The following is a 142,446-nucleotide window of genomic DNA, read 5'->3' on the forward strand; positions in this document are numbered from 1 at the left end:
ATTTTAACCATGGAACTCAAGCCACCAATGGGGGAATTTCTTGCTCAAAGGCCATGGCTGTTTCCTTAGCTCTTTGCTTCTTTTTCTGTCTTCTTCCATCTCCAGCTTGGGCCTGCCTGGAGAATGCGCCTCGCATGTTTCCCAGATGGGGGCAGGGACTTTGGAGACTTTGCCATGAGATAATGCAGTAAGTGGGTTAATTTGCACCACAGTATAGTTTTCATTCTTACCAGTATGTGCAGGTATGTGTGTGGGTGTGATGTGTGAGCCTCAGTTTCCTCATCCACATAACGGGAATAAATACTCCTTTCCTGCCTTCCTCACTGGATGTTAAGAGACTCGAAAGAAAACCTGCTCTACAATCACTTAGTATTGTCAGTGCCTGGGCCCTGGAGCCAGACACACATTTACTTGGAGAAAAGAGACAACTCCGGCCACTCTGGGGAAAGGGCAGTGCAAAGGTATAGGTAGGAAAGGCAAGTCACCAGGAATCTGAAGAACCATTGCTAACAGATATCCATTTCTTCTCATTATGAAAGATAACTCTAGAAGTCTGTCCCCTGAGGACATCTGCTTCAGGACAGATGTGTTTGAGCAAATGTGTACATAGGTCCACACTATAGGAGACAGTGTACACTCATGGCAGGCCCCAGGGAGGTGTCATAGAATATTTAGGGGATGAGCGCCTGCCAGGATACAAAACTTTCTGCATTGAGATGATTTAAGCACCAAATTCTGGAGTTCGACTACCCAGGCAGGGAACTCAGCTCCACCACTTCTTGCCAGTGTAACTCTGGGAGCAAAGTTAACCTCTCGGTCTCAGCTTCCCCGTCTATAAAATAGAATGATAATGATGTCTAATTCATAAGGTTGTTGTGAGAATTAAATGAGACATGAAAGGTTTATCACAACACCTGGCATATAACAAGTTTCCAATAAACACTATTGTTGACAGTGATGATGTTATTGACATCATCATTCCTCCCCACTTCTGGGAGGAGGCCATGTGGTGCTAGTGAGCCAGAGGGACCTGGTTAGAATCGAAGTTCCACCACTAACTAGTTATATATACTTGACCAACTTTAATCTAAATGAGCCTCAGCTTCCTCATCTATATAATAGGGTCAGTAATATCTACTTCAAACAGACACCCCATGAGTGGTTAAGACTTTGCCTTCCAATGCAGGGGGTGTGGGTTCGATCCCTGAGCAGGGAGCTAGGATCCCACATGCCTCACAGCCAAAACGAAAAACAGAAGCAAGATTGTAACAGATTTAATAGACTTTAACAAAGTGACCCCAAAGCCACAGCTGGCCTTTAGCTAGGTTTTCTCAGTCTATACTGTAAGTACATAATCATGCAGTTAGTGCCAAAGGGTATAGAGAGGAAAATAAGTCTTCCTTCCACCCCTGCCTTCTTCCTTGAGGCAACCACTATTTCCAGTTTCTTGTATATCTTTCCAGAGCTAATCTGTGCAGGTACAAATGTGTGTGTATATGTGTATGTGGCTTCCCTGGGGGCTCTGATGGTAAATAATCTGCCTGCAGTGCAGAAGACCCAGGTTCGATCCATGAGTTGAGAAGATCCCCTGGAGAAGGGAATGGCTACCCACTCCAGTATTCTTGCCTGGAGAATTCAATGGACAGAGGAGCCTGGCAGGCTATAGTCCATGGGATTGAAAAGAGTTGGACATGACTGATCAACTAACACTTTCATATATATATATATATATATATGCCTCTTCTTCTTTCAATAAATGGTCGCAGCCCTTCCCTGGTGGTCCATTGGTTAAGACTCCATGATTCCAATGCAGGGGGCAAGGTTTGATCCCTGGTTGAGGAATTAAGATCCCACATGCTGTGTGGCAAAAAAAAAAAAAAAAACACTTATAAATAAATGGTACCTAACAACATAAAAACTAAATAAATGGTCCCTTACACATTGTTCTATGCCTTACTCTTTTCACTTTGGAGATCTTTCCTCACCTATGTACAAAGATTCACTTGATTCTTTATGGCTGCCAAGTATTCCATTGAATAAATATTTCATGTCATTTAAGCAGACTCCTAGTAGTGGACATTAAGATTACTTCTAATCTTCAAGCAAAGCTACAGTGACTATCCTTACACATCCATCATTTGGTCATCTGCCTGGTCACATTTTTTAAAAAATTTAAATAGTTTCTAAATGAATTTCAAAGAAAAACTAAGATTCCTCATTACTCTTAAAAAATTAGACAACTAGCCATCATTGGCCCCCACTTCAGCATGACAATCCCATCCTTTAGAGAGAATTTTGCCCCCCTCCCTGTTGTCTTCCCAGCCATTTCTTCCCCCACAGGCATCTGTGTTTATGAACCCCCAGTAAGACTTATGAAATTGCATGTGCAAACAGTGGCTGGTAGCCAAAAAATGCTATTGTTACTCTCTCATGTGGAATTACTCATCTACAGTTTTTCAAATGGGCCTGTCTTAGGGGCACAGGTTCTTATGTTCACACATGTGGGGCTGCTGCGTCTTCTTGTTGCATGTGGGAAACTGGTGGTCCAAACAGGAAGAGGAGTCATGCTCAGAGGCCCCTTGCTCACAAACCTTCCACAGCTCTGGAAGAGGAAGGAAATTCCTTCATATATACACTGCTCCATTGAAAGAAATTAAGACTAACCTGCCTGTGAGACTTATGCTGGCAAATATAGTAGCCATTTTCCACATTTAAATTAAATAATTAAATTCAATGAAAGTTAATTTAAATAAATAAATAGAATTTAAAATCTGTTCCTCAGTCACACTTCAAGTGTTCAACTGCCACATATGATTAGTGGCCACTGTCTTGAAGTGCAGATATAGAGTATTTGCAGTATCACAGAAAGTTCCATTGGACAGCATTGTTCTAGACTGTAAGCTCCATGGAGGCAGGGGCTATGTATCTCTTGTATCACCATGACCCCATGCCAAGCACAGAGCTGACACAGAGAAGGCACTCTGTAATGGTTGTTGAACTAATGGCTGAGGAACGAATAAATCAACCAACCAACCAAGGACCCACAGGATATACAGCCAGAGGTTCCTACACAGCACCCCACTGAGGCAGGTTTTTGAGGGAAAATAGGATGGGCTCGGTCAAGGAGGACCTCAATATAATACTGGAGCCTCAATATCCCCATAGAGGCCCGCAGGGTCACCCCTCAGGACTGAGGCCTAGAAAGGAAGTAATCACCCACAGATGGTTTTTTGAGTCAGAAACCTGTGTTCTCAACATTCCTGCTGTTACTTTTCGTGAGGTCTCCCTCCATAGAATCTGAATAAAAGCCCCTTCTGAAATGCCCCCAGTGTCTGTGGGTCTGAACTGGGGAGGCCTCATTAACCCCTGGGAGTCAGTGCAGAGCATCCTCAGTAACTGGTTGAGGGAGCTAAGTTCTTGCTGGTTACTTCCCCACCCAAGCCAGAAGGTGTTTCCAGAGGCTACAGTGGCTGATCTGTTCCTGCCTAAACCACAGGTGTATGATGTGCTAAGAGACAGAAGGTAGAGGACAGGTCCTGAGAATCTGGGCAAGAGGACAAGAGTGTATAGTGAGCACACTTACATTTTTAGAAGGTGTGACTTTCTGCCCTTATGTTTGTACATATTGGGGGCCAGGTGTGTGGTAGGGAGCTATGTATGTATTGGGGGCTGTGTGTGGTATGAGAGGGGCTTTATGTGTAGTGAGATCAGTTACATGATTACAGTTAGGAGGTGTGTGTGGAGTGTGTATTGACAGCTGTGGGTTGGAAGCTGTGTGTGTTGGGTGACAGGGGTTGTGTGTGTATGAGGGTGTATATGTGTGGTGGGTCTGTGGTGAGGGGATGAGTGTAATGGGGGCTATGTGCGTGCATGCATGTAGTGTGTGTACGTGTGGTGGGTTGTGTGTGTGCTTGTAGTGTGTGATGGGCGTGTCTTTCCTGTGGCCTTGCTTCACTTCCTCATGCTCCCTGATGTGGGCCAGAGTTGACCCCTGGAATCAACCTGGGGGGTCCCACTGTGGAACACCTCCTCCATCCACGAGGGGAGGCATGAGCTGTGGTCACAAACGGCCCTTCCTGCTGCTTGGTTCTGTCAGGGCAATGGGGATGCTGGGTGGAATGAAAGCAAAGACCCAGAGAGATAGACTGAAATGGAGACAGAGAGAGAGATAGGAAGAGAAAAAAGACCTGACCAGGTCCTTGAGACTAGGTGGGAGACACGCTTGGTTCTGTCAGGGCAATGGGGATGCTGGGTGGAATGAAAGCAAAGACCCAGAGAGATAGACCGAAATGGAGACAGAGAGAGAGATAGGAAGAGAAAAAAGACCTGACCAGGTACTTGAGACCAGGTGGGAGACACGGGGTGGACTTGGGGGCGAGGGGTGGGGGGTGGTGCAAGGAAGAGAGTGTAAGTAAGTGTTCTAGGAGGGGAGGGGAAGCAGAGAGACAACGGATCGGATCGAAGGCCAGAGGGCGAGATGAGAGGGAGAAGAGAGCGAGAGAGGGATGAGAGAAAGAGAGATTGATGGAAAGTGGGGAGAAAAGAGCGGTGGGGAAAGCAGAGACAGTGGATCAAAGGCCAGAGACGAGACCCGAGAAGGGGGAGGGGGAAGAAGGGGCGAAGGGAGGGGGCTCGGCGGGGGAATTGCCGGGCTGGCGCTCGGGCGCTCCGAGCCGCGCGGCTCCCCGGGGAGACGGCAGACACTTTGCGGAGATGTTACTCCGGAGTTGGAGACGATGATAAATATGATAATTTGTATAAAATCTGAATGGGTCTTGTTTTCAGGGAGAATGCCTCGGATGATGAATGGGCCCGGCTCTCAGATAGATGGCTGATAAAAAGTGTATTGGATTGTTGAGAGCGATTTTAATTCTCATTCTCTACCTGCAGATGCCGCGGCCGCCGCGCCGGGCCTCGTTCTCCCTCTCGGCCAAGCGCGGGTCGGCCAGCGGCCGGGCAGGCCTCGGCGGCTCAGGAGGCTTCTGAAATGACTCTAATTACAGAGTTATTAATTTTAAGAGGAGGGTGAGCGGGGGGTTTATGATTATTAATCGAGTGCGGGCTGTCGGCGGGCGGGGCGGAGCCGGCCGCGGGCGAGCGCGCTCGGAGCGCGGAAGATGCGCTGGGCTCCGGGCAGCTCCAAGCCTGGAGGGCTCCATGGCGGCGGCCGCAAGTACCGTTTTGCAGACTGGCTGAGGATGCAGAGGCTTCCGCGCGCAGTCCGCTTCCTTCATCTCCATCCAGCATCCGACCTGTGGTCCAACCTCTAGCCCTGGTTCGCGCGCCTGCGCAGCCAAACGTCCAGTTTTGCGCCAGGGGAACGAGTCCGGTCCGCAGCCCCAGGTCCAGGAGGCGCGGTTTTGCGGCAGGAAGCGCACCCTCAGTGCTTCCAGCTCCCACCCGTGAACCCCAAGCCTGTGACTGGTGCAGTGCGGCGCTCCTTTAGAGACAAACGGAAAGAACAATAGCATTTATGCGAGCACCTACGTGTGCCAGGAGCTGTGCTGGGGGCTTTAATTCTCTAATTTCCCCGGGGAGAATGGATGAGCCTCCCCACTCCTCAGAGGAGGAAACTAAGAGAATAATTTGTTCTTGGGAAGGGATATATTTACTTTAAGGATGCTGCAGGCAGCCCTTCTCCCCCCCACCCCCAACCCCGCCCCCAGACAGCTTCCCTTGACCAAGTGCTGGAGGGGGTGGGGTGGGGTGCGGAGGAGGGAACAACAGAGAAAACTCCTCTCTCTAATTCACATCCATGCAATCACCTTCATTCCTCGTATCTGTTCTGGGTGACCCAGCGTATTGCCTAACACATTGTCCATCTTGGAGGAAGATTTTCAAAAGACTGGGCTGCAAACTGGGAAGGCAGACACCCAAAAGTTCATAGACAGTTTTGCTCCACAGCACTGACCCTTTGGGTATAATATCTACCTGGCCACAGTGAGTATTTTAAAGAACTCACAGATCATTGAGAAAAGGCCATTCGGTGTAATAGGTGGGGAACTGGTTAAATTCCAGTAAAAAACTGAGACCCCTCCAAACCCAAAGGCCCAAACCCCTCCTCCTTCCACACACATTTATTTCTGCCTCACTCTTACTGGAAGGGTTAAAGATAGTTTCCACAGTCCTGGATTATTCCAGAACTTCTTCAATTTCTGTCTTTGGCAAAGATAACTCCTGCTCTAAGAGGAAAAAAATAGACTTCTGCGGGCTTAGGGAAAAGAGTGACTATGGGGATGATTCTAGCATACACGGGAAAGGTACCTGTCACAGTGCCTGTTCTGTGGACCCAGAAGAGCCAGTAATGAGGATGGGCTCATGAGTAGGGTCCTCCATGCTCCTCTGCAGTTCCCAGGGCAACTTGGCCCAGCTCATAGGGATTCAAATGGGACAACCCAGGTCAGGCTGGTAAGGGGGGAGGGCATCAGGTTCAATCCAGGGAATTCTTGCCATGGCTGGTGTTCAGGATCAGGATCCAGAGGCCTGATCAGAGGCTGACCCCAGCTGGAGGGAGGCATGTCAGGAGCCCCCTACCCCATATTGAGGCTGCAGGCCTGGGAGCTGCAAAAGCCTGAGGTCTCATGGGAAGGGACAAGGCCAGGCTGGAAAACCCTTAGTGTGGGGCTCCCAGCTTCCTGCAAGGCTGGTGAGAGCTGCTGGCCCTGCAGCCTCACAGAATTGGCTGGCCAGGTCACAGGAGCTAACTCTGGGTTTCCAGATTCAAAGGCTCTGAGGAGAGACAGAGAAGAGAGGAGAGAGAAGAGCATAGAGATGGTGAAAGGCATGAGGATTTTGAAGAAGAGGGGAGAAGGGTTCCTGGGTTTCACTAACTGGATGTCCTGAAGGAATCCTCTCAGACCCACCCAACCTCTGAACCACAGCCTGTGTCTCTTTTCTCTCTGACTCTTCAGTGGGCCCTAGGAATATTTAGCATAGCATGTGCTTAGGAGCATAGGTTACGGAGGCAGTATCTGGGTACAGATCCTACCTTTGCCACCAATTTGCTATGTGATTGTGGACAAGTTTTTGAAACTCTCTGTTCCTCGGTTTCTTCATCTTAAAAATAGGAATAAATAGTAGGTAGAACAAATGGAATTAATGTATGCAAAGCATGTTTGACATGCAGTAAGCTCTCAGACATGTTAGTTGTTTTATTATTAACTTTGCTCCAATGGGGCACCTGGTCTTCCCTCTGGATCAACAGCTTCCCCAAATATCTTTATATTACTGCTTTTTATACCCCCTGACACCTTGTGCAGGAGACAGTGCTCAATCAGTGTTTGCCGAGAGGTCTGGGCCTGGGGTGGGCTTCTATATGTCAGTGGTTACTATACCCCATATTTAATACCACCCTATAATTCCCCAAGGCAAATATCCTTGTCCTCACTTTATAGATGTGAACACTTAGGCACAAGGAGTTCAAGGGATGTACCCAAGACCAGAAAACTGGTATGCTTTGGAACTAAAAGAGGGGAGGGGTTCCATCTTTCACTCTTAGGTGCTGCTTTCTCTGTCTTAGAGTTAATGAGAATTTCCTCTTCTGTGGTGCACATGAGACTGCCTGGTAAGGGTGCATGAGAAGAGGAGAAAAGACTTGCCTCCAGATATGATACATGGGGTTTCCACTTATATAGCCACTGAAAGGGAAGGGTTTGCAAGGGGATGGGTGGAGGGGGAGGGGATGAGAGGGGAGGGGGAGGGGAGGGATCAGAGTTGAGACTTAAGTTACCCAGAGACCCAGACAGACCTTAATTTATCATCTCACCCCACAATATACACACACATCCAATCTGTGCCTGAGTCCTGACCATCCTGCCTTCATCTCTCACATCTACCCTCTCTTCTTTATCTCCCTCAGACGTTTTTGTTCCAAGACCTCTTATCTTCTCTTGCTGAGACTGTTTTCCCAGTCTCTGCTGCTCTCTCTACCTCCAGCCCACCATCGACATTTGCAGTGTCTTTCCTCTCCAAATCCGATCTTTTCTCTTCCCTGTATAAAATCCTCCAATGACATTCCACGGCCTAAATGAGAAATCAAAACTCCTTTGCAAAAGTGCTCCTTGATCTAGGCCCTGCCTACCTCCCAACCTTGTTCCCCTTGACTCAACTCTCACATCCATATTGGCCTCACAGAATCCTTTGCAGTTTCCCAGCTAGGTGGGTTGCTGCCCCTTCCCCATGCTTTTGCTCCTGATCTCCTTCTGCTTGGGAATATTTCAGCCAGGTATCCCCCACATTTTGGTGTACATTTCATCATCTTGCAAGACTTCATCTGTTTACAAAGCATTCTCTGACACCCCCTGTGTCTCAGTCACCCTCCAGTCCATATCGTGACACTTTCTGGAGTTTCTTGGCAAAACTTTCTTTTTGCCACCAGGTGATATCCTCCTTAAAAGCAGGGCCAGTGTCTGATTTATCTACTTAAATATAATAGTCATATATGGATGTGAGAGTTGAACTATAAAGAAAGCTGAGCACCAAAGAATTGATGCTTTTGAACTGTGGTGTTGGAGAAGACTCTTGAGAGTCCCTTGGACAGCAAGGAGATCCAACCAGTCAATCCAAAAGGAAATCAGTGCTGAATATTCATTGGAAGGACTGATGCTGAAGCTGTAGCTCCAATACTTTGGCCACCTGACGCAAAACACTGACTCATTGGAAAAGACCCTGATGCTGGGAAAGATTGAAGGCAGGAGGAGAAGGGGACGGCAGAGGATGAGATGGTTGGATGCCATCACCAACTTGACGGACATGAGTTTGAGCAAGCTCCCAAAGTTGGTGATGGACAGGGAAGCCTGGCATGCTGCAGGCCATGGGGTAGCAAAGAGTCAGACTGAGGGACTGAACTGAACTGAATAACAGGGAAGGAAAAAATCTGACTCCACATTAGATGTTTCTTTTACTTCAATCTTTGTATTCTATTGCTTTTGCTTTGAGTTAAAAATGTTGCCTGTAGCCTGAAATATACTGGATAGCCCATTCTCAAGGCTCTGGTCTTTAAAGGTACAACACTTTCTCATTCATACAGAAATACAAAGTTGCAGAACAAAGAAGAGCGTTTGCCTTGTTGAAGATTTATAGGGACCTGACCTACATGGACAGCTGCAAGGACAAAGGATTCCACCACCAGGAAGTTTGCAACAACCAACCACGCCCCTTCTTCACCTTGCCTTTAAAAATGCTTTGCTGAAACCTTTCAGAGTTCAGGGTTTTGATGGGGGCATGAGACACCCTTTCTCCTTGCATGGCCCTGCAGTAAACCTTTTTCTGCTCCGAACTCCCAACGTTTTGGTGTTGTTCGGCCTCACTGTGCCTCAGGCATACGAACTTGGGGTACAGTACCATAAACCCACTGTCCATCACAGAGCAGCCCCATGGCGACTGACTGACTGACCAGTTCTTTCCCACTTAAGTCAGCTTGGTCACTGCCTCCTCCCCAGCCCAAAGTGTTCTGGTCTAGATATCAGTTTCTCCTGTCCCTGTGCAAAAAGTCGGAATTGACTGAGTTTCCGGTTTTCTTTTAAGTATTTAACCCCCGCCCCCCCCCCCCCCCAAACTCCTCTAGTCAGCTCAGTGGCTGAGCGGGCTAGAGGAACAAGACAGGAGGGAGGGGTAGAAGTCCGGAGGAGGGGCGAAGTGGGCTGGACCACACTGACCCGGAAGTCCCAAAGGTTGGAAATTTTGGGAATGCTTGTCATCCTAGGGTCCGCCCGGCTGGCAGGGAAGCCTCTGTCTCTCACTCTCTGTTCACACGCGCACAGAGGCCTTTCCGGGTCTCAGTCTCCTGCCTGGCGTCCTGAGGAGGGGCCAGAGGACAGGGGCTCGAAATGACTGAGACCTGGGAGGGAGCACTGTCTCACGAGGGTCAGACCGAAGGGGAGACGCTTCTTAACACCCTTGCTCTGCCTTTCCTTCCAGCCCGCATTTCCACTTTTCATTTCCCTGTTCTTCTCCTCTGCACGTTCCCTACCCCCTCCCCCGCTTCTTTCTCTTCTTCCCTTTCCTTCTCCCCAACTTCTGGCCTGGGCAGCCCAATGCCACGCCAGGCCCCTAGAGCCAGCTGAACCTGCGCCGCGCCTCTCTCGCCGTGGAAAGGCGGATCAGGAAATGCGCCCTCCGCTGGTGCCGGGTCGCCGTTCTCTAAGCGTTACTTTTTTCTCGTAGCCGCTGCAAGCCCTCCTGGGAGCTAGGAATCTGTAAGGGGGTGGGGGTGGGGGGGAGTGTAGTGGAGCAGGTGGACCCTGCTAAAGAGTATGTGTGGTAGTGGGAGGGGGGTTCTAGCTACGGGAAAGCTGGGCTCTGAGCTAAGCAGCGGAAACCTCTCCTCTCCCTTCGCGAAACCTTGCCTCCCTTCGCGCTGGGGCAGAAAGTTCCTGGTGCCCAGCGCTCGCCCAAGAAAGAGCCGTGCGCCTTTTATTTATTCATCCCCTCCCGGTCATCTACCCAGGATGACATCCCACACGCAAACTTCATTGCTTCCAAGGGCAGATACTCCTGTGCGCCCCGTGCCCTGACACTTCAAACGGGAGTCGGGTTCTACGCCGACCCGGCCTAGAACGCCGAAGGCGCAAACTGTGCTCCCGGGTCTTTGGTCCTTGGGCAGGGAGCGCTGGCCGCCGCGGGGCGCGCTTCCACCGCTGAGCCTCGCAGGGGAGTTTTGTGGGGTTTTTTCTTTTCTTTTTCTTTTTTTTTAAATATAACAACAAAAGCCTTTGATCTTTTGGATTTCTTTTACTTCCTTTATTCTTTTGTTTCCTCCTTCTTAGTCTCCCTCCTCGCTCTTCTTCCCTCTTCCCTAACCTCCCCCTTTCCCTTTCTTTTCGTTCGCTTTTTCTTTCTCACTCTCTGTCTCTGCCTCTCTTTTCTCTGTCCTTTTCTGTACCTCCCTCTTCTGTTTTGGTCCCGACTCTGCCTCTGAGTCCCTGTCTTTCTTTGGATCTCCCCTCCCGGGCCCTTCGCTGTCCCTCCGCGAGGGCTGCACCATCTCCCTAAATCGTTTTTCCTGACTTGGCCGCCTTTCTCACTTTTTCGTTTTCCCGGCGGCCCCAGTCTGGCGGGCTCGGGTCGGGCTCTCCCGCCGCCGCCGCCGCCGCCGCGTGATTTATTCGCCTCACCCGGCGGAATCAGGTGCTGAACTGAGCCCCGGAACGAGGGAACAGATTTCTCCCAGGAAGGGTTTTGTGAACTAAACGGTGCTAATTACGGGGTGGGGGACGCGCCACCCCGAGGAGGGGAGGCGCGCCGGGCGAGGGGAGAGGGCGCGCCGGGCGAGGGGAGAGGCCGGAGCCGGGCTGCAGCCCTCCCAGGCCGCCTCCCCTGCGCCACTCGCCCCAGCATTCGCCTTTCCCTGGGAACTTTCCCGTCAGAGTTAACTATTAACCGCTGGCGAGAGGCAATTTTCTTCGGAATTTCAGCGATTTCCTTTTCTTGGTGGAGGCAGATTAACATGCAAATGGTGAGATGCTCGGCTTGAGTCTGCGCGCGGGTGAGGATGCCTCGGCCCCTCCAAATACTGTCCCTCGCGAGGGCGGAAAACTACAGCCCGAGCCACCCCCCTTCCCCGCCCGTGCCGGGTCACCAAGCCGTGACCGAGCCAGTGCCCGGCCGGTGCCCGGGGTGAGGGTGGAAAAAGCCGAACAGCTCGTGCTTGGGGGCGGGGTTGAGAAGGGAGTTTAACTGGGCAAGGCCACCCGAGGAGCCCGCCACCGACACAGCCTGGTCTCTACTTGGGAGTCCAGCACGCAGGGATGCTCTTGGAGGGGTTGGCCAACTTGGGAGGAAAACCCTTTCCCGCCTGCAGAATCGCCAGATGGTCGCTCGCTTCCTCCCCCTTTGCCACTGCCGAGCACCCCAACACACACGCACACACACCCTGCTCTGGTTTGCGATGGCGACAAACTTTGTCAGACTTGAGCCGCTGGGCACAGGCTGCTCGCCTTTCCCTACTTTCCTCCTTGCCGGCCCGCTCTTCCTGGAGCAGGACAGGAGGGCGTTCTGGGCTTCCGAGAGGACCGTTTGGGAAAGTCTGGGTCTCGCCTGGCTGGGACCTTATCCTCTGACCACCCGCCAGGCCGCCAGACACCCAAAGCACTGCACAGCTGAAGGCTGCTGGTGCCCACGGCCTGGCTTGGCAGGGCCCCTAGCTCATGGCCCTGCTGCTGCTGGGACCGGACATTCTGGGGGTCGCTGAGCCCCTTACTATTGCCTCCAGCCGTGCTGGGCGTGGGGCTCAGTTCCGGACTGCCAGCCGTCGGCCGAGCTCTCTGTAAGCCTTTCCAGCTTACTTCTCTCCTGCCCTCCCCCAGGGTTAGCTCTCTCCCCCGCTGCCCAGCCTCCATTTCTGGTGAGGCTGCCTGTCTCTCAGTCTCTCCCTGTCTCTCTGTCTCTGTCTCTCTTGTTTGTTTCAACGCGCGGACACTGATTGCGCCTTATGAAGTTCTAACTGGTTTTGTGTCAGGAAGATCTTTCTCGCTGCTACCCAGCCTGGCGTGACGGATTAAACATCAACTAGTTAAATAAAAATTAATATCAACTGCCTCCTAACTTCTAATGTCATGTTGTTTATAACTAATGAACTGATTAGGGGATAAACACATCACGGAGGCATTCGGCTCTCCTGCCTGGGCTCCGCAGCCGCCCTGTGCCCATACCCCAGTACAGCCTCTGGCTGCCAGGCCAGGAAGAAGGCGGGGCTGGAGGGGCTGCCAGCTCCCTGGGGTGTCTCCTCTGCCTACCTTTCTTTCTTTCCCTTCCACCATACATTTCCTTTTCTCAGTCCCTCTTTTTCCCCTTCTTTCTTCTTCCTTTCTTCCTCCCTTGCATTCTTCTTTATCCTCTGCTTCTCTGCAAAAAATAGTCCATCAGACTGACTCTGGGTTGTGTGTGTCTGTCTGTCTCTCTCAGATAATCTGGGCCCCCAACCCCCCTTCTCTGTGGGAGTCCCTACCTCTCTCTTCCCTCTTCTCTACCCTCATTTAGATTCATTCCTCCCCCAGCAAAAGTGTAATGATTAAAAGCATCCTTGTGACTGGGCTTCTGCCCCATGACAAAACAGAAGTCTGCAACCTCGCCCTCAGCACTTTGTGAAATACTGACACCCCCTCTCCAGTTATTTATGGGAAAGGGCAGGGAGCTAGAATAAGTGAGGCTGTGTTTTCTGTTTCTCCCGTATTCAATATGGAAGGAGATAAAATAAAAGTGATTTCTAAAACTTTCACCTTTACTCTTGTCCCAGAAGCAATTAATACAGGTTCAAGTGCTAAGTTTAATTTTCAAAGAAAGAAAAACTACTCCTGTGTCCTTCCTCCAGGGGCTTCAGAGCCCTCTCCACACACATCCACCCCCTCACACCCCCAGCCAGCCCTAGTCTGACAAGAGTGGCCTCCTGCAGGGTTCTTTTCCTAAAGATACTTAAAGCAAATCACAATTGTCATCATGACGACAATAAGGCAGGAAAGCAAGTAATCACAGACCTGGCCCTGGTGATTTTTTTTCTCTAAGAAGCCACAACGTTTTAACTTGGTTTGCCCTGGACCGCAGGGTCTGACAAGACAATAACAACAGAAAAAGCTTTTAAAACCAATTTAGCACACGTGAAAATGTAATTCTAATGAAGAATCAATAGGCTGGCGGATCATTTTTCCTGGGACTCCTTGGAGAACCTGAGAGAGACTTTCAATCAATGGGGCGGGCAATGAGCAGAAGGGCCCTGAGAGACTGTGTGGGACAGGGGTGAGGCCTGGGAGACAAAGAGAAAGCTGCAGGGAGGCTAAGGTACAGGGCCTGCCCTTTGACTGGCATCACTCTGCAGGTCTCCAGAGTTTCCAAGGCTCCAAAAGTATCAGAGCCAAGAGCTAAGAAAACTCCTTCCTCCTCTTGGTCCCCCTGGTATGTGACAGGCTGCTTAGCACAATGGCTTCAGCTCCCTTCCCCTGGGCCTACGCCCCAGTCCTGGCACTGCCCCAGCCCTGGGCCCTGTGTTCAGGTAACTGTGACAAGCTGGCTCAGGAGCAGGCAGGGACACTAAGCTGTGTGTGCGAGTTCAAAACACCTGATTCCCCACTGGGTGCCCCCCTGCTTGTGTGTGTGTGTGTGTGTGTGTGTGTGTGTGTGTGTGTAATGCTGGGTCCCTGTTCCTGCTTCTGAAAACACAGGAATAAGAGCAATGAATATGTCTGTGGTCACACTTCACATTCTATCAATCACTTTCACCCAAGTTTCTCAAGAGAAATCTGGGAGAAGGGCAAGGATTATAATCACTATTTTAGAAGTGGTAACAAAGGCACAAAGAGCCTTGCAGTAGAGGTGTGACTCAGCAGGTCATGGCCCATGTAAGTGGGTGACAGAGGGGCTATGTGTGTGAACATCTCACGTGTGTAATGGAATAACAGCATGAGAATGTACTGTGTGTGGGGTGGGGGAGAGACACTAGGGTTTCATTTATACACATTGCTCTCCCATCCTTGTCCTTGGGAATAGTGTTCTGTGTATAACACAAAGCAAAAACTTTTTTTTTTACTACTAAGTTTCCATATGCTTATATTGGAAAATCATTGTTTGATTAAAAAAAAAAGAAGAAGAAGTTAAGAAGAAAAGAAACCCCAGCAAAGTCTGATGTTTTAAATCACATATTGGTGGTAAGATGGTACCTGGGCCATGATTTGCCTGAAAGAGTAGAGATTCATGGTCCTGGAGAATGATTTTTTAAAATTTAAGTTGGGGAGGGGAATTTCCTGGTGGTGCAGTGGTTAGGACTCCAAGCTTTCACTGTCAAGGTCCCTGGTTCAACCCCTGGTCAGGGAACTAAGATCCCACAACCTGTGCATGGCCGGAAAAAAAAAATTTAAGTTGGGGAGCCATTATATGGGTTTTGCCTCTGGGTGCCTGTGCCTCTTCAGTCCTGAGTTGCACAATCTTTTTGAAGGAACTTCAGCTGAAGTATCTGGGACTCTTGCTAAACAGCATCCATTGCTAAGTGGTCTCAGTAGGCCTTTTGGACCTGGGCCTTGGTCCTTGCTTTGGTGCCTTCTGCCTGGAGCCTGGAGGTGTTTGTGCAGGAGATGGGACCAGCAACAGACCTCTGCCTGCACACTGGGGCTCACCCAGCACTTACCTTGCCCGCTTCTCAGTGTTACTCAGCGTGTGTGAGCAAAGGCTGCAGGAGAGTGGGAGGCCCAGAGCAAGTGAGTGGGAGTGTGAAATGGGGCAGATGAGAAAAGGGTACCTGGGGGGTAGAAGTGGGAGTAGTGGTGCTCGAGAAGTGTGTGACTGTGTAAGAAGGAGGAGTATAAGAGGGGGTGTGTGGGCAAAGTGGTGTGGAAGTTTGAGGGAGAACTTGTGACCAAGGTGTGAGAGGTGTAAATTCCAGGTTGGGAGAACCCAAGGTGGGACAAAGCTCAAGTGAACCTTTGATCAGGGATGGAAAGCATGAGTGTGCTTGGAGAGGTGTGAATCTGAGGGTCCAAGAAACTTGGAGTGAGAAGACCAGAATAATACAGAAGGGGGTGGTTCAGACGGGTGGGCCTCTGAGCACAGCCGAGCCGTGGAGGGTTCCGGGCTTTCTCCTTTTCCTCTGAGCCTGGCTCATCTCCTGAAGGCAGGGAAGCCAGAACTTTTTCCTTTTAATTCTGATTTTTTTTTTAAAGGAAAGAAATTTTGGAGCAGGAGAGGCTTGTAAGGGATTTATCGAGCAGTTCCACAATGTATTGGCGACAGGGAGTGATTATGTCGCCCAAGAAAGTTGGGGTGCATCTGTAAGAATCTTGGAAACATGTACTGAGACTAAAGGCGTGCGTGGCAGGCGGCGGAGCAAGTGCTGGTGGAGAAAGTGGCAGGGGGCGAGCGCTGAGCGTCGTGGAGAAGGGGAACGCACAAAGTTGGGGAGCGCATGAGAGTGAAGACGCCCCTGCGTGTAAGGCTGGAGACTGACGGGAGCGAGTGACAGCGAAGAAGAGGGGGGTGGGGTGAGAGGGTGTGCCGGCGTCTAGGCTCGGGATTCGGTCTCTGGGTGCCTGCGGCAGCGCGGCGGCGGCTTGCCTGCGGCGGGCTCGGGGCCGGGGTGCGTGTGCGCGCGTGTGCGCGGGGCGGAGAGCCTGGGGCTCCTGGGCGCGTGGCTGTGCCTCGGCTCGGCCGGCTGGGTGAGCGCGGACGCGAGCGGAACGCACAGCCGAGGCGGCGGGCAGCCCAGGTTATCTGAGCCGCTCGGTCTTGGGTGACTGCGCCCAGATCTCAGGGCGGCGGCGGCAAAGGCGAGACGCGCTGTCGGGCCGCAGAGAAGCCGAGAAGCGAGACCCAGGCCCAGACGGCTGCGGCGGGGAGCAGAGCATGGAACAGCGCGCGGGCCGGGCAGGTAAGAGCGAGGAGGACCCTGAGGCGCCACAGGCAAGGGGGTGACTGAAACGCATGGGGGCGACCAACTGAGGGACTCCACTTCTCTTTTATTTCTGGCGCTTGCCGGGCGGCGTGGCTGGGGACGGGGCCCCCGGGGCCTCTTCCCCACCGCTGAGGCCTCCCGCCTTCTGTCCCAGTGTCCTCGAAATCAACGAAAAACTTTCCACCCAGAAAACGTGAGTTTTACAACTTCTCTTGGTCTCTTTGCAGAATCTGGCCTTTGCTCTCTTGCTGTGCGTTTACGACTTGGTCTTTCCGCTTTGCTTTCCTTCGGTGTAGAAATATTTTACCCGACTTCCCCCAAGTTGGGAGCACTGGGAAGGCCTTAGTTTCTAGTGGAGATGGAGTGTGGGTGCATGTGCATGTGTGCTAGTGGTGGGGACAGGCTGTGTGCACAAGTCTCTGTACACGTGTGAGGGTCTTGTGTATTTGAGTATGAACCAGAGTGTAAGCACTGGAGTAGATAATGTGTATGGAGAGAAGGTTGCTCCCAAAATAAACTCCAGGGAGCCCTGGGACAAGAAGAGGGATGGCAGGCCCCAGGGGACCCGAGTAGGGAAGAGAATGAAGCTGCTTACCCAATGGGCTAAGGCAGTGGAAGGCTGTTCTCTCTCTCTTTTCCCTCCCCCAGGTGGACCAACTCCGCTCTGTCTGCCCACTAGGTGTCCTGATGTAGCACAGGGGTGGGAAGCCAGGGACCCAAGTTTAGTTTCAGATTGCCGGGGAGGGAGAGGGTTGGATCAGGTTTCCAAGAGTTTTTCAAATAATACCACAGAGGTCAAGGACTAACTCCAGACCTTTTTGCCTCACTCCTCTTCTTCTCCAAATCACCTTCTTCCTCTCCCTCCTCCCCACATCTACCAGCTCAAGCTCTAGTTCTTTCAATTGATTATCCACCCTCAGCACTGCCCTTCCTGTAGCTTCCTGGCCTAGTCCCTCGCCCACCTCCATTCCATCTTGGGGGCCTTGTCCTCATTGGGGGAATTTGGGCCCCCAGGAGTGTCAACTGTGGCCTCTTGGGCTTTTAGGGATCTGGGCCACCCCTCCGCACCAGAGGTTTAAGTAGGGAGATCAATAGCAAACAGTTGTAATGATCTAATTAATTATGGCAAAATTAAAAGCGAGTACAAAATCAATCTCTGATGGTGTTGAAGATGGAATTCAATTGAGAGCCCATCTGTGCACCCCCTCGACCGTATAAATATGCAGCCCAAGGACAGACCTAATGGCTGGGCCTTCCTGGGAACCTCTCTCCCCCTTTCTTCCCCTCCTGCACAGAGCTTCTCTCTCCCTCTGTCTGAATCTATTTATTTTGCCTCCTACTGCCTCCTGCCCCCACCCCTCCTTCCTTCCCAGTCCTGTCTACTCAGGCTCACAACACTCCCACTTTGCCATTTTCCCTCTTGGAAGGCGGCTCTCACTGCCTCGCAGGCCTGGGGTGTGTGGACCTGGATCCCAGTCCTTGCAAGTCTCCCGGAAGACACAGCCCGACCCACTCCCCAGCGCCTCGGGAAGGAGAAGGCAGAGCGGTGGGGGCATCCTTGGTCACCTCTCTGGGCCCTCATCTCAAGTTTCCTGGCGCTGGGGATACTCCACAAGAGGCGAGGGCGCTTACCCAGGGCCGCCTGCGCCTACCTGCATCTGCCCGACGATCCGTTCTCCCGGCGCGGTCGGCCCGGCGGCCGGGGAAGACCAGCTGTGCACAGCACTCCAATTTTCCCTTCCCTCCTTTCCCCGCTTTGGCCGACGCGGGGATCACTTTCCCACCAGCCCAGCCGGGCCTTGGGGAAGGGTAGGAAGGAACTGCGGAGCAGGGCAGGAGGCAGGGCTGGGTCTGAGCAAGGAAATGTTTCCCTTCCAAGGCGCCTTCACTCTTTTTTCACTGCCCCCCTCCGGTCCCTCGGCCCTCCCCTCTTTTTTGAACACTTCTGGCCGGGGCACAGCACAAACCAGGACTCTGCGTGCCCTAGAGGGCCCCCGGTCCCCTCTCAGACCCATACGGCTGGTTCAAAATGACGCGCAGGAGCGAGCGTGCCTGGCGGACGCTCTGGCTCAACCGCCGCAGACGGGTTTGCGAAGGATGCGGGTTTTATTTACTATCGCTGAGCCTGTCCGGAAACAGCGAAGACCACCAGAAAATAAGCGAGAGAAGGGGTAACTGGAAAGGATCGGCTACCAGGTCAATTGTGGTCTTTGGCCATCGATGCCTCTACTCTCAGAACCATAAAAATAAGTCCTTTATTTAATGACCTTCCTTTTACTCCACTGGCCTGACCCAGCAGGTTCTCTGCCTCCCTGTCGCTGGTCCCCTGCCTCTCCCTCCCGCGGCTCTGGGCCCATGCTGAGTTCTCAGGGGTCTTTATGCCCTCCGAGACCCCTCCTACTCCCGCCGCCGGGACTTCAGGGCCTGGGGGAGACACAGCCTGACGCCTCCCGCCCTCTTTTGCCAGGCCTCCTCACCCCGTTATTAATTGCTGTGTTGACCTGCAGGATTGATTGGCGGCCCCGCTGGAAGAGGCTGAGGAGGCCCTGGCCTCGGTGCAGCCTCGGCTGAGGGCAGAGAGGGGAGGAGGAGGTGCTGGGTATGGGTCATGAGCGCCTATCTCAGCCCCGCCTGGGACACAGCTGTTTGCCTAGGCGCTCACTCCACTCGCCTCACACATCTTTCACACCCTCACAACACACACTCACAGGATCCCTTCACCAAGAGGCGTTCAGCCCTCAAGGAGACACATCAGAAATTCTCCATAGATTTAGAAATTGAAAGGGGCTTCCTCCCTGCATCAGTTTCTTCTCTATCTTCGTTATCCGCAGGTGTTAGACTTCCCGACCAGCCCGTTCAGAGATAGCCGGAGTCAACTACTGGGACCTGAGCTTTTTTTCTGTGCGAGATTTATTTGCATCTCCCCCCCCTCCGCCCCTCCTCCCAGGAACAGTTGCAGAAAGTTAAGAAACAATCCTGGATGCGGGTAACTCTTAAAGTCTCAGACCAAAGTACTTTCTCTAGGAAGAGTCCGTGCCCCGACTCCAGAGGGATTCGGTTGAGCCTTTTTGCTTCAAGTTCGGTGGACGGACCGCTCTGGACCGCGCAGGATAGAGGGCGGAGGCTTGTGGCAGCCAGGGGTAGGGGTCTGACCCAAAGGCGAAGGCCCTCCCCTCTCCACTCCTCCCCCCTTCCCTAAGCCTTGTCGCGCGCGCGCACAGGCGCGTGCACACACACAAACACACGACCCCACAGACACAGTAACACCCCGCTGCCCGATTCCAGGCCACAGGCCCTCCGGCTTGAAACCCAAGCGATAGTGAACCCCCGGGACGTCCCACCTCCAGGGTGGGGTGGGCAGAGGCGACAGGGGCAGACGACCCTCGGCCAGTCCCCAGAGAGACCCCTTTTCCTTGGTACTCTCCCTGTCTCATCAGCCCTCTCTCCCCACCGTGGTACCCTCTCCCCTCCGCTCGGGTCCTTTGTCTCCGGCCACTTAGCGGCGCCGAGCAGCCGGGCCCCTGCCTGGGCGGCCCTGCCCCTGGCTTCCCTGTTTGGCTGGCGGGGCTCCCCCTGCCTTCCTTACCCGCTCTCGGCTCTGGCGCGTTCTCCGCCTGCTCCTCACGTCCGCACAGCTGCTGGAAGAGGAGGCAGGGAGGGCGGGCGCGCCGCGGACGGATCCGAGAGAGTAGATTTGGTGCTTGCTGCAACTCGGAGAAAACTCACCCGCCCCTCTTCAACTATTCCTCAGCGCCTCGGAGCCGCGCGCCCTCGCCCGCGTTTGGCCCCTGCCTTTCCTTGAACGTTGGCGGTGGCTATTTCACTGCCCTGGTCTGCCCAGCATCTGAAGTTGCGTTCCCTCTGCCTGCACTCCGTTGCCTTTTGGCTTTCCGCATGCTGCCTTCTGTCCCCTTCCTCCGCAGCCCCCTTCTTGGCGGTGGCGGTGGAGGGTGTCGCTGGGGACGTCCGAGGTCCGCCGGCACAATCGCCCTTCACCAGCCAGGTCAGGCTCAGGGCTCAGGGCCTGACTGAGAAGAGGGTTAATCATTACTCGCCACAGACCCTCAGCCTCACTGGGACTCTCTCACCCTGTGGGAGGAAGTGAAGAGGGCAGATGGCCAGGTGGGCACCTCGGCTTGGCACCAACCAGCCTCCTCGGCCCTTCCAGAGACACGTGCCTGCTCTGGTCCCTCAGCACCTTTCACATCCCTTTCTTTTCCTCCTCTCTCCCTTCTTCCACTCCTCCCCTTGGCCAGGCCTTTCCCCACCAGCTTATCTCCGCTCTGGCTTTTGGCAGGTTGACTGCAGGTCCTGGGAGGAACAACTTTCTTTGTTTGGAACCGAACTGGATGGAATTTCCTTACCCAAGTCTCCACCAGCGGGCCACTTCCTCCCAACCATTTTGGCCCAAAGGGGACCACGCCTGAGGCCACACTTAACCTGGGCTGTTGGAGGGGGGGTGGTATTTAACTGATCCTCTGGCAGTTGCAGTGGGGAGAGGGGTGCAGAAGAAGTGGGAATGGAAGAAAGGCAGAGGGGAAAAAGTAGAGTGATGAACATGGCCAAGGGTGCATTGTAACAACGGAAAGAAAAAAGTCTGAAAGGGAGGAACACAGAAAGGAAAGCAGTGAGGAATCCTCTTTACCTTTATAGGGTAGAAGTTGGATGAGAAACATCACGCCCTGCCCTACCTGAGTGCCTAAATCCCCCTCTTCCCTCTTTGTTCAGAAAGTTAGGCACTTATTCCTCAATCTACTGTAGACATGTTTGGTTTTTAAAATGCTTTCCTATTGGTTAGCTTCATGGAGAAGCAAGACAGGTGGAATTATCCCTATTTTACAGGCAAGAAAACTGAGGCTCAGAGAGGCAGAGGGACTGTGCCCCTGGAAGCTATTGCTCCTTCCCTGGGTGAGTGGCCCTTCAGCTGTGCAGAGGTCTAGAAGCAGGGGGGAGGGCAGGCTGTGTCCTGGAGTACTAGAACCTCACTGGGCTTCCTGTGCCCCCCCTCACTGCCTTCTAGCTTGTTCTCTGTTGGACAGAGAATTCATTACCTTACCTTCTACCCTATAGCCTTGCTGGCCCAGTTTCTCCTGGCTTGAGTTTTTCTGGGTTTTTTTCCCCAGCTTCCTAGTCTGGTGGCCCACTGGCGGCAGCCACCTGGCAGGCCCGTGCAGCTAAGAGGCCGCTTTAGTGGCCAAGTGGCTTGCTTTGTCGTTTCTCGTCAAAGGGACTGTGAAGGGCCGGCAGGTCGCTAGGACCTCTTGTGAGGAGAAGCCGGGTTAAAGGAGGAGGGGCCGGGGAGGATAAAGGCGCAGCACGTGCGCCCGGCCTCCACAGGACCAACAGACAGAGCGGGCGGGGCCAGCCGGGAGTCAGGCCCCCCGGGCTTCGCGCGAGGAGCCCAAATATTGGGAACAAAAGCGGGGAAAGATGAGTGAGAGCAGCAGGGAGGGAGGGAGGGAGGGAGCAAGGGAGGGAGGGAGCAAGGGAGGGAGCGAGGAAGCAGAAATTAGGGGGTCTTAGATGAAAAAAAAAGAAAGTAGCTTTAGGGGGAATGTGCCGTGGAGTGTGAAATTGCAGCCCATGGTGCTCCATATTGTACCAGAAGCTCTTCCAAAAAAAAAAAAAAAAAAAAAAAACCCATCCTCCAACGTGACCAGAGGGCTAGGAAGGGGGAGGGGCGGGGAGAGAAGAGGGTGGAGGAGGAGAAAGGGTCGGGCCAGAGCCGGTCAGGGCGAGCTGGAGTGGGGCCCGAGTGCTTGAGCCGCGGCTTGGGACCTGGTCCCAGAGAGGATGAGCCCCAGGGGCACTCCGGGACCCTGGGGGCCAGTGGGCCTTGGCTGTCCAAGACTTAGATTGTCAGTCGAACTTTTTTTTTCTTTTCTTGTAATTTTTTTTTCTGGTGGTGGTGACTTCCAAAACTAGGAATAATTCTGAAAAGGAGCTTGGCTGTGGAGCTGATGCTCTGCTCCACCCTTCTCTCTCTCTTCCCTCCTCTGTTTTCGCTTTTCTTCCCTTTGGACTCGTTTTTTTTCCCCCTTGGTTCTAAACAGCTTTCCCCGCCTTGAACTTTAATGCATTAATTTGGTCCGCACTGTGGGGAGCATTTCCTAGGGAGATACATTTAATTTCGGAATTTCTAATCCCCTCACTCAGAGCCCCAGCCCTGCCTCCCCTTGCTGCTCCCCGGGAGGTGGAAGGAATGGAAGGAGGAAGGCTGGCCGAGGTGTCCAGGAGGGCCTTGACTGAGACGCTGCCTGGGCCCCCACCAACCCCTCCCCTCAGAGGCCCAGCCACCTTCCCCAACTGCTCCAGGTCAGGCATCCGGGCCCTGGGTCAGGGCCCTGCCTGCAGAGGGTAGGCAGCCAACCCTCAGCCTTTCTTCGCCAGGGCAGAAAGCACTGGGCCAGACTAGGGAATTCAGTCCAAGAAATTACATGCGAAACGTGAAAAGGAGCCGAAGGATCGTGTAGGGAGAGGGTGCAATTAGGGGTAGTGGACAGGGTTTTGAGCGCTTCAGTTCAAGCACAGTCTGCCCAGAAATGCATCTGGGAGCTCTGGGTGCTAGTTGCCCTTGGCTTGGGGCGCCTTTGCATGTGTATACTATGGGGGAGGAGAGAGAAGCTCAATGGACACCATAGCCTCGCGGACACCTACACCCGGCAGAGCAGGCAGGAGACAGCCGGAGAGCCAGGCGGCCAGTGCTCGTCAGCGAGGAAGGAGGCAAGGGCGGGGGTGCCAGGCGCCAGGCGAGCCCGGCAGGGAAGGGAGCAGAGAAGGTGAAGGAGTGGAGATCCACAAGGAAGATTTATTGGGCAGATCAGATGCACAGAGGCGGCTAATGAAGCAAATCCCGAGATGGGTATCAGAGCAACTCCCCAAAAGTTTATTTGCCTTTAAATTTCCGCAGGGAGGCGGGCGCCTTGTTTGAAGTGTAAATGCCCCTAGGTTGGGGGTGGAAGGGCCGCTTTGAAAACACCAGAGAGAAAAGGTTCATTTAGAGGCAGACGGGAAAAGCAACCAACCCTGACAGGTCGGAGCCCGGGTTGTGTTTGGGGTTGGGTTCTTTCTTTTTCTTTCTTTTCCTCTTCTTTCTTCTTTCCTTTTTTTCCTTTCTGACTCCCCCCCCCCCCCACTAAGACTGTAGAAGAAGAAAGGGGAGAACAGGAAAGAGAACATCAGAGGGAGAGACCAGCGCCTCTGGAGAGAAATCTGTGCCAGCCCCTCAGCCTGGAGCCCTGGGAGAAGTCCAGGGCTTGACTAAAAGGGTTTCTAATCATCATGGAATATTGCTCTTTGGTTTTCTAGGCTCTTGAATGGGCTGGAGCCAAAAAGGAAGCTGCCAGGGGCTGGCTTGGTAGGAGGGTGGATGTCCAGCTGGTGTAGTGCAGGGAAAACTGTCTCAGGAGCAGGGCGAGTGGGGTTCTGGAGTCTCAGGGACTACCTGGGAACTGGACTGTCATGGAAGGGTCTTCACTTCTCAGGGGGTACATGTCAAATATAGGTGTGTGAGCGCAACTTCCAGCACACTTTGTGCACTGTCTCCGTCTTTATAAGAGAAGAAAATCCCTCTTCCTTGGTATGTAAAAAAAGCCTGTTGTCTGCACCCAAACTTCTTCATAGTCTGTGTAACCTAAGGATATGTCTGGCTGATTCTAGAAAAATCTGAGTCTCTGTGCGACAGGGGTGCTGTCCACTGTCCAGTTTTTCCAAGAGTTCAGACTCCCTTACGACAACTTCCTAGACCAACATAAGGAGCAAAGGGGCAAAGGGCTCCTTTAGTATTAAGCTCCTTCTCAGTAAAGAAGACCCTTCCTCCATGCGGGGGGGCCCCCTCATCTCAATTGTGACTTAATCACCTCCCTGAAAGAAGCCTGAGGCTGTACCAGCTAATATCACTCGAGAGCCCCTTGCTCCCAGGCCCGAGAGCCATTCCCTTTAGGCTGCCTGGAACGGTTTTCCTTTCTCGCTCCCCACACCAAGTTAGTGCGTGTTCGTGGGGCTGTGAGGCCAAAGGAAACCCAGGAGCGCCATCTGCAGGTCTCGAGAGGAAGAGACTGACCTTCGGGGCTGGACCCTGCGTCTTTCATCTCCCGCCCGAGGGAACCAGCTGGGCCGCCCAAGGGAAGTGGGGCTGAGGGCTGGGAAGGAGGGTGCAGGCGGGGAGGGGACTTTTCCTTCCAGAAGTTACTCCGCAAGTGGATTAAACGAACTGGGCTCCGGAGGATCCAGGAAGGAGAGGAAATGCCAGGATCCCAGCAGATCGACCTCCTAAAGAGTGGGGAGCTTGAAAGCCTGTCGGTCTGGACCTGGCCCGAACCGGCCCGAGGATGAAGGGAGCTCTGAAAATCCTCGGTGCAAGAGGCCCTATAGGAGTTTTCTCCTACCTGAGTCGGAGCGGGGGGGTGGGGGGGGCGCACCGCCGCCTTCGGCCCCCGACCTAGCTGCAGCCTAGGTTTCCAGACAGAGGAACAGCGGCGCGAGTCCGCGGCTCTTCTGCAGGCGCCAGGGTCAGCAGGCAGGGCCAGAGTTGCCTCGAGTACCGGCTGCAAGAGCGCATCGCGGGCTTTCCTGAGCCGCCCTTTCGCAGACCCAGGAAGGTGGGGGGTTCTGAGGGAGCGAAGGAGGGAGAGAGTTAAAACATCAGCTGAAGTGCCAAGATGATTTATGAGAGGAGGGAAAATATTTCATAAAGATCTCCCGGATATTCTGTACTTAACCAGTTAGGAGACAAAGGGCTTCTCCTGCCTGGTGCGTGCGAGAGCTAACCTGAGCGAGCGAGCGAGGGAGCGAGTGCGGACGAGGGCTGCGGCGGCTGGGCCGGCGGCGCCGGCAGGAGCGGGGCCGGGTCGAGCGCGCAGCGCCTCCTGCGCTGGCTCTGGATCCGCCGAGCTGGCAGCGGGCGGCGCTCAGCCTCGTTCGCAGCCACTTCTCCCCAGCCGGGGAGAGCGAAGCGAGCCTCGGTCTCCCGCCTCCGCTGCCGCCAGCAACCGGTCGTTCTGCACTGTCTCCCCAAGTCCCCTCCCCGGTCACCCGAGGGTCCAGGAGCCAAGTCCCCGGGTTCTCGCACCGTCCGTTGGGTCCCACTGAGGCAGGTGGGTCCCCCCCGGAGGTCTCCAGCTCGATTCTACACCGAGCGTTTTGGACTGTCCAGACCCCTTTAGGCAAGGGGACGAGGGAAGCCTTGCACGCAGCCGCGCGTGGACGGGAGAGGACAAATTGCCGGACACTTTGCCCCGGAATGAGAATTGGGGGTGTGTGGGTGGGGAGGTACCTCAGGAGGGACAGGCGAAAGGGAAGGACCAGAGAGAGGAAGGAAGAACCAGGAGGAACGGAAGGGAACTCAACTGAGAGTAGCGGGGGGTGGGGGGGGGGGAACAGGACTAGGGATGCGGACCGAGCTGGGGTCTCCGTGGCTCATGCGGGCACTGGCCGGTGGATGGCAGGGCTGGGTGAGTTGGGACTTCGAGCCGGATTCGGAGCGTGGCACGCTCTGCGGTCCTCTGTCGTTGCCTGAATATTCATTAGACTGGCCGCCCTTTATCCTTATCTAACGTTTATCTTATCGGCGAGTTTCGTTTCTCAGTGTAGTTTTAATCCCAGGCTCCCCTTCCCCCTCCCCCTGGCCCACTCCCCTCCCTCCCTCTTCCTTCGCCCGCTGCTCCCTCCCTCCCTCCTGTTTCCCCCTCCCCTGCCCTCCCCTCGCCGGCACCGGAGTGACAGGCGCGGGGCCCTCCTCGCCGAAGCTCCGGGCTCCGGCGCTGGCGAATCACAGAGTGGTGGAATCTATTGCCTTTGTCTGACAAGTCATCCATCTCCCAGCGCGGGGAGGGGGAGGGGGTCTGGAGGGGGCTTTGCAGCTTTTAGAGAGAGACACACCGGGAGCCCAGGCTCCAGTCTGCGGCCGAGTCTTCACGCAAACACAACCCACCTGGGGCCAGTCCAGTGCTGCCCGCGTCGTTCGGCTCCCTCCCTCCCTCCCGGCCCTTCGGCCGCGGCGGCGCGCGCCAGCCTTTTCCGGGGGCGGGGGCCCGGCTCGCGCTCTCCCCTCCCGAAGGCGCCGGCTCGGACATCCCGAGGATTGCTACTTCTTTGCCAACTTCTTCAACTCACCGGCACTTGGAGCGGCCCAGCTCCCCGCCCAGCGCCCTCGGGCCGCCCCTGCTCCTCGCCCACTCCCGACTGCCGCCTCTGGATGACCGGGTTCCAGGGGAGCTGAGCGAGCCGTCTCCCCGCCCAGTCTCAGCCCTGGCCGCGGCTGCCGCGCGCGCCATGCGCCCCCAGGTCCCCCCGGCCCGGCCTGCCGCCCCGGGGCCGTTCTGCTGACCGCTCAGCCCCGCGCCCCGACGGTGGGAAGTTGCGGCCGCTGCGGGTGCGAGCTCCGATCGGCCCGGGAGGAGTCCCCGCGGGGAGCGCAGCGCAGAGCCCCCCGCTCTCGAGCGCCGGGTCGCAGCCGGGCGCCCACTCACCCTCCCTCCCCCACCGTCCCTCCCTTTTCTCCTCAAGTCCTGAAGTTGAGTTTGAGAGGCGACACGGCGGCGGCGGCCGCGCTGCTCCCGCTCCTCTGCCTCCCCATGGATATGCACTGCAAAGCAGACCCCTTCTCCGCGATGCACCGTGAGTACCGGCGCCCGGCTCCTGTCCCAGCTCGGGGCTCCCCGTCCCACACTACTCAGTCCAGTCCTGTCCTGAGGCGGCTCTGGCCCCTTATGCTCAGATCCCATCTTGGAGGGCACCCTGGCTTCTCCTGGTCCCCCCTTTTCGTTCTTCCTCTTTCTCCCATTTCTCGGTTTATCTAAAGACCCTTCTCTTCCTTCTGCCTTATGTCACTCATATTTCTCCTACTACCTGCCTTCCTACCTCCCTGGTGCCCATCCTTTCTTCTTTCCTTCCACCTGCTTCTTCTTAAATAGTGGATCCACAGCCTATGACCCTGGCTCCAGCCACCGTTCCCCTGGCCACCCTCTTGCCTGGGGCTGGGAGACTAATGGGCAGGCAGTTTTTAGGGTTTTGTGTTATGTTTACTTATTTTCTGTTTGCCCCCCACCCCCATCCTTCCTCCTCTCATCTGTATCTTTCTCGAACTTAAGAGTGTGGTTGTCTAGGAGAAGACTCCCCACACAGGCAGCCTCAGTGTCAGGACAATCAGGCAGAAGAGCCTGGGGGCGGGGTGCCCCCTTCTGACCCTCAGCTCCCAGCTTCTCCTGGCCCTACCAGCCCAGGCAAGGCTTCATGTGGGCTGGTTTGAAATCCTTCCTTCCTCTTCTTTTCTTTCTTGCCTTCCATCCTACTTCCCCTCTGGTGTCCTGGAGTTGGGAGTCTGAGATTGGCCGGATGTGGTGGTCATCTTTCTCTGCCTTTCCTGGGGAGATGCTCTAAAAACAAAGAGGGGTTCCAAGGAGAAATCGAAGTCAGCGATATCACACAGAAAAGCCTTCCAGGTGGTCCCAAAGCTTTGCTCTGCTTCTAGTTCTAGAGGCTCTTTGCCAGTCTCCCAATCGCTAGTAAGGATAATCCAGCCAGTAACCTGGCCAGGGGATCAGAAAAGAGGGAGAAAAGGAGGTGGGAAGAACAAAAGGAAGGCAAATGCCAAAGCTGGGGAGAAAGGAGAGAGAAACCCAAACCAGGGCTAAGAAAGAAGAGCAAGAAAACAGAAAAAGAAATGTTACAGGAAAAAAAGAAGGGGAGAAAATAAATTTAAAATAGGAAAGGAGGACTATTTAAATTAAATTTGAATTTATCTAATTCTTGTCCTATGTCTATTTAGCTTGGAAAACAATTCAGATATTTTTTTTTTGCAGGCTTTTTTCCCTCCAAAGGTAAATAGATTCTAAATAGAAAACTTTTCTGTAGATTAATAATCAATCAAGAATGATTTGTAACTTTTCACGGAAACTTTTTAGAGCTGGCTTGGATCTGTGCTTTGGACAAGAGAGCCCAGGAGGGAGGGAGAGCTGCATTTTTCTCTAAACATTTATTTAGCATATATATGTATATGTATGCTTTAAAAAGTACTCCTGGGATAAAATATACTTCCCTAAATAATTTCCAAGCATACACAGGAAATCCGAGCCAGAGACCTCCGGCTGCCGCCGGTTTGTGCGAGCCGAGCCTGAAACCCTGTCTCCTTTTCGGAGGGGGTGGAACCGGGTACCACACCGTCTTCGCCCAGCCAGCCGGCCTCCTGGCCCCGCAGCCTCTGCTCTTTCTCTCCTCTCTCGCCGATTCCGCGGGGGATTTGCCGAGTCCTGGCCGCCCACTGGGTACCACTTTGAAGCCCAAAGGGGAGCAAGGCGAGTCGAAGGTGGTCGAAGGAAGGGCGAGACCGAGGCGCGGGCTAGCCGGCCGGCAGCGGCAGCCAGAGTCGGCGGCGGCGGCGGCGGTGGCGCAGTCTAGGCCCGACTCAGCACCGGCCCTCGGCCCCAGCCCTGGACTTCCGCCGTACCCCCTTTCTTTCCCGACCCCTTAGATTGGGGTCGAGGGGCTGGGCCCGGAGCCCGGGGAGGCTGAATTATTCATCTTTAATCTGCCCGCAGCTGCCGCCTTTTCATACCGGTAACGCGAGTTCTCCCGGGGCCTAAATTATTGATGGTCGGGTTTGGAGGGAGGGGAGGGTGAGGAGTGGGGCTGAAGGTAGGGAGCCTAGCATGGGTGAGGGGTAGGATAGGAGGCTTCGGCTTCCCCCAGCCTGGAGATCCGAGGCCTGTCCCCAGAGGTTTAGCCGGCCCCTATTCTCGGCCCCCCAAGAAGGGGACGGGAGAGCAGCGAGCCGGGTGCAGGTGTCCCCGCTTTCTCCGAAAGTCGCCAGAGGCTAGCAGGACAGGGCTGCAGGATGTTGGTCCGGTCAGGTCGGACTCTGCCGCTACCACTCTCTGCTTGGATTGTTCAGTAACTGCGACTGCGTGTTGATGGCTCTGGGTGCAGGATTTCTAGACTGCTGTGAGTCAGGGAGAATGGGGCGCCAGGCAGCGCCTTCAGGCCTGGCATCCGGCGACCACTATGGCTCCGAGGTTGGGCGCCTGCAGCAGCAGTTGGAGACCCAGCAGCCTCCTCTTGCCCAGGAGAGCAAACGCCCTTGCTGTCCCCTTTCCTGAGTGGCCGCGGAGGTCTAAAAGGTCAGAGGGATGTGAGCTGGCTGAGGCTGGTTGCACAGGGTGCCCTGTGAACCTTGAGCCCACCTAGGCGACCTGTACAATGCGTCCTGGGTGAGGCGGTGGGTCCCCAGCCTGGCGCAGCGCGGCACGCGGATGAACCCAAGCAGTTTGCATTCTGTGGTTGCTAGCGGGCACCTCGCCGCTCTCCACTGCCTCCCTGTCTCGGAGCGCAGCAGACTCTGAGCCCTGGCCTCTTCAGCCTAGCCCCTTCCCTCCTTCAGTTGGCTTTCTTTGAACTTTAAACCCTAGGCGGGGGGGGGGGGGGGTTATGGCTCCCCAAATACCTAAAGATAGAAAACATAAAGGAAAGAAAAACTCCCCGTCCAAAAAAAAAAAAAATCACAACAAAAACACGGGGAAAGATGTAGGAAGACTCCAATTCCAAATAAATACAAGGAAAGAGGTAGGGAGCAAAGGGAAGAATGTAAGGGACTTAGCTCCTCTCCTATCCAACACCCCAAAATCATCCACTTTCAAGCACGCTCCGACAACTCCCTCTCGCCTGTGGCTCAGGCGGGATTCCGCACCGTCCTCCGCCCGGCCCTCTCTTGCCTACGTTCTTTCCTGCCGGCGTTAATTCCCACTTGGCTGTTTTTCTCCCCTTCTTCCCCTTTTCCCCGCTCTTGCCCCGCTGCCCATCCCATCGTCACTTTCTCCCTGGCGTCGTACCGGTTTTCCAGTCGCGCGTCCTTTCCCAGCCCTCCGCCCAGCCTCTGCACTTCCGCGTCTCTCCAGCCCCGCGGCTCCCGGTCCCTAATCCTCTGCGTTGTGGTCGGCGGCTGCAGTTCGCCCGCGAGCCCAGGAACATGCCCTTCCGCCCTGCCTGCTCCCTTCGCACATCCTGGGCCGCGCGCGGGCCCTGACTAATGGCCGGTCCCTGCTGTGTGTGGGGTGTTGTGTCTTTTTCTTGTCTCTCCCCAGCAGGGCACGGGGGTGTGAACCAGCTCGGGGGGGTGTTTGTGAACGGCAGGCCCCTGCCCGACGTGGTGAGGCAGCGCATCGTGGAGCTGGCCCACCAGGGCGTGCGGCCCTGCGACATCTCCCGGCAGCTGCGGGTCAGCCACGGCTGTGTCAGCAAAATCCTGGGCAGGTGAGGGTCGCGGAGCCGCCCCTGGGAGATGCCCCCGTCTGCTTCACGGGCTGGACAGCCCTGGGTCTCCAGCCAAGGGCTTGGCTAAAAGTGCAAGTCGCTAGCGGGCGTGGGAGATCCCTGACTGGGGCTATCTGGAGAGCGGCTCCTTTTGGCAAGGGCACGCAGGTGGTGACTGCGGCCCCAGAAGCGCAGTCCAGCGCGCTTGCCAGGCTCCAGCGTCCTCCCTGGGAGAGAGCCGGATTCCTGTCTTCAGAAACGGAAGGACAGCTCTTCTCTTTGGAAGGGAGGGTTGGAGGAATAGGGTGAAGGTAAAGATGGGTGCCCGGAGAAGAGAAGAATCAGCTTGAGAGGTGCAAGGTTAGTCCTGGTTCCCACAGGGGCCCTGTGCTCAGTGGGAATGGGCGGGAGGCCTCCAAGTGCCGTTCCTCCCGCTCTTCTCAAATGAAAGGCCAGGCTTCCACACCCCGGTCGCCTATTGCAGCTGCTGGGCGCACAGCCTTTGGTACGACCACCTTCCGGGAGAGAGCGTCCCTGTTGTCCCTGCCCTCACCCTCTGATGTATCCCTGCCTTAGCCGAGTGGCTCTGGATGCCCGCTCAGACAGGCTGGGTCTTTTCCCTCTGCACCACCGCCTCTGGCGGGAGAGTGGCTCAGCGGCGGCTTCGGAGCCTGCAGTCCCCACTCTCTGCCACCGCCTGCTTCTCACTGACCCTGCTGGCTTTCCCCGCGCAGGTACTACGAGACCGGCAGCATCAAACCTGGAGTGATCGGCGGCTCCAAGCCAAAAGTGGCAACACCCAAAGTTGTGGACAAGATTGCTGAATACAAGCGACAGAACCCAACTATGTTTGCCTGGGAGATCCGGGACCGGCTTCTGGCGGAGGGCATCTGTGACAACGACACAGTGCCCAGCGTCTCTTCCATCAACAGGTGAGTAAGCCACGCTGGGCTGCAGGGTGGGGCTCCAGCTCCCAGCTCCCGAGCACCAGAGTTTCTCCCAGCTCCAGCTCCGTTCTTCCTCCAGCCTCTGCGTGCCCTTGCTCCTAGGCCCCCAGGTCCTTTGGGCAGGGAGAGGGGACCTGGGAGGCAGAGAGACAGACAGACAGACAGGGCTGTCTCCAGCTCAGGACTGGGTATTCCCTGCCAGGCTTCTCCCGCTGGCATCCTGGAAATGAATCCAAGTGTTTGTGGTAATTAAGACTCCAAGACTACGCGCCTCAGTCAGTATCTAGAGACAATCACAGCCCACAGCCGAAGCCTTTAAAATGACCAGTGTCCTATTCACCGCCTCTAAACAGACTTCCCTTTCTAAAGGCATGCTCTCTTCCCCCGGGGCAGCCACCTGTTCTGGCTCCCCACCTCCCCACCCCCCACCCCATCATCTCTGCTGACTCCTATAAAGGTGGCCTTCCTGGGAGCCCAGGCCTTGCTAGCCAGCTCCACACAAATTTCTGGCCTACTAGCACCAGTATCCAGGCCTGTAGAGCAAACACCAACGACCAGCCACCCACTGGCAGGGAGCAGAGAAGCTAGACAAGGAATGGGATGCCAAGTCAGGATGGAGAACTCTGGACCCTGAGGCTGAACCTCAGGAGGTGCCTCCAACCACCTAGAGTCCCTGTGTCCAGGCCTGAGGCTACACTGATGACAGGTTCAGGCACAGGGTGACAACTCAGGCTGGAGTCAGCTCAACACACAGTAACACAAGGTAGTCTCCCAATCTTCGAGCCACTACAGTGTGCTCTCCAGGACACGTGCACACCACATATGTACCACCCCACCCAGGCCAGTGTATACATGTGGCAGGTATAGCACATAACAGGGGCACTTGGAGATGGGGACCCAGGATGGCTTTCCCATCACAGAACTGCGCAACCTGACATCAGCAGAGACCCTGTGCAAATTCCAGACAGCCTTGGCCAGCTTTTCAACCCCTGCCCCTTGCATTTTAAGGCAAATCCCCAAATGAGAAGAAGGCTGAGAGTTTCATACCTGTGTTTTTCTTTACACTCTTCATAGGCTCATTATCAGAGCAACTAATAATTCAGCTGGTGCCTTTTTCTGAAACTGGCATCACGTATCAAGGTTCTTTTTTTTTTTTTTTAATATTTTGCAAATGATATGGAATTATCCCAAATCATCCTGAAAACAGCAGGTAAAATTAGCTGGTAGAATGTACCTTGGCTAAAGAAGATTCCCTCTGCCACACTCGTGCTGTAACGTACTGCGAGGCGACCCCAGAAATTATCCCACTGTGTGCCATCTGTATTAAAATGGTTATTCAGTTATGAACAGGGTAACATAATACTGATCAGCTAATTATACACCCTCCGAAAACCCTCCAGCTCCCTGGGCCTGGCTCAGCTAGGTATTGAGAGCATAGCAGTTTGACATTCAGACACCTTCCAAAGGAGCTGGAGAAAGACTGGGCCCTCCCCCCTCCACCACCATCTGCATTGGGAGAGGAATGAATCTTTCGCATTTAAAAGTCAGTGGAGGAGGCTGGGGAAGCTCTGGGGCTCAGGCAGGAGTGGGAAGGGGACAAAGCAATGTCTCCTCTCAACCTCTAGGCTGGTTGCTGGTCTGGGGAGTGGGTTTGAACTGGGGTCTTGGGAAGAGAGAAGCCCTGCTGAGGAGCAGTGTTGCTGGGACTGGGTGCTGGTGTTCTGGAACAATCTTGTTGTGATAGGATTTGCAAGCCTTTGGAGGTGCTCAAGATATGTTTGGTCAAAGCAATGTGCTTCGCTTTGGGGGCATGGAAGATTGGGACAGTCAGTGCAGGTGTGGTGGCAGCACCCCTTGCCTAGAACCCCTTCTTCCCCCCTGTCCCCACTATATCCTTCACTGGCTGAGATGTTTTGGGAAGCTGGCTTATGCAAAAGTTTGGGAATGCTCTCATCCTGAAAAGCCACGGAGAACAGGGGACGGGTGACCCCAGGACCAAGCTCCAGAGGCCTTGAGGTGCACTCCCCAGAACTGGGAGAAAGTAGAAGAGTGAGCTGCTAGTGGGATGAGAGTGGGAGAATGACCTCGGTTTAACAGCTCTGACAGCAGCAGAATTTGCTCAACACAGAGCGCGAACACCTGAGGGACACAGAGGCTACCTTTGGGTGTGGAACAATAGCCATCTGTGGGCAGGTGTTGCTGGAATGGCAAGGGTGTGGGAGGAGAACGGGGAAGCCGCTGGCAGTATGGGCAGCCAGCCCTGGGTTTGCAGCGAGGCTTCCTGGCTGGCTTTATAAGCAAGGCTTGGTCAGAGTTTTCTTGATTTTGCATTATGATTCATATGTGGGAAAGAATTCTGGGGGCTTCCTGGTATGCTGCTGAATCAGGGCTGGGGGGATGCATCTGGGCCCGATGCCCTTAGCATTATACCTCCAGATGCTTTGCTCTGAAGGGGACGGTTTATCTGAGATGCGTTGCTTCACCCTAAAGGCTGCTAAAAGTGGGATTTCTGCTGGTACTGCTGATGCCAGGAACTTTGTGAATTCTCACTCCCTGTAGGAAGAACCTGGAGATGTTCTGTGTAGAAAGTATGGTGTGTTGGGGAACGTGGTTCTCGAGTTTAGACCTTTACTGTGGGTGAGGTGCCACTTGTGTTGGGCACTTTATAATACTCACAATCAAGGATGTGGTCTGTATTGGCTGTTGGCAAGAAAGGAAGTCCACACGTGCTTATCCACGTGAGCCAAATCGCAAGGGTTTTCATCTTCTCCTCCCCCAAACAGATGCTGTCTCTGCACTTGAAATACGCTATTATGGTTATAAACTAAATTGCTTTTCCTGCTTTAAAAATGGTTTTGGCTTTTTCTGATCCTGTTGTGATAAAGGCTTGGACATCCAACCTTCCTTCTCCATTGGCAGATCCTCATAGTAGTACCTCTCTGAGCCAATGGAGTAGGTGAGGTAGGCCTCCCAATCTCACCCTCACTCCCAGAAACCACCATCAAACATCCAGAGGCTGGACTGGATTGTTTAGCATGCGGAATTTATCTGAATGGCTCTCAATTTTGGGTTACTGATTGTTGAGTGTGGAGTTGCCAGCTCTTCAGCTTGTGCTTAAACACTGCTGCTGTGTGTGTGGGCGGGGGTGTGGGGGGGTTGTTTATAAACAGGTGACTTGAGACTGAAAGCTCATGTGGGAAATGGCCCAGAGAGGGAGGAGGTGGAGGGGGACCCACCCTGCTAACAGTCACTTACCTAGTTACGTTGCTGAGCAATTGGCTAGGCAGGAAGGATTTTCCTGATTATATGCCGTCTTCAGGTTTGGCTGTTGCTCTGGGAAGGGAATGTAGCTCCTTTGAAGTCACAGGCGCAGACTCCAGCGGGAGTCGAGTGTTCCTGAAGATCCCCCTGAGGGTACTGTCTTGGACTGAGCTGACAAGAAGGCCATCCATCTTTTAGCTTTCTCAGCCGGCGCTATACTATGTGGGACCAGGGCACTCCCAGCTCCTAGATCTTTCAAGTGGACCCTCCCAGAGTCAATTTCCCACCAATCACCTGCTACCCACACCCTTCCTTAACCTGTTTGGCTTATAAGTGAGCATATGTACTCTCCTAGTGGTGGCAACACTGGCTTCAAGAAGGCACCAGCCCCAGGGCTGTTAAACAGTTCCATCTCATGTCATCTGCAGGTCTTCGTCAGAATCTGGCACTGGGGTGACAGGTGGTCTAGCTGTTCATTCAGAGGTCTTTCCAAGGAAGCTGGGAGCCACTTATCCCAGCCAAGGGAATGCTGAAGACACGTTCAGGGCTGGGGTCTGTGTCTCTCTTTCTGAGACTCAGGTTCTAGAACATCGCATATTTGACTCTTGGACAGACCTGGTTTGGCACAAAGCTGGACCAGAGAGGCTGCATTGCCCACTACATTTCCGTACCCTTGCACTTGTTTGGTGGTCAGGGCTGTTGGTCTCATGGCCAAGAGCCAAGGCAAGTTGGTAGGTTAAGAAGAAGGCCTCTCCCCACAGAGGAATGGGAAAAATAAGAATAAAGGACTTGCTTTGTGTGCCCCTTGGTCTTCTGGATCAGGCCACCTCTGGTGGACAGATGCACCAGTTTCTGTCGGAAGACCCTTGCCCACCTGTCCTTCCCCAGAGAACGTCTCCTTCTTCTAACGAGCCTTCCCCTCATTAGAATAACACGTGAAATAGTCACGACTGCTGGCACTCTTATTTCTTTAAAGGAGCTGGAGTTGTCCCCCTGAAAAGCCATCTTTGTTCACTCAGTTATTTTAGATGTCTTGGCCAGCAGTTGTATTGGTCTAACTGTTTCCCTGTGGGCAGGCTTCGAGTGGGAGGTCAGGCCACAAGATGGCTTTCAGGTGAGAGTGATGGCTGGTTGCCCTGAGTTCTTACCTCCGCTGGCAACTCTAGGAAAGAGGGAGATAGGAGGGGTTGTCCGTAACAAAAGCTCCAGGTGCATGTTGGAGGGTGATTCAAAGAGGAAACTAGAGGGGGAACCCTAAATAAATAAAGTGTGTCCCAACTATTCTGAGAACTCAATAAAACAATCACATCAAATATGAAGAGGCATAAATCTTGTGTCTGCACAGGTAACCTACTCAATTGCTTTTATTATCGCTCAGGCTGCCTCCATTTATTACCGTCCACAGTCTGGGCAAAGGAGCTTGCATGGAGGGTGGTCTCCAGTGCAATCCTACACCCCGAGAGGCAACAATCAGCCCATACAGCCAGGGATTTCGATGGGAGCTCGGAAGGGCCCATCTGTCTGCATGAAAACCAATCAATAACTCTGTAACCAGAGCCCTTGTCACAGGGAAATGGACAACACAACAGTTCAATACAGGGGCCACGGGGGGAATTAGCCAAGTGGAGATGGACCAGACAGGAGGAGCCCCTGGAGAAGGGAGACAGGGTGCCTAGTAAAGGGAATATTCGGGAGGAAGTGAGATGGAGCAATGGCTTTGTGTGCATGTTGGAGGGAATTATTGTGCAAAAATAGACCCAGGGTACTGGAGGCACCATTGGAAGCTGGGGTGCTAGGGAACAGTTGGGAAGTGGGCTTGTTCCAGTATGTGGGACAGTGTGGTTGTATATGTGATGGTGTGTTTGTGGACAAGAACGTTATGCCTGCATAGAAAGAATAGCTATAGTAGTAACTGGTATGGAAGATGAACCAACCTTCCCACTTCCCACCCTTCCTAGCCTGCACTCTCTCCCTCTGAGTCCACAAAGGAGTGCCTTAAACCAGGGGCTTCGTTTTCTGTCCCCAGCTCCCTAGATCTCCAACTCCAGCTGCTCTGAAACATCACCTCTTAAAGTTCGGGTCCGTCCTTAGCCCTTCCTTGTTGCTACCTGGAGTTGGCATTCTTATATTTAAGAGGAAACTGTATACTGGAAAGAATTCCTTTCTCACTTCCTGTTCTTTAAAAGAATGTAGTATAGGGTGTGAACCTGGCCTGCCACTTCCCTGAATCCCTGCTGTTTCACCTCACCCCCACTCCCTCCACCGGCCCTCCCCTAGGTCGGATTCTCCAAGGGGGAGTTCCTTGCGTTCATGCTGGGGAAACAGGTACAGGAGCAGCTATGTCCAGTGCCACTCATCCAGCCACGTGGGTGAGCCTAGAGAAGAGAGAAGGGCCTCTGATAGATCTGAGGGATGTGGGACAGTGACTCACAACAGTGCCCAGTAACAGGTAAAGTATTGAATGGGTTTAAAATTAAATCACTGTGGGTTTATCTGCCTACCACTGAACTACTGGGTTGAAATGTTTTTCTCCCGTTGAGCAGGTTGTTGAAATGTTTTTCTTCCCGTTGTTTCGGTGCTCTGAAGGTGCAGCTTGAATACATTCATGATGGTTTATGGGCAACAGAGGTTGATATCTTCAGGGTGTGTAGATTTGTGTGTGTTTGTGCCTACTTGTGTCTCTTCCTTGGTAAATGGGCTCTGAGGTCAAGAGCAGGAAACAGAGGAAGGCCCACACAGTGTGGCCTGCAGTCACAGACAGACTGGACACCCTGTCCCTGGGACCATCAGGCCAATCGTTGATGTGGTCATTGGGCCACTGGGCAACTGTTATAGGGCTGAGTTGAGGATTCCTCATTCCATAATTTGGAAAAACTGGGGCCAAGTTTTTCTTCAATTTTTATTTGTACTGTAGCACTCTATTTAGCCCTCAATACGAGGGGCTTTGCTACAGTGATGCTCCTTTATGATAGAGAGCTGTGTGATCCACTGTCCATCTCCACTTTGACACTTGAGTCCCAGCCCTGTCAGCAGAACTAGTTAAGGACCAGTTGCATAAGCAGCTAAGAAGATGCCCTTCCTGTTGCACCCTCTTCCTGCAGAGTTGTGGTGCAGTGGTCCATCAAGGCCCACCATGCCCCCAGCAGGAAGCACGGCAGCAGCACTGGGACACGGTCATGGGCATAGCTTCCCAGTGCCAGGCCTCAGTTCCAGCCTCCAGATCCTGCCCCAGGAATCCAGGTGCCAGGGAAATAAGGAAGAAGCTGGGGCGGGGCGGGGCAGGGGAGGGGAGGGCAGAAACATAGAGCTGGGAACCAGAGAGGGCTTGGACACCAAACCCCGCAGGGGCATGATGGCAGAGGCAGATGCTTGGGGTCTGGGCGCAGGGGAGCTGTGGAGAGGGTGGGAAACCAGAGGAGGATGACCTGGGACAGGAGAAGAAGAAGGAACATTCTGTGTAGGCCTGGGAGCTGTCTTCTAGGAGGGAGATGGGCGAGGCTGCAGGGGTCATGAGGACAGGTGCCTCCAGGACCCCGCGGGGAAGGTCAGCAGGAGAGCCGAGGAGGCTGGACAGAGGTGGTAAGAGCCACAGAGTCAGGAGCTGGATTGCACAGGCCCAGCCTAGAGGTGCTGAGATTTCGCTTTTAAAAACTCTGTGTTGGTCAAATAAAATACATCTCCAGGCCTGATTCAGTTCATGGGCCACCAGTCTGCAGCCCCTGGTCTGCGTAACTGGACATAACTTACCTCTCAGCTTCAGACCAGAGCTGTCATCTCAGGGCGGTTATTGGGGATGTGACATTTCCGGAGCCCCTGAGTCCTGGAGCCCCTGAGGAAGGGAATGAGTTCTAAGTCCCCATAGCCAGAGGAGGGGAGGGGGTGATGCACATGGAAAGGGAAGGACAAAAGTAAGAATGAGGAGGAAGAGTGAGGAAGGAGGTGATGAAGTTGAGAGGTGAAAGGCAGAGGCCTGGGACCTGGCTTTGCCGGGAACAGAATGTGTGAGAAAGTTGCAGGGAGCCAGAGTTCTGGGCGGCTGGTAGAGCAGGCTGCTGGGGTGGCCTCCAGGAGAGGCTCGAAAGGTTGTTAAGGAGAAAAGGAGAGGCCAGCCTGGAGGAGAAAGGTGGCGGAGCAAAGGATGTGGTGTGGGAGCTAAAGTCTGAAGACCTGGAGCGCACGGTTGCCTGTACCAGGGAGCGTGCCGCAAGGTAGGCGGGCAGCGGCTGCTGCAGTGCGGTCACTCCAGCCTGGTCCCTGGCAGAAGGAGAGTGGGAGGGAGGCCAGGAGGAAGGAAGGGAGGGCCGGCTTCCTGGGTGTTCCAGGTTAGAGCCCCTCCACCTGGGAGCCCTGGCTACTTGGCTCTGGACTCCTCCTCTGCCTGCTTTCAGCCCAGCACAAATTCCGCTGCAGTGAACCCCTCCCAAAGCCATCCAGGAACAGAGGAAGCCAAAGGACGAGCTGAGCGGCTCCTGGCAGCAGGAGGAGAAAGGGCTGTGAGACAGGCAGCAGGCTGCAAGGGGAGCTGTGCCCGCCTTAGGCACAGTCAGTTGGGGAAATGGAGAGGACTCAGAAGACTGGAGGAGGGCAGGAGGGAGAGCAGCAGGGGCCCCCGAGCGTGAACACATGGAAGCGAGCACTGGGGCAGCTGCCCCCGGGCCTCCTGCTCCCTCGTGGCCCCAGGGTCTCTGCTGGGTCGGTGAAGGAAGCCCAGGGTGACCAGGAGCCTGTGGGAAGCCCCCAGCCTGACAGGCCCCAGAGATGGTTAGGGAGGAGGCCCTCATTCTGCCCTGTATCCTGTGACCTTTCATCCTAGTTCTAGAGGACAAGATGGTGCCCGCCTAGCGTGTGGTACTGAGAGGGGTTGGTGAGTTTGTGTTGGGGGTCTCCACGTGGCTCTGTTTTGGAAAGAGTGGGTGGGCTCGTGGCATCTGGCCAAGTCTTGCATTCATGCCCTGGGAAGCTGTCTCAAAGGGCCTGGCATCACCAGGAACTCTTAAAAGGCTTTAGCTGCCCATCTTGTCCAATAGGCAATGGCAAACTGATTTACCTTTCAGAGGGTTTCCAGCTGAAGGTATTTTTGGGTTCCAGGACAAAAGTCTCCGCCTTCACCAGGATGGCCCACCTGTTTGGGATGTTACCTGAAAATCATGGGGTTGATGAGACGGTCAGCATCGCAGTGGGTGGATGAGGGGAACCCTGTCGGGTGCACAGAGGGTCCCAACACTGTTTGGTCTGCGTGCAGGCACGTGTGCTCTTGCTCTGCTGGAGGTGAGGGTGTGGAGCCGTGTGCAATGCGGGGCCGGTGTGTGTGTGTGTGACACGCTACTAGGAATACTGGCAGCAGCTGCTTGGTTGGTGTCTGCTGAGGTCCTCACAGGGAGTGTACCTTTAGATCGGGACAAAGGTCAAGCTATTTATCTCCTTTTATCATCTGTGGAGTGGGTACCTCCCCTCCCTCCCCGCATCCCTCATCCCCTCCTTTCTCTCTCTCTTCTTCAACATTACTCAGGTTAGCTGGTTTGAGTTAGGCGGCGAATCTCAGTAGACTCTAAGCGAAGAGTAAAGAGAATTTGATAAGATCAGAAAGGCCATCCTTCCTCTAGGGACCAAAAGAGGTTTCGTGTTCCCCACACTCTGCTCTGCCTCCCTGGAGGAGCTGACACACCAGGACAGTCACCTTCCTGTGGACTGTGACTGGGATAGCCGGAGAAAAGGAGGTATCCCTGGGCTTGAGACTAGGGCTGCCTTTCCTACTCACCATGGGCCTGGGTAGGAAAGTCTGAGAGAGCCCAGGATGAGGGAGAAAAGGGGTGGAAGAGAGATGGCTGAGATGGAGAGAAGCGAGAGCCAAAGCCTGGTTTTTGACTGAGTATGTGTGTTGGGAAGGGAGTGGGGGAAGTGTCTTTTTTGGGGGGATGGGGGTAGAGACTCTGAGGTCTTTTAGCCGGTCTGCTGGGCTGACCACTCAGCTCACTGCAGAGGGTACAGCCCTCCTAGAAACTGTGTTCATGCTCACTCCCCCACCCTCTGCCCTCCCAATCCAGCACACGTATGCCTCTTTCCCTACCCTCTTCTCCCTTTAACTTGGCTTTGAAGACACAGTAATTCCTGACCCCAGGGAGACAGCTTGGAGGGCAGTACAGACTCCTCAAGAGATGGCTTCCCAGGTTGAATACAAAAAAAAGTTGAGAGAAATTCATTTCATGGCCAGTGGCTGCTTAAAAAAGGCGATTCCAGCATACGAATGTGATAAATGTTAACTGAGCATTAATCGCATTAAAGAGGGCCCTATAAACTTTTCATTTCTAATTAAATTCGTCCAGTGATGCTGCCCAAGCGAGTACTCTGGGCCTTTGTTTATGTGGAAAATTAAAATGCAAATACAATGGAATTTATTTCCAGGAGTGGAGTGACGGGCTGGCCCCTCTGGCTACTGGTCTCCCGGCCTGTCAGGCCAGGTGACTGCTCCTTTGGAGGTTCTGTCACCCTTGGGACACCTTCTGGTATGAAGGGAGAGGCCAGAGTTCAAGGTCAAAGAGAGTTTTAGAAATAGAGGGGAAGGTGTGGAAAGAATTGAAAAGGAGAAAAAGACAATAAATAGCCCAGAAATAGAAAGGCATTGTCCCCATTTCCCACATTCCCCCTCCAACACCCACCTCTAGGAGAAGGGACCCCAGATGTTGCTTGTGAGTAATGTCCTGACAAGCCTCCCCTGCAGTTCAGGGAAGAAGGGCGGACATGGGAGGGAGAGTTTGGAGTAGCAGCCTTGCCAGCAGATGTGGGCTTGCTCCTCAAAGAACCAAGTGGTCATCAGCAGACAAGGGTCCAGGGCTTGGATTTATCTCCAGCAGTTTGAGGGCCGGCTGCTGTCCACATAATGGTTGCACTGGGCTCTTCCTGCCAGTGCCAAACGGCATTGACACAGGGCAGTGAAGCATAGAGGCTCTAACTGAGGACGCTGTGCATGCACGCCCGCACGCACGCAGCCTTCTCGAATGTAGGGAGAGCTGATCACTCATGAGAATAAACAAATGTCCCTTGCAGGGAGTCCTTTAGTGCCCTGATCCCTCTGATAAAAGTGGTAACTCTGAATGCTATTGAATGGAACGACCTAAAGTTCCTATTTACCAAAACATAAATTAAGTCAAATAGAAAACCTGGGCAAGAAACATCATTTGGGTTTATCAGTAGAGACACTGAAAGATTGCTGTGCTGCACTATGGCTAAGGAAGTTGTAAATAGCATTAAAAAGTAGAGAGGGAAAGAAAATGGAGGTAGGAGAGATGATAAAAGGCAGAGCACTAAATCACAAATGGGGACATGGACAAAGGCACAAACCAGATTTACGACAAGCTTTGTGTAAGTCTGTGGCTTGGACTGACAGTGCATAGACATACTACGTACACAGGCATGAGGTGTCCAGAGAGTGGCTGAGACTGGGTTGGTATGAAGGTGGATTGACCACAACGTGAGCTCTCTGTGCCGATGCTGGGGCTGGTCCATCAGCCCTGCCACACGGCAATCTGGTGGGGTAGGGTTCGGTAGACAGTCAAGGATACAGTCTTATGAGGTTTTTGAAGGTCTTTGAGCACATAAGTCTCTGGTGAGCTGGATCCACATTCTAATGGATCTCCAGGGCAGCGACCCATTCCCGGAACAAAGTCTGCTTGACTAGTTTTGTCGAATGGCTGCTATTCCAGTCCTCTTTAGTCTGTTTTATTCTGGGTTATTCTTTCCCTCTTTAGTGTTCACTTATGTCTCTTAGAAATGCATGAGCACTGGCTGACAAACAGGTTAATGACTGTGGCAACTCCCAAACATCTGGAGGGAAACTCAAACCTTCAGTCAATCATCTATAAATGTTGTCAATATGATGCTAAATATCTGGGGATTTAGAGATGTTGGCATGATTGATTGAATTTCTTAGTTTTTATCCAGACACAACACCAACACCCATTTTCATTTCACCGGTGTTTCATTGCGTTGGGAAACACCCACTTTTGGAGGGAAATATTCTAGGAAACACAATGTTAGGGTTACAAAGCATCTTTGATGTATTTGGGTCTCATGTTTGAAGGGAGTCTGGATTTGGCTTGAAAGTCAAGTGGAGAGCTGATGGTCAGGAACATTTAATATCTGAGCAATCATGGCTGCTGGACACTTTCCCCAGAAAATTGCTTGGGAGGGCAAATTACTTTGCCCAAATAAAGCTTAAGCTAGCCATAGGCCTGTCTTCATAAGGGAACCCACTGCACCATCTTAGGGACGTATCAAGGTTCTTAAGATATGATCGATCCTTCATTTGTTCTTTCATTCATCCATTCCGAAAGTCTTTGCTAAGCAAAGACTTATGTGCCAGACATAAACATGCTCGGTACAGAAAACACAAGAAAGTGGGCTCTGGGAAGTAATTGCCAGAATTTGAATCTAGCTTCCCTTGTTGTTATGTTGTTCAGTTGCTAAGTCTTATCCAACTCTTTGCAACCCTATGGACTCTAGTGTGCCAGGCTTCCTGTCCTTCACTGTTTCCCAGAGTTTGCTCAAACTCATGTCCATTGTGTTGATGATCTAGCTTCCCTACTCCTTGGCTCTGTGGTTGTGGGAATGTCCTCTCTGGACCTCAGTTTCCTTACTCTGATCTAATATGGAAGGTAATCATGTGGTTATAGCACTGTCATAGGTTCTTCTGAAGGTTGAATGCGTTATTCCACATAAACCTGCTTAGAATTGCACCTGGCAGATACCAAGTACTCAATAAATGTTAGTTATTATTACAGCAATAGTAATCATCAAGTTATGTGTCTGTCAGTGTACATGAGTTCTGGCTTGTGCATGCATAAACACTGAAATCTTTGAAATAAAAAGCTTGAGGAGCCAAAAGGATATTCTGTGAACAGAATTTTGTATCATGAATGCCAGTGAGAATTATGGTTCACTGCAAGCCCAGCTGGATTTAAGAAGGGGACCTGCTCTGTGTACTTCCAGAAAAATAGAAACCCTTACGACTGTTATCTGACCATTGAACAGAGTTAGTCAGATAATTGCCCCCTTCATCCACTTAGTTTGAGAGCCCAGCCTGTGTGTGTGTATGTGCACATGTGTGCTTAATGACTGCACACTCCTTCTCTGGGAGTTGAAGGTTGGCATTTTCTGGGCTTCATGGCATTTTCATGGGTTGTGGTGCTTTGCATTTTGTAGTTTTTTTAAAAGACAAAATGAAACGGTTATGGGGGGGAAAATCCTTATTTGATGGGTTTGACAGGTTTCTCTGATACTTAAATGTCATAGAGGGGAAAGGACAGGGAGATAAATAGAAGGAGGAGGGGAAAAGAGGAGAGAAATGGAGATAAGGTAAAGGATGAAGAAAGGAGAAGAAGAACTGAGCAAACATCTGACAAATTCAAACCAAGTCTATCTCCTGCGGCCCTGCATACCTAGATATTCCAGGGAAGCATGGTAGGTTGATAATTATTGCAGTTATTCCACCACTAAGGGGTAAAAGAATTTTTAAAAATCAGGAGAGAAAATTCACTTTGGGCTTAAAGTCCTCAGTGTAATGGCTCAAAATAACTAAACTCTGAATTCTCCTACTTAATCTGTGCCCATGAGCAAAGATGAAAACTGACATTTCCTAAACTCATGATATAGTCTGGCTTGCTATTTTTATGGGAAAGCCTGTGGAGTAAGGTTGAGGCCCCAAGTTCTCCCTGCCCCTCGGGCCTAGTTAGGTAAACAAGTCCAGCTCAATGGACTTCTGTAAAATCCATACCAAGTGCATTAATATTCACTCCTCTGATTCTTTTCTTATCTCTTAGTTCCCAATTTAATGCCAAATTCCATTATTCCTCACTGACACCTATTAGCTGTTAGTCCTGATTTTTAAAATTAGAAAGTAAATATTTTAATGAGTTAATAATATTTTAACATGCAAATATTTTTAATCTTGAAAGAGCTCAATCATCCTGAAATTTTTTTTATAATTGCAAATGTATAAGGGCTGCCATCTGTCTTTCTGCCTATTCATCACCTGGGTACAGCCAGCCCTCAGTATGAGATGGGGAGTGGTGAACTCTTATCAACCCCCAACCCCTGCCACTGTCCACAAGGACAGAAAGCCAAATGCCTTCACACTGCAATTTTTGCACTTCTCTGCTTAAATCACACACACACACACACACCTTGACTTATCTTGGATTTTATTCACATTAACATATGTGGTTATACACATGATTAGGACAATCTTATGGCCACTTTACTTGGTAAGTCCTATGTTCTCAATAATAGTAGCTAACAAGTGCTTACTACAGTAGGAACTGTTATAAGCATGCTGCATATATTAATTGATTTAAACCTCATAAACAACCCCATAGGGGCTTTCCTGGTGGCTCAGACTGTAAAGAATCCGCCTGCAATGCAGGAGACGTGGGTTTAATCCCTGGGTCGGGAAGATCCCCTGGAGAAGGGAAGGGCAACCCACTGCAATATTGTTGCCTGGAGAATCCCATGGACAGAGGAGCCTGGTGGGCTACAGTCCATAAAGTTGCAGAGTTGGACACAGCTGAGCAACTAACACTTTCACTTTCAAACAACCCTATAGGGCTTTATAGGATTGTCTATAGATGATGTAACTGGAGTCCAGAGAAGCTGAGTAACTAATTCAGGTCACATGCTAAGTACCACAACTAGGATTTGAACTCCTACAATACTGGCTCTAAAACCTATGTGCTTTTCCACTACCCCATACTTCGTATCAGCTTTGGCTCAAAGGAAGTACAGGCATTCCTTGGGCAGCTCTGTATATTTTGCAGTCTCATGCCCAGGGATGTATTTATACTTCTACTTACAAGCTCAGAACAAAGACTCTGCACCTAATAGAAAGTCATACCTTGTATGAGTTTCTGTATTCTCCCCTGGTGTGTGTGTGTGTGTGTGTGTGTGTGTGTGTGTGTGTGTGTGTGTGTGTATCCATGTAAATATAAGCCACAGCTGAGCCACATCATCTGGGGATGCTGGGAAGGAAGAAGATGCTGATGGCCAGAGTCACAGAGTGAAGTGGACTGGGGATTCTCCGAACTAGAGTTTGTGTTGTTATTCCCATCGGGATTGGGATCCCATCCATCCTCCTCTAGTTCCACCAAGGATCTAGATTTTAGACAGGCATAGGTTTTGGCCCTGGGGTTTAACTCTCCAAATTAGACAGATATAGGAAGATTGGCACCAGAACCTGTGTCACTGTGGTAAGATCAGATCTACTCCATAGAGCAGAGGCAGCGTGCTTCCGAGAATAATAGAACTGTGGAAATGGTCATCAAGAAGAGACTTGTCCTGCATCTCTAGAATCCTCCTTCTGGAAAGGAGCAGGGCAAATGACCAAGCCAGAGTGAACTAAAAATGCTAAAGGATAGGTGTTCTCACCCACAACCCCACCAAGAAAGTAATTACCAAATCATACACCACCACCCAGATCCAACATTTTTACTCAACCCACATCACTAAGGAGACACCCATTAACCTAAGCTCTGAGATATACATTATGAAAGAGAAAGATGCTGATATGATCAATGAATGCAATAATTCAAAGCAGAAATACAGACATTGCCACCAAACAATAATCAAATTCCTCCAACTCAGTGTTACACAAAGTGCAGTCACCTTAATACAATACCACAAAACATCAAGTAACAAACCTTAAGCCAACTGCCAGAATGTGTCAGCAATACACGGTAACACACACAATTCAAGCACTCCATCCCACCGGCACGCCCGTGCACAAAGGCTGCAATCATGTGGCCACCTGAGCGATAGTAAACACTGGTTGGGCACACACGGAGACGGAGCCAGCAGTGCAACACCCAGCCCTCCTGCACACCCAGCAGAGAAGATCATCACCACCGCCTCCCCAGACCCAGTGCTCTCTGGTCCCCAGCACAGTGCAGCCTGCCAGACAGCAGCTGCACCCTCCCATCTCTCCAGCAGGTGGATGTGTCCAGACCATCACCTCCAATAAAGCCTCTGGGCTCTCATTGCTAGTAAGAGAGTAAACTGTCCCCTGAGCCTGCTTCCCGAGACAGGACAAATCAGCGGTCTCCTGGTTGGGCTTTAATAAGACTTGGCCGTTACTGAAAATGACAGAGCTCCAGGGATGGAGGGCAAGTGGGGGTGGCCCGGGAGGGGGCTCGCCAGGCTGGGTGCGGAAATTCCCCTTCCTCCACCAAGCCTTGCCTCCTGTGGCCATTCCAGAGCCGAAGCCCTCTTGCTGGGTGTTCACTGAGTATCGATTCAGTCTGCAAGCAATTTTAATATTTCTTCAGGGACTTTCCAGCAACAGCACAAGTCATTAATTCACCCTCCCAAATTGCTTATTCAATAGCAGGAACATGGCTCCTGAATAAAGTCCCAGAATTTATGTGACTTGCACGAGTCAGGAGGTCAAACAACTGTTATGGAGCGAAGTTAAAAATCCAAATAAAATATTGACACTTTTTTGGGGAGGGGGAGAGGGGAGTAAAGGTATTTAAAATAGGTTTTTGTTGTAATGCCCCCAGGATAAAGAATGGAAGGAGACTGAAGACAAGTAGGAGTTTATAAAATCAATGAAATTTATTGCACATCTACTTGGCATTTAATAATTCTCTCATTTCCACAGTCCCCCACCCCCACCCCATCCTGGCCATAGACAGAAAGATACACAGGTATACAAATGCACATTTATGCACATCAATATTGGTGCACAGACCAATATAAAAACGCAGTTGTGACGTGAGCCTCTGAAACGCCTTGGGAAGAGAACAGTGATGTGTGTGGAGTCATGTATGACTGTGGCTTACAGATTTGACAGAAAGGCATAACTGGGCAGAATTCATGAGGGGAGTTTTGATAAATATATCCAGTATTATAAATCTTGGATCAATGCATTAGAGCAGACATGAATATAAAGATACAGTAATCATAGAAATAGTTTCTAGAAACTGACAAACACATTTGTATTCAGCATCGCCACAGAATTGTGTACATGATTGGGCAAGTAGACAGATAAGATAGATAGATAGATACAAAGAATTTAGAAAATCTATCCCTCCAACCTACCAATGTATTCATGTATAAAATACAGTGAAACCATAACCACTTAACCTGAAATTGAAGCTAACACAGACAGGATGCTTATCAAATATAACCGTGGCGCGTGCACAGGAGAGGGTAGGTATGTTTAGAGTTACAGCTACCTTCAGTCTCTGTTTATTGTCTACACATGCATTTGCACAATTGTCCACATCATGGATTTGAAAAGACTGAAGGAAAAAAATTTGCTTATGCCCAAACAGCTAATAAAAAGAAGTATTAATAATAGAAATTTCCAGAAGAGGTGATATGGTTCAGTCTATAGACATTGGAGTCACAGACCCAAAGTCTGGCTCCAGTGCCATTAAGCACATGACCTTGGGCGAGGTGCTTAGCCTCTCTGTTGTCTCCTTAGGAAAATAGAAAACATCCCCATCTGATAGAGTTATAGTTAGGATTTGGATAAGAAAATGCATTTGTTAAAAAAAAAAAAGAAAGAAAATGCATTTGTTATAATGCTTGTCACAGAATGAGTATTAAATAAATGATACTTATTGCTTTTACTATTTTTATATGCAACTCTTCTATCCAGGCCCTGTTTCTCATAGATTTTACCATCTATTCTTGATCTGACTGACTTAATCTACCTAGTGTTTAGCAACATGGGTTTTGGAGTCAGGCTCCCAAGTTCAAATATCCTGGCTCTGGTACTTAACAGCTGTGTGACCTTTGGCAAGTTACGCAACCTCTCTGAGCCTCAGCTTCCATTTCTGCAGAATAGGATAATAGTCTTCATAAGGAGTTGCGAAAAACAAAGAATCCATTTACTTAGCAGAATGCCTTGGCACATAGCGAACATATATTAGTTCACTATGTCCCTTAAGATTATGTTACTGTTGTTTTTAATAGTAATAACATTCACTTGCTATTCAACAAGTAGTTTTTAAGTACTTACACCATGCCAAGCACTGTTGCTAAGTGCGGGAAATACAATGGTGAGAAAAATAGGCGTCACATGTGACCTTACAGAGCTCAAAGTCCAGAGGAGGACTCACTGTGGATTGAGTAAGCAAAAAAACAGGTTTCAGCTCTGTGCTGGACCCTACATGGAAGAGGGGATCAGAGAGAAATAGGTTGGAAAACCAGAGCGGAACCAGATTGGGAAACATTCTGAAGGCCAGGCTGAGGAATTTTAAATTTATCCTGTAGGTAATAGGAAGCAATAGTTGGGTTTAGCCACATCACATTGTTTCAGGAGCAGGCACAGAGAGACCAATGGACTGTTTTTGAATATGGAGTAAGGTGAGCAGTGGGAGGGGCCAGAGGCAGGCCAAGCAGCAGCTAGCAGGTCCCACCTTGGCTGCTGCTGCTGAAGACCCCTCCTCTCCAGGCTCCCTTCTGCTTGCCTGTGGAAGGCTGGGAAGGATGGATAGGGACGTCTTGTCCCTGCAACGAGTCTACAGGGACCCCTTTCATCATCACATTAGGCAGTCTTGTAGCCGCTGGACTGTGCGGTGGACAGCTGGTAGACCCGAACTCTAGCCCAGGGCAGCCCTGACAGATGAGGGCATGGCCGGTGGTGAGAGGAGCTAGTCTGGTCACGCTCTGAGCTTGGCATGCACCGCAGACTGGTTTCCAAATGGTTAGTTAATCACATTGCCCCTTAATTTTTAAACCTATGCATATCTTGAAGTTAAATCAATCCATATGCTTACCATTCATCATATAAACCGTCACTATTGCCCCCTTGGGCCAGCCCCATGGCCCATCTAGCCTGGTAAATTGTATCTGGCCTGGGCTCCCAGGGACACGTGGTAGAAGGATTATCATCCTCAGTGCCAGTCTTAGGAAGCTAAACTGATGCAGAAAGAATGCCTGGCATCTAAGCAATCCACTGGGAACCCATCAGCCTGGGAAGGTACCAAAAACTATTTTGGAATTATATTTATTTGTGGCTTATTGTTTGTTTCCACAGAGGAACTGATAGCCTCTTGAGTTTTGTTTACTGTCAGATGGAGTCCGGATTAGCTGATGAGGGAGACGTGCATTGATAGAATATGAGTAAGAAACCTTCAACTCACTAAGATAGTCTCTCAGCTCTCTCAAGAATGGTTTCCTTACCCCTTGGCTTAAGCTGCTACTGCTAAGTCACTTCAGTCCTGTCTGACTCTGTGCAACCCCATCCCTGGGATTCTCCAGGCAAGAACACTGGAGTGGGTTGCCATATCCTTCTCCAATGCATAAAAGTGAAAAGTGAAAGTGAAGTCGCTCAGTCATGTCTGACTCTTAGCGACCCCGTGGACTGCAGCCTACCAGGCTCCTCCGTCTGTGGGATTTTCCAGGCAAGAGTACTGGAGTGGGGTGCCATGACCTTCTCCGTGGCTTAAGCTAGGTTTCTCAAATATCAGAGAGTTTAAGAGTAATCTGGAGAATTTACTTAAATACAGATTCCTGAGCCCACTCTCATCAGAAATTCTAGATGCTTAAGGTCTGAAGGAGGTTCCAGGGATGTGCATGTTAACATGCACCCCAGGGGATTCTAATGCCAGTGGCTCAAGGACAGTAGTTTGGGGACAACTTTCTGTAAGCATTTAGGTAGGACTGTCATCTCTTGGAGCTCAGTTATGACCTCTGAGAAGTAGCAAAAGAGGCAGAAACTCTTGACACATTTAGGGGAAACCTGTGTATTCTAATTATATCCTGCTGCAACCAGAATCAAAAGGCCTGGTTCCACTCATCAGGGGCCATTCTCATGCACAGAACCCTGCCTGCCATATGGTCAGTTGTCCAAACTGAAACCCGAGGGGCATGTGAGTGGGTGTGGGCAAACAACTCTAAACTCTGCACTAAATGTAGAGCCTGAGCCTAGGAAAAGAGAGTTCATGTGAAGGACTTCCCAGCTACCCATGGGGAGGGCTGCATGGCTACTGTCTGCTTTTGGTGCCTGTGGGGAGGAGGGGATGAATTTCAGTTCTTCAGTTCCTGGGATGTACAGAGCGGAGAATGTCAGTTCCTTAGAGTTCTCAGGAGTAGGGAAAGGTAGGAACTGATCTGGGGAAGGGCAAAATTTTCCTGAATAATCTATGAGATCTCAGTTGAGGTTCTGCCATGAAAAGTCTCCAGCTGTTTTTGTAGCTCTGATTTGCCTCAAGGCAGAGCCAGGGACTCCTGCCTGCTGAAGGCAGCTCTCAAAGGCCTAAGTTAAAGCAATTACCTGCATTCGCTGGGCAAAATACCCTTTGCTGAAGCAAATATTTTGTCCTCTTGAATGATCCAGCCTGTAATACCCAGGCAGCTCAAAGTCACTGGTAGAGGCCCCTCCCACCATCATTTTCTTAATAATCAGTGGGGCCAGCTAGTCTGAAACATTCTCTACCTTGGAGTTCCTTTGATTTACTCAATCGGGAAAGACTTTCCCCATACCAGAGATGAAACATTTTCTGCAAACCTCTAGAAGTAGGCAACTGAAACTGATTTATATTTGTACACAACACATGTATGTTAATACTTGACTTCTTGCTCCAAAGACTCTTTCAGCAAATCAGCAATATGACCAGGCCATGGGCCAACCTGTGGTTCTACTAAGAAGTACTTCCAAAGTGGAGAAAGCAGTCTGTTCTAGGTAGCTGGGCAGGATTTTGTGGGGACATGCTTGGAGGTCCCATGTGTGTATCATGCTGTCAGCAGCTGGTTCTAGCAGGTGTTGTACTCCCATTTTATAGAAAGGAATGCTGAATCCCAAGGAATCCCTTATCCTTTGTTTCTCAAAACACAATAGAACAAGGGACTAGAACCATAGAATCCTGGAGTTTGGATTCTGGGCTTTGGGGTATCTCTTTCCTGGAGGCAGTATGGTTTCACGGTTAAGGGTAGGGGCCTTGGGGTTAGTCTGCCTGAATTAAAACCCCAGATTTTCCATTTCTTAAATAGGTAACTTTAGGCGAGTTATAATATGCCTTATATGCAAAATGTGTTGTTGTGAGGATTAAATGAACTATTTGTTTTAAGCACTTAGAACATTGTTTTTTGTTGTTTAGTCGCTCATTCGTGTCCGACTCTTTGTGACCTCATGGACTGTAGCCCTCTAGCTTTCTCTATCCATGGGATTTTCCAGGGAAGAATACTGGAGTGGGTCACCATTTCCTTATCCAGGGGAACTTCCCGACCCAGGGATTGAACCCATGTCTCCGGCATTGGCAGGCGGGTTCTTTACCACTGAGCCACCTGGGTTTAGTTCATAGTAAATACTCAGTAAACAATAGGTTTTTATTACTGGAGTCTCTGCTAAGGAAGCACTGCTCCCAGAAATCCTGAGCAGCCCAACCCTGGAAATGCTGCCACCTGACTCCCTCCAAGGTGAGCTGTCTGAGGTCACCTCAATGCTAATAGGGCCTCTTCTTGTCTCCACCTCAGGGGGAGTTTTTGCACACCATTTATTATCATATAATATAATGCAATATAATATCATACATAACATAACATAATATGATGGGTAGGTTAACTTGGAAACCCTGAGGCGGACCGTGGATGGATGGATAGATGAATAGATACATTTGTACTAAGTATACATACATTATATCATTCTATTGATTTGTAAAAAGTTCCCGGTCTGCCTGGCTGTAATGAGATTTTTGAACTTTGCGTGGCGATCAATGAGAGGAATATTATTGGCCTGGAGAATTGATATACCTGCTCTCAGTGGCTTGTTCTGCTCCCAGGCTGCCCCGGCCCCCCAGGTGTACGATTCCAGCAGACACTTAACCTTTTTTACAGTGTCATCAGGCTAAAAGGAATCTAATAGTGACACAGGACTTGTGCTCAGCACTCTGCCACTATTGCTTTCCTGTCACAAATAATTTATAGCCTTCCATTTCCATCCCCGAGCCTGCACCCCAGCCCTGCCTCCCACTTTCCCCCAGCTCCCAGGAATCAATAAGCTCACACAGCCACAGTGGGACTTCAGGGTGCGAAGAGACAGACGGACAGACATAGAGAAGGGAGACAGAGAAGGGGCAGAGATAGACAGGAAGGGGAGAGAGAGAATGAAATGCAGAGGAAGGAGGAGGAAGAAAATCAGGAGTGAAGAATCCCCCCTAGCGCTTTCTTAGAGTTGAGAGTGTCTTTCTTTCTTCATGAGTTTAACAAACTGTTAATGGGAGCCTCACTACCTGATTTCATGCTAACTCACAGAGCAGTTGAGATTGGAGTTTTTTTTATTTGGTTTGGTTTGGTTTTAAATTTGTTTGTTTATTTAGGCCGTAACTGCAGGGTATGCAGGATCTTAGTTCCCCAACCAGGGATTGAACCTGTGCTCCCAGCAGTGGAAACACAGAGTCCTAATCACTGGACCACCAGGGAAGTCCCGCCTCATGAGACTCTGGATCTCCAGCATGGCCAGGAGTGGAGACCTCCTGGGAATTTAACCAAAGAGGGAGTGACTTCACCTGCCTTGTCCTCCTTTACTCCAAAGCTCTACCACAACCCCCTGGCATCTTTGGGTCCTGAGGGAACTGCTGCTCCTACTGTCGATGGACCCTCCCAGTGCTGCCAGGCAGGGCCCCCAGTCTGTCTTCCCAAGAGTCTCTGATGCATCTCTTGTTGGGTCAGGCTTGATACCTGCTGCTCCTGTTTCCTGTCTTCTCAGCGCACCTCCCGGGGTCCTAGAAGCAGCTGCGTTGACCAGGCTGGGGCAGATAGGCCTGAGTGGCCTTCTCGCCTGCACCTGGTTTAGCCCCTCCATAGAGAGCAGCCTGGCTTGGGGGTCACCCACAGAAATAATAGTAGTAGTGGTTACAGTTATAGTTAACGTTTATTGAGCCTAGCATCACACTAATCATTTTACATGAATTATCCTATTTAACCCCCACAGCAGTCCTATGAGGTAGATAGTATTATCTTGTTTTACAGATGAGAGAATAAGAAACACCAGGGATTCATTCCACGGACAATAAGTAATAGAACTGGGACTCAGGCTCAGACAGACTGAGCCCAGAGCCCACCCTCTACTCCCCTTTGCTCTGCTCACAGCCTCTTGAGCGTGAGATGCTGGGTACTTGCAGGCCCTGTGCTGAGCCAAGGCTAAGTCAAGGAGGTTCCCTGGAAGGTGGGGGAGAAAGAACACCCCTGTCAAGGAAAGTGTGCCTGGAGGAGAAGTGGAAAGCAGGTACCCTGGCAGGGCAGGCTTTCTGTGGAAACAGGAAATGGCACCTCCTGGCCCCCAGTAAATGTGCTCAGGGTTCCTGACTGTATCCTCCAAGGATGCGTGTGTGGGAACTTGACTTTTCAGGCCAACTCTGCCTGGAGTTGTGGGGGCTACAGCTGTGTTTGGCCATCTTATGGGACCAAGAATGAAAAAGAATTGAAGGAACAGGAGGAGAAACAGAGGGAAATAGTGTCAGGCAGTCACACAAAGCAACCTCTTTATCCATTTAACCCTTAGGGATATTCCCGTGAGTCATTGGGTTGTGTATGGGATGCAGGAGGGCGATGGATGGCCATTGGGTTTCCACAGTCCTGGTTCTCAAATTCTGAGATTCAGATTTGGGGACTGGTGAGTATCCACCATCTGGGGGGCATGGATGGACACCAAGAGCATTAGTAAGTCACAGCAGGCATCCTGCCCAGCTCCTCTCCTGTGCCCCACCAAGCTGCTGTCAGGAAGTAGTGATTTTCCATCACTTGCTGCCTCAGCTAAATCTGTACCAGTGCCCCAGGGGTCAGAGGCTCTGGGTAACAAAGACAGCAGCTGCAGGAGGCCACCCGGTTGTCTGTCTCACCCAGCCTCAGTCTGGGGGCTCCCTCTGTCCAGAGCTCATCAGCCCTCAAGTCAGAGCCACTCACTGGACCCCTGAGACCCCAGAAACTTTTTGCTGCAGTGAATTAGGAGCAGCTGCTCTGAGTTGCTCAGCCTTTAGACTTCTCCTGTAGACCAGACTACACTGCCCTTAGCGATTGTTGGTCCTTCCCATCGTGATCATGCTCCAAACACAGAAACTCTGGGCCACATCACCACATACCTTTTCTCACTGCCTCCTCCCTGTGCCCCCCATTCTGTTCTCTCCTTCTTCTGCCTTGTCTGGTGGTCATCCACGTTCTGTCCGGCAACTTCAACCTCTCCTTCTTCATCAGTTCTTTCTCCTTGGCCTACAAACATGTCCAGGTCCTTCCTGCCCTGAACAGGCTTCCCTCCACTCACCTGCCTTCTTCAGCTTCCACACATCTCTCTCCTTTTGCACAAACTTCTGAAGCAATGATCTATTTCACTGCCTCCCTCTTCTCCTGTCCACTCCCTAACCTCTTTCTGTCTGGCTTCTGCCTCAGTTGCTTTGTTGAGACCACTCTCACAAGGTCATTAGTGGTCACCCAAAATTCCCAAATCTGTGCCTCTTCTTATTTCCAGTTCCCTTCAAACTTTATGTCACCATGGATGGTGTCATCCTGGATGCTGTGGGTTATGTTCTCCTTCTGGAAATGTTCTTCTCTGTTGACTTGGCTAACACTACCTGATCCTGGTTCTGCCATTTCCTCTACGACCAATTTTGAGCGCTGTGCAAGGTCAGGTTCTTTTTCTTAGCCTTTGTTAGATGTCCTCCAGAGTCTTCTCCTTAGGCCTCTCATCCCAACCAACACGCCCTTCTTTGACAGTCTCCTAAATCTGTATCTGCTGTGCTGGCTGGTGAACAATCTTCCACCTGGGCACTCATCTGCCTTCTCAAATGATGCGTGTCAAGGACCAGCCAGTCACCATGCTGTGTTCCTCTTCCTGAGAGCTGGACAAACCACCAGCCTTCCACTGTGGTTTTAGAGCCGCAGACTAGTGGAGTCAAGGTTGACTCCAGTTAGTTGCCAAATCCTGGCCATTTTGCCTTCACTATGTCTTGAAAATTCTTCCTTCTCTCTGTCTCTATTTTTGGGGAGAGGGGCACCCTGAGTGGCTTGTGGGATCTTAGTTTCTTGACCAGGGATTGAACCCGGCCCCTCAGCAGTGGAAGCACCGAGTCCTAACCACTGGACCACCAGGGAATTCCCTCCCCCCGACCCCCTTCTCTTGTCTGAGACCAGCCCCTTACGGCCTTGTGCCTGTCTGTTGCTTTACCTGCATAGGTTTGTACCTGTCTCCTTTAGTTTAGAAATCACTCATGGCTTAAGACTTTGTAAACCTGGTTCCTATATACTGGGGGAAGTCTGACAACGTAATGAAAAGTACACATTTTAGAGACTGAATTCCACCTCTGCCCTAGCTGACAGTGTAATCTTCAGTAAGCTCCTTAACCTCTTTGAGTTTTGACTTTAAGTCTGCAAAATGAGGATAATAGTATTGCTTTGAAGATTGCTATGAGAATTAAAAATTTTATGTGTACAGTAATAAAGGCACATAGTAGACACTCAGTAAGTAGAAAAATCACTAGTATCATCATTACTTCAGCTTTTCAGCCTTATTTCCTCTTAGTCCCTTACATCCCTCCAGAGTTCCTGGATAGGCATTACCCCCTCACCCCGTGCTCCCTCCCTTGCTTTTCTTTCACCCTCCTCCAGCATCTGCTTATAACGTCCTCTTTCCCACTTCTTTCTTCATGTTAACAGCATGCTATCTTTTAATGGGGAAAGAGACCTTAAAGAGCCTGTCATCTATCCTCTTTATTTATAACTGAAGAAACTGAGGCCTGGAAGGAGAATGATGAGGCCAAGGCTATGTGGCCAATTAATGGCAGAATCAAGACTTTAGACATGCGGCCCAGTGACTTTTCCACTATCCTCTGTGCCTTTGGCTCGTGTATGTGTGTGTATTCAGCCTTACACTGCTTGGAGGCTCTACATCAGATTCCAAATTCCACCTCCTCAATGACTTTTTTCCCATTCCCCTTCCTCTGCCCCACGCAAGGCAGGTGACTCCTCTCCTGCATCTTCCTGGTACTTACTGCCTGCTCCCTCCCTCAGGGTGACTTAGGTTTCTCAGGGTGTGACCTCCCTACCCAATTTCATTACCAGTCCTGGGAGGCAGAGACCTTATCTTGGCCACCTGTGAGTGTTCCAGTCCATGCACAGCTTGTGACTCACCTGGCCGGTTGAGATGAACTTGGCTCACACACCTCTCTGCGGGGAGGGGGCCTTGCCTTCAGGAAAGTGGCTTCCAAGGGCATCTGATGGACCAGTGGGTAGAGGGAAATGTTCCTCGATGCTGGCCCTAGGGTTGGTCTTTTGCATCCCTGAGCCCTGGGCCCTTAGATCACTGACAGTCCTCAGCCCTGCAATGTTTGATCTGGAGCCCTCTCCCCCACCCTCACCTGGAGTGCATGGGGAAGGCACCAGTCTCTTCACCCAGTCTGGTAAAGAAGCTGAGATTCAAGTTAAGGCCTCTGGGAAGGAGGCCAGTGTGCCAGCGAGCTGGGCAGCAACAGGGCTTTGTGGGGTGTGAGAGCACTAAGTGGTTCAAGGAGTCGCTCAGGGCCTGACAGAGGGACTGTGTGCTGGGGTTGGAATCCTGGAGACGAAAGGGTTACTGTGACCCAGCCCTTCCCTGACTTTGTCTTTAGCTCAGGAAATGGGGAGATCTCACCCCTTCCCTGACTCTGGAGGACTGTGATACAGTCCCAATAGGAAAGCCAGCTCCAAAATGATCCCCGGGTGGTCACCAGGGCAGCCCCTGCTCCCAGAAAAGGGAAGGATGCTGTGGTCTGCTCACTCCTCTACCCTGATCCTTGCTACCAGACGTCAAACAGCAATCTGGTCGATGCACAGCAGGACAGAATGCAGACTGCCTCCGCCCAGGGATGCGCTGAACTTGGATCTGCAGAGCCAACAGGAGGGCAAGCTCCTGCCTTGCAGCAGTCAGGGAGGGCAGGGGTGCAGAGAGCAGCTGAGGGAGGAGGGAGCTAGGGAGCTTGGGGGAGCCGCCTCTGTAGGGCTTGGCTAGAGGTGGCCAGGGCATCAGAGGGCATGTGACATGTGATGCTGTTGGTGATGCTGTTGCAGGATCATCCGGACCAAAGTTCAGCAGCCTTTCCACCCGACGCCGGATGGGGCCGGGACTGGAGTGACTGCCCCTGGCCACACCATTGGTAAGAGGACTTAGGGAATGAGGGATGCTGGGCCCCCTGAGAGCTGGGCAGTGCAGCTCTAGCCCTGGGGAATGCACACTGTCTGAGGTCCAAGGCCTGCGCTCTCCCTGGGTTCCTAGAGGTGCAGGATCTGCCTGAGAGACCAGCTCACAAGGACCGTGCTCTGCCTCCTGCCTGCATCTTCTTGCCTTTATCAGTCTGTGCATCTGTCTCTCTCCCTCCTTTTCCTCTAGCTTTCCTTCTCCTTCCCATTCTCCTCCTGCTCCATGTCTTGTTCTCTATCCTTCTCTCTTTAATATCTACTTACTTACTCCATTTTTGCTTTGTTAATTTTTAAGATTCTTCTCCTCTCCTCTCTCCTCCTCTGCCTTCTCTCCTCTTCCTTCCCCTTCTGCCTTTCCCTCTCCTCTCCTCTCTGTCCAGGTAGTGCTTACCTCTTCCTCTATCTGTCTCCCTCCCTCCTCATGGCTTCTCTCCTCTCAGTTCATCTCTCTTGCTGTCTTTATCTCTTTCTCTCATCTGCCATAGCTCTCTGCCCCTCTCCAGCCCCCTCATTTATTGACCCTTGCTCACAGCCTTGCAGAGACATGACCAGTCCCACCAGAACACCTGCCAACACCCACCTCCCTCCCTCCCACACACTGTCTTCCCTTTGACCCAAGGGCGCTCAGTGCTGCTGAAGCCATAGGTGAGATCTTGAGGGACTGGGATGTGGTTAAACTTCTCCTGCTGTCCCTTTTGGCAGCTGTGCCCTCTCTCTGGACCAGCAGAAAGTAGAAAGGGCTGGTCCCAGCCCTCCGGGAGTTGGCAGGAGCCCTGTTTGCTAGGCCTGGGTTACAGCGTGTGCTGGGGGGAAGGTTGGATCGAACTGTACCTGAGTTGATCACTGCCGAGTGAAAGTGTTCACTACTCTGTGCCCTGAAGGGGAAGTTAGGAACTTCTCAGGTGATTTCAAAACCAGAAGCAACAGGTGGGAGTGAAGAGCTTCATACCTCTGGGGAATATCAGGCCCATTCATGTGTGTCGAAGAGAATCAGAGAGATCTTAGAAAGCCACAGACTCTAAATCAGGACTGGGAAAGACTTTGCCTAGAAGACTAGAAACAATGGGCTGGGACTTGTTTAAACGAATTTGCCCAGCCCCAGGGATCCGGGGATGAGCTGTGCAAGGAGCTGTGCTCTCTCAGGACCCCTGAACCACTCTCTAGGTTGAGTCTGCTTTGCTGTTTCCATCCATCCTCAAGAGTGGGTTCAACCTACAGTGAGTGAGTAAAATCTCCAGGTCTGCAGAGAAGGCCTGGGTTGACTGGTCCCCACTAAGCCCAGGGTGGACAGCAGTGAAGAGCCTGAATTGTATGCAGCAACTTGTTCCCCCTTAAATCTCAGAGAAAGGAGACTATGGGCACCCCATCCCCACCTCATTCCCTCTGCCTCTCTCTGCCCCCAGCCTTGGGGCTTTGGCCTTCGATCACAACCACTATCCTGATGGTATTTCTTCCTTCCTCCTGTCCAGTTCCCAGTACGGCCTCCCCTCCTGTTTCCAGCGCCTCCAATGATCCAGTGGGATCCTACTCCATCAATGGGATCCTGGGGATCCCTCGCTCCAACGGCGAGAAGAGGAAACGTGATGAAGGTAGGGAGGAGGGAAGAGGCTTGGCTTCCACTGTGCATGCTTTGTCCTTGGACTCAGAGCTCCGGTTTCGGCCCGGCTTCACAGCTGCTCTGCTGTGAGATCACTTTTAGTAGCAAAGCCCAGGTCCCTCCACTACCCTGCTGGCTCCTGGAGAGAGGGAGGCAGGCTGCTGGTGGGGCCGTCAGCTTCACCATCTGCTCAGCAGCCCCAACTGCTTCACCTTCCACTGGGATTCACCCCAAACATCCCTGCGGGATGCCAGGAGGAAAAGCAGGAACCATGGACCATGGGAAGGTTTTGGAGGTTAGGGGACAGCTGGTTTCTGACCTGGGGATGAAAAGCTAAGCTGACTTGTCCTCCCCTGATCTCAACCCATCAAGAAATGGGGGAGTGATGTCACGTGCAGCTGACCCTACTGCCCTTTCTCTGTAACACGTTGACCCTGTGCCCATTCAAACCACTAGGGGAGCTGGGCATGGGCCCTCTCTGCTCTTTGCTGTGGGAGAAGACACCCCCAAGGCTCCTCTCTGGCCCTTCCCCTCATTCCCTGTAATTCCTTGGGGGCAGCTAGCTGTTGGGTAGGGAGTTACAGAGTGAGAGGGATGAAGAGGAGGAGAAGCAGGGAAAGAAAATCAGAGGAGAGAGTGGTGGTGATGAGCTTGGGAGAAGGTGTTTTTCAAATGTTGTGACATTAAGGGTCCCTTGGTGACCATCTGGTTCTCTTTTGATGCATGAGGCCAGGGTGCAGGGCTGGCAGGCCCAGACAAAGGGAGACACCAGTGTCTGGAGCCTGCTTCGTGCCCTGATCTTACCATCCCTGCTGGGGAGGCAGTAACTTCCTGGTCTAGAGAGGGTGTACTTTTAAGGGTATCTCCCGTGAAATAGAACACTCTAAATGTGAACGTAGGTGGGGGACCGTATATCCCATTCGTCCAGACAGTCCCAATTTATGCCTTTGTCTCTGCATCTTGGCCAGTCAGCATCTCCTTTTTCTCTCAAAAATGTCCTATTTGGACAATAAATCTTGCAGTCATCCCAAGCACAGATAAGCCCTTGATTGGGATAGCTCTAGAGGGTGAGGAACAGAGAAAGGAGACAAAGCTGAGATTCCCTAGGCCCAGGCTAGGGGAAAAGAGAGTGTGAGAGCCTGGGACTCCAGCAGAAAGGGACGGCATGTAGGAGAGGCCTGGGTCTGGCAAGACAGTGATGACCCGGGTCTGGCCTCCTTCCAGAAGCCCTAATGGCCTCGTTTCACAGGAAAACAGCTTGTCTGGCTCTATTTCTCCTTCTTCCAAAATATCCAAACACATTTGGCTGCCACGGCCTTTGCCACTCACTAAATTTCATTGTGGTTGTTTTGGCAATAGCCACTGATGGGCAGGGGGCGGCTGTGTGAAAGGGCCTGCATCTCAGTTCCCCCTGGGGGTTCCCCATACTCAGGCCTTCGCCAAGCTCCCCAGCACCCTGAGTAATCTGGAAGATTCTGCCTCAGACCCTGAGGATTTCTCCTTTAAACCCCTAGCACTTGTGAAACAACCAGGGCGCTGGGGGAGGCCACAGGACCCCCTTTGGACTCCTCCCCACTGGTCTGAAGTTGGGGTCAAGCATGTCCACTGCTTCCTGGACTCCTGTGGGTCAAGGAAGGAGGCTAGAGATAGAGAAACACTGGCCTGAGGCTGTGGCCACTGCAGGTCGGCAGAACAGAGTGCCCTCCTCTCTGAGCAAATGATCAGATTCATTGTTTCAAGTCAATTCAATTCAGTGAACCTTTTCTGGGCATTACTCATAAGAAAGGCTTGGTGCTCTAGGTTCCCAGAGCAGAACAAGATATGATTCTTGTCCTTAAGGAGCTTATAGTCTAGTGGGGCGTATAAAACACTTGAGCCCAGAGAGCAGAAAGGCCCATCAGATATCTGGATATCTGTGTTGTGATGGAGGTCTGGGCTGCAGGCCGTGGGAACTCAGAGAGAGGAAGGAGTGAATCCCCAGAAAGGGCTGCTCTCTGAGGAGGAGCCTGAGGGATGGGCGAGGGGCACAGTTCAAAGACAATGGTAGTTGAAATTCTATGGGACAGACTGAGCCTTGTGGCCAGAAGGTACTGTGTGGAAAAAACAGGGGTGCTTTGGCTGGGATGAAAGGGCCTGAGGGGAAGTCATGGAGGTAGGGCTAAGTGGAGGGGTTATGAGTCTAGGAGAGCCGGCCAAGACGGGACTTTTGCCTGCAGACATGAGAAGCCACCAAAAGTGTCTGATCAGAAAGGGCACAAGAGCAGGGCTGGGTTTGGGGAGGCCCTCCTCCAGTATGGTGGTAGCGATGACAGTGGGGAGACACCTCAGGAAGCAGTTGAATTCTAGGTGAGAGGTAATGTCAATCTCTAAATTTACTCTTACTGCATAAATACTTACCCCGAGGCCTAGCTCAGTGGCAAGAAGGATCAGAGACCCTGCTTCTCTTTTGGGGAGGTGGGGAGGTTCTTTTGCCTTGACTCACCCCTCCTTCTGACCAACCCCAGGCCAGATGGAGCTGTCCTTTCCCTCATGGAGGCCAGAGCCTATGAGGAAAGCCAGTTCTCCCTGACCATCCTGTGCCAACACACACACACACACACACACACACACACACACACACCCCACACACATGATCCATGCACTTGATCCATCGGACCAGGTGGGAAGGGAGAGGACAGGAAAGGCAGACCCTCCACAGCCTACCCCCTCCCCCAACTCAGGGCACCTCCAAGCAGCCAGGCCCAGTTTGCATTAGGGAGCAGCTCAGATGATTAAGAACAGGGGAGATAATTAAGTGTCAAGATGATGTAGCCCAACTCTGCAGTCAGGCCAAGGTAGCACAGCGGCTGGCAGGCTGGGCGCAGGAGGCAGCCTCGGGCATGGGCTGCATAGACATCCAGGTGTGTCCTTCAGCTCCCGGGCTGACGGCACTGCAGGCGAAAGAGAGAGCTGGCCCAGGGACCTGAGGGGGGCTGGGATGGGAACAAGGGTGCACATCAAGGCACTAGACCTTGAGGGAGTGGAGGGGCAGATCTCCTACTGGAGGGCCCTGTGCCCCTGCCAGGCCAGCTTGATTTTGGCCCCACACATGGGGGGCGTCTCCCTGGCAGTGTCATAGCCCAGGGTCCAGCTGTGAGTGTCTCTGTCCTCAAGGAAGCCACTCCTTCTCCTGCCTATGGGTACAGTGTGGCCTATTCTTTAGCTCTAACAATGTCACGGTGGTGGGCATTAGCGAGGACAATGGCTGCAGCATGTGCTGGCATTATTGGAGACAATCTCAGCAGTAGTTATTGGTGTTCACAGCGATAATACCCAGAGCATTATTGGCATTGGCACTCCGAATATGGACAGTGTTATTAGTATCTGCAGCAATCAGATCTGTGGGGACATTAGTAAAGGACCGATCAGCTGTGACTCTGGGGAAAAAGGAAACCAACAGTGACTGTGAGCCTGCCTGAGATGCCCTCTCATGCCCTGGCCTTTGGAAGAATGGAAAAATCTCTAGACTTTTCCTTTGAAAAAGGTGCTAGTCAAGAAGCTTTGACCCTCCCCCCTCCCCCCAAGAGTCCAGAAGATCCTGGAATGAGACAGGTAAACAGACCAGGGATAGATGGGGAAGTTATGTCATAAAGCACCTGGCAGACAGGCCGTCCATCAGTCTGAGAAGGTAGATCCCCATTCAGTATCCTCCTGAAATCTTCTGGCTCTAATTATGGGTGGGTATGTTAGAGTCCTTTTTGGGGACACTGCGTTACCAAACATTGCCTGAGCTGGCCAGTGTGACTGCAGGATAGGGACTCTTGTATTTTTTCAGGACCAAAGTCCTTTGCCTTCACCCAGTTGCTTTTGGCCATGGTTTAAAGCATTGCCATCCATCAGTGGTGTTGAAGCCCAGAACAATTACATAACTTGTCCAAAAATCCAAATGAAGTCATATGGTGTGAGTCTTTAGATCTGTGCGAGGGGAGGTGTGTTGGTATCATCCTTTGATGCGTGGGATTGCAGGGGGCCGTGATTCTGCCTTCCATTAATTAGGTGCACAATGAATTGTGCAGTTGATGAGTGCCAAGACAGTGCAGTTGTACGTTTGCAGGCACGGCAGGTTGCATGGCTGCAAACAGCCAAACCCTGTCACTGCCTTTAACAGCTCCCTTCTACTTTGGCTGAAGCCATAGCTGTGAGAAGCAATTTCCTTAGTTTCCCTCCTTGAAATCCCTCATGTGTTGCTGGGGCTTGACTTGGAGCAGATGAGGGGATTACGCTGTAGGAAGGAGCAGCTCCTGCCCCATCTAGGATCCCAGGCTTCAAGCAAGAGAAGGCTGCAGAGGCCTCCACGCAGAAGGAGGATTCGGTGGAGAGGCCAGCAGGCAGTCCCAGGCTGGGCTGGGCTGGGCAATGTGACTCAGTAGGGAAGGGCTCTGGAGGGAAGCGCAGCTGGGTTTGCCATCATAGTGCCTTGGACAAGCCTCTTAACCTTCATCAGCTCAGTCTTCTCCTCTGTAAAATGGAGATAGTGACAGCACTGACTTCACGGGGACCGTGCAGAGGACTACACAAGATCACGGGCATGGAGCTGAGCCAACTCCATCTTCGAAGATGGCTCACTGTGTGTCTGGGGAGGAAGGCATCATTGGCAGGTTTATGTTTCAAAGGGAAATGAAGTTGTGTCAGAAGGAAACTTTGTGGGTACCAGCACCCTCATCTTGGTGTGGTTCCTTTTAAACAGAGCAGCCTAGGGAAGCTGATACTGGATAAGCCGACCTGGATGGGACCAGGGCAGCCAAGGAAAGATGTCAGCCTCCTTGTGTAACTGGGAGGACCTCTGTCCATCTCTGTTTTCACATTTGCTCTGTGGCCATCCACTTGGACCACATGTCGTCTCTTATTAACCTCCAAAGGCATTTCAGATGTGTGTAAATAAACCCAGGGCCTCCTCTTCTCCAACATGGAGTCTTCTGTCCCTCCATCCATTGCTGTGTATTTCTGCCCCCACATACACATTTATTTATTTACCTTGGGAAATGTGTGTTTGATTTGTGGACACATAGGTGCTTTCTCACATGGTTTATGCAAATGTGGGTATTGTGTGTTTTCTACCTTTCTGATACCTTTGGGTGAAAGGGGACATGGAATGCCATGCATTGGGCAGGCACACAGTTTTCTGGGTAGTGCATACAGGCAGAGAGATGAACAAATGTGAGCAGGTGCACAACTGTGTCCCTGTCACCAGCACCGGGGGTGGGGAGAGTCCTGAGCCAGGCCTGGGTGTGCTTGGCTGCCTGGTCTTGAGACACAGATGTGCATGTAGAGTTTTGCCCAAAGGCCCATGTCAGCATTAACCTGTTGGCAAAAGGATGGTCTGTCCTGGTCCTGCCTCCAGGGGGGCCTGGGCCCCACCACAAGGGAGACTGAGGCTGGGGACCCTCACAGAAGAGCCTGGTCTCCCAGTCTCTGGATTTACCTCTGGTCTTCGACCTGCCTGCCTTTCGCGATCTCTCAGTGTCTGTCTGTCTCTTATTTGCTCTAGTCGAGGTATACACTGATCCTGCCCACATTAGAGGAGGTGGAGGTTTGCATCTGGTCTGGACTTTAAGAGGTATGGGGGCCAGAGGGAACCTGGTGTGGGGGCCAAGGGAGAGAGCTGGGGAGGCGGTTAGAGACTCTTCAGTGAGTGGGTTCCTAAGGGTCAGAGAGCTGACTAGGAGGAGGTGGCCCAGGCTTCTACTGGAAACCACAAGGCTAACGGAGTCTCAGGGCCTGGCTCACTTTCGCCTTGGGCCCTGCTGGATTTGGGGGCTGAGGCCCTGGTGGCCTGGAGGGTCAGGCCCTCAGTGGATGGGGGCACTTTTTCCAGCCCTTGGAAAAACAAAGAGCAGATCGGGTAGTAAAACAAAAGCAAAGGAGACCTGGAAGCACCTGACAGCCCTAATTCATCACGGCCCAAGTTTTTTCCTGTGTTCCCATTATATTTGTTTGTAAAAGTGGAAATCAATTTTGAAGGTAATTTTCTGGAAAGAATGGAAGGGAGGTGGGAGGGCCGGATAAGGCAGAGATGGTAAAAGGAAAAATTTAGGCCAGGCACAGCCCAGGGGCAGCTCTTGGCAAGGTGAAAGAAAATTGCATATTCAATCTCCATCCATGAATCTCCCTCACTGCTGCCCGCCTCCTGCTTGAAAACAATGAAGGCTTTTTCCCAACGCTGGGCAGGGCCTCGGTATCAGCCTCACTTTAACTTCAGGGTCATTAATTCCCTGATTATTGAAGGAGAAGAGAGGGTTGCAGCATCGTCAATTCCAAAGGCACACCCCCCATGTGATCAGGGCCTGGGTGGGGTGGGGTGGGGGGGTGAGCCAGGGTGAGGTGAGGTGTTGTTTCAGAAGAGCACATGGGTGGGAGGGAGGAAGTGGGGAGCCAACTGGACTGGGGGGGGGGGCAGGAAGCCAGGAGGAGGGGAGAAGAAGGCAGTCATTACTGCATACCTCTGTTGTGTTGTTATTGCAAATTAAAAGTAGCATGTTCCACTCCGCAGCTATCTTTGGGGAGGGAGGGGCACCGAGGGAGGTGGGGGATCTTATCATTGCTTCTTCAGCAGACCAGCCGTGGTGTCACCGTGTGAGGTGACATTTGAATTTACAATTCCGCTGAGAAAAGCCATTAATTCACAAATTAACATTTCTCCCTCTCCCTCTCTCTTTAACACTCTCTCCCTCTCTCACATGGATGTGCAAGCAATTGAAAAGACAAAGGAAATAGCCTTAAGGAAGAGACTTTACTGCTAGTCTGTCTGTGCTGAGATTGCTCCCCCTGCTTCCAGATAGATAAACCAATTACCTGAGCCGCTCTGCTCCTGGCCGCCCGCGATCACCTCCTTTTGTAGGCTGCCTCCATGGCTGGATTACCCTCGGTGTATCTCATTAATGTAAACCAGGCATGCCCTGGTCACCCGGCTCCCTTCCCCACTGTCTTTCTGGAGGGGCAGTGGGAGGAGTGCTGGTGTCAGAAAAGGCAGGCGAGGAGGACCCCAGGAGAGAGGAGAGACTGCCCCTGGCCAGCTACCAGGCTCTGGTTCTTTGGGTGTCCATGGCCTGGACCTGCAGTCCTGTTGAGGGAGTCAGCAGGTGAGTTCTCCGTGGCAGGTTTGCATGGGTGGATATTTAGAGGCAGAGGCAGGAGCCAATTCTCTGGGGCCCACAGGGCCAGTTCTCTCTGACCTTTTGGTCCAGAGTCCGGGGGCTGGCGAAAGCAGAGAGGGATCTGAGCGCTCCCTTCATGAAAAGATCTTAGGGATATTTTGCTGAATCCGCAGAGCTGGGAGGGCCCAGCAGGCAAAGTGAGGTTGCACTATGTTGGGTAAACAAAAGGAGGTTGCACTGATTCCTTAACCTAAACTTGGGCGCAGTTATGTCTGTTTGCCACAAAACCCTTAAAATCACAGCCAAACCCAGCCGTCCAGCTCCTTCTTAGAGAAGACCCACCCGGGAGCATGGACCCAGGGGTTCTGGGCTCTCAGACCTCTGAAGTGAGCTTACATCATGGGGTGGGCGTGGCAGAGCCCTTTTTGCTTTTCCTCTCCTCCAGGCCCCGACCAGGCACTGCAGGAAGACAGTGGATTGGCAGAGGGAAGTCAAGCAGAGCCTGAGTTTCTGTAAGGAAAATGCTTCTGTGGATCATTTCTGGAATGATAGGATTTCACACACACTGCTTACTACCTAGCGCAGTTCACAAACTCTGACCCCCCAGGGGCCAGGTCCTCTGAAAGTTCAGAAACCAGATCTCCATAGAGGGAATCATCCATCCCGACAGGTACCTGACCTTACCTTGCGTGAACAAAGCTCAGCCTATGTTCATTTTCCAACAAATATTCAAAACCTGGCTGCTGTCCATCCAGCCCAAGAACGAACTAAGGTTCAAAGGTCAGCATTCACTGAGACACACACGCCCCCCAAAAATCCACTTCTGAACACACATTCATTGTTATATCTTCCTAGTAACCTGGGAAATTAGACCGTTCATACCTGAGGGGGGAATTTTTCTATCTTAGTTGGATCGCATATTTTAGCTAAACTCTCAGGGTAATGTTGGCTACGAGCCTGTTGAACGCCAACCATGTCATTATACAGAGGTAGGTTTAAAGGTTTTATTAAGACCTTTGCCTTGGGCCCTGTGTACACCTGAATGTGCCTTTTTCAGTAGGGAGGAACCAGAGTTTAGCCATGACTGTGTGTAGCTGACGTAGGTGCGTGCATTTGTACATAAATACCTGCGATTATACCAGCGAATGCAGCTGAGTCATTAACCACCTTAGTTTCCCAGCCAGTTCATGCTGCTGTGGATGAAGAGTTATATTTGGTTTGAGGAAGTATGTTAATGTTTAGCATAAAAGCATGTATTTTTTTTGGTAAAGTGCCAAAAAAGTCAGAATGGATGAGTCGACCCCACTCCCCAGGAGAGAATGCACAGACTCGCATTGGGGGTGCTGTGTGCCACCCTCCACCACTGGAAACTGGGTTGGCGGCAGGAGCGCAGTACAGGCGCTGGGCAGAGGCCTCGGGTCCTCCCACCCCCACATCTGTGTATGCACACCCACCTTGTCAGAATGTCTTCACCCCCTTGTCTTCACTTGGCAACTCCCTTCAAGCCCTGCAGGTGGGCATTGTCCTCTTTCCCCCATGGGCAAGGGCACCAAGCAAGAATTCCGCTGCCTCAGCTCTGCGCTTCTCCCTCAGGCGGGGCCATGGGGGGAGCTGGGCTCTGAGGCTGCTCCTCAGGCCCTTCTGCAGGAAGGCTCACCTCCTCCAGGCACCATCTCCTCTGCAGGCCCACAGGCAAAGGAGAAGGGCAGGGTCCTAGAGGATCCCTCAGAAAAAGGGTCAGGGAGAAGGCAGCCTGGGAGACCCAGCCCTGCTGCCTGCAAGAGGAATGGGTCCCAGTAAACTCCCAACCATGGGTGTCTGCACCAGAGGGGTGCTGGGGCCCAGGGAAGCCTCCCCCCCACCTCCACCCTGCCATCACTTGCCTTCCTCAGGGCCCTGGTGGCCAGTAGGGGTCTCTGGGACCCTCCCCATTCTGCCAGGAGGGTTGGGGGAGGGCTGAGAGACCGATCACGAGCCTCAGAGCAGAGTTGCTGCAGAGCCAGTAATTCAAACCATCCTGACCCTTCGGTGAACCCAAACCTGCTGACCTTGACAGCCCCAGACAAGGGAGGCCTCACAGACCTCAACCTGCGTGGAGGCCTCGCCTTCTCTCCCTCCCTTCCTGGGAGCCTGTGGCCCAGCCTTCAGGTGGCTCCTCATTTGGCCGTCCCAGCGAAATGTCAGCATCCCTCCCTTCCTTGAGGTGCCTGCCTGCCTGCCTCAAAGCACCCTTTGTGCTCATCTCCACTAGAGACAGGCATGTGGGCATCTCACGGGGTCTCTCTGGGGCTAGACTGAGGCTTTCTCCTTCAGACAGCGCTTTTACACCGTGCGTGCCTGTCCTCCTCCTGCCCAGACTTCAGCTTTCTCAGGAGCACTAGCCATATTGTGTGTGTGTGTGTGTGTGTGTGTGTGTGTGGTCCGGGTGCACACAGGGGCAGAGATAAAATGTGATCGAGACAGAGCAGACAAGGGGAGGAAAGAAAAGCTGGAGGAAAGCAGCCCCAGGAACCTGCATTAAAGTAAATGCAGTTTATGAAGTTTATGCTCTCCTCCTGGGGAGAGCTGGAGTCTGTCCAACAGCCTCTCCAAGCCTGCCAGACAGCTCCCGAAGCAGAAAGTACAGGCAGGCGTGCGAGCAAGCCAGTGACAGAGGGCGAGATGCACAGACTCTCTCTCTCCCTCTCTCTCTCTGGCTCTCACAGATCCCCTCAGCCCCAGCAGACAGCAGAGCCTGAGATGAGGGATGCAGATAAGTGTGTGGTAGGAGGGTCCCCGGGAGCTTCCCTGCCCTCTTACCTCCCTACCTCCATCTCCATCACTTGTGCAGTGTGGACCACTGGGGCAACCAGCTTGTGGAAGCAGCTCTGGGAGAAGGGCAGTGTGGATGATCTTGAGGTCCTGGGAAGAAAAGGGACCAGAAAGTGGTCTCCTGGGAACCTGCCTGTATTTCTGATACTGGCGATCCATTTTTCTTTGGCAACTTGGTCTAGACCAATGCATTACCTTGAGGCTACTGCAGACAGCTCTGAAGGAGAAACTTAAGAAGAATCTCTTAAGGAGAAACAATCAGAGATAGTATTTTTTTCTGGGAATTCAAAGGAAATAAATGGTTGACCAGGTAGGCTATGGGAGTGTTCAGAGGGACTTACAAGCAAGGTGGAGTCACTTTCTAGACTCTCATCATGTACACAAGCACATGGATTCATGTGCGTGTTCACTAATAATATGTAAGTAGCCAGAATCCTTAACTTTAGAGGAAAGGGGAGTGTGAAGGAAAATGACTGGAAAGGGAAATATATAGCAAAGGCCTTAGCTCTGGCTGGGAAGAGGTGGAGGGGACAGAGGGCAACCTCCAGTCTCTTGTCCCTGTGCTTCCTTGACATGCGTGGGCTGAGAATGGGCAAGGGGAGAAGCCTAACCCCCACACACCTCTTCCTGGGAGCTCCATGTCCCTACTCAAGTTCTTCCAGGAGCTGGGACAGAGAAAGACAACAGAGATGAAGTCATATGAAGACAGGAAGTCAAGGAGCAGGGGGTACAAGGGAAGGGGCAGGGTGGCTAGAAATTGCTGATTGAGGAGGATGCTCTCGGAAGCCAGGAGACGTGAGGCATGGAGCGAGTCAGAAACTGCCCAGGGATGGCTTTTGCCCTTTCTGTCCTCTTTTCTCCCCTTCTCCCTCCCTTCCCATCCTCATCGCTCCCCTCTTGCCTCCACACATCTTTATTGGTTCCAGTAAGAGCGTTGATTTGCATGTCAGGCAAAGCCTTGCTACACACAAAACCCCAGCCGTGGCGATGTGGCAGTGTCAGCTCTCGTTGTTGTTCGACAGTGTAAAATTAAATTAATAAAGCCCCCAACACAGGAAAACATAACAGGAAATTAATGGCCTTTACTGTCGCTCTGATGCAGTCATTTGCAACCCTGCTTTCCGCACCAAAGACTTCATAAATGCAAGCAGTTTCTCTAAACAAGCATACTTAGAGCGGCCTGGTATGTAATTTTTCGCCTTGCTTGTGTCCTTTGAGCTAACAAAGCCCCCTTCCCTTCTGGCTCCAGAGAGGTTTCTAACTGATTCTGGCCCCAGCTGGAGCCCAGCCCCAGGCAGAAGGCCCCAGCCCTCCTGAGAGCCCAAACAGGACTGAAGGAAGCCTCAGGTCCCACCCAGACAGAACCCCAGCCAGCCCTCCTTCCCCGCCAGTGGCCAGTGAGCCCAGAGCCCCAGCCCCTGCCCTCCGGCCAGCAGGAAGGCACAGCGCATACTCTTGGCCAGGAAAGTTGACCACTCTGGGGAATTCACCCAAATCCACCCAATACTCACCCCTCCTCTTCCTCTCTGCAGCTGTTCTCTCTCCCCCACCTCTCCCTGCTCACCCTCCTGCTTCTTCACTGGAGGTCACACACACCATGCTGGCAGTTGTGTTGGCAGTGGGAGCCTGTGCACTTCTTTTCTGCAAACTGGGGGCTAACTTATTCAAAACAGGGAAAGTAACTGTACGGGTATCATTCTCTGGGGTTCTAGGTCTCCTCCATATATCCCCCTTCTCCCTAAATGATCATTCAGTCCATCCCTCCGTCCTCAGACATATTTCCCATAAACAGTTTCAGAGAACTGAGAGTCTGTGGGATACTGAGAAAGCTTTCACTGACCTCTTTGGGGATCTCTATGGGCAGAAGTTCCCACTGTGTTGGGATGTATAAGAGAAGCAAATAACTAAGATGTGTGCCTCACAGCACTCACAGTCTTTGGAGAGGCAAGGCTTGCCTAGATCAGACGATAAGCTGTTAATTCATTGCTGAGCCACATGGCTGAGCATTCAGTAGGAATCCAGGCAAGTGGCTAGAAGAGCAGGCAGGAAATGGAACTTGAAGCTGAAAATGGCTGAAATATGGAGAGGCTGTCCCTGGGGCTCTCTCCCCCGTGGAGGGAGACCAGTGGCTGGGCTGAGAGTGGTGACAAGGAGGAGTCAGATTCCTAAAGGTCATCTGGTCTTATCTGCCATGCACATAAAACTCTCTGCAGCAGCAGATCTTTCTGACAGGTCACGGCCCCCGCCTGGACACAGGACCCAGATGGACAGTTGTCCCTGGTAGCGACACGGCCTTTGTACTGAGTCAGTGTGGTGGTAAGGGGAGAGCATAGGGCTTGGGATCTCGATGTCTGGATGTGGGCTTCATCTCCACTCCTTACTTGCTCTGGGACCTTTGGCTGATTACATAATCTCTCTGCATCTGTTTCCTCATCTTTAAAACAGATAAGAACACTTACCACACAGAATGGAGGCCAAGATCTTCATGCGACAGTCCTTCTCTCTCCCCCTCCTCCCTCCTTTCCGTTCATTCCATCTGGTTTAATGAGCCCCTGAAAAGACACTGGGCTGAGCCCTGGGTGGATTTCAGTTTCTCACATGGTGTGGTCCCTGCCCTTAAGGGAGGTCCTTCACCATCCTGGTTACCCATCTCTGAATTCATTCTTGACCATTAAAGTCCCTCTTAAATGAACACTGAACTCTAGAGACAGTCTAGCCAAAGCCAAGTACAGTAGAACCCTTGCCATTGTCCATCTGGAGAGTCTACATCCATAATGTAGCCTAAGATTACATTCGATTTTTTAGCAGCCGTGTCAGACTGAAGCTCATATTGAGTTCGTGGTCAACTAAAACCTCGAGATCTTTTTCACATCAATTGCTATCAAGCCAGGTCTACCCCATTCTGCACTTGTGTAATTGATTTTTTAAAAACCTAAACATAGGGCATTCCATTTATCCCTGTTGAATTTCATCTTGTTGGTTTGGGCTCTTAATTTCACCCGAATGAGATCTTAAGGATGTCTTCTATGTCATCATCCAAGTAACTTTTTTTTAAAGAGTTATTTTCCTTTAAAATAAAGGAGAGCCACAGGCACAGCAGTAGAACTGTCCCTCCTGGCTGCTTTAGGAACTATTGGGCCCAAGAACTGTCAGCCATTTCGCTGTTCTTCATCTTGTTCATAATGTTAGAAAGACTTTCTGTGAAATGTTAACATTTGCTGTATCTGCAGTGTTTGCTCAATCAGTTTAAAAAATACAGTATAAATTGATGAGCAGATTGAATGTCTGCTATGAATAAAGCATAACAGGCCTGACTTACAAAGGTAAACAGGAAGGACGCTGTCCTTGACCTCAAGAACCTTCTAGTCTAGTAGGGAGATAGATAGTTAGATAGATAGATAGATAGATAGATAGATAGTACACACCATTATAATACAAGCAGATTGTGACAGATCTGTGATCAAAGTATAAAGTGCTAATGATAAATGTCAAGAAAGAGGGGGTCAGCTGCTCCCCACCAGGGCAATGGAGGAAGTCTTGGTGGGGCTGGCATTTGACCTAAACAATGATAACTAGTTAGGGTGCTACAACCTACTCTTGGTGAGGGCATGAAGTCTCCATGGTATCACTCTTTTCTAATGCCCACAAATTAACTGCACGATATGCTCTGTGTGCTGTGCTAAGACGCTTCGGTTATGTCTGACTTCTTGAGACCCTACGGACCATAGCCCACCAGGCTCCTCTGTCCACGGGATTCTCCAGACAAGAATACTGGGAGTGGGTTGCCGTGCCCTCCTCCAGGGGATCTTCCCAACCCAGGGATTGAACCCGTGACTCTTATGTCTCCTGCATTGGTAGGTAGGTTCTTTACCTCTAGTGCCGCCTGGGAAGCCCCTGCATGATAATTTCTTCTAAAGATTTCCAGACCCTAATAGTAAATGTATTAGAGTGCTGTTTGCATAAGCTTACCTTTCCCCCTTTTTCACTATGGCATTGATCTTCTCACTGCCTTGCCCTTTCATTGTGACTGCTCAAGGATTATCAACAAAAAATCTAGGATCCTGTCCACCTCACCGCACCACCCTGCCCCACCTGAGGTCCTGATATTTGAGTTATTTGAGCCTGGGAGAGGTAACTCAGTTGAAATGGTTAACAGTTACCCACCTGGCTCCTGCCTGACTGGGCATCTCCTGCTGGTCTCATTTTGAGGATTCTTTTCTTTGATGGAGACGACAAAGTCAAGCCAGGGGTTGAGAAGTTCTGCCTTCTGCTTCATTTCTCTCAGTATTACCCTCTTTCCTGAGCATTGAGCCTAAGCCTGCCTTCCTTTTTGTTCTTTCTCCAAACATGGTTGCCAAGGCCCTTTTTGTTGTTTCAGCTTGTTCTGAGCTTTTGTCTTCCTGACAGGCTCCTGCTACTCTCATATCTATCCCTGGTTATGGTCCCCTCCTCCCTCCTGTCCTTTATAAGAAGAAAAAAATAACTTGTCTGATACTAAGTGTAATATACGCTCATTGTAAAAATATTCAGAAGATACAGTAATTTTTTAAAAAAATTACCCATAATCGTATCAACAAGAGATAACAACTGTTAGAATTTTGGCATATTCTTTATAGTCTTTTTGTCTCCTCTGTGTATATAATTCTCTATATTATGTATAATTATATATATTACATATGTATGTATAATTTTTATCAAAATTGGAATGATACTGTATATACAGCTTGCATCTCACTTTTTTCACTTAACATTATATAGAGCCATTTTCACATATCATTAAATATTCTTTGAAAACATGATTTTTTTAATGGTTGCATAATCTTCCACTGTTCTGTGTACATGTCCTTTTAAAATCTAGGCTCATCATATTTTAAAGCTTATTCGGGTGCAGCAATAATGATTTCCCTTGAATGCCCTCTCTTTCCACCCCTCCCCCACTCCTACTCTCTTTACTTTGTCAGGTTGATTATTTGAGCTTGTAGCAGTGGAATTTCATTTTTAGAGCATCCTGTCCTCATGGAATTATATTCCCCTCTAGAATCTCTTGCTGTGGGCTCACACAACCATTCTTTCCCTCAACGCATAGCAGTTTGCTTTTCTCAAGTCAGATTCTGCCCAAGTCCTCTTCTTTTGCTACTACTAACTCTAGACATGGTTGCTTTCTTCGCAGATCCCCAGTGCTTCCGTTTTACCAGTTTCCTCTTTCTTGATCAGAATTAAGCAGCCTGGAATACTGGAAAAGGGCATAAGGCTAAGAGTTTTAGTTCCTATCTTAAGGACAACTAGTTGTGAGACATGGGAAAATTACTCAACCTTTATGAGCCTCTTTTTTTTTTTTTAATCTATAAGAAGCCATCAGATTAAATTATCTCCATGATACTTTCTAGCTATAAAATGTGATAACACTGAATTCAGAGTAGCAAAGTCCTGTGCTGCTGCTTTTTTCTTTAGGTAAACTGTAAGGCAAGTAAAGAATGAATGAATCTTTGCTTTTGGAATTCTATAGTACAAAGCAGCCAACATTCTTTTATCAGCTACTATGTGTCAGGCTCTGGGCTAGATTTACAGAAGTGAAAAAGATGGGTCCCTGGCTTTAAAATAGTCACAGTTTAGTGAAGAAAACAAACATCAAAAAAAACCACAAACACTTCAGTACATATGGCTTCTAAATTTGACTCTGTCACTTACTGTCTGGAACGAGTGCTTTAGAGCGCGTTACCCAACCTCGCTAGCTCTCAGTTTCTCCAGGTTATGAGCTCAACTGCCAGAAGCATGTCGTCTGGGTTGCTTCTGCCTCCTCCTTCACTAGCTGTGTAACTTTAGGAAAGTTCCTGAACTTCTGCACTTCCATTTCCTCACCTACAAAATGGAGATAATAAGAGAAGCTTCCTGCTTAAGTTCTGGTGAAAATGAAATGAGTTAATATATGTAAACTTCTTAGATGAGTGCCCAATATATAGTAAACACTTAATGTTAGCTGCTGTTATTGTAAGGATTAAATCATTGGATTATGTTAGGCTTAGTGTCTGGTACCATAATAGGAATTGGATCGATTTTAGTTATTATTATTTCTACAATAGAGGTTTGGATAGATGTTTGTTGGAACACAGAGAACAGAGAATTGAATCCTGCTGAGGTAGGAGTTAGCAACCCTCTGGTGTTCATCTGAGGAAACTCAGTCCAGAAAAACTCGAGGGACTTGGCCAAGGACATATAGCAGGTAAGGGACAAAACTAGAATTTCAGCCCAGGAGATGTTACTCCTAGTCCAGTATTATGTTAGGACTACAAATGTAGTTCGTGTCCCCAGAGACACATGGGTGTAAATTGGCACAGTAAGACTGAGGTCAGGCAGGCAGGTAGCCACCCCCTGCTTTCCACCCTGCCCTGAACACATGGAGTGTTGAGAAGCAGAGCTTGGTCTCACAATTAGCAGGTTTGCCAGGGCTGGAAGGCTGGGCAGAAACTGGTGTTGCTCAGAGCCAAAGCTTCGGGCCAGGTTTCCAAGGGCTTCTTCATGCTCTCCTCTTGAACTTGGCTTGGGGTGCCTGGCCAGGGCAGTCCCACGGATTGTCTAGTATTAATATAAGGATGAGAGGCCATGGTTCCAGAATGTCATCCCACCTCCCTGGACAGTGTTTATTTACATCAGCGCCTTCTCCCGCCCCGCCCTTGCAGCCCCTTCCCAGCATGTGGCGACCCGCTCTCCTGCTTTCTCCTTCCTTTCTGGTCTCCTGCCTGTCTCTCCTTACTCCCTCATCCCCTTCGTTTTCCTTCCTCCTTCCCGCTCGCCTCTCCATTCTCTGAATCCTCACTCTTCTCCCAGTCTGGAGAGCAGCCTGGTTCCTCAGCATCTCTGACTTCTCTCCCGGCCCTCCATCAGAGGGGAGGCCAGGGTGGCAGCCCAGACCTCTGGTCCTGGCCGCCGTGGGGGTGGGGCCGGGGCTGCACAGGCGGGCTGCCCTGAATGACAAGCGGGGATATTGATCGCATTCTGAACTCAGCCCAGCCGATAGAAGGTAATTAATGACTCCATTTGCCTCAGTACCGAGGAGAACAATTGAGTTTGAAACTGCAACAACTGGCAGCTGGGGAGACTGGGGGTGGCCTGGGGGTGAACCCCGCAGAGGAAGAATGTGGTGTGAGAGGAGCTAGGACAGAGGGAGGGGGGTAGAGGCCACCAATCAGAATGGGATGCAGCAAAGAGCCCCCACCTGGACCCAGTACCCCGATCGCTCCTGCTCCTCAAAGCCCCTAGAGGCCGAGATCCATCACTTAGTGTCCCCACTTCCTCCACACTTTCCTCTTTTCTTCCTGTATCACTTTTCCGGGTAATTTTTAAGTCTACAGGTGAAGTAAGGCTTACTTTCCCTGAGCTTGCTTCTTGTTAGCTGTGTGATCACACACATGTTTTTTACTCTCCTTCAGCTTATTTCTCCGTTTGTAACATTGGACTAATGGTATCTCTTCTGCAAGTGTTCTGTGGGGGATTAGGGGTAATGTGTGGAAAGCACCTGGAGCCTGCCTCATACAGAGTTAGTGCTCAGTAAATGGCTGCGATGATGATCCTTGACAAGGAAAGTAAGTCTGATAGAGTGGAAAGAGCCTTAGAGTCAGACATTGCTGAGTTCAAATCCAGCCTTTGGCTACTTTCTAGTTGGGAGATGTTGAACAAATAATTTTTGCCTTTCATCTGAAAAAATGAGAATAGTGATAGTAAATGCCTCATAAAAATTGAATGGATTAATGAGTGTATGTGGAAGCCCTGATGTTGTCAGTTTCCCTATAGATGGGTAGACATGTTTATTTGGGTTAATTTGAAATTATTATTGTTCTTTGCTATACTTTAAAAGAATTCCTCTCAAATGCCTGATTCCTACTTCCTGGGATTCAGTGGACAGCCCCTGTTCATTCCACTTTAACTTTGATGAACCTTGGTGCTTTCTGACCAAGGAAATGGCATAATTTTTATTCTGTCTATTACCATTACCCCCACCTCTATTGGGGATTCAGGTACAGTGTCAACACAAAAGGAAGACAGAACTCCTGTGTTTTGTCCCTTGTCTCGTGCCCTCATCCCTAATATGTGGTGATCAGGGCCTGCCCTCCTCCCTAAGATTCTGAGACCTCACTGCCCAGCCCTATTCATGGTTGGACAGCCAGAGGGATCTGGCCTGGGATCAGAGAGGCGGGAGGCAGGGCTGTGCTCCCAGGCAGTCCAGGAATGGATGGGGAATGACAAGGCTAAGTGAATGAGGAGATAACACCTTTTTTGTTGAGGAGTAAAAGTCATTTTTATTAATGATTCTCGAAGTGGTATGTGCTTCTTGTACAAAGCCTGGATCATATGGAAAAACTTAGATGAGAAGAAAAGCATTTGCTCATGATCGGGGAGTAATCACTGTTACCCTGTGGGTGGCTCTCCTGGTCAAGGTGATCTTTGGTTTTACAATTCTCTTCTTTTGCATGGAGTTCAGGGCCCCACTGCTGGAGCCCTGCTTGTGGGCTGGACTGGCAGATACTGCTACTCGTTGCTGCTCAGGCCACAACTGTCCGCAGGGACTTTCCGTGTGCCAGGCTCCCTGGTAGAGCCTCGTAGATATGCCCTTGATCTAGCCATTTACCCTCGTTTAACCTGCATTTCAGTTACTCTGAACCTTAGTTTCCTCACCAGTAAAAAGTGAAAGTTGCTCAGTCGTGTCCAACTCTTTTTGACCCCAAGGACCCCATGGAGGAGCCCTCCAGGCAAGAATTCTCCAGGCAAGAATGCTGGAGTGGATAGACATTCCCTTCTCCAGTGGATCTTCCAAACCCAGGTCTCCCGCATTGCAGGCGGATTCTCTACCATCTGAGCCACCAGTAAAAAGGGGATTATAATCCCTAGCTATCTTGGAGAGTAGTTAGGAAGCCCAAATAACAAAAGGTCTATGAAAGCTTTCTGTTAACTGCTAGGCAAATATGAAGCGGTCAGAGAAGACAATACAAGCCTTTGTTCCCTTTGAAAGAATAATCTATGTCAAAGTTTTAACTCAGAAGTTTGTTTAATTAATTTATTTATATGCTGCCTCATTCTGGAAAGGACTTACGGGAGCTCACTCTCCTTCAGATATGCTATGGCTCATGCCAGAGTAGACAAGGCACCTGGAATGGGCTCCAGTTCTGAGAGTCCTGCTGCCTAGTAGTGTGACCTTGGACTGGTCACCTCCCCTCCCCCACCTCACCGCCCACCCTGCTGGTTTTTATTACTTTAAAATGAGGAGTTTGGACCAAGTATCCCCTCATCATTCTTTGTACAGTCTGGGCTCAGCAGTTCATAGGCTGTAGCTTCAGTGTAGGGAACGTGCAAATCAGGAAAGGGGGGATGCTGGGAGGGACACAGCGTCCTGGATGGGGTCAGGGGCCCCTCAGCTGGGTCCCCTGGGTTTGGAACCTGGGCAGCAGAATAAAATGATGTGAAGGGCAGGCTCTGGGTTCAAACAGACCCGAATTCAAATCCAAACTCATTTACCAGCTGCATGGCCTTGGATAAGCCACTTCACCTCTCTGCCTCTGTTTCGTTTTTTAAAAAATGTTTTTATTTTTGGCTGTGCTGGGTCTTCGTTGCTGCTGCTTGCAGGCTTTCTCTGATTGTGGTGTGCAGACTTCTCACTGAGGTGGCTTCTCTTGTTGCTGAGCACCAGTGCTAGAGTGCAGGCTCAGTAGTTGTGGCTCACAGGCTTAGTCTCCCTGCAGCAAGTGGCATCTTCCTGGACCGGGGCTCGAACTCATGTCCTCTGCATTGGCAGATGGATTCTTAACCACTGGACTGCCAGAGAAGTCCCATTCTTATCTTTAAAAGAGGTATCACAGCATCTACCTCACAGGTTGTTGGGAGGATTAGATGGAGGGTTAAATGGAACAAGCTCTCAGTGCTGTGAGCTGCTCATGGATGGTGGCTGAGCAGGGACAGTAGAACAGGACTAAATCCTCCACATACTGAGACCAACAAGTTCAGAGTGTCCCCTCGGGGGAGGGGGGCAAGGTTACTAAACCTTCAGCAATCACATTTTCCAGCCTCAATCTGAAAGTGGGGCCTGAGAGTGGGAAAAGATATTGGAAATCAGAATTGCTCCAGAAAGCTCAGGACATGTGGCATCATACTCCTGCCCTCCTCTTGGAGCCCTGACAAGGCTTGGGCTGGTTTTCCCATCAAGGTGAAGGCTGAGGGCCCACTGTGTCATTTAGGGAAGGACTTCCCTGGAACCAGAAATAAGCAGGTAGACCCACTTTATCCCACACCTTGTGACCAGAGCTGTGGTGTGGGGAGTCCAATGTAAGGGCCGTCTCTGGGCCCTGTTCTCAAGCAGCCTCTGCCAGCTGCCTTAGATGGCATCTGCAGCTCTGAGGTCAAGTTTCACTCTTAACTGGGGACACCGTGTGCTCTGTCTCTTGGACAGAAGTACTGTAGGTGGTCAGGAAGGTGTTGGTGTGAGTGGGAAGGGCCTCCATGGACCAGAGTTGATGCTATTGGAAGTTAACAAGCAGTGGAGTGGACGCAGAATGTGTGTGAGTCTATGCAGGGGCCTGTTGTGAGCTTCCCACATCCTCTGACACCTGGAGCTGCATGGGACTTGCCTGACAAGTGACTGGATGTCCTGGGATGCCAAGTCAGCCAGGTGGCTGGTTCAGAGACCTTCTGCCAGGGGTCTGGCTTTGAATGCTACCCAGGAGAGCCTCATTCATTCATTCATTCATTCATTGAGTACCAACTCTGTGCCCAGCTCTGTGCCTGGCACTGGAGCTACAGAGATGCACTACTCATGGTTCCTGCCCATGGGGAGCTCCAAGCCTGGCTCCTTGGCATGGTGGATGCTATCTAATTACTTTCCTTCTTGCTCACTCTTCAGCCCAGTTCGAGACTTGCTTCTGCCTCTTCCTCCATGTTCGCCCCAGAGAGCTCTCCAGTGCCTGGGCCTGGCAGTGTCTCCTAGCCCAGCCCCATCCCTCCCCCGATGCCACCTCTGAGACTCCACCTTTGGGAAGGCCTACCTGGGCCCTCTATCTCCATGTCCTGAGGATGCACCCCCACCAGTGGGAGGCACTGGCAACGGCTTCGTGTTCTCTTCCTTTTCAGCTCCCTTCTTCCATGGTCTCTGTTCTTCCTCTACTCTCTTCTTCTTCCCTCCTCTGCCCTCTACCCTCCAGCCCCACCTCGACCCGGGTCCTGGACTGTGCTCCTCCTCTGGATCCCCAGGCTTCCAGGAAAGCAGAGCCAGCTGGGCTCTTTCCTACGGCAAGTGGGCAAATGCCCTCAGCAAGGCCTATGCTTCTCTAGGCATCTGGTGCGGGAAGCTTCTTCCCTTTCTTCCCCTCTTTCTTTCTGCCCTGTCTCTGCCTCTGGCTTTCCTCCTTCCCTGAGCTTCCTCCTCCTTGGACCTCTTGAGTTCAGGCCTCCTTGCCTGCCTCCCTTCTCCACCCTTCCTCCTGCCTTCGCTTCTCCTGCCTTCTCTAGCCAAGGGAAGGGTGCCACCCTGGCCTCTGGGGAGAGCCTGTGAGAGCCTGTGGTCCCGCTGGTTGGTCTGGGGGGCACTGCCACCCTGTCCCCAACCAGTAATGCCACTGTCCTCCCCCTGACCCTGCGACTCTCCACCCTGTTCCCCACAACTTTCTTTGTGCTCCTTCACCATTCATCAGGACTGCTGCCTTCCCCGCTCCCTATCACCTTCCTTCTCCTTTGGGGCGGGGGGGTCTCCACAAGCCTTTGGTAGCCTCATGCCTCCATCACCCTGGTTTGCTTTTCTGCCCTTCTGGCACCTTCTGTCTCTTCCCCACCCCACCCCCCTTCCCTCTCCCCTTCTCCCCATTCCCAGTCTCCCCGCCACCTCTTCCAGGAGCAGCCTTCCTTTCACCTTTCTTTCCTCCCTCCCCTTTCCATGGCTGCCTCTGTAACCTGTCTTAGCACCAGGGCCTGAGTATACGAAAAAAAATAAATAAATAAAAAGGTCAGTGAGTGGAGGGAGCAGCAATAACCCCTAAAACAGTACTATCAGTGGAACATGATTGATCAATTGAATTCCATAGCGGCTGAAAAATGTGGGATTAAGTAGTGTATTATACGCACAATGAGTTGAGGCATGATGTTCATTTCAAGTTCATTTCGCCGGCCTCTGCCACCAGATCAGGCAATCAATAGGGGCAGCAGATATCATATATCACCTCTCTGCGGGCTGGGGAGAGAGCACCATAATCTCTCGCAAATTTAGAGTGACAGATTTGTCAAGATCTGAAGGGCCCCTGAATAAATGAAGGAAAAGAGACTCCTCCAGCCAGTGACCTAAGGACAAAGCTTCAGTTCAGCCCCAAATACACACACACACACATACACACACACACACACACACACACACACACACACACACGGGCTGAGCCAAGCCACACACAGGCATATACACAAATCTACACAGAGGCGAAGTGTGAGTCTCACTGCACATAGCACACACCCGTGCACATAGCGTGTGAGGCTGTGTTCACAGACAAATGCACTTGACTCCCCGGGACCCACTGGTGACACTGGGGTAACCACACACAAAGACACTCACTGTTTCTCTCTGCCCAGACAGAAAGGCTTCCCAAAAAGGTAGGACTCCAGCAACAGAAGATTAGACACAATGACACATGCAAATATTAATAGCTCCAAGGGATGGCCTTAGGATGATGGCACGTCCTTGAAAGAGAAGCAGGCGTAGGAGAAACATAGGGATGTGGGTTCACGCTTCCTGTGCAGTCACACCAGCACACACACACCTTTTCCAAAAGGTTCTTGTGCTGTCACTTATACATACCCAGACACTTATCTGGATGTGTATATGTGTACAAGTGCATGCATATACACAGAAGATACACAAAAGGGGAAAATAAATATGTCACCACCTAATGCATATAGACAAAAGCACACACTCCCTCTAAGACAGAAAATCATTCCAGAGGCTTACACAGAAAAAACACAACAAGTTTCGTGGCCTTAGGAACATAGGGAACATAGAAATATCATTCATGCTGTCCTTGTGTCTGTCTCTCCACCTCAGACATCATCCTGGTCTCCATTTCTCTCTCTTTCACACACACACACACACTTTCTTTGCTTTCCCACCCCCTCTAGGATGGAGTGAGGACAGGAAGTCCCATTAGGAAAGCAGACCCCCTTGCTCCATCTGGGAGACCAGCAAGAGACGATGGCTGCAGGTTGAGGTTAATCAATATGTAATATTTTCTATGGTCTCCTGAATGATACTATATGGTGTTACTGTATATAATGCAATATTGATTATATCATATCATATAATCACCTATAAACTGATATATATAACAGTCCCAGAGGAACACCCTGGGGCCTCCAGCATGGCTGGCCCCAGGTCCAAGACTCCCCAGCTGGTTTCAGACTGAAGGAAGCCAAGGAGTGGCCAAGCGGTGACTGCGAGGACCCAGCTTTGGGCCTGGGGAGTGGCGGGGCAGCGGTTCAGGGAATGTGGGCAGAGCAGGTGCTTGACCCACTGTGCACTCTGAAAACCCCTGCGGGCCAGATGGAGAGGGCAGGGCCAGGGAGGCAGGGGGAGCCGAGTGGTGGGAGGCCCAGGGAAAGCAGCACACAGATGGGACTGGCCCGCAGCCCCAGGGAATGGGCGCTGTGGTACCGTCCTGGTATTCCAGACCCGGGGTGAGTCTCAGCTCCCTGTGGAGATGGCAAGAGGAACCAAGGGGCCAAGGAGCAGGCCTCTGGCAGAGTTTAGCCAGAGTTCAGGTCAAGGACAGAGGCTGAGGGGGGGTTGCCTCAGAGCACACACAGCATCTGCAAGGACCCGGGCTTCAGTCTCTGCCAGAGTCGCATTTCCTGACTCCCGGGTCACCTGCCTTCCTCCTGCTCCAACCTCAGGCTGGGCCCGACCTAGAAAGAGCGCCTCTGCTGGGCCCCGAGTCCCTCCTCCCTTGGTGGTGAAGTTAATTACTTCACCCAGTCTCTGTGTTACACTCAGCCTCGGAGATTTGATGATTTTCCACCCTTGGAGTCAGTGGAACTGAAATTCATCTCAGAGCCAAGTTCAATTCTCCACAGGCTCAGTAATGCTGGCCTGAGATACCCAGCTCCTCCCCCCAGGCTGACCCAGGGCTGAGGGACAGGAGGGGTCCAGGGGAGACGTGTCCTGAGGAGACGGTGCCCAAGAGCCCCTCTGGCTCCCCCACCTCTGCCTAGTCCTCCCCACCCCCACCCCCAGCTGTGACAACGTCCCTTTGTCTTCCCAGGTCGTTCAGGGGTGCTCGCTCCCTCAGTCAGGACTCTGAGGCATGGCCAGCCCCTGGGTCAGCTCCTCAAGCCTCAAAACTGGGCGCAGGAGTACTAGAAGGGGTGCGGAGCCCAGGGCACACAGCCAAGTGCCCACCCTTTGCCCACTGCTTCGCTCCGGGCCTCTGCTCACCTGTGCTCATGTCCCGAGTATCCCTGTGTCCTCCAGATGTGTCCGAGGGCTCAGTCCCCAATGGAGACTCCCAGAGTGGCGTGGACAGCTTGCGGAAGCACTTGCGGGCTGACACCTTCACCCAGCAGCAGCTGGAAGCTTTGGATCGGGTCTTTGAGCGTCCTTCCTACCCTGACGTCTTCCAGGCATCAGAGCACATCAAATCAGAGCAGGTGAGGAAGGAGCTGCCTGCTTGGAGAAGGGAGAGGGACTGGGCAGAACAAGGCTTCTGGAGATCAGGCACACAGGTCAGCCAGGTGCACACCCAGCATCACGTGTGCTGCCTGTAGGTATGCCATGCGTGTGCGCCCTGTAAGCACCCTCACACAAGGACATTATGACAAAGCTGAGAAAATCATCATGGTATGTGGCAGTTAGAAATGGTGAGTTCTGGGTGCAAGTATGGCCGTAGGCGAGTCTTACCCCCTTTCAGTTTCAGCCCCAGCCTCAGTTTCCCTGTCTGTAGAATGAAGGGCTTGGACAGAAGACCTGACAGGTCACTTCCAGCCCTGCCATCCTGTGCTCCTGGCATAGGATACTCAAGAACACCCCTTGCCTAAATGCCCCCAGGGTCCTACAGAAAGTCTGAGGAAGCCTGGATGCTCTTCTTGCCCCAGGAGATGTCAGGAGGAGAGCCCAGTGCCTGCCTCCTGCTCCCTCACCCGGCTGTCCATCATGACCCTAGGCAGGCTGACAGCCCACCCCTCAGACCCAGTACTTCCCACAGATGCAAAACAACCCAGAACACCCCAGCACAATACACAGAGCACACCTCCTGACTCCTGACATTTACCCGTATGCATGTGTTCACAGACGATTCAGCACCCACCTGCTCCCTCCCCACCCTTTCCCCCGGAGCCCATCAGCCAGTTGGTGTGCCCTCCCCAGGACCACCAACTCAGCACCCCTCCATGCCCGCCTCCACCCAGAAGACAGGATAGCCCCCCACCCCCGCTGCATGTGCATGCTCCAACACAGGAGCGCACACGCATTCTCCCCACACTACGGCCCGGGCCAGGCCCACAGCCAGCACAACACAGCCTGCCATGTTTGCACACTCAGCTCACACCCACTCGCAATGCACAGCGCCATTCTACTCGGGACTCCAACAGCTCCCAGCCATTCGCCTTTCTCCCCGCCCGTCCTTTTATCCCATAAGCTGTTTGTCTTCATAAAACAAAAATCAAAAGTCTTTTTAAGGTGCCCTGAGCCATAAACCAACAAAGGAGGAGCCGGCCGAGGCGGGCGGCTTGGTGCACCCTCCCCGAGTCCCCGGCTGTATTACAATGAATAACCTTTATTTACTTTCATTAGACTATTAAACACCAGCACAGTCATTTTTCCCCCTGAAACTCGGAGCAGGGCCCATAAAGCAAATCCGAAGCCTAATTGAGTTCATTTTAATTTCTCTCCGATCACAGCGAATTACTCTGGTGATAAATCAGGGGGCAGCTTCACCCCCAGTAGAAGGCCTAATTTGCAGCTAATTACAAAACTGATTTCTACAGGAAGATCAATACGAGAAGGAATTGGAAATGACGAGGCAATCCTGTCCAGCCAAGGAGTCGGGGGGGTCCTCTGGGGGGGGCCAGGAAGCGGAAGAGAAAAAAACGGACCCGAAAGCGCAGAAAATCAGTTTTAATTTAACGTAATATTAATCAGAGCAACTTTTCCTGCTTTGTGCGGGCTCCTGGTCGGCCCAGCTCTGGGGTCTGGCTTGGCGGTGGCTGCAATAAAAAGGCAATTACCGGAGTGTTTCAGGCAGGACACCCTTTCAGAGTCAATGACTGGCCCCCTCCCACCCTTCTGTTAGCCATGTGGACTCTCCCCCTCCCCAATTTCATACCCCAGTGCACAGGCAGAGAGCGAGGGGCCCGTGAGGCTGTCTTTGTTTGTTTTTTAAAAAGGGGCGCCAGCACCCGATCAGCGGCCCAACAGTACCAGGCTGGAGGCCCCACTAGGCCCTTCCCCCAGCTCCTGCCTCTGCCATCACATCAGGGTTCATCTCTCCTCCCTGAGACTCCCTACCCCCGGACTTCTGAAAATACCCCTGGCCTCTTACCGGGGGATTCCCACTGCTACACCTTGCCCTTGGGGGCTTCTTAAGCAGGAGATGCTACAGAGAGGTCAAGGGTGCTTGACCAAGAATGGACGGGCTGCCCCTCAACTTCCCAGAGTCAACTTCCCCCCACACACAACTCTGCATCATCCCTTGAGCCCACCCCTCCCACCCTCCCCGCCCTCTGCCTGGCCAGCTCCTTCCACCCCATCTGGGAGGGCTCCCTGTCCCTCCTCCCCATCTGCACACCGAGGCCTCTCTCCGCATGTGTGCGTCAATAGCGAGCTGTCTCTTTTCTCTCTCCTCCCAGGGGAATGAGTACTCCCTCCCAGCCCTGACCCCTGGGCTTGATGAAGTCAAGTCGAGTCTATCTGCATCCACCAACCCTGAGCTGGGCAGCAACGTGTCAGGCACGCAGACATACCCTGTTGTGACCGGTAAGGGGGTTTTCAGGAGGGTGGGGAAACTGCTTTCAGTGGGGGCGCCTCAGCCTATGCCATCTGGGGCCCAGTGTGACAAGTGGGCTCCCTGCCATGATCACTGTAGAAAGAGCGAGTCTCCAAAAGCCAGGGCGCTTCCTCAACAGATGTGTACAGATGTGGGAGAAAACATCGTGGGCAGAGTCTCTGTGTGCCGCAGCCTGGAAAAGTCAAAGCCAGGAGGGGTGATAGCTGGTTCTTTCTGCCCATCCTGTAGCCTCTTTCTTTGCCTTTTTTTCTTGCCTCTACCAAGGTGGTGAGAATTATGAGCCTCTTGCTAGGATGTGAATGGGAGAAGGAGGGTAAATAAGCCAGGCCAGCAAGAATGGAGCCTGAGTGCCCAACATTGAGCCTCCACACTCCCGTGTCCCCAAGTCCTCTGGAGGACCTGTGTCCCTCTCCTCTGGGCGACCTGGGAGTGCCAAAGCTGTGGCTTTGGACTTCAGGGCATGGCATCCGGTTCTGTGGTAATAGATAAGCTCAATTAGTTCAGCCCTTCTCTAGCTTCTCAGAGACATCACTGAGACCAAGGCTTGATTTCAAGGCCAGACAGGGTCCTGTCCCTCGATGCAGGGGGCGGGGCACCTAATCCAGGTGGATGAAGAGCAGCAGAGGCAGCTAGAGGGGAAGAAGGCTGAGGTGTGGCGCAGTGGAGGGCCCAGCTGATGACACTCCTGGCCTCCGAGCTGCAGGCTGGCACTGCAGAAAAGGGTTTCCGGGCCAGGAAAGTGCCCAAGTGGGAGGGACACACATCGAGGTGTTATTAAAATTCACCTAATTATTCTGGAGACAATAAAGCCAATGTGCCGTTTGTTCCTTGGAAGAGAGAATGACTGAGAAGGGTCTCGGTGGGGATTGGGAGATGCTGAGGCATTACCTGCCAAGCAAGGCAAGTGGAGGTGGCCTGGGGACCTGGAAGCCCAGCTGTAAGCAGCCAGCAGCAGAGACAGGAAGCCCTCACTGGAGGACAGGTTTCAACTTGGAGCTGTTCTGAACACGGCTCAGGTCTGAGATGGGCTGCAAGCGGCCACCGTCTTCCACCTGGGGAGCTTGGGAGAGCCCTGTTGTTTGCTTTTGCAGATTCCCCTTAAGCAGTGTCCTAGTCTCACTGTTTCCGGCCTGGACAGAGTCGAACTCTTAGCCTAGGCAGTCAGAGTTTGAGTTCTGGACAGACTTGTGCGAGTGACAACCAAAAGCTGGGTCAGGACACAGCACAGGACCCACTGGCCCTCAGCAGGAGACACTCCATCACCCAATACAGAAGCTCTCTGAGCTGTAGGCGTTCCGACACAAGGAAGAGCGATGTCCTAGGCTGGGTCACATTTCTTCTGATCTGCTGAGAGTTACAGTGGTCATTTCCCAAAGGTGGCCCACCCCAAGGCAGCAGAGCCCAGAAGACTTCTCTAACCCCAGCTATGCTTCCCTGGGCCCAGGGCCACCATCCAGAAGGTAGAGGCTTCCTGGAGTGGTGAGAAGGATCTCTGGGGCAGGGTTCCTACAGCAGGAGAACTCAGGCTGGTGCAGAAAAGTGCCTCCACCTTGAGCATCCCCCGCCTGCCTCCCCCCCATGGCCCTGGAACGGTCCCAGCTCAGCCTGGGAACATCTCCGGCTGATCCATCTGGATCCAAGTGTGAGAAAAGTTCATTTCAGACCCAGCTTGACATTCCCAGGTGGCAAGTTAGCACTAACATCTCAATCTGTATGCGACATTTCAATCAAGCGAGGAGTAACAAAAGCAGAACCATTAACATTCGGAGCTGTTCACCAGTGGTAATGACGGGGAAACTGGCTCAGAAACTGGAAATTACCAAAAAGAGAGAAGTGTGTGGAGAAGTGGGGGAGGGGCGATGGGAGGGGGTAAGGGGACAGGGAATGATTTTTCTACACTTAGGCCAAGATCCAAGGTTTGGATTAATGGTGCCATTACCCAAGAAAGGGCTACAGATTATGCTCATTCTTAAAATGTTTTTGCTGGCAATTAAACGGCTGCAGTTATTGATCTTTGTTGATTTTATGTCCTCCTAATTTGCATAATCTATTAAAGATGAATGATTCATGATGTGTTTATCATGGGGACGAACAGAATTTGCTGGAGGTACTGTCAAGGTGAGGAACAGTGCAGTGCCCAGAGGTTTCCTGGACCATCTCAGGAGTTGGGTCCAGCAAGTTGGCCTTCAGGCCAGGAGTTTGTGGGTAGCAGTGAGTAGTGATAAAGAGAGCGGACATCAGAGAGGTGGATTTTGGGTGAGTTTTTCTAGAAGGATGTTGGTATCTAGAACTGGGTTCCAAGAACAGCTCAGATACAGGAGTGGCTTTTAGTGTATTTGAAAAAATTCCCCCCTAAGATTCTTAATGTTTTATTTGGTTGGAGAGTATGAAGGGCGTTGGTGGGGGAGGAAAGGGCTGGAGCTTTCCAGCAGGTGATTCTGGCCAGGTGTGTGCTCCAGGTGAGAGAGGGCATCCTGTGGCCACAGTCCAGCTTGAATATGCTCAGGTGTTTAAGGAGCCCTCTTCACCTCCCATATCCTAAACTAAACCCCCAGCTCATCTTCCTCCCAGGAGACAGGCAGCTGAGGCTGTAAACCTCTTCGAGTCCTAAAGAAACAGCTCAGGAAGTCCTAGCCCAACCCAACAAGCCGACCTTATTGATATTCCTGCCACCTCCTGGCACCAGAGGCTGATTTCAAACTTCACCAGCCACTTGATGCAGCTGTTCCACAAGGTCAGGACTGAGAATAGAGAGGAACCTGGACTATTGTTTGGAGGGGAGAGTGGAGCCCAGTGGGCCAGGACACAGCTAATCACATTGCAAGCAAGGGTGGCTGCTGGAGGCTGGGGCTTGGCCCGAATGCCTCCCCTCCCCACCTTCCATCATGGAACCAGAGAGAGAGACGGATTTTTCTGGGTAGTGTTTGCAAGTTCTGCCGAGATTTTAATTTCACTGCATCACAACTCAGCAAGCTGCCAAGTCAAGCTGGTTATTTAAATTTATCACCCACTTTCCCTTCCGCCGCTGGGCTGCTCCAGCTCAGCAGCACCTCTTCTCTCCAGCCCACTGCTCTAGGCTGCTGGTCTGGAACAGAGCCGAGTCTCTCCTAAGTGATAAGGCAAAGGGGGCCAAATGGATGAGAGAGTGGGTGGGGGGCACTCTAGCCCCAAGCTTCCTCAGGTTGCCTGGCTGTGGCAACCTTCTACCACCTTCTTACCCTTTCAAAGGACCTCAGAGTGAGGCTGCCATCAACCCCTCAGTGGTCCCAGGGGCCTTTGAGTCAGGGCCTTTTCAGTGAGGACTCTGGTTCTGACTGTGCTGATGCTTCCACGTCTCCCATCACTAGTAGAAAAGAGCCTCTCTTTCCCATGACCTCCTCACTGTGACTCCTCTGGTGAGGCTCACTGCTGCGCACTAGGGAGCTTTATGCCAGTGAAGTTCTCCCCACCCTCTTTTAAGTCCCAGGGGGTAACAGATGAATGAGATCGATGTCCAGAAACAAGGCAGGCTAAACTCACCAAAACACAGCTGGATAAATAACAATGAGAATTGCTAATACACAACCAAACCTCACCCTCTGGTATCAGAAACAGAGGGAGATTCAAACCCAGAGCAATATGTGAGAGGCCACATTGGAGGCAGACCCTAACTGGGGGAGGCTGGGTTTGTAACACACCAGACAGAGAACATGATCTTGGGCGGCAGAGAAGCAGCAACTAGAACTGAGTATTCCCCTGAATAAAGTCAGGAACAAAGCAGGACAACACTGTCTATGAAAGGGAGATCACAAAGTCATCCCCAGGGCCCATGGAAGCAAATGAGGGCAAGATAATGCCTCTAGGAGAAGTGGAAACCCCAAGCCTAATCCTGAGTCCAAATGTACGCCGTGTGGCAGGAACTCCCAGCGAAGAACTTACATACAAATTTGTCCAGGATGGTAACCCACTCAGAAACCCCAGCAGGACAAGGGCAAATCTTCATGGGACTCCCACAGAAACAAGTCCACCACTAAAGATGAGCTCACTACACCAAATGACAGACCTCATATAAATACAGACTATTATGAGGGAGAGTTAGTCTGTTATAAGCAGAACAATTAATACCCCCCAAGAATTAGAGATAACAATAATCCAAAACAATCCAGAACAATCCAAAAGCAACTATATAGTAAGCATGCTTAAAATTCTAAAAATTATTCCTAAAAGTATGTGTGGGTGTGCTTAGTCACTCAGTTGTGTCCAACTCTTGTGACCCAATGGACTGCAGCCCACCAGGCTCCTCTGTCCATGGGGATTCTCCAGGCAAGAATACTGGAGTGGGTTGCCATTTATTCCTCCATCTAAAAGTATGTTTTGTGTTAATCACATATCTTGATCCCACATCCCCTTCCTCACCACTGCTCAGCAACTAGTCAGGTAATAGTGACCTTAAAAGGGCAAAGAAGACACCTAAATCGTGTTGTCTGGGGACTTGGAGGCATGGAAAGAGAGGACCCCCAGGCAGCCCTGAAAGTAGAGCCTGTCGCCTTCTTATCCAAGCTCCCATACTGCTAAGTCTCAGCAGAGAATCTTCCCTTTTGGAAAAATGTCTGAACATTGGACAACTGTAGCAAGGATGGTCCATTCCTCCCTTATGGGGAAATTTCTAAAAAGCCTTGTTAGCTTCCTCACCCTGGTGGGGATAAGCTGGTTTTATTTGAGAGCTCAGGGAAATTTCTCTTGGTGCCTAGAGACTGCAGCTCTACAGGAACCTGTAGGTGAGATCTGGGAGGAGATGTGGATGCTGCCTAAGCAGGAAATACCACCCATGGCAGGGGAGGGAGCAGAAGATGGGGTTCTTCTGGCAGCTGGTAAATTTGAGCAGAGGTGGAGGAAACCAGTAAGGCAAAGTTCAAAGAAAATCAGGGGCTGGCCCCTGGGGCCTAGAGAGAGTTGTGTGGGCTCAGCTTCTGAGAAAATGTTGCAGACTATTAGAAGTTCAGCCTCCTTACCCACAGCTGGGATGGTGAGCGAAAGTGGCCTTTTCGCAGATAGAGGTGTGGACCCTGGGAAACCCTCCTCTTGCTCCAGGAGTCCTGAGGACCTCTAGGAAATACCTCTTTCCTGTAGTTAACAACCCCCTTCCAATGCGACTGCATTTCCCTCCATAAAACAAACAGCTTAGCCCTTGGCCAGCCCCTTGGGGGAGGAGAGGGCAATAAAGGCTGAGAAATGTTTCTGAAGGAGGCTGGGAGTCTCCTAGCCTTGTCTGTCAGCTCAAAGTCCGTGATTAGCTAGAGGAATTTAGGGCACAGACATCAGAGTTTCTCTCCAACCTTGAAAGGAGAGGGCTAGGGCAACTTCAGACACATGGCAAGTCAGAGCCCGTTGCTATAGTGGCTGGATGAAGCCAAGAGGGCTTCTCCTCAACTGAGAAGGCCCACTGATAAGAGGCTAGCCTTCTCCAAACATCCCTGAGGCCTCCAGACACATCCCCAAGGACCACCAGCCCCCAGACATCAACTCTGATTTAATTATGGGGGCATTTCCATAGCAATGAGACATTGACAGATAATGTGGGTGCTGTGGGTCTGCAGCCTAGGGAATCATTGGATCAGGGCTCCTTCCCTTCCTCCTTCATCCAGTCCACCTCTAGAGGGAAAAGATATTGCAAAGAAAAGTCATTAATTTACTCTAGGACTGGGAGAGTCAGGTCAAATTTGAACACAATAAAAGCTGTACCACCCTAATCTCCAGCCCCAATTCTACACCCATGACTATGCTCACCAGCTGTCCCAAGCAGTGATGGGCTGCCCTCCCCAGCAGGGTTCCTTGGACAGAAGCACCGGGGCTGCTAATGGAGCCACTGAGGGAAGGAGAGGCATGGGGAAGAGGAAGAAGTTATAAACGGCTCTCTGGCATCTTAGCAAAGATGTAATTCTATGGGCTTCTAAGTTGAGCTCAAATTTGGCCCATTACCTTGGGCTTCTCCTCTTGACTCCTGCCTTCATCTCCTCCTTCCATCCATGAGACCCAAAGGCTGAGCATGCCAAATGGGCTGTATTTGGCACTCCACAGCACAATCTCACTGATTTATTTAGAGATCAAGGAGAGAGGACAGTTTGAATTTAAATCAAAATATTTTTGAGGGATCAACGATCTTTATTTCAAATGCACGTAGTAGCCAACTACAAAAAAAAAAAAAAAGTGTTGCCTAGTAGAAAACTTCCCTGGGGACTTCCCTGGTGGTCCAGTGGTTTAATACCCCATGCTTCTAGTGCAGGGGGCAAGGGTTTGATCTTTGGTCAGGAAACTAGGATCCTCCTGTATGCTGCGTGACCTGGTCAAAAAAAGAGAGAGAGAGAACACTGGGCACTGTTTTCATGGTTAGCTGGGTTATAGGGAAACTTTCAGCTGCTGTAGATATTTAGAGATGCTTGAAGTGTCCCGAAGGAGAGTTCTCCCAAGGTGGGGGGAGGGATTCCCCAGCACTAAACCTATTTATTCCATTATTCGGTACTAAGAAGAAAAGGTTGGCTAAGTAAAAGTGAAGTCAGCCAACCCAACCTTTCCTGAAGGACCAGAAACCCTAAATAGTGGTGTCCCCGTGAATATTATAGGTGTGTATTGGGACCAAGAACTCAGAAATGTCCCTGGTGGTCTCGGAGTCACCTAAGTAAAAGGCTGTTTCCCCTTTAGAGCCAGTCACCCCAACAAGGTGATTACCACCCCAGGGTAATCAGAATCCTTTCTTCCCAGGTTCTGAGCTGTAGCCTCGGGACAAACAAACCAGCACTTTTTCAGCCCTGAGCTTTGGGAGGCAAGCCCTGCCACTGTTGTTACTTCGGAAGGGCTTTGCACGCCTTCAGCCTGAAATCCTCCCCTCTCCTCCTCAGGTTGGCGGAGTGGGGCGGGGGAGCGGCTGGGGAGGGAGGAAATCCTGCAGTAGGCTTGGAGAGCGGCCTGATGCTCTGGCAGCTTAAGTGGCCGTTTTCCTTGGGATTAGGGTCTCACTTACACAGAGTGCCTGAAAAACGCTGCCTTTCAGAAGGATTAGAGTTGACAATTCAGCGCTCTCAGAGAACAAAATAAAGCCAGAGAGGAACTGGGAGACCTGGAGCATCGAGAGACTGTGCAAACAGGCTTAACCTCTGCCCACCCAGCATGAGGGGCTGGGAGCCCATCAGCGAGCCCAGGCCCAGCCTCCAGAGTGCCAGCACCTAAAGACTCCATTTGCAACTTGCTAGTGAAGCCAGAGAAGGTGGTAGCCTGGGGAAGTGAAAGAGGAGAGGGAAGTTGTCCCCTCTGTTTGAGCCTTACTTTCCTCCTCTGTAAAATGAGGCACTTAAACTAGAGGATAGTCAAGTTCCCATTCAGTCCTTTGAGAACTCGATTCTTGCCAGCACTCCCTGTCCTCCTGCCAGGATCCTAAGGCTGCAGCTCCATCCATGGTCCAGCCGAGTTATAGGAGCACCTCTTATGGGGCCCTGGGCCAGCAGGCTAGCGTGGCCAGGTCAGGGGCTGTGTGCTGGGAGAAGGGCAGGAACAGCACGAGCAGGTTAGCTGTCGAGGTGCAAGGCCTCACTCTGCCCCCATAGCTGTGAGTGGCATCCCTGCCAAGGACACCCCAGGGAACAGAGGTCCAGCTGTGGGTGGGAAGCCAGATTGGCTGGGAGAGCAGCCGCCCTGAGCTGCAGAAACAGCCCCCTCTGCTGGAGCCCAGGGCAGGCCAACCTCCGGATAAGGAGCTATGGGGCCAAGACAGAGCCTGGGGCTGAGGACCCTCACACAGGCACCTCTGACCCCCAGGAGAAACCTTCTGGAGAATCTGGAAATCTGGGAAATAAAAAACAAAATGAAATAGGTAGAAATCTCTTCCCTTCTCCTATTAAAACATCTTTTACAGATTTAAAGTTGTTACTTTGGTGCTTTCTATATAACTTGGATTGGTCCTAAAGTGATCATAATTGATGTAGTAAATGTAAATGTACAGTATATTTAGACAGTAATTAAAAATTTAATAACTGTGTATTCTTGAAAGTATCATAAATGCTTGTGTCAAATGCAGGCACAGACTGCCAACCTTGAAGCAATCTAATGTCTTCATTTTCACTACCGTATGAGAAGCAGACAAAACTTGAGGTTAGGATAGTAAAACAAGAGTTATGTTTTCTCCCCTTAGGGGCCTCCATAGTGTCAAGTGGATAGCAAAAGTGCTCATTTTCAGAGAAAGATGCTGAGGGAAGGCATCTCTAAGCTCATTGAATATAACTTTTACTGTATAAATCTGTGTCTAATAAGTCTTGTTGTCTTGCCATCACCGAGTGAAAGCATCTATGCTGCTTTGGTGGCTTCCTTTTTATCATTTCCTTGGTCTTCTGGATGCTGACATTTGTCTTACTTGAGATAAGCCTTCCTGTTTCTTCATGTTATTCTACTGTTCTTTGTATGATCTGGTTTATTGGTACAATTCAGTTTCAAACAAACCAGTGTCTTTCTTACTAATCAGTATCTTTGGTCTTTGTTTTTAATAAACACTGCTTACTAATCTTTGAATCATGAATACTTTTGAGAACATGATAAAAAGCCATCTAAGTATGGCATAAGTATAACTGTGACATTTATATATAGCTTTATGTGGACTCCCTAAAGTGCATCAATGATACCCTATAGGATTGGTGATCCCCAGTTTAAAACACTTCCTGTAGAAAATGGAAAAACTTGAAATAAGCAAAAAACAAGAAGTGACACAATGTTCTATTATAGGAAGGATTTGTTTAGCATAATCCCAGGTTACTTTCCTGGACCAAATACCTGTTTTCTGGGTCTACAGTAGTTGAGAGTGTCATTCTAGAACCCATTTCTGAGTATACTGCTTGTTCTATAGTCCAGGTTCTATCACCTATGAGCTGTGAAACCTTGAACATAATACTTATCCCCTCTAAGGTTCAGTTTCTCATCTATAAAATGTGGATTTAAAAAAAACAGATCAACATCATAGGTTGATATTGGGATTAAACGAGATAATATATAGAAAATATTTACGACAACACCTAGCATAATTAGTAGGTGCTCAGTGAATGCTAGCTAGTCTAGGTGCAAGTAGAAACACAGCTCTGCCCTTGGATCTCAGAGCTGACAAAGTAGGATAAACTAACCAGGGACTGAAATTTTCTTAATAAAGTCTCACTTTGCTTTTCTCTGTACTTGTAAGAGGAACTGCATTTAGTTTCTCCAAAACAGTTGATTTGATCTGGCCCATTTGGTAAGGAATGTCTGACAAAAGTGCACTGTCTGATTCAGATGTAGTGATTGCTGTAGAAATTGGCTTTAGAATCTTCAGGGACTTCTGCAGTTGAACTGAGAAGACATCCTCATCAAGTACAGTGCTTCTAACACTTCTGGGTACTTTAGATTCTCAGCTACTCCTGTTTCTTGAAGAGCTTCTTTGTTTTTCAGAAAGCTCTCAAAGGAGATTAATACCCCACCCCATGGAGTTTTACTGCCGACTTTCAGTGTCAATATTTTGTTCCTTGTGTCCTATTTTTCTTGCCTCATCCTAATAACAGTGGTGACAATATGAGATTCTGCTTGTCAGAGGACTTCTTTTTCCTTTTCTTTGGTGCATTTGGGAAGGATCTGGCTTCATGTTATCATTGAAAGGCAGTGTGGTACAGACAGAGCTTCATGCTTTGTCATTTACCAGCTCTGCAGCAATCGGAAAGTCACAATGCTTCTCTGTGTCCCCATTTTCTTAACTTTAAAACAAGGAAGTGAGACCCAACATCTCAAAGGCTCTTCCATCTTTAAAACTTTGTCATCTTAGGAAACAATTATCCAAAGTGAAATGCCCATCCTCTTATCATATGTGGGGTTTTATTCATGTGTGATGCTTGGCGCTTTCATGTTCCTGGCATCATCAAAGCAAATGTGTGAGCAAAAAAGTGAGCAAAGCAAATGCTTGACTGCTTCCTATGTCTGTCAAATAATACCTATTTTATAGCTATGTATTCTGCTCTGAAGCTGTTTTCTCCTCTTTCTGCACTTTTGCCTGTTTGAAGAAGGTGGTTATGCTGTCATACAGGTTTAGAGTCCGTCTCCACTCCCGCTTGTCCATTCATCTGTAGTAATGCAAGGCCCAATCCTCTGTTGATTCTTTCTTGCATGGATTCCATTACCCATTCATATTCACTCACTGAAAGAGGCTTGCTCACAGAATGCTGCTGGGCAAATGGTATGACGGTCTTAGTAATTTGAAAACTTCCGGCAGTATGTGTTTTCCATTATTGACAATGGTGTTTCAGAAGGATATATGGCTCTGGCAAGAGTTTGGTCAATTTGTTCCTGCTCTTCAGGTGTCACCTGTGTGCTAATGAAGCCATTGAGAGTGCTTTGTATGCAGTGGCTTATACCTTTGTTGGCTCAGGGGTCCTGAACAGGCTCTTCTTGGTTGTGATGCTAATGTTACAGAATCCAGGAGAGTAGAATCACAGCTGTGTGCAGAACATCAGGAAGCTTACTATGCTTTTTCCTCATTGTGGATCTCTTACCTCACACTTAGAAAATATTTGAATAGTACTTCCCAGATTCGGTTGTTTTTTTTAATAGAATTTAGAAATGTGTCTCTCAATCAACAGTTCTGTGGCTGGAAGCTGGATCATTTGCAAGAGAAAAATCCAGTGGAAATAAACATTGCATAGAGGTGCTTCCAGGTAGCTGGAAACACCTTTCTGGTTATCCCACATTTCCTCTTCTCTCCTGAAGCTAGGTAAGGTATTGTGTGACACAACCTTAGAGTACAAGGAATTTGTGTGTAACAAGCTGTGAGAACCATGCAGCTGAAAATCAAAACTCAGATGCATTTAAATTCCTGTTTATTGAGAAGAAGAGCCCTTCTTTTCCTGGCTGTTTTGTGGCCATTAGGATCACAAGATCAAGAATTGGTCTTCTATATTCTTGTAATTCAAAACCTCTGAAAGTGAAGTTGCTCAGTCCTCTCTGACTCTTTGCGACCCCATGGACTGTAGCCTACCAGGCTCCTCCGTCCATGGGATTTTCCAGGCAAGAGTACTGGAGTGGGTTGCCATTTCCTTCTCCAGGGGAATCTTCCCGACTCAAGGATTGAACCCGGGTCTCCTGCATTGTAGGCAGATACTTTTACCATCTGAGCCACCAAAGCCTCTACATCCTCCCTAACTCTCCTCTGTCTTGGGACTTTTTTGACCACAAAATGCCATATCACTCATCTCCCTAGGAATTGATAGATGTTGCTGACTTGTCCACATCTGGTCCTCTCCACTGAGAGATAATCAAGAGGGCCATACATTTAGTTGACAATAGAAGTCAATGAAAGAAAACCCACAACAAAGCAAACATAGATTCTTCTATCTCTCTGGGAGTCCAAAGTGATCTGTTTGACAGTTCCACTCTTCAGTTTTGAAATGTAAGAGATTAGCTATGTTAGATAGGTAGAAAGACTATCATTCCATGGCATGATAAAGCTGACTCACAACATATGAGTCCCTCATTTTCATCATCCTATATAAATCTTTCATCATCTTATAAAAATTCATAATCCATTATTCAAACTATTTGTACAGAAAAAGCAGATTTAAAATTTACATTTTGCTCAGCTTTTCCTCTCCAAAGGACAGCAACGTATATGAAACAGAAAACAACATAACCCACCTGGAATTAAGGCCATTAATTAAGTCTATTAATAAATCCAATAGACTGATAGAGAATTAATCAGTAAATTTTTATTGAGCATCTACCATATTTTCAACTGCAAGACAGAGCAGAAGACAGGGCCTGCCCTTGGTTTCATTATGATCTGTTTGAGGAAGCAAACAATAGGGCTGATGCTTTGTGAACTAAAGTGACTGGTAAACCATGGAGGACAGAAACTATAGAAAAGTTTAGAAGAGAGAAACTTCTCTGATAGGTAGAACAGTAGGGGTTTTAAGGCTTGAGCTGGAAGGAGAGGGAAATGATAGTAAGAAGAAAATAACATGGCAAAAGCAGAGATTTCACAGCACCCAAGCCAGTGACAGCAGTCAAACTAAACCAGGAGGGGTGAGAATCAGAGCTGAGAAAGCTGAGTGGGAAGAGTACCAGAGAGGCTTTGAAAGCCTGGTAGACTTTAGACTGCCAGAGAGTCAAACTATAGACTACAGAGAATCTGCAGTGGTTTTGCCAGGGAAGTGATGTGATGAAAGCAATGTTTCATGAGGGCTAACCAAGCAGCCACATGTGGGATAGACTGAAGAAGAATGTGGAGGCAGGGAACACAAGTGGAGGAAATGGAAACAGGATGGATGTAATAGACATTGCTAAGGAAAACTGATGGCACTTAGTGACGGACTTCAGATGGTGAGGGGGGTGGGAGCTACATCAAGAACAACTCCAGAGGTTTTGGTCTGATGGTCTTCAAGTGCATCAGTAGAACTGACTGTGGGGAAGATGATCACTTTTGAGGTGACAGTGGGACAGCTAATGAAAAGGTTCACAAGTAGCTGGGAATGCAAAGGCCTGAGCTGTGTCTCTGCCTACTTAGGGAAGGATGAATCACTAAGATGTGTTAAGGTAGCAGTAAGGAAACTCACACATTTCAGGGAAGTTGGGGATGAGGTCAACTTTAAGGGGAAAGTGTCAAGGAGAGAGAGAGAAGCGCTTTGGAATAGCCATCAGGAAGATGAGGTCTAGCGCCATGGATGAGAAGAAAGTGGGCCAGAGATGCATGGTTCTGTGACTCCTTCCAGCCACACCTCTTCCCAGGGTTGGACAGAGGCAGTGGAATGGAAGAGAGGCACTGGCTGAAGAGGAGACTAAGGGGAATACGGAGAGGAGAGATGGGACCTGCGACCCAGGAGAGGATGAATGAGTCTCTAGGGCATGAAAGTATGGGAGAGGGCAAATTATTGTTAGAGACTGGAGCATGCTAAATTGCAAAGGAGGCAGTAACCGCTTTGTGGCAATGGAGGGGGTCTGCAAGGAAGGAAAGCCATTCAGGGACAGCTGTGTTCCAGAGATGTCTGTGGACTATGGGTATCTCCCTCAGACTGGCATGCTTCGCCTTCACTCCAGGACAATAGGAAAGTCCTTCCTCCCACTCTCCAGACTCTTAACAACAGACACCTTCAGGGACAGAAGTCCAGCAGCTAGTGGGCCAAGCAGACTTTGCTCACTGAAACTTGGTCTAATCCACTTGTACTGCTGGCTCAAAGCTCCTGATTTCCTTCAGAGATGGTTTTCTATCATTTAAATGTCATAAACAGTAACAGGAAAATAGCCCACTGGCCAGCCCCTGCTCTTCACACCCGCCAGGCCCAGCACCTGCAGCTTCACTTGGAGAGGACAAGGAATAACCATGTGCACCAGAGAGGGAAGAGCTGAGCAAGATGATAGAAGTCCTTTTTTCTACTGGAGAGATACAACTGAGTATCTCACTGGGAAAGAGGAGTAAAGCCAGGTCATCTCCCCCCCTTCTCCATCTGGGTTTGGGCTAGAAAGAGACACAAGCAAAGGCAAACACACACACATGCACAGAGACACACAAAGAGCTACATGAGCCGAGGTGCATACACATAACCGATCATGGGACATTTAGGTTGGACATAGGACATCAAGTTGGACATTTAGGACAGGTAGGACATTTAGGTTGGACATGGGACATTTAGGTTGGATATAGGACATCAAGGTCCACCTGCACCTTCTCATTCAGCTCCGCTCCCAAGTGTCTGCACGCAATAGTTTCTTTTCCACAGAGTACCCTGGTGTGAGCAGAGGCAGGCCCCTCTCTTCCAGGCCTCACCCCTTCCCCTTTGTGTTTTTCCAGGTCGTGACATGGCGAGCACCACTCTGCCTGGTTACCCCCCTCACGTGCCCCCCACTGGCCAGGGAAGCTACCCCACCTCTACCCTGGCAGGAATGGTGCCTGGTATGTGACGCAGCTGCAGCTGCCTAATTTAGGTGGGGGTAGCTAAACTGTGGGTGAGCTGCTGCATGGTCTGTAGTCTGAGACTGGGGGTGGGGGGAGACCCAGTATCTCCTCCCCCACAAACTACTGCTGTTCTATCCCTCTGTCTCCCTAGAGGCTGCAGCAGGGGTCCCTCACCCTCTCTCTTGAGCACCCCACGGAGGGAGCCTGCAGAAGTACCCGCTGTGTGCACTCTCCTGTATGTCCTGGCCCCTCTGCAGTGCCCACCCATCCCAGCCTGTGCCCGGGGAGCACTCAGTCTCAGCCCCACCCTCAGTGCCCTAGCCCACCCCCAGCCAGCTGACACTGCTTGGAAGAGCCTGCCCTGGTTTCCATGGAAACTTGGAGCCAAGAATCATTTCCAGGGGCATGTCAGTCACTCAGACAAAGCCACCCTGGTCCACACCAACCCACTGGGAAGACCAGGAGTCGACCCCACCCCAGGGAGAGAAGGGAGTCAGTCCCTAAGGAAAGAGGAACAGAAGACAGACTGTGGCAGGAACCAGAGAGGCTGGCTTCAGAGAGACAACCTAGAGCACCCCCATGTCTCAGAGGAGCCTGGGCCTTCACTGCTCCTGGGGGCTCTGACCTGTCCCCCTCTGAGAGGAGCTGGGTTGGGCTGTGTGGATCAGAGAGAAAGGGGCCATATGCAGGATCTGGTAACTACACCTGGAGGCTGTGCTGTCCCCAACTCCTCACCCCAGATTGGGAGCTGGGCTTGAAGCCAGAGAGAGAGTTGAAGCTCCTATTCACATCAACACCAAAAAACTCTTGTCTTAAAGAGGATGAGAATCACTGGGCCTGCATCCTGTCCTGCTGAGTGCCCTCTGTGTGCCCAATCCCTGAAGCTCAGCTCTCATGGAAGGCGGGGGGAATAGAATAGGGTGACTGGCCCCATTCCTGGATGGGCCATTCAGGGACAATCCTTGGTCGGCAGAGCTAGGGGAGGGAGGTTGCAGAGGGGGAGATTGCTGCCTGGTGTTGCAGAACAGGGGGCTGGAGGAACTGGGTAAAGAGAGTTGAGGGTATGAGTAGGGGGATTCCTGCCCAGATTCAGAGTAGAGAGAACTGGAGTATTGGGTGCAAGGAGATTCTTCTGGGAAGGTCCCAGGCGAGAGCAGGTGGAGGCTGGAGAAGGTCTCAGAGAGATGGGGGTGCAGGAGGGGGGAGTCTGCAAGGAGATGGGGGTGAGGGGAACCGCAGAGAGCTCACGGTGGCAAGGGGGGAGTCGTTAAACAGAATCTAGTGCTGATGAGGAAATTACACTTGTTTCATTAGCGATGGGGAAGGAGATAGCTCAGTTCCTCTTGGTCACAGTTGAGCTCAGAAGCTCATTATCCTGCTGCACGCATGCTTTCCCTCCTCGTCAATAAACAGGCTTTCCAGTGGCTGCATCCCCCACCCCCACCCCAGCTCCCTCTCCGAGAGGGGCCCCTTCTCCTCTACTTAACCCGCGGTTAGGGATCACTGTAAACAGTCTGGGGTCATCACACAGGAGAAAGGGCGAGGGGGAAACCCGGGGGCCTGGCCTTTCTCGCGCAGAGGGAGGGAAGCAGCTTCCGACGGCTTCCAGCCCACGGGGCCCTCCGTTCACCGCTTGCGAACCCGCGGGCAGTCCACCTGCCTCCTCCCGCCGCCTCCTTCCCCTGCTGCGTGGCCCACGTATCAAATCTCTAGAGGGAAAGGAGGGAGAGGAGTGTTTCCCAGCAGAGCCCCCACCCTTCGCATTGGCACCGTGCTGAGATGCCATTCCCAGGACTTTCTGGGACAAAGTGTCCCGAGGGCCTGTTTTCGCCATCCTCCCCCGCTTCCATCCTGTGGCGCTGTGGCTCCTAGAACCAGAGTCTCCACTAAAAAGGCTTTGGTCCCCAACGCAGGGCGTAGGTGCCCCTGGACTCAGAACAAACCCTTCCTGGGCGACTCGGAGCGCTTCCGCGGGAGCGCCCCGAAACTACCTCCGCGCCTCTGTGCGAGGCGCGTCGGTGCTTCTGCACACACACACACCACCACCACCATCACCACCACCACGGGCTCTCCCCCTGCGGACCAGGTGGATTGTTCTGTCTCCGCCCGGCCGCCTGACCGAAGCATCTGCACCTCGGACCCGGGGGAGGCCCCTGGCCGGGCACGTCGGGTCGGCCCTAGCCTTGCGCATGTCTGATCCCCACTCCCCCGCCCTCCCGCAGGGAGCGAGTTCTCCGGCAACCCGTACAGCCACCCCCAGTACACGGCCTACAACGAGGCTTGGAGATTCAGCAACCCCGCCTTACTAAGTGAGTACCGCCACCTGGCTGGCCGGCGGCTCAGCGCGTCGGTCCGCACGCCCGCCAGCTCGGCCGTGCGGCTTCCGGATGCGGGTTCGACAGCCCGCCACTGGACCTTTTGGTGCCCAGCCGGGCAGGCTTGTTAGCGCAGCTCTGAGGCCCCGGGATCCCTAGAGGAAGCCCGCTCCTCCCTCCCCTCCCTCGGCTCCGCTCTGTTCGCGGCGGCTGCAAGGCTCTGCGCCGCCCCACCCTGGGCCCCCTTCGAGGTGCGCTGTCGGGCGGCGGCGGTCACCGATCGGGTCCCTCTCCCACCCGGTGAATGCAGTTCTCCTGGGGGCAACCGGCGCCGCAGCTCAGCCAAGGCCTCCCTGCACGGATCCTGCTAGACCCCAGCACGAGGAGGTCTCTGCTTTGCTTTTCTTTCCTTTTTTGTTCTCCTGTTTGTCCTCTCACCCAGCCCATTCTTCTCCTGTGTTAACTTCCAGGTTCCCCTTATTATTATAGTGCCGCCCCCCGGGGCTCCGCCCCTGCCGCTGCTGCCGCTGCCTATGACCGCCACTAGTTACCGCGGGGACCACATCAAGCTTCAGGCCGACAGCTTCGGCCTCCACATCGTCCCTGTCTGACCGCCTGCCCCGGAGGGAGGGAGGATCGACGCGACCCGAAGCCTCCCGGTCACCGCCCCAGTCCCAACCCCCCTTCCAGAACCCCTCCAGCCCTTCACTTCACCCCGTCCAAGGCGGGACAGGACGAGTGAAGCCGCGGGCGGGACCCTCAGGCCCGGGCCCGCCGCCCCCAACCCCGCCCGCCGCCCCCTCCCGCCTGCTGGACTGCGCCGCGTCGCGAGGAGGGCCCGACCCAGTTTGTCCCTGCCTCGCCCGAGCTGGCCACGGAGCCCACCAGCCGCACCGCCGGACTCTGGCCGGGCCCGCAGCTGCGCGCGGGGGACACGCTTCTGTGACACACAATCAGCGCGGACTGCAGCCTGGCCCAGCCCCGGAGCAGCCCGCCTTGGACGCTCCGGTGAGCGCCAGGAGGCTTCGCTGGAGGGACTGGGCAAAGGAAATGAAGAACAAAACGATTTTCTGCAGAAGGAGGAAGAGCCTCCTGCGGAGACCTCGGGAAAATGTCCGAATCCCGGCTTCAGCCAGATAGCCCCCACCTTCTGAGTGTGCCCTGCCCAGAAGGTGGAATGGAATGGGGGCATGGGGGCCGGGCTTCAGGGATGCGCTTTGGGGATTGTCAGGCGTTTCCAAGGTTGGGACCCGAGGCACACAGGCCCCAGCAGCCCGCACCCACCGAGTCCGACCCTTGGCTCTTCCCAACTCCACCTGAACTGCCCAGTTCCCAAGGGCCCAGGCAGCTCCTACTAGTGACCAGACTCTCAGCCTTGCCCCTACCTCGGCGTCTCTTCCTTCTACCCATCTCGCAGCTCCCCCTCCTACCCTTCATTTTCCGATCCCACGTCGCTCTTCATCTCTCCTCCCTAACTCGCCGCCCTCCCCTGAGGCTGCCCCCGTGCCTGCCTCAGGACCAGTTTCTGCAGGCCGCGGCACTGGTCACCCCAAGCAGTTATCCGATGACCCCTGGCCCCCGCCCCGACACAGACTCAATCTGCCGGTGGTAGGAGCAGGATGTGAGCTGGCGTCTGAGCTGCGCGGAGTGGAAGGTGGGGGGCTGCCCACTCCACCCACCTCCATCCTCTTCCTCTGGCAGGAACTGAACAGAACCGCAAAACGTCAAGTCTACATTTATTTAATATGATGGTCTTTGCAAAAAGGAAAACAAAAACACCCAACAGGCTGCTGCTTTGTAGAAAGACGGTGCGTGTCTTGTGAAGGCGAACCCACGTGTATATAACCCCGCCCCTCCCGCCCCGTCCCTCCCCTCCCGGTAGAGTCCCAGGTGCCCGCCCGCCTTGCCTGTAGATAACGCCCTGCTGTCTGTGCTCTGAGAGTCGCCGCTCGCTGGGGGGGGAGGGGGGAACACAGCTACACGCCCACTAAAGCACAGCACGTCCTGGGGGAGGGGGTGGCTTTTTTTTATGTTACAAAAAATGACGAAAGAAAAGAAATCTCTATGCAAAATGACGAACATGGTCCTGTGGACTCCTCTCGCCTCTTGTTTTGTTGGCTATTTCTCTGTAATTCCGTGTTTTCGCTCTCTCCTCCTCATCTCTCCTCTGCATCGCTCCCCTTTCCGGCTCTCGTCTCTGCTTCTCTCCGCCTCTGTCTCGGTCTCTCTGAGTCTTCGTCTCTCTCGTCTCTCTGTCTCTGTCCTTCCCTAGGCCTCTCTCCCCAGCCCTGCCCCGGCTGCCTTGCCCCTTGAGGCTAGATCAGAGGTGGCGGCTCCAGCCCCTAGGTTCGCCCCTCGCGCCCGTGCCCTGTGGGCTGTGGGCCGCCGGCGGCCGGGCCGCCCCGCCCCGTAGTTGCTCTCTCGGTAGCGGCGATGCGCCCTGCATGTCTCCTCACCCGTGGATCGTGACGACTCGAAATAACAGAAACAAAGTCAATAAAAGTGAAAAATAAATAAAAATCCTTGAACAAATCCGTAAAGGCTTGGAGTCCTCGCCCAGATCTCTCTCTCTCCTTCGAGCCTTTTTATTTGAAAAGGAAAACGAGAAAAGAGAATAGTTAAGGGAACTGCCGGTGCCCAGCCAGGCTCCAGTGGCCCAAGCGGGGCGGCGAGGGAGCCGAGGTTCAAACGCCGAGGCCCGGCCCATTCCAGTCCCTGTAGGGCTGGCGCGACAGGGGCCCAAACCCAGGACCCAGCCGAACCCTCGAAAGATCCCCGGATGGCTCTGGTCTCCTTGGCCACCTTCAGCGCGTCGGTTCGTTTTGATTCTTTTTCTTTTCTTTTCTGTGCACATGACAAATAAATAATAATAATAAATAATAATTAATAAATAATAATAAAATTTTGTATGTCACTCCCCATGGCTCCAAGTTTGTCTCTACTTGGTCTCTGGAACAGGCCTTCCCTCACACTAGTCGATCTCAAATAAACCCTCAATAATCCTCTCAGCTGCATTCCCTTTGCGACCCCTCTCCCACCGCTTTGCCCAGACCTATCGGCGCATCAGAAGCCACCCTCCCCTGTCCCCATCCCCACCCCCACCCGACCCCCACCCCGCCCTTGGAGCGAGGAGTTTTCGCTTTGCAGAACTTCAGAATAACTTCGAGTGATTTGGTCGCTCTACCTCCACTCACACCCAAACTTAGAGTGCAGTCTCTCAGAACTCGCCGTCGGAGACCGTCTCTGCGTGGCAGGGAGATTGTTTGCTGTCCTGTCTCGTTCCTGCGCTCTTCCGCGCAGCCGCAGTTTTTATCCCCAGTCCGCCCAGAGACCACAAACGCTTGCCACCGGTTTTCTCGATGCGCATTTATTTCTTGGCCAGGACAGCATCCATTCCCACAGAGACCCGGGGGAACCTGCGGGCTCAAGCGACCTCGCGCGCCCCCTGGGTCTTGCGGAGTCCCCGCCTGGGCGAGCAGCCGCTAGGATCGGTGCGGTCTGGGTGTATCTTGAGGGCGCATATTATGCAGTCGGTCGCCGGCTCCCATTTCTGTTGTTCTGCGTGGGTCTGCATGTTCCTGTGTGAGTCTAGGGGTAGGGAAGTGGGAGAACTGTTAGTTTTTTCAGACACCCTGACTGTTCTTGTGCCCAGGTGTCCAGTGAAGACTGACTGTCTGTCCCTGTGTCTCTCTACCCTGTTTGGGGGAGGGATGAAGTGATTGTCCAGCCTACTTCTGTTGTACTTGGAAGGGGTCTGCCCTCCATCCCTTCAGCAACCTCCCACGCCAGTCCTCCCACAAAGGCCAGTCTCCACCTGGTCTCTGCCCTAGGATACTTTCCTTCTCTACCCCTGGGAACCTTCCCACCTCAACTTCCATCTCTGCCTGCTCCAGCTTAAAATACTCTGGAAGTTCTGAGCTGCCAGGGGTGGCTGAGCAGCTGCAAGCGGGACCTGGAGGCAAACTAAGGAGTGAACTTTCCCATTGGCTGGGGACACTGTCTCCTACACCCTTACCTCCGATCAGGATTCCAACAGGCCTGTCTTTCCCCAGGCCTGTTTCCCGAGCCTGCTCACATCGTGATGCTGCAGGGCCCCCAGCAAATCAACCAGCCCCTAAGCAGTCAAGTCCATCCGCTTCCTTCTGCCTCACCACCTGTGTCTCTTCCCTAATCCCGTATTAATAAATGACAGCCCCACCTTCCACTTGCCCCTACTGCTCCTTTTAATCACCGGTCTCTTAGAAGAATGGTCTTTAAACTCCTTTGATCATACATCCTAGCAGTAAAAAGAATTCTGAATTTGTACTCCTAATATATCTGTTCATACGTGCTCAGTCGCTTCAGCAGTGTCTGACTGTTTGTGAACCTGTGGACTGCAGGCAAGGCTCCTCTGTCCATGGGATTCTCCAGGCAAGAATACTAGAGTGGATTGCCATGCCCTCCTCCAGGGGATCTTACTGACCCAGGGATTGAACCAGTGTCTCTTATGTCTCCTGCATTGGCAGGTGGGTTCTTTACCACTAGCGCCACCTGGGAAGCCCATAAGTATTTACATACTCAAAAATTCCATAAAAAACTCAACTAAGGTATTAAGAATCTTATAAAACATAAAATAGAAAAAGGATGAGACTGGAATACATAGAAATTCCAATGTTCTCTTCTCATGCCTAAGTGGATTATTATGCACCCCCTGGAAAATGTTTACCCCACTTCAGAGAGCCTGCTCAGAACCCATATCCAGTGTGGCAGAACTCCTGATTATTGTCTGAAGTCCAGCAAGTGGATTCTGGACGTTGCCAGGGCACTGGGTTGGCCCAGGCAACGCCGCATGCATCACATGGAGCGGTTCTCTGGCCCCCAGTGCCTGGCTTTGCCTTCAGGTGCCCCAGAATGGGAGCCCTGTCCTGCTTAGGTCGTCAGATTGGGAGCCAGCGCCTTTCACCTGGGTCCCACCAAAACTTCTTACCTTCTGTTCTCTTTCTGGTTTCCTTCATACCAAATTGGATTTTGAGGGTCTGCTGTCAACAGTAACCAACTCTACCCAAAAAATTTTTATTCTGTGTCCCTCCAGGGGAATATTCCCTCCTAGAATCAGCCTGAGGGGCTCAAAACATGCTCTACAATCCTTGAGCAGTCGCCTGTTCTAAATGCAGTCCTAAACACAAACAGGACCTGTTTCCCAGCTCTGCTGTTCGTCAGAACTCACCTAATTCTGATTCTGCTAGCCCTGTTCCCACCCTACTCCCACAGAGTTCCTAGCTGAGGTTCACCAAATGTGACAGAAACTGTCCTGGGTCGAGGAAACAATAGTAGCGAAGACATGGAGGCATGCAAATATACCAGATGAAATGGGCTGGGGTATCAGCTGCCTGGGGAAAGACAGAAGGGGTTGGGAGAGGAGGCAAAAGATAAAACTTAAAAGTGATTGAAAGTCAGGACACTAGAAATGTCCAAATGGTATCCATCACTCATGGCTTCTTTAAGGAAGCTGTCCCACTCACAGCCCACCCTGACCATGTATCCACCAGTGACTGTACTAGAATTGGACTCATACACAAAACTGAGCTGGGCTGATCAATCCACTCTCTCAGGACACAAAACTAGGAGGAACAGAGAGAATAAGGCCATTTGACCATGATAGTCAAGGTCCAGTGGAGACTGGGGGATTCCACAGTCCTTTATTTTATTTATTTATTTTATTTTTGGCTATGCTGGGTCTTCAGTGCTGCACGGGCTCTTCTCTATTTGCAAAGAGCAGAGACTACTTTCCAGTTGTGGTGCTCAAGCTTCTCATTAAAGTGGCTTCTCCAATTGCGGAGCATGGGCTCCAGGGCTCATGGGTTTCAGCAGTTGTGTCAGCATGGGCTCAGAAGTTGCAGCTCCGGAGCTCTAGAGCCCAAGGTCAATAGTTATGGCCCACAGGTTTAGTTGCTTCTCGGCACGTGGGATCTTCCCGGACCAGGGATTGAACCCATGCCTCCCATATTGGCAGGCAGATTCTTTTACCACTGGCCATCAGGGAAGCCCTCTCTAGTCCTCTCATCTCAGTTATGGACAACTCCATTCTACCAGTCACTCAAGCCAAAACCTCAAATCTTCCCCGACTGCTCCTGTCTCTCCCATCCCCTATCTGATCCACCAGCAAAATCAGACAGCTCTACCTTTAAAATAGATCCAGGGACTTCCCTGGAAGTCCAGTGGTTAAAACTACCCACTTCCACTGCAGGGAGCTCAGGTTTGATCCCTGGTCAGAGAACTAAGATCACATGCAGTGCAGTGCAGCCAAAGGGGAAAAAAAAAAACAACAACAGATAACAGAACTTGACCATTTCTGATGATCTGTGCTGTACCATTCCGGTCTAAGCCAGTATGACCCTTCACCTTGAATTGAAAAAAAAAAATTGGCTTTCTTGTTTCCATCTTCACCTCACCCACTCCAGTCTACTCTCCCATCAGCAGAGTGATCCCCCAAAGTGGAGAGCAGAGCATGCTCTTTCTCTGCTCAGAGCACCCCCCCACCAATGATGCCCCTTCTCCCTCTGAGCCAAAGTCAGAATCTTAAATCTGATCTATAAGGCCCTACATGTTCTGGCTGTCCACTCTGTCCCCACGACCACCACCCCCAGCTCACTGTGCTCTGAGCCTGCTGGCCTCTGTGCTGTGCCTCACTTACATCAAACATGAGCCTTCTCAAGACATCAAGACATTTGCTCTCAATGTGCCCCAAGCAGTCCCATGACAAGCTCCCCACTTCTTTAAGGTCTCTGCACCCCCCATTCCATTTGAAACTGTCCCTCCCCCATCCTGTGTAGTTCTTATGGGACTGTCAGTCAAAATACCCTGTGAGCTCCTGACCATAGATGTGGGCCTGAGACCTATGTCTGTCCAATGGGCCCCCCCACCCCCGCCCCGTCCCTGTTCACAGCACCTCAAGGTAGGAAGAGTCCTCTCAGAAGTCTTGTTATTGGAGCTGGAAGAGAGAGGGTCCCTTTTTTCTTTGGGCTGTGAGCTGCAATGATGAGGGCTTTGGATCTCTAGGGACAGTTCCCCACTATGTGGAGAGTCCCTGCCTGAGAGCACAGTGCAGACACACTCAAGAGTCAGGCTGGGACACTCAGAGCTGAGAGGCAGACCGAAGGAGAGCTGTGCTGGTATCATTCGAGCCTCTGGAGCCAGTTAGGCCTGAAGCAGGCCACTTTAGGGTCCTAAGCCAGCACCTTCTCCTTTTTATCACCTAAGCAAATGTGTTGAGTGTCTGCCAATTGTAACCCAAAAGTTCTGAGTTAAATAGTTCTGGGGGGCACTAATGTCCTGTTAAGAACTTCAGACTTTTTTGCTGTAGGCATTGACAGTCATGGAAAGTTTTTGAGCAGAAGACAGTGGTATAATAGACTTGCATTTTTGGAGACGTTCTCTGTCCATAACATAAGGAGTGGGATACAAAGAGAGACGGTGGGCACAGGGAGGCCTGTACAAACCCACCACAGTGGTCCAGGCAGGAGATGATGGAGGCCACACTAAGGATTAGCCCCACGAGGACACCAACATGGAGATGTACAAGATTAGAGTTTTAAGTAAAAGAAGAAAAGTGCTGAATAATGGACACCCTGTGTAAGAAAGAAGGAAAATAAGGACTTTATCACATTTGCTTATATATATGAAAACACTGGAAAGATAATTAGTAATCTAATAAAACTGGTTGTCTCTGAGCAGGGAACAGGGTGGATGGGTGACTAGGTAAGGGTGAGATTTCTGTGAGTATGCTTTTCTAAATGTAATTTTGAGTTTCAAAAAAGTAAAACAAAAGTAGAGAGACTACCATATCCTTGATACATATAAGCATAATTGTTCAATGAATAAACTAGATTTTGCTTTTTGTTGTTGTTGTATGATTGAGGGAAAGGCCATTGGATTTGGTGAACAGGGGCCACCTGGTGACCAGCAGCTGGTGCTTTCTGAAGGTGGAGGGGTAGCTAAGACCTGGGGGAGGGGTAGCTAAGAACTGGGGAAGCAGATGGAGGCAGAGGGTAAACAATTCTTTTGAAAAGTTTGGAAGGGAAGGGAGGACAAGAAGGGCCAGGAGATGCTTCGGTCAGTGAGCTCAAGGGAGAGTCCTTTCAAGCTAAGGACTATATGAACTGGCCTGGGGGCCAAGGCAGAGGGTGGAGACTGGGTGGGAAAGGAGGGGCTATTGAGAGATGGACCGAGGGGCTTATGGAAACAGGCCTGAAAGAATGGGGTGGAGGGTGAAGAGTGGGGATGAATCGGAGAATTCTGCTGGGAAAAAGCTGATCATGAGAGGATAGGGCTGAGAAGCTGCTCAGAGAGCTTGCAAGAGACACAGTTGCTATCTGCTGAGAGTGAGGGGAGCAGGACTGGGTCCTGCCTTGTGGAGGGTAGGGAGCTTTGGAAGAATCATTCTGGGAGATTTAGAAGGTGGTCTGCGAGAGCATGAGCTCGTCGCCTGCCTGCAGCAGGAGAGCACAAGTAGGTGGTAGATCACTGCCTTGATCCAGGGCTCCTCTTGCCCTGGTTGGCTCCATCTCTCAGAACCCAGGGTTCAGGGCCCCCAGATTACACTGCTCTCCCCTCCCCCATCTGACCCACACCCTCCTCGGTGTGGCCTCCCTACTTGATTGAACCCCAGCACCCAGCAGCACCTCAGTATGTTCCCATGGCCTGATCTTTGTGACTGTCCATCCCCAAGTGCCCAGGCTCAGCCTCAATTTCCTGGTTGAAGAGATCTGTAGAAGAGCCACCCCTTCCCTAAGGAATCCTCAGACTGGAAATGCATCCTCTAGGCAGAACGAAAAGCATGTATGTACAGAGGCATCTCCAAGCTGAGAGCAGCAGGAACCCAGAAATTGGCTCCCGTGATCACCGTGTGACCTTCAACAAGCCCCTTGGGTCTCTGTCCTTGCCTCCTGTGTAAAACCAGATGGCCTCTAGGACTCCTTCCCACTTTGACATTCTAAGCTTCTGCAGTTATATGTGGTAGGTAGCCTTCAATCTCTATGGTCAGGAGGAGTTCAGGAAAGCTCTGTGGAAGAAGATTGGATACATTCAGATGGGGAAGGGGATGGGGGACTTTTTAAGATAGGAAAGGAGGCATGGATTTATTTGTTTGTTGCCATCTCTCCCATCTGAGAGTCATTACTGCCTTTCCCTCTCTCTCTTCCCAGTGTCTGCCCAGAGATCTCTAGGAGAATGGTGGAGACCACTGAGGGTGCAGGATAAGCTACATGGGAGGGAGACAAAGAAAGAAGCTATTGGGGGCCAACTACATGTCCTGCTTCCCCACAACACCCCCCCAGCCCAGATCATCCCAATACTCTAATTAGCCAGTCCCTTAGGCCCCGGTTAGCCAGGCCGGCTGAGCGCCCAACTCCCCGGGGACCAGCCCCCTTACCCCCCAGACTAATCAGTCCCTTTGCTCCTTGAGTGCATGAGCATGCACACACACACACACACACACACACACACACACACACACACACACGCTCCCTTATTCTATCCCAGAGCCCCAGCACCATTCCAGCCTTCAGAGGTTTAACGTAGCATGGTGCTGAATTCCCCCAATGAAGACACCCCATTTGAGATGATTGAAGGGTAGGGGAGAAGTCAGATAAAGTTTGGAGGTCCTCTCCAATTTAGGGTTTTCTCTCAAACTTGTGGGATCAAGGATGTGTAGCAAAGCATGCAGCCATGATTGGGGTGCTCTATGGCACCCCCAACCCTGGGGCTGACACCTCTCAGGTCCCTATCTATGGTCAGTACTCACCCCAACCCAGACCCCCTCCTCCCCTTCATCTCAGCCCCCCCATTCATCTCCCCACCCCCCTACCCCCCGACACCCGCACTGTCAGCCCAAACACATGATAAATTGCCCTGTCAACAGAATTCATTCAGGGACCAATTAATTCCACAGAAATGAACCAGGAGCCATCAGTTGCTGAAAAACTCAGAGTGCAGGGAGCGGAGGGAGGGGGTGTGGGCGGGGGGTGGGCGGCAGAGGAGGGGACGGGGAGGCTGGGGAAGTTAGTCTGACAGAAATTGGTCATTTAATGCTTAAGTGCACGCTAGACAGCCCTGTCATCGCCCGAGGCCCCCGTGCGGGATTAATTATCGGTGGAGGAGAGGGCAGCCTGGCCCAGCCCAGCTGTCTGTCACCAACCAAGGCTAGAGTCACCCAGGACTTGGCCACCCTAAGTCCACTTCCAAGTCTCCAGGCCGCCTGCCCCCTCAACTTCCAGGTGTCCCCAGATCCCAACCCTAGGTCCAACCTCATATCCTGGACCCTCAGCAACATTTAGTCAAGGACTTGCCATCAGTTTTCTAAACCAGGGAGGCTCCTCTGGCCCCTTGACTGGGTTAGGCCCCATATGTGCCCCCATCATTACCCTCAACCATCTTGAGTGACTCTCTGTGCAGAGTCCAAGGCATGATTGTCCCAACCATTGATCCTAATCTGAGGGAATGACACCATCTTCCACTCAACTGCTTATGTCAGATCCCTACCAGTTGTCCTTGACTCCTCCCTCTCCCTCATCCACTCAGCCAATCAGAATCCAAGTCCTGTCAGTTTAGCCTCCTGGAAACAGCATAACTGGGCCACCTGCTTCTAGCTCCGCATCACCACGATCAGCAACTCTGCCTGCTCGCTCTTGCTTGTAGCTAATGTTATCTTTAAAAATGCAAATAATATTCTGGTGTACTCCCCTGCCATCATACACATACACACTAACTTTCAGTTTAACACTCTTTGGTGGACCACCATGGGCCTGCAGGGGGTGAAGTCCAAACTCTTGAATCACAAGCCACAAAGCCCCAACCTCTGCCACCAACCCAGCCTCACCTCTAGCACACTTCCCGCTGCTTTCTCTACTCCAGCCCCAATGACCTTCCCTTCCTGCCTTGCAGACTTCTTACAGCCTGAAAAGTTCTTTCTACCCTGCAACCCCCACCACTTGACTGGCTCCTATTCATCCTTGAGATTTCAGATTAAATATCACTCCCTCCAGGAAGCCTTCCCTGAACCCATGATTAGATTTCACAGCTCCCAAACTTACCCATCCATCAACATGTCACCCTGCTTGTGCACTCTCTCTCTTTCCACCAAATGTTAAGTTTCATGAGAATGGGCTCCATGTTTTTATCCTTTGAGCTTGGCACTTAATGGAAACCAGAAAATACTTGTTGAATAAATAAATGAAAGAATAAAAGCCTAATCTTGTCTTGGCCCTAAGCCTGGCCTGACTCTGGGGCCGTGTTCCCCAGAGCCAGACCTCTCTTGGGAGCCTAAGATATGTTGGGGTGGCTGGAAAGATTAGAAACCCTCAGAGAACACTCAGTCAATCTGTGAGCCCATCAGACTGACTTAAGTCAGTTGTGCTGGGTGCGTTCCAAGGAGGCTGCAGATAGTTGGAGGTTAGAATGCTAGAGAAAATGGCCAGGACTTGCTAAAAGAGCAAAACCCAGGATCTGAGGAAGCATGCTCTGTGCAGCAATGTGGGTACATGTGAAACACAAGGCTGATCTGAGGAGGAGAAGGAAAAACTGTTGGCAAAGTGATGTCTCTGCTTTTTAATATGCTGCCTAGGTTTGTCACAGTTTTCCTTCCAAGGAGCAAGCATCTTTTAATTTCATGACTATAGTCACCATTCACAGTGATTTTGGAGCCCAAGAAAATAAAATCTGTCACTGTTTTCAACTTTTCCCCATCTATTTACCATGACGTGATGGGACCAGTTGCCATGATCTTAGTTTTTTCAATGTTGAGTTTTAAGCCAGCTTTTTCACTCTCCTGTTTCACCCTCATCAAGAGGCTCTTTAATTCCTCTACACTTTCTGCCATTAGCATGGTATTATCTGCATGCCTGAGTTTGTTGGTATTTCTCCTGGCAATCTTGATTCCAGCTTGTGATTCATCAAGCCCAACATTTCATATGATGTACTCTGCATAGAAGTTAAGTAAGCAGGGTGACAATATACAGCCTTGACATACTCCTTTCCCAGTCCATTGTTCCGTGTCTGTTTCTAACTGTTGCTTCTTGTCCTGCATATAGGTTTCTCAGGAGACAGGTAAGGTGATCTGGTATTCCCATCTCTTGAAGAATTTTCCACAGTTTATTGTGATCGACACTGTCAAAGGCTTTAGCATAGGCAGTGAAGCAGGAAAGGCCTCTTGCTTTTTCTATGATCCAATAGATGTTGGCAATTTGATCTCTGGTTCTGTTCGGGGAAGCACACTGATTGAAACCGCCCACCCTGGTCAGGCACCATAGTAACTATTTGCATGAGTTATTTTATGACAGGAGGTTCTGGTAAGGAACACAGAACTAATAAACTTCCACCAACCGGAAGAGTTCAGCAAAGGTCAAAAGGAGACACCACATGTCCGACCACCTCCCAGAATCCTTCTCTCTGGCATCCATCTTGGCTGAACAAGGCGTGCACCACCAGGAAGGACTCTGAGTCAGAATGATTGGCTAAAGACAACTTGTAAACTAATCCCATCACCATAAAACCAGAGACTGCGAGCCATGTGACAGAGCTGTTCTCCTGGATTCCCCTACCCTACTGCTCTCCACCTGGGTGCCCTTTCCCAATAAAATCTCTTGCTTTGTCAACACATGTGTCTCCTCAGACAATTCATTTCTGAGTGTTAGACAAGAGCCCAGTTTCGGTCTCTGGAAAGGGTTCCCCTTCCTGCAATAGTTCCTCTGCCTTTTCTGAATCCAACTTGTACATCTGGAAGTTCTCATTTCACATACTGCTGAAGCCTAACTTGAAAGATTTTGAGGATTACCTTGCTAGCATGTGAAATGAGCGCAATGGTACAGTAGTTTGAACATTCTTTGGCATTGCTTTTCTTTGGAATTGGGATGAAAACTGACCCTTTCCAGTCCTGTGGCCACTGCTGAGTTTCCAAATTTGCTGACTATTAAGTGCAGCACTTTAACAACATCATCTTTTAGGATTTGAAATAGCTCAGTTGGAATTCCATCACTTCCTCTAGCTTTGCTCATAGTAATGCTTCTTAAGGTCCACTTGACTTCACACTCCAGGATGTCTGGTTCTAGGTGAGTGATCTCACCATCATGGTTATCTGGGTCATTAAGACCTGTTTGTATAGTTCTTCTATGTGTTCTTGTGGCCCTAATATAATATAATGTGGTAAAGATGAGTCACCAGGTATAAGTGATTCAGTAGGGCTGTAATGGCATAATCCAAAAACAGGATAATCATACAACAATTTACTAATATCAACCAGGAAATGATGGGTGAACTTACTGATGAACAATCTGAAGTTATATTGTGGTAATATGGCAAGAAAGGGGTAGAGCTGGAATTCAAACCCAGGTCCATCTTCCTTTTAAAGTACATCCATGCTCTTGGCATTGCATTATCTGTTTTAAGAATTTCAGCCCTCTAGGTAAGAAGCAAAACAGGGAACAAGTTGAATCACAACATAAATATGTAACATATTCCTAGACATAAATTTTATTAAAAGGTCAATATTAAGGTGGATAAATGTGTATAATAGGCAAATATTTATATAAGAAAGGAGGAATATGAATGTATCATTTTACAAAATGGAAAGATAAAAAGGTTTTTTTAAATATTCATCTAAAGAAGAAAGGAAGAAACAAAATGGAGAAGACAGGGTAGAAGGTTGTCATCACTGATATATTGTAGATATGACTTTGCTACTGTTAAGTCACTTCAGGTGTGTCCGACTCTGTGTGACCCCATAGACGGCAGCCCACCAGGCTCCCCTGTCCCTGGGATTCTCCAGGCAAGAACACTGGAGTGGGTTGCCATTGCCTTCTCCAATGCATGAAAGTGAAAAGTGAAAGTGAATTTGCTCAGTCGTGTCTGACTGTTAGCGACCTCATGGACTGCAGTCTACCAGGCTCCTCTGTCCATGGGATTTTCCAGGCAAGAGTACTGGAGTGGGTTGCCATTGCCTTCTCCATGTAAATATTTTACATGGAGAAATAATGCCACAACAAAATTAAATCAATAAGCAATGCCCCCAAAAGCAAAAGCCAGATAAAACAAATGAATCTAACTCTCTATTGAGTTGGTATCATAACCACATAGAGAGAAATTATTCCAAGTAATTTAAAACCTAGCAGTTGACCAAATATACATTCTCTAGTGGGACATACACTGATTAAGCAAATAAGTGATGATATTTGTATGCTTGGAGGTTTTTTTGGTGTGGGATAAACAAACCAAATGGAAGATCAATTAAGATGGGTAAAATCCCTATAGTCTTAGATTTAATTGGATGTATTAATAGTAACTCTTGATGCATTTCATCTTTTAAAAAATGCATGTCCTGGCTCTGTGCACTGAAAAGGACCAAGAAATGAACCAACTCAATAGCTGTAAGCACCTCTAGTTCCTAGACTCTGGTCTTTAAATACCACTTTGCACTAAAAGCAACCAGGATTCTTTGGGGAAATGGAAGATGTCAGATTTGAAACATTAATATACAAGATGATCAAGGAAATCTTGTCATAACAGGAAGCAAGAAAGCTATCAAAGATTACTAGGATCATGTCAAAAGGACTTAGGTGCCCATTAGAGGCTCCCATTGACCAATAATGAGATAATTGAGCATCAGTGAGAATAATAGCTGCAACTGACTGAAATTCATCAAATGTATTTAAGTCCGTGAGTTCGTAATTATACTTAAAAGAAAAACTCCTGTGATCTTTAGAGGAGGGAAGGAACTAACTCATTATTTGGGAAATTGATAAATAAGAGGAATCAAGCATTTCTACTACCTTTCTTATAAGACCTGTACTTTAGGAAATCAAATAGTGGAAGAAAGGAAGTTTCTCTTTATAGAAGTCTTCCAACTAATAAATGAAGAAGGAATGGATAGAATTAGAATATCACCATTTTGCGACCCCAGTGGAGTAACAGATTTAAGCAATGATTATCAATGGCTGTTAATTTCACCAAAAGAGAAACAACAGAACACTATGTGCCTCTTAATGAAAATACAAAGAAACAAAAAAAATCTTTAAAAGTAGTATCAAAAAAAATCAAACCTGAATCTGATCAAGCCTTTAGCTGTAACTACCATTTTACAGAAAACACTATAAACAAAAAAACCACAAGGGACTTCCCTGGTAGTCCAGTGGTTAAAAATCTACCTGCCAATTCAGCAGACATGAGTTCAAAACCTGATCATGAAGGATTCCACATGCTGTGTGGCAACTAAGCCCATGCACCACAACTACTGAGGCTGCATGCTCTAGAATTCATGCTGCACAATAACAGAAGCCGCCACAAATGAGAAACCCATGTACCACAGCTAGACCGTAGCCCCTGCTCATTGCAACTAGAGAAAGCCCGTGCACAGCAACAAAGACACAGTACAGCCAAAAATAAGCAAATAAACAAAGAAACCGCAAGGATGCAATCTGATCCAAGCTCTTCTTCTCTTTTTTTCTTTTTAATATTTATTTATTTGGTTGTTCTGGTCTTAATAGCAGCTCACGGGATCGTTAGTTGCAGCCTTCAAACTCTTAGTTGTGGTATGTGAGATCTAGTTCCCTGACCAGGGATCGAACCCAAGGCCCCTGCATTCAAAGCATGGTGTCAGCCACGGGACCACTAGGGAAGTCCCATGATCTAGGCTCTTTTTTGCATAGTTTCCACAGACTGTGAGAAACTTTAGTGCAAATAATGTCTTCTTCAATGAAGAAATTGCAAGGGGGGAAAAGGGTAGACAAAAAGAGACTCAAGAAACATAATCACTAATTGCAATATACTTGACTCCTTCAAGTAGTTAAAAAGAGGAAGAGGATTAGGAAGGGGAGAAGTTAAGAGGTAATCAGGAAAAAGTAAATACAACACAAATTACACATTCAGATGTGCTAGTGATATGATGGTCATTTTAAGAAGTCATTTTATTTTAGAAATATAAACTTATACACAGATTATATGATATGGTGTCTGGGATTTGCTATGAAACAAGTCTGGGGGTTGGAGTGGTGGGGAACTATATCAAACAAGACTGGCTATAAATTGATAACTGTTAGTTGCACTTGTTATACTAGTCTCTCTATTTTTGTATACGTTTGAAATAATAACAAAATTTTAAACCACTTTTATATTAAAATAAACTAGTTAAATTTGGGGATCACTGTCTCCCCTCTTTTGACTTTTCAGAAATTCAGTTGCTTAGCTGTCCAAGATAGAGATTCTGAAGAAAATGACCAGTCCAAAATAAAATACCTCTAGATTCTCGCAATTGGGGTCTTCCACAAAACATCTGGGTCCCCACCTTATCACTTTTAAGTGGTATCTACTAATCAACAGATCTCAAACATGCACATAGAATTTTCAATCTTTTATTGCCTCATTTTTGTGTTGATGGACAGAAAAGGATACTAATGATTTAAAATATGCTTCTAACTTGAAATAAAGGCCAGAGAAAACTACCACCAAAAAATGTGAAAGAATCAAAGTCAATTCAGGGAAAAGAATAAAACTAAAAACAATCCCGCCCCCAAAAAGCTATCTATAATTAATAGTATGAGATGTAAAGAAACTGACCTCTGTGAAACAAAAACTGTGCATTTTTAAGGTACATTCAGAGAATAATAATAATTTGCAAACTTCTAGATATTAATACATATGTATATATACATATATGCATAGGTATATATTCATAAACATAACATCAAAAGTAAAAATATTTAATAGAAGATTTTCAAGGTAAAGTTAAGAAAATACTCAGAAGGTAGAATGAATAGGCTCAGAGATAAAATTATAAAAGAAAAAAATAAGAAAAATAAAGGATAAGTACAGAAAGTATAAATATCTAATGAGAGTCTCAGAAAAAAATAGGACAAAGAAAATGAAAGTTAAAAGGTTCATTAAGGTTAAAAGGTTAAAATTATTTTTAAAATAATTCCAAAAATTTTCCCAAGTTGAAGGGCATGAAATTTCTAGATTGAAAAAGACAGTCAAATACCCAGCACAAAGGATTTACAAAGTCCCACATCAAAACACATAATAATACAGTTTTAGAACACCGAAAGATAAAAAGAAGCTTCCAGAATGAAAGAAAGAGGGGAAATATAGCAATTTGAAAATAGTAATGGCAGCAAACTTCTCAATAGCAACAATGGAACTATTAGATAAAGGAACAATATCCTCAAAATTCTTAGGAAAAAAGGATTTCAAATTTATAATTCTATATTCAAACAAAATATCACTCAAGTGTGAGAATAAAATATTTTTCATAATTTCAAAGCTTCCCAAAATATCCATGCTTTCTTTCCTTAAAAATTACTGGATGACTAGGGAAATCTCTGGCAGTCCAGTGGTTAGGACTCTGCGCTTTCATTGCCATGGGCCTGGATTCCATTCCTGGTCAGGGAAAGAAGATCCTACAAGCCACGCAGTGCAGCCAAAAGAAAAAAAAAAAACCAAACTAAGAAAGAGGAATACTTGCAACTCAGTAAGCAAAAGATCTAACACAGGAGAAAAATGAGGGTAATCACCAAGATAATGGAGAAGGAAAAATCCAGAATGACAGGTGTGCCGTGCATCCATGGAATAACCAATACAAACAGGAGCTAGAACAGGTATACCACACACAGCTGTGTAAATTGACCAAAGATGTCTCGTGTGGAGACCATAAGTGAGAACCAAAATTCATTTAGTGCTCCTCTTCCCAAGTCATATTTCTGATGAAGGGGTGCATTAAACCTTGAGAAAGAAGATACCCTTACTAATCAGTCTTCCCAAAGAGAGCACTATTCTGTAATTTGTCAACTCAAGAAGCTCTTTTTTACAATCCTTATGGCCAGAGGGGGTTCCTCATAAAAAAATTTGCTCAAGGGAATTCCCTGGTGGTTCAGTGGTCTCTGAACCACTGGTGGTTAGGACTCTGAACCACTGGTGGTTAGGACTCTGGTCTTTCACCATCAAGGTTGTGGGTTCAATCTCTGGTCAGGGAATTAAGATCCCATAAGCTGCATGGCATGGGCAAAAATTAATTAATTAATTAAAAATTAACTCAGAAGGGACATCTGTGTTAGTGATGGCCTTGAATAGGAAAATTATAGGTCCAAAAAGGATGCCCCCAATAAAAATATGGTAACCATAGATTACAAAATATGCTTGACAATAATAAAATATTTCATATTTCTGTTGAGAATTTGGAAATGATTATAAATAAGTAACTAGAAAATTTAGCAAACCACTGGTGGCAGGGGAGGACATGAAACAATTATTAACTCCAAGAAAAACAAAAAGATATGCAAGAAATAAAATGTGATGAAAGTCACAACATGACTCAGCTGTTAAAAAGAAAAGAAATATTTACACTTTTATATACATAAACACAAAATGTTGATTTTACTCTGAATTGTGATAAAAGTATATTGAAAGAATGAACATAGATAAAATGAACATAGATGATGGTATAAGAGAGCCCAATTCTCATCTTCTGTAATAGTCAATAAAAGTATCTAAAAAGTGAAAAGTCAAAAAAGCAAGATAAACATGATATTTCAATAGAAATAGAGAAGCAAATATCAGAAGATGTCACTCAACAATTTTAAAATGGTAGTCTATGAGGACCTAATAGGGAATAGCTTTCACCTTGTATTACTTTAATTTTTGAGTTACATAATTATCTTTAATGAAAATTTTGGAGATATATGAAAATAGAATAGTCAGTGAATTCCCATATTCTAATCATTCAGAGTTAGCCAATATCAAGAAGTTGCCACACCTGTATCATGTAAGCATAAAGTTTAAATTTTTTTAATTAAAAAATGTTAACAAATTAATAATATGGCTACCTCTGAGGCACATGACGGATATAGGGGATGAACGGTAGTGAGGAAAGGGAGAATTTTTTTCTGTTAAACAGAAAAAACAAATGTAAACAGTTACATTTTAAATTTTATCTTACAAATTCATACATTCACTGTTCATTTATCCTCAGAACAGTTTGAGGTGGATACTATTATCACCCCAATTTGACAGAAAAGAGTTGGCTATCATTTGAAGTTTTTCTTCAATGAGAAAGTCTTCTTTTTTAAACCATAATTTTTAAAAATAGGCCATAGATTTGCAGCCAGTTAGGCCAGTTGTGCGCTTTCCCCCATCAGGGTCTAGTGTGCAACGCCTGCAAACAGTACATGCAGCCTGTTGTCTGTGTGGGATGCTCAAAGGGACCCTGGAGACAGCCCTTTTCAGGACCTTCATGCTGGCATGCTGTCCCCAGTCTAGGTTCCAGACAGGTAGGCGCGTGCCTTTGGAAGGCCCCAGGGCACAGTGGCCAGGGTCCATGTTGGCCAAATCATAATGTCTGTCTGCACCAAGCAGCAGAACAAGGAGCATGTGACTGAAGTCCTCCTGGGGGCCAGTTTCAAGCTCCCTGGCCATCAGAAGATCCACATCTCTAAGAAGCGGGGATTTACCAAGTTTGTGTGTGTGTTCTTAGTTGCTCAGCCGTGTCTGACTCTTTGCGATTCCATGGACTGTAGCCCACCAGGCTTCTCAGTCCATGGGGATTGCCATGCCCTCCTCCAGTGGATCTTCCCAACCCAGGTATCAAACCCAGGTCTTCAGAATTACAGGTGGATTCTTCACCATCTGAGCCACCAGGGAAGCCCAAGAATACTGGAATGGGTAGCCTATCCCTTCTCCAGGGAAAAGGTTGTACCTTTTTAGACTAACTTTTAAAAATACAGTATGATTTATTTGAATTTTCATTATTTTATCTTCCCAACCCAAGAATCAAACTAGGGTCTCCTGCATTGCAGGAGGATTCTTTACCAGGTGAGTTACTAAGTTTAATGCAGATGACTTTGAAAAGATATGGCAGAAGAGCGGCTTTCCCCAGATGGCTGTGCGGTCAAATATATCCCTAATTGTGGCCCCCTAGACAAATGGTGTGGAGAAGGCAATGGTACCCCACTCCAGTACTCTTGCCTGGAAAATCCCATGGATGGAGGAGCCTGGTAGGCTGTGGTCCATGGGGTCACTAAGAGTTGGACACAACTGAGCAAATTCACTTTCACTTTTCACTTTCATGCATTGGAGAAGGCAATGGCAACCCACTCCAGTGTTCTTGCCTGGAGAATCCCAGGGACGGGGGAGCCTGGTGGGCTGACATCTCTGGGGTCACACAGAGTCGGCACGACTGAAGTGACTTAGCAGCAGCAGCAGACAAATGGTGGGTCCCACACTCATGAGAGCCATGGTACTGTCCCCTCTTTACTCATACCCACCAGTAAATCCTACTTTCCTGTCAAAAAAAAAAATAGGCCATAGAAATCTATTCCCCTTCTCATGTGATAGCCATTTGGCTACTAGCATTCTCTTTTTTTTCTTTTCTTTTTTAGTATAAAAAGTCCCAGTTCTTCTAATGATGCTTCAAAAGTAGAATTATTTTACATTGCAATTGTTAATAACACTTTCTTTTACTGTCAAATGTACCGTAGTTTAGGTAATATTTTATGGCCACTCTTCTAATAGGATTTGGTATTTAGGTCCTTTCCGATGTGGGTTGCCCTACCCTGGACATCACTCTGAAGAAGTGTCTTCAGCCTTGAACCTAGCAAAATATGGAACCTTGGTGGGACCATTAATCTTTCCTGTACCAAGCTTTCTACATCTACTAAGGCAGGTAGGGAGCCTGGGAGTCATCATACTTCTGGATCATACAATTGATCCACAATGAATTAGCTGTCACATAAATTCAGCCTTTTTCAAGTGATTCATCCCTAAACCAGGACTCCCAGGCCCATATTTGCATCTCTGATCTTTTTAACCTGCCTGCAGGACTCCACATCCACTCTCCTCCAAGTGTCATTTGTTCATGTAGGATCATTGTTCCAGCCTGTCATGATCATTCTAATTGCAATTCTGTCATCCAGCCTATTAGTGATCCTGGTTCTTTTTGTGTCATCTGGAAGTGTGATGAGCTGGACACCTACATCTTCATTTGAGCCACTGATAGAAACATCACATGACCAGGTTCAAAAACCTCCAGTTGGAAAGACATAACCCCTACCATCATTACACTTCTTTGGGTACAGTGAGTCACCATTTATGAATGCTCCAAGCAGGGTCATCATCAGCCCACATTTCTTCATTGCATCCACAAAGATAATAGGACAAACTGCTTCATCCCCTGTTGAAATCAAAGAACAGTATCTTCAGGATTCCCCTAACCTTGTTCAGTGTCCTTATCAACAAAAAAGCATGGTTTTCTACTCTTTGGCATGTATTCCTAAAGAACTCATTTTTGGCTTCTGCCAAAAGGTGACATGTTTTCCTTGTTAAGCATTGCCAGACCCCATATATAATAATCATTTCTAGAATTTTGCCAGGAATCAATCTCAATCTTGACAGTCTTTAATTTCCAAATCGATTGTCTACTCCTTGATGAGTATTATGGTAGTCCTTGTCCATTTACATGCTGTAGTACCCCTCTGACCCGCCAGGATTCCACGAAGGTCACCAAAAGCAGACTCCTAATTACATGTGATTTTGACACTTGTCTGGACCTAGATCTTTTTAACCATAATTCTTCCTGCTGTTTCCGATTTAAAGTCATTCTCCTCAACACTCCGGAAAGAAGGAAAAAGGATAGATAGCAGCTCTTTTCTCTGTCTTTGGATAACATCAACAACCCAAAGGTTGTTCTGAGTATTAAACCCATTTTAAAATTTTATTTACTTATTTATTCATTTGTTAATTCATTCACCCATCCATTCATTACATACTTATTAAAATGGAAATATTACAGATAAAGCCAAACCTGTCATTGATCAGTCCTTCTAATTCTAGTCTTTCCTTTTTTATATTCATTTTGTTTATTTCTCATTTTTATTTTATCTTTGGAAAGGCATTTTATTTTAAATATAGAAGTGTGTACATGTCAATCCCAAACCCCCATTCTATCCTTCCCTTCCCCTTACCCCCCTCCAGTAACCACAAGTTCATTCTATAAGTCTTTGAGTCTGTTACTGTTTTAAAAATAAGTTCATTTGCGTCATTTTTTTAGATTCTGCCCATTATTTATCAAAATATCGAATGATGTTTGTCTTTCTCTGACTAACTTACTTCAATTAGTATGATAAACTCTAGGCCCATCCATGTTACTGCAAATGGCATTATTTCATACTTTTCAATGGCTGAGTAATATTCTATTGTGTATAGGTACCAAATCTTCTTTATCCATTCATCTACTGGTGGACATTTAGGTTGCTTTCATGTCTTGGCTATTGTAAACAGTGCTGCAGTGAACATTGGGGTGCATAAATCCTTTCAAACTGTGTTTTTCTCTGAATATATGGCAAAAAGTGGGCTTACTTGATAATAGGGTAGCTCTATTTTTAGTTTTTTAAGGAATCTCCACACTGTTCTCTATAGTGCTATATCAATTTCATTCCTACCAACCAGTGTAGGAGGGTTCCTTTCTCTCCACACCCTCTCCAGCATTCATTGTTTGCAGATTTTTTGATGATGGCCATTCTGACTTGTGTAAGGTGATATCTCATTGTAGTTTTGATTTGCATTTCTCTAATAATTAGTGATGTTGATCATCTTTCCATGTGCCTTTTGGCCACCTGTATGTCTTCTTTGGAGAAACGTCTCTATAGATCTCTGCCCATTCTTTATTGTAACTAGATTGGTGTATGTTCTTCCATGCACTTACACACACACATGTACATATAGAACATATACTTTGGATTTTTTGTTTAACTATATTGGAATATCCTGTAGAAAATGCTCCCCTATTAATATTTTCCTGGCAAAACATCTTTAGGCTTTTAGTACCCCAACCTTAGAGAACCCATGTATATCAATTACAGTAATATTTGTCAGTTTTTGTTTACAGAGGGAAAATATATCTGTATTTGCATCCCCAAAGCTCAATATGGCATTCTAAACATAATGATGGATGGGAAAAATCCCAAGTTACATTTCAAATAGAATTGATAGGGTATCAGAATCATGTGTAAACGTTTTGAAAAGTGTCAACAAATGGGATGTGAGTCTGGAGTGTGGCTGAGGCTAAGAAGGCTTATTGCTAACAAAGCAACCATTCATTACAGCTATATTCTTGTTCGGTAATCATGAAGCAATATACTGAGCTTTTTACATCGTAATGTAATAATTTGTTAATTCTGTATGGGCATTTACTGGGATCTAGTTACATTTTTTAGGAAATTTGTTGAAAGATTCAAGTTGACACACAACCTGTTTCCATTTTTCCCATTTAAAATAATGGAAAACAGGCTCAAGTTAGTATTTTCACACAGAATGTTTCATTTGAATGAATGGACTTCTGATTTAAGAGGGGAAATACCCATTCATCAACAAAAAGATAAACAAAATGTGGTATATAGTGTCGTTTATCTGTACAATGGAATATATCACTTGGTCATAGAAAGGAGTGAAGTCCTGATATAGGCTATAACATGGATGAATCTCAAAAGCATCACACTGTCACCTGTCTTCCACCCCCACTCAGTTCAGTTCAGTTCAGTCTCTCAGTCGTGTCCAACTCTTTGCGACCCCATGAATTGCAGCACGCCAGGCCTCCCTGTCCATCACCAGCTCTCAGAGTTTACTCAAACTCATGTCCATTGAGTTGGTGATGCCATCCAGCCATCTCATCCTCTGTCGTCCCCTTCTCCTCCTGCCCCCAATTCCTCCCAGCATCAGGGTCTTTCCCAATGAGTCAAATCTTCACATGAGGTGGTCAAAGTATTGGAGTTTCAGCTTCAGCATCAGTCCTTCCAATGAACACCCAGGACTGATCTCCTTTAGGATGGACTGGTTGGATCTCCTTGCAGTCCAAGGGACTCTCAAGAGTCTTCTCCAACACCACAGTTCAAAAGCATCAATTTTTCGGCGCTGAGTTTTCTTCACAGTCCAACTCTCACATTCATACATGACCACTGGAAAAACCAAAGCCTTAACCAGACAGACCTTTGTTGACAAAGTAATGTCTCTGCTTTTTAATATGCTATCTAGGTTGGTCATAACTTTCCTTCCAAGGAGTAAGCATCTTTTAATTTCATGGCTGCAGTCACCATCTGCAGTGATTTTGGAGCCCAAAAAAATAAAGTCTGACACTGTTTCCACTGTCTCCCTATCTATTTCCCATGAGGTGATGGGACCAGATGCCACGATCTTAGTTTTCTGAAAGTTAAGCTTTAAGTCAACTTTTTCACTCTCCTCTTTCACTTTCATCAAGAGGCTTTTTAGTTTCTCTTCACTCTCTGCCATAAGGGTGGTATCATCTGCATATCTGAGGTTATTGACATTTCTCCCGGCAATCTTGATTCCAGCTTGTGCTTCTTCCAGCCCAGCGTTTCTCATGATGTACTCTGCATATAAGTTAAATAAGCAGGGTGACAATATACAGCCTTGACGTATTCCTTTTCCTATTTGGAACCAGTCTGTTGTTCCATGTCCAATTCTAACTGTTGCTTCCTGACCTGCATACAGGTTTCTCAAGAGGCAGGTCAGGTGGTCTGGTATTCCCATCTTTCAGAATTTTCCATAGTTTATTGTGATCCACACAGTTGAAGGCTTTGGCGTAGTCAATAAAGCAGAAATAGATGTTTTTCTGGAACTCTCTTGCTTTTTTGATGATCCAGCGAATGTTGGCAATTTGATCTCTGGTTCCTCTGCCTTTTCTAAAACCACTACCCTAGGCTAACGGTTTTGGCCAAGGTCTTTTTCTTAATTTTTATTTTATATTGGAGTATAGTTGATTTACGGTCTTTATGTGCTCCCATTGCAAACCCCGTTGGTCTCTATGACATCCCTGCAGCAGGTCATACTGCTGCCCACCCCCACCTGCTTGGACCACTCTTCTCCCTCAGCTTCCTGATGACACACTCCTGATTTTTTTCCAGCCTTTCTGATGGGGATTCTCAGCCTTAACCACTGGCTGCTCAAACTCTACCTGCCCTTCACAGGCTGGTGCTTCCAGGTCCCACCGTTAGCCTACAACCTGACCCCTCCTCAGTCACCGTGACCTTTTCCACAGTTGCAAAGTTCACACAGACACACTGACAACTCCTAACCTGTCATCTTCAGCTCCACTCACTGTCTCCCAGTTTCATATGTCCGTCAGCCTAACGGACACCTCCACCTGGAAGTTCCTCTGCAACCCCAAGTCAATGTGTTTAAAAGGAAATAGTGCAACATGTTCCCCATAAGCACACACACATTTTGTGGGTGATAGGATTAAATGTTATATTTTGGACATCTGAATTTTCTAGTTTTTCTTCAATTAACAGCCACAGCCCATATAATGGGTTATGAATATTAAAGCAAGAGAATTCCAGAAAAACATCTACTTCTGCTTCATCAAGTATGCTAAAACCTTTGACAGTGTGGATCACAACAAACTGTGGAAAATTCTGAAAGAAATGGGAATACCAGACCACCTTACCTGCCTCCTGAGAAACCCATATCAGGTCAAGAAGCAACAGTTAGAACTGGACATGGAACAATGGACTGGTTCCAAATTGGGAAAGGAGTACACCAAGGCTGTATATTGTCACCCTGCTTATTTAACTTATATGCAGAGCAAATCATGTGAAATGCCAGGTTGGATGAAGCACAAGCTGGAATCAAGATTGCTGGGAGAAATATCAAAAACCTCAGAAACTCCGATGACACCACCCTTATGGCAGAAAGCAAAGAAGAACTAAAGAGCCTCTTGATGAAAATGAAAGAGGAGAGTGAAAAAGTTGGCTTAAAACTCAACATTCAAAAAACTAAGATCATGGTATCTGGTCCCATCACTTCATGGCAAATAGATGGGGAAACAATGGAAACAGTGACAGACTTTACTTTCTTGAGATTCAAAATCACTGCAGATAGTGACAGCAGCCAAGAAATTAAAAGACTATTGCTCCTTGGAAAAAAATTTATGACAAACCTAGACAGCATATTAAAAAACAGAGACATGACTTTGCCGACAAAGGTCTGTATAGCCAAAGCTATGGTTTTTCCAGTAGTCATGTATGGATGTGAGAGTTGGACCATAAAGAAAGCTGAGCACCGAAGAACTGATGCTTTTGAACTGTGGCATTGGAGAAGACTCTTGAGAGTCCCTTGGACAGCAAGAAGATCAAACCAGACAATTCTAAAGGAAGTCAATCCTGAATATTCATTGGTAGGATTGATGCTGAAGCTGAAACTACAATACTTTGGCCACCTGATGAGAAGAACTGACTCACTGGAAAATATCCTGATCCTGGGAAACATTGAAGGCAGGAGGAGAAGAGGACAACAGAGGATGAGATGGTTGGATGGCATCACTGACTCGATGGACATGAGTTTGAGCAAGCTCTGGGAGTTGGTGATGGACGGGGAAGCCTGGCATGCTGCAGTCCATGGAGTCACAGAGTCAGACACAACTGTGACTGAACTGAACTGAACCCGTATAATGAGGGGAAACAGCTTTTTTAAAAAAGTTTCAAAGTTGACTTCCCAGACTAAAGTTGAATTCCCAGGTAACTGTGCAGAAAATACTAATTTTGGAGCACAAATAACATTCCTCACACTCTTTCTTCTCTCTTTCTCCCTGAGAGTTTCAGTCTCCATTACAATGAAGAAGGAGGGGAGGGGAGATGAGGTGGGGCTCCTGTTCACTGGTGCAGGGCTGAGCCTCAGCTGGGGACTAGGGGACTTTGTTGTTGTATTTACTCCTCACAATAACTGAGGGGGATAGATATTATTAGGCTCATTTTACAGATGAAAAATGGAGGCCCTAAAATGATAAGCAATCACCTTTCATTATGCAGCTAATGAACAAAGCAAAATTCAAAGCCAAATCTACCCAACCCCAAAGCATGCTCACTTGCACTCTTTCCTCACCTTCCACATATACCCTCTCTCTCTTTAGAAGTACCCCAGAGTTCTTGCTTAAAATTTTCCACCAAAAAAAAAAAATTTTTTTCCACCAAATATCCCTCTCCTCTCTACCTTTCACATCAAAGGCTTAGTGGCAGAGGCTGGAAGGTGGGTGTCTGAGTACACACTGTATTTGTGTGTGTGCTCAGTGGCTCAGTTGTGTCTGACTCTTTGCCACCCCATGGACTGTAGCCTGCCAAGCTCTCCTGTACATGGGATTTCTTAGGCAAGAATACTGGAGTGGGTTGCTATTTCCTCCTCCAGGGGAGCTTCCTGACCTAGGGAACCCACCACGTCTCCTGCATTGGCAGGTTGATTCTTTACTGCTGAGTCACCTGGGAAGCCCTATACACACATTATGTTCCTAACATTTTGCACAACTACACCATAACTGTCCCACCCTAATACCAGTACCACCCTCATTTCTGTCAGAGGAGTCATTTATGTTGTTTAGTCTCTCAATGACTCTGTAGTAAGCACCCTCTAAGTCTCAGAAAGAGAGCCAGACTCTGGAGATTCCATAACGAACAGGGAAATTGTGGTTCTTGTCTTCATGGGGTTTGCACTCTGGCTGGAAAATGCATCACTCACAGTGCATGGGCACTAAGCAGAGAACATCTGTGCACAGAAAAACCAGGGTAGGTTCACCAAGAACCAGTAGTCAAAATGGAGAAATGAAAGGAAAAAGTAGATGGGTATAAGGTTGAAAAGAATTTTGCCAGAGCTTGCTCCCATGACTCCATTATTGGCCCTCCTATTCTCCGTTTTTGTCAATGACCTCCAAGCTCATCAGATTATCAGAAGACATAGAATTTGTTAAATGGTAGAGGAAAAAATTAGGGCCTCAAAGACAGCTTGGAATAATGAATCAAACTTAACACAATGTAATTTAAGGGATAAATACAAAGTCTGGATTTGTGTCACAAATTGATCACCCCAGTGCACCGAGACAGTTGGAGTTTGTCAGCGGCTCATGTGAGAACAGGGCTTCCCAGGTGGCACAGTGGTAAAGAATCTGCCTGCCAAGCAGGAGATTCAGATTCGATCTCTGGGTCAGGAAGATCCCCTGGAAAAGGAAATGGCAACTCACTCCAGTATTCTTGCCTGGGAAATCCCACAGACAGAGGAGCCTGGTGGGCTACAAGTCCACTGGGTCACGAAAGGGTCAGATACGACTTAGCGAATAAACATGTGAGAATAACCAGGGAGCTGTTGTTGATGAGCCTAATGTGGGTTCTCAAAGCCACTACTAAATTCAAAGCAACTACTAAAAAGCTAGGACATAGGTGTAGGAGCCCCAACAGGGTCCAGCAGAGGCAGGGAAGACTCCCACTGTCTCAGGGCTCCTCTGAGGGCCCTCCACCCACTAGGAGTCCCAGGCAGACTACAGGTGTCAGTAAAGAGAGGCTATACCCCTGCATCACCACACATCAGGGCTAACCCCCTGCTCCAGCCCCTCATTTACAGAGTTGCCAACTGAGGCCAGAGGAGGGAAAGGGCCCAGTGGGGTCAGCAAGTTTGCAGCAGAACCAGGACAACCCTTGAACTTTCTTGAATGAATGAATGAAGTACATGGATGAATAAGGATAAAGTACGTGGAGAGGCAGCATATAAGATCAGGAACATCCGTTTCATCTTCTTTGAGGCATCAAGGAGGGATGCCAATGCAGGGAATATGGGTTCAATCCCTGGTCCAAGGGAAGATCCCATAGGCTGCAGAGCAACTAAGCCCGTGCATGGCAACTACTGAGCCCGTGCTCTGAGCACCCAAGCTGCAACTACTGAGCCCAACTGCTGCAACTACTGAAGTCTGTGTGCCCTACAGCCTGGCTCCACAAGAGAGGCCACTGTAGTGAGAAGCCCGTGAACTGCAACTACAGAGTAGCCCCCTCTCTGTCACCACTAGAGAAAGCCCACTTGCAGCAACAAAGACCCAGCACAGCCAAAAATAAAATAAAAGGAGTTAATCAAGGTGATAAGGCTTCCCACTGACTTACCCACAGATTCTTCGTGCTGAATACATGAGTGCACATATATGTGCCCACACTATGCCCCCCAGACTCTGCTTGACTTCCCACAATGCTTTCCACCCTGCCCTAGGCCAGCGCTGGAGGCAAGGGGGAAAGCCCTGCTAGCCCTTGCCCAGCTCCCTGGGCTTTCTTTCCTCTTCCCAAGGCCTCTCCTTCAGGAAGTCCTCCTGAGTTGGGGAGGCAGTAGTGTTGGCCTCCCGCCCAGGCAGAGAGCCCTGCCAGCTGTAGAGCCCCTGCTCCAGGCAGTTCTCTTAAACTATCCTAAGGAGGCAGGCGCCTAGAGAAGGCCCCCAGCTTATATCTTTGCGCCCTCTGTCTCTCCATACACTTCTGTGCCTCAGGTCCCTCATCTCTCACCCTCTCCAGGAAGCCATCCTCAGACCTGTGTCATCCTGAGACCCCAGACCCCCAGTTCCCTCTGCTTCCTACTGTGCCCTCCCCCGAGATCCTCTGTCATTATCTCTGGAAAGTGAGGCTTGTGCATCATCATTAATGGGCTAAACAGCAGGGTCAGCGAGGCAGGTAGCAGTAAACGCAGCAATTACGGCCTCGCCTCCATCCGAGCGCCTTCGCTCCCAATCCATCTCCCCTCATCACCAGGCGGTGCTGAGCCGGCCCTGCCTTCATTACATTAATCAGGTTAATTCCAAGTTAGAGCCCACATTCTAATCAAAACGCAGTCAACAGGGGTGGGGTGCCAGGGGAAGAGGGAAGAGCCGTCCTCCCAAGGAATGGGGGTTGACAGGAGGCCCAGGCCTGAGCACCTGACAGCCTGCCTCCAGGGCCCCATCCCTTCCAGAGGCTGCTCCCATTCTCAGTCTGGGCCTAACTCCTGAGACCTCTTTTGCATCTTGGATTCAAGCCAGGGCCGAGACTCTGGATATATAGTCAGAGGCTAGGAAGAGTCTCTTTCCTTATCTCTTTAAACAGGCTGACGAAGCCTTCGTGGACCATTGGCAAGGTTGTACGCTGACAACTCTAGAGGGGCACCATATTCATACCGAAGTCTAGGTGAATGACGTCCTTAGAGTTGTGCAATGTACAACCTGTACAACAGTACAGAGCAGCCCAGCAGGCCACCTCCTGAGAAAGGGACTAGGGAAGGTGGAGGATGGCGAAGGACTGAGAGTAGAGGCCACAGAGCTAACACTGGAAATCAAACAGTTCATTAAGAGGAAACGGAGATCAGGCTTCCCTGGTGACTCAGTGGTAAAGAATCCACCTGCCAGTGCAGAAGACACGGGGTTCAGCCCCTGATCCAGAAAGATCCCACATGCCCAGGAGCAAGTAAGCCTGTGCGCCAGAACCGCTGAGCCTGTGCTCTAGAGCCCGTGCTCAGCAATAAGAGAAGCCACCGCAAAGAGAAGCCCATGCATCACAACTAGAGAGTTGCTCCTGCTTGCCGTAACAAACAGAAAAGCCCAAGTAACAGTGAAGACCCATCACAGCCAAAATATAAATAAATAAAAATTAGTAAAATAAAAGAAGAGTGCTCGCTTCAGCAGCACATATACTAAAATTGGAACGATACAGAGAAGATTAGGATGGCCCCTGCGCAAGGATGACGTGCAAATTCGTGAAGCGTTCCATATTTTTCTCAACATCACTCATTATCAGAGAAATGCAAATCAAAACCACAATGAGGTACCTTTACCCGCCAGTCAGGATGGCTGCTATCCAAAAGTCTACAGGCAATAAATGCTGGAAAGGGTGTGGAGAAAAGGGAACCCTCTTACACTGTTGGTGGGAATGCAAACTAGTACAGCCGCTATGGAGAACAGTGTGGAGATTTCTTAAAAAACTGGAAATAGAACTGCCATATGACCCAGCAATCCCACTGCTGGGCATACACACCGAGGAAGCCAGATCTGAAAGAGACACGTGCACCCCAATGTTCATCGCAGCACTGTTTATAATAGCCAGGACATGGAAGCAACCTAGATGTCCATCAGCAGACGAATGGGTAAGGAAGCTGTGGTACATATACACCATGGAATATTACTCAGCCATTAAAAAAAATTCATTTGAATCAGTTCTAATGAGATGGATGAAACTGGAGCCCATTATACAGAATGAAGTAAGCCAGAAAGATAAAGACCATTACAGTATACTAACACATATATATGGAATTTAGAAAGATGGTAACGATAACCCTATATGCAAAACAGAAAAAGAGACACAGATGTACAGAACAGACTTTTGGACTCTGTGGGAGAAGGCAAGGGTGTGATGTTTCGAGAGAACAGCATCAAAACATGTATATTATCTAGGGTGAAACAGATCACCAGCCCAGGTTGGATGCATGAGACAAGTGCTCGGGCCTGGTGCACTGGGAAGACCCAGAGGGATCGGGTAGAAAGGGAGGTGGGAGGGGGGATCAGGATGGGGAATACATGTAAATCCATGGCTGATTCATGTCAATGTATGACAAAAACCACTACAATATTGTAATTAGCCTCCAACTAATAAAAATAAATGGAAAAAATAAATAAATAAAATAAAAGAAGAGGAAATGAAGATCAACAGACATCTGTCATCAGCAACAACACCATCAACTCCAACTCACTGGCGTTTTCCCAAGGTTCTGTCCTTATCCTCTGCTAGGTAACTTCATCTGCTTCCACAGCTTCAAATGGCACTGCATTAATGGAGAGTCCTTACCCTCACTCTTTCCTGCCCTGGCTTCATATTCCATAGATGTAGCTCCACGTGGAAGTTCCTCCAGCTACACAAAGCATGGTTAAAACAGCTCAGAAGCTTCTCACCCAGATTTACTTCTCTTCCCTTTCTCAGTGAATTCCTCCCTATCTGACCCAAGCTAGAAATCTTGGAATCATTTGAGAGTCTTCCTTCTTGGACCCTTTGTTAGTTTTCTGTTGTGGCTATAACAAATTACCACAAGCTCAGCTTCAAACAATAATATCTTTCAGGTATGGAGGTCAGAAGTCTAAAAGGGGTCTCACTGCATTTAAATCAAGGTGTTGGCAAGGCTGCTTTCCTGCTTGGAGGTTGTAGGGGAGAGTCTGTTTCCTTGCCTTTTCCAACTTCTGGAGGCTGTGTACATGAGGTACATTCCTTGGCTAATAGCCCGTTTCTCCATCTTCAAAACCAGTAGCATAGCTACTCTCTGACTTTCCTGCTTTCCTTTCAATTTCAAAGGCCTTTGTGAGTACCCTGGGCCACTTAGATAATCTAAAATAATCTCTTGGACCTGATTATCAACTTTAATTCCTTCTGCAACCTTACTTCTCCCTGCCATGTAACACAATACATTCACCGGTTCTTGGGATTAGATATGGATATTGAGGGGCCGTTATTCTACCTACCACAAACCCCAAAAGCACTATCTTCAAATCCCATTAATTTTATGCTTCTAAGATGATCCTTCCATCAGTTCCTACCTACATTCTTCATCTCTAATTGTCTGAACATGACAGTCATCTCACTGGTATCTCTATCTCTCACCTCCCTCTCTTTAATCCATCTCCCAAGTAACTGTCAGAATATAGCAGATGCTTTTATTGCTTTGAGCAACTCCTCTCCTCAGCCCCCTTCTGATTTCAGTGCAACTTGCCTAAGAAAGGGAACGTAATGGCCCAGAGGGCAACCTTCAACCAATCAGTCAGTATATAAACACTCAGGTTCCTATCCTTTAGAGGGACAGTTCTGACATACATTCTACATGACTACTGAGGGGGCCAAGGATTTGGCCCCAGTTGTCCACAATGGCCACCAGCTTTCTTCTCTTTCACCCTTCCCACTCCTCCACTACTACTCCCTGGGATCATCTCCCAAATAAAGCCTTTGTCTCAAGCTCTGATTTGGAGGGGAAATCTCTAGACACAGAATGATATATATCAAATGAACATTTGATCAAGTCTACTGCCTCTAGGTATAGAATGATATTTATCAAATGAACATTTGATTAAGTCATCTGCTTTACTCAAAACAGTCAAAAACTCCTGCCCTCAGATTAAAGTGCTAACCCATCAGCTGCTATTCACAACCCTATATACTCCAGCTCACTTCTCCAATCTCATTGCCTTCTATACCCATCCATTCATCCTATGTCAGTCACGCCAGGTTCCATCATGAACTCTCACACCCCCAAGCTTTCACTCATGCTGAGAGCTCTGCGGCCTCAACCCTGCCCCCCGGACACCTCCACATGGATGTCTCACGGCAAAGCTCGAATTCAATGCTTCCAAAACCGAACTCAACTTCTCAATGTTCTCCTCTTTTCTAACTTTCTCTCAATTTTGTCTGATTCTTCATCATCTTTCCCTGATTCTGTTTCTTCCTCCAGTCTCATACACATGAGTGATCTCCAGGAGTTTGCCCTTGACCCTCTTCTTTTCTTGATCTCCATACTTTCCCTAGGTAGTCCCATCTATTCCTATGGCATTATTGTCTACCCACACATGCTAATGGTTATTTCCTTTTTGTCTCCAGGCTAGACGTCTCTGCTGAGCTTCCAGACTCGTATCCAGCTGCCTGCTGTATACCTCATCCTGGATATTCAGGTTCATCTCAAACCATAAATATTCAAGACCTTATCTCCCAACTTGTTTTTCCTCTAATATCTCCCATTATGCAATCACCTACTACTAAGATGCTTATAAACTTTCAATACTTTCTGCCCTATCCCTCTCCCCAAATTCTGCCCATTCTATCTAATCTGTTCTTTCTTCCACCTTCCCTCCGACCCTCACAACACCCCCCCCCCCCAACCCTGGATCTTGCAATGGTTGTTACTAGCTTCCTGACTTCTGGCTCTTGCTTTTGCTAATCCATCCTCTGTCAAAGCCTTTCTAATACACATATCTGGCAGGGTTACTTCCCACTCGGTACCCTATAGGAAAAATCCATCCCTTAATCTGACCCAAAATCCTTCTTGCTCTGGGCTCTGCCCTCCTAGGAAGCCCACCTTCCCTTACACGCCATATACTGTTCCCTCTGGTTGAATGCCCTTCTTACACCACAACTCCATCAATCCCTCCTCCTCTTGGAAACTTCCTTATCTTTTAAGCCACCTCTTCTGGGAGGCCTTCCAGAACAGTGCTCCCAGAGCAAGCCATGCAGCACAATACTACGACATTTATTTACTTATCCATCTCCTCTGTTGGACTATGAATCCTTGAGGGCAGGGACCTTGTCTTCGTCATCTTTGCCCCACAGCACTGCATATGGCTCTAAGCAGTGATTCACTGAGTGCTTGCTGAAGAAATGAACTAATAGGTGTGCACTTTACAAACAGCAAAATTCGTACCTACGGGCGACACACAGGTAGGCACCATTCGTGGCTACACAGCAGACACAATCATCCGCATGCACACTGTTGTTCTTCATGTATGAGGAGCGTTCAACAGTCTGTCACACACCTCTGCTGTCACTTACCTACAGCCAAGTACCAACATTCACCCGCATTCCTTCCTCCACGTCAACCAAGTTACTCAGAGTCACAAACACTCCCACACGGTCGTGCGCACACAATCACACAGCCACACACACACAGCCACATACACAATTCTAAACACCTCGAGGGCACACTTCATCTCCAATTGTGAGCAAATGCTGTTGGTTTTCATTAATCTGCAGACTCTGTGTTCGCCAGTCTCTCTGGCTCCCCCTCTCCCTCTTCCCCACTCTCTCTCTTTCTGCTCGGAGGCAGGTGAGCGCATCAATTTTCTCCTCGTCTGTGGCAGTTAAATTAAATGGAATCGGCCTGATTGCTGAAAATCAAAGGGAAGGCTGATAAAGCAATTAAATCCCTCTAATTCCTCGTCCTGAAAGGTGCAGCGGCTCTGAAGCTAATTAACTTCATAATGAAAATCCTTCTTCACCCTTTTAGGCTCTTCTCCCCAGGTCTCCTCTCCTCTTCTTCTCCCCTTCTGGGGAGAAGCTGGTTGCCGAGGAAGAGCTGGATCAGCAGCATTAAAAGTCAGAACTCTGAAGAGGTCTCCGGGGGGCTCTTTCCTGTGCTCCCAAATCCATCTCCCTTAACACCCAGCCCCCTTTCTCCCACACCCAGGTGCCTACTCACCACTTAACACTCCTTTACTATCATCCCTCCAGAACCAAACAGCACTACAGCAACACCACTCCACCCTCTAGCGCCTAGCCCCACCTCCAGCACAGCCCTACCTCAACAACCACCCTTTCTCTTGCATCCACCCATTCCACCTCTAACACCCAGCCTCTCCTTCAGTATTCAGTCCTACCCCCACCAGCCCTACCCCTATACCCAAACCCACCTCCCCACCAGCCCTACTCAACACCCAGCCCCACCTCCAACCCCAGCCCTATCTCAACATCAGCCCACCTTCAATATGCACAGCCTATAACTTTGAGCGCCTGCACTAGTCACTGGGACTATAAACATGAACAAAAAACAAGCCTTACCTTAAACTATCTCCTTATATAGAGTTAGAGACAGACAAGCAAATAGACAAATCACTACAGAGCTAATAATCTCTTCATAAAGACCCTCAGAGAGCTCTGAGAGAGAGAAATCTCTCAGTTGGGAGACACTTGAGCTGGGTAACTAAGAGTTAGCCGACCTGGCTGGATGAAAGAGGGAGATGGTGTCAGAGAAAGAGCATGTTCAAGGCTTGGACGTGGGGGAGAGCAAGGGCTGACCAGAGGTTGGGAGTTAGTTTGGGAAGATAGCCACTGGAGCTTCTGGAGGTTGGGCTGGAGTTGAGTCAGGGTAACTGGGCAGAGGCCAGATCAGAAGGGGTTTGGAGTCTCACTGTCTTTCAAACAAAGTCAGGAGCTGAAAGAGGATTGACATGTCAGCTAGAACTGGAGTCTCTTGGGCTTATCTTCCATGACCTGACATGTGGAAGCAGGGCAGACACAGGGAGCCTGCCTGCTTCACATACACATGTGTGTGTCCATGGGCTCACTGGCAGGAAGCAGGCCAGGAGAGTTGGGGACCACAGGTAACATCCAAGCAAAGCTTATCTAAGAAGAAAACGGCACAAGCGTACTGAATGACCTTCCAGGATTTGAGGGAGACAGAGACCCTGGTCCTGTGGCCACTGCTCTTCCAACCCTGCGATGCTGGCTCTTTTCCCTCTTCTTCCTCTGGGAAGTTCATCCACACTCATGGCTACAGTGACCACCTCTCCAATGATGGCCGTGAGCCCGACCAGGGAGGAGCACAGCCAACCTCATCCACCACCACATCCCCAGCCCAATCTATAATATACATTCAGTAAATACTTGATTAATACGTAGAAATGAACAGTGACTTCCAAATTTATACCCCCAAGCTCTAGACCTTTGTATGCCACTATCAACTGAACATTTCTATCTGGTTATTTCCATCTCGCACTCAGCTCCCCCCCACCCCAACCCTGATCCTGCTCCTCTTCTGAGTTTCCCTTCCTAATGATTGGCACCACCAGCCACACTAGTGACCAAGCCAAGGGCCTGGGCTTCATTCTTGGCTCCTCCCTGTCTCTCACCCCTACCGCCACATTGAGCCAGTCTCCTGTCCTGTTCATTCTGCCTTCGCAGTGGTTTCCTCTCCCACTGTAATAACCCAGTCATGACTTCTCATTGTCTCTCTTGCACTGATTTCCTAATTGATCTCCCTGCTTCAAGCCTCAGCCACCTCAATCCATCCTCCAGAATAACTGTCCTAACATGGAAAATAGGATGGCAGTCAACTGCTCTCTGCTCTCCAGGGGCCCCTCTATCGAACAAGGGCCAGTCCTCTCAGCCAGCCTGCAGAACCCTTCTTCCCACGGCTATCAAACTTCATGAATTTATGCCAGGGTGCCTGGACTCATGCCCCGCCCTGGCCTGGAATGCCCTTCTCCAACACCACCCCCAGTTTCCCCATCACCACCCACCGTTCACTTGGTAAAACTCATTTGTTGCATAAGACTCTTCACAATTTTCTTCAGAGGCTCTATTTTGTTTTTGTTTTCCTTTGAACTTTCTTGTGCTCCCTCAGCATTCTGCATTGAGCAAGATTATTTTTGAAAAGAGAAAATGTTTTGAGTGCAGCTAAGAGCCCCCTTCTCTATGATTCTCCCCAGCCTTCCACTCCCTACCCATAGAATTTTCAGCCTTCTTTGGCCCTCACTGGGCCCTCTCTCCCAGACCCCCTGGAACACCAGAATCTTGATCTGTTTGCACACCTGTCTCCCTCAAGGCCTCCCTCCTTCAAGGGTCTGTCCCTCAGGTTGGCTGGCATAATGCTTAGCAGATCATATGTGTCCTCTGATTGTTGAGCGAAAGAATGACCAAATGGCCAGAGAAGGAGGTGAGGGTTTGGTCCAACCAAAGCATTCTGTGGGAAGTAAGGGTGTTGGAGGCACTTGATCTCAGAGACAGGAAGAACAGTAAGCTTGCCCCCACCAGCCATAGGGCCCTGTCACAGACCTAAGTACCTGCCATTACTACCAGCCAGGACCCTTGTCTCCTTGCTCTGAAGGGTACTGTGGTAGCGGAATTTCCAAATAGAGAGGACATTCCTGGGGACCTTGACCTCAGCTCCAGCCCAGCCTGATCACCACTTTTAGAAACCCCCAAAGGCAGTAGCCAGAGGTACAAGGAGAGGAAAGCAGTGGGCAGATAGGAGCAGGATGTGGAAGAAAGGCAGAGACAGGGAAAGTGGCAGAGGGAGGGTGGTCCTTATGAAGGCACAAAGAGGGGGAGCGACAAAGAGAGACTGCAGTGGAGACACAGGATGGGCAGAGGGGCAGCAAGACCCCAAGTGCAGCCCAGGAGCCTCTGGGCTTTCATCGATAAGGCTGGAGTTGGGGGACAGGATCCCAGGGATGGGGGAGAAGACAGCAGGCTCCCAACTCCCTTGCAGATGCCCCCTTATCTTAAGTAGATTCCCCACCCCCATTCCTGAGCCAACAGGAATGTGTGTGTGCGGGCCGCACACAGCAGGGGGCAGATGAGGCTGCATCGTGAGTGATGGGTGCGGATTTGGACCCAGATTCAAGGTGCTTGGGGGGCCTGGCACAGTTCCGAGACTGGGAGGGGGTAGACTGGGCGAATGTGGGGCTGACCAGCCGTCGGTCTGGGGAAGTGCCTAGTTCTCATCTCTGAGTGCTAACTGGGGTCCAGGTGACCAAGGACTCAAGAGGGGCACTCCCGGCAGGTACCTGATTTCTGTGTGCAGAGAGTGCAAGGCGGGTCCCCTGAAGGGGCAGTCACAGTGAAGCAGGGAGTAGGAGTAGCCACACACACACACACACACACACTCACACTCACACTCCCACCATTCCCTAGCCCAGTATTCACACTCAGAGCCAAGCACTGCAAGGTGTCTGGATGGACAAAGTCATCAACACTGTTTGAGTGCCTATTACATGACACAGCCCCTCTGAACCATTCACACAATCACACTCCACACAACTCTCAACCCCACAGATCAATGCCACACCCACACTCATCCCCCTACCATCACCCACCATCCCTCCCATGCACCCTCAAGCACTCACAGGTCCACAGATCACAAGCCCCAGGCTGACCTAAAGTGTCATACCCCCACTCATTGTCACATACCCTATCACAGACGGCCACCAACACTCATTCAACCCCTCCCAGTGGCTCCGGGAGCAAACCAAGCTTTCCACACAGACATAATTCATCACACAAGGGATCTCACCACTGCCCAGGCCCCTCACTCATACCCATAAGCGGGTGGGCACATATGCACTCACATATATGCACACATGCAGATTACTCAGTTTGGCAAAAGCAACGGGAATATCCCCAGAGATTGGGAGCTGGATGTCTGGGTCTCAGTTTTGAAAAGAAAAGACAGTCACAGGCTCCCAGGCTCATGGAGGCAGATCTGTGGCCATCACCCTAGAGAGTCCAGTGAGGTCACTCATGGGGCCTGGATCCCTTGCAGCCAGTCCCATCCATCCCTGCTGACTCAGTGCTGACCCACCCTGTCTCCAGACAGCCTCCCCTGCCCAGCCAGGGTCCGGCCCTCTCCAGTCCCTACAGTCACCCCCTCCCTGGCCCCCCTCCTGTCAGCTCATTCTCTTTCCATCTGCATCCCTTCTCCTCCCCCCTTCCCACCCCCCCATCTCCGCCCCCCCAGCCTCGGTGATAAAAGAGCCAGATTGGAGCGGGTGCCACGCAGCTTCATTCCCCACCATATGGGCCCAAAAGCCAAATCGTCAGCTAAGCGATTAAATCAAGTATGTCGAACAAAATGTTATGAACTGACATTATGGGTATATAATTTTATGCCATTTGTTGCCATCTGTTTATCTAAACAGCCCCCGTTCCACACAGACATACAGACTCACACCTTCCCTCCTACCCCCACCACCCATCAGGATTCCCCCCCACCAATCTGAGCCAAGGGTAAGGGACAAGAAGGCATGTGCCCGGAAGTTGAAAAGCTGGGGACTCCGGGGTTCTTGCGGAAGGGAGAGTAAGGGTCAAGACCACCCACCCACTGGCCTGGGAAGGGGCAAGGCCCTTGAGAAACAAGAGGTGAGGCAGTCAAGAGTCCTGGGCATAAAGAGTGTGGTTGGGTCCCTGGTACAGAAACCATGGACCAGGGCCAGGGGAGCCTCATTGGCAAGCCTCCAGTCTGGCACGTGGCACGTGTGAGTGAGCGTGTGAGCAGGGGAGGGCATGCGAGCAGCTGTGCACATCAGCGGCCGTGGGAGCTTCCTCTCCCTCTGCCCCCTGTCTTCCCGGGGGCCTGA

The 142,446-nt window shown here is 49.9% G+C and overlaps 1 protein-coding gene, 1 non-coding gene and 1 pseudogene across 7 annotated transcripts; all 3 read left to right on the top strand.

The window, feature by feature from the left end:
- The first annotated feature begins 26,908 nt into the window (after positions 1 to 26,908).
- PAX2 (paired box 2) lies at positions 26,909 to 103,387 on the top strand. Of its 6 annotated transcripts, none has more exons than XM_061163131.1 (11): positions 26,933 to 26,989; positions 30,448 to 30,616; positions 31,351 to 31,548; positions 57,856 to 57,941; positions 59,454 to 59,573; positions 65,109 to 65,177; positions 84,011 to 84,186; positions 86,383 to 86,509; positions 100,357 to 100,458; positions 102,684 to 102,770; positions 103,266 to 103,387. In XM_061163131.1, the coding sequence occupies exons 1-11, from the start codon at positions 26,947 to 26,949 to the stop codon at positions 103,385 to 103,387; spliced, it is 1,299 nt and encodes a 432-aa protein (XP_061019114.1). In that variant the 5' UTR covers positions 26,933 to 26,946. The 6 variants fall into 6 exon arrangements, with proteins under 6 accessions (XP_061019119.1, XP_061019114.1, XP_061019116.1 ...); XM_061163133.1 differs by having other exon boundaries at positions 103,247 to 103,323; XM_061163136.1 differs by lacking the exon at positions 65,109 to 65,177 and having other exon boundaries at positions 26,909 to 26,989; positions 103,247 to 103,323.
- An 18,503-nt stretch (positions 103,388 to 121,890) lies between these two features.
- On the top strand, positions 121,891 to 122,010 carry LOC133070896 (small nucleolar RNA SNORA70; annotated as a pseudogene).
- An 11,225-nt stretch (positions 122,011 to 133,235) lies between these two features.
- On the top strand, positions 133,236 to 133,342 carry LOC133070844 (U6 spliceosomal RNA). The gene has a single exon (XR_009696248.1). It is a non-coding gene; the product is annotated as a U6 spliceosomal RNA (small nuclear RNA).
- Positions 133,343 to 142,446: the final 9,104 nt, after the last annotated feature.

Source organism: Dama dama, chromosome 15 (assembly GCF_033118175.1).
Source record: "Dama dama isolate Ldn47 chromosome 15, ASM3311817v1, whole genome shotgun sequence".
NCBI lineage: Eukaryota > Metazoa > Chordata > Mammalia > Artiodactyla > Cervidae > Dama > Dama dama.

What these genes read in the sequence shown, in the direction of transcription:
- PAX2 (XM_061163131.1), top strand. Translation starts at nt 26,947, where the DNA reads ATGGATATGCACTGCAAAGCAGACCCCTTCTCCGCGATGCACC. An exon ending in AGCGTCTCTTCCATCAACAG is followed by an intron (nt 31,549 to 57,855) that starts GTGAGTAAGCCA and finishes ATGCTGTTGCAG; the next exon opens with GATCATCCGGACCAAAGTTC. An exon ending in GAAGAGGAAACGTGATGAAG is followed by an intron (nt 59,574 to 65,108) that starts GTAGGGAGGAGG and finishes TATTTGCTCTAG; the next exon opens with TCGAGGTATACACTGATCCT.